Source organism: Battus philenor, unplaced genomic scaffold (genome assembly GCF_028537555.1).
Source record: "Battus philenor isolate CCGP_79_NKW_IND1 unplaced genomic scaffold, ilBatPhil1.0.hap1 SCAF_6, whole genome shotgun sequence".
In the NCBI taxonomy this organism is placed as follows: domain Eukaryota; kingdom Metazoa; phylum Arthropoda; class Insecta; order Lepidoptera; family Papilionidae; genus Battus; species Battus philenor.
In genome coordinates, this window is record NW_027181726.1 from 9,799,120 (window position 1) to 9,943,298 (window position 144,179).

General features: G+C 31.5%; 7 protein-coding genes across 10 annotated transcripts in view; 4 read left to right on the plus strand and 3 right to left on the minus strand.

Moving 5' to 3' along the window:
* The first annotated feature begins 2,241 nt into the window (after window positions 1–2,241).
* LOC137930660 (troponin C, isoallergen Bla g 6.0301-like) lies at window positions 2,242–11,582 on the plus strand. Its single transcript, XM_068773991.1, has 6 exons — window positions 2,242–2,371; window positions 3,322–3,352; window positions 10,048–10,191; window positions 10,268–10,387; window positions 10,718–10,849; window positions 11,277–11,582. Exons 1-6 carry the CDS (start codon window positions 2,348–2,350, stop codon window positions 11,303–11,305), a joined length of 480 nt encoding a protein of 159 aa, XP_068630092.1. The 5' UTR covers window positions 2,242–2,347; the 3' UTR covers window positions 11,306–11,582.
* Window positions 11,583–13,170: 1,588 nt separating this feature from the next.
* cv-2 (crossveinless 2) lies at window positions 13,171–80,745 on the minus strand. 2 transcript variants are annotated; one of them, XM_068773767.1, is made up of 8 exons: window positions 80,663–80,745; window positions 53,421–53,658; window positions 44,957–45,057; window positions 25,868–26,138; window positions 19,337–19,546; window positions 17,876–18,126; window positions 16,388–17,517; window positions 13,171–15,550 (listed from the first exon to the last, which is right to left on the minus strand). In XM_068773767.1, the coding sequence occupies exons 2-7, from the start codon at window positions 53,587–53,589 to the stop codon at window positions 16,432–16,434; spliced, it is 2,088 nt and encodes a 695-aa protein (XP_068629868.1). In that variant the 5' UTR covers window positions 53,590–53,658; window positions 80,663–80,745; the 3' UTR covers window positions 13,171–15,550; window positions 16,388–16,431. The 2 variants fall into 2 exon arrangements, with proteins under 2 accessions (XP_068629868.1, XP_068629867.1); XM_068773766.1 differs by lacking the exon at window positions 80,663–80,745 and adding an exon at window positions 61,663–61,837.
* Window positions 80,746–108,395: 27,650 nt separating this feature from the next.
* Window positions 108,396–112,008, plus strand: PolD1 (DNA polymerase delta). Its single transcript, XM_068774031.1, has one exon. It carries the CDS (start codon window positions 108,586–108,588, stop codon window positions 111,838–111,840), a length of 3,255 nt encoding a protein of 1,084 aa, XP_068630132.1. The 5' UTR covers window positions 108,396–108,585; the 3' UTR covers window positions 111,841–112,008.
* Window positions 111,895–113,929, minus strand: LOC137930685 (pleckstrin homology domain-containing family A member 3-like). 2 transcript variants are annotated; one of them, XM_068774033.1, is made up of 5 exons: window positions 113,831–113,929; window positions 113,648–113,764; window positions 113,432–113,581; window positions 113,243–113,358; window positions 111,895–112,788 (listed from the first exon to the last, which is right to left on the minus strand). In XM_068774033.1, the coding sequence occupies exons 1-5, from the start codon at window positions 113,868–113,870 to the stop codon at window positions 112,561–112,563; spliced, it is 651 nt and encodes a 216-aa protein (XP_068630134.1). In that variant the 5' UTR covers window positions 113,871–113,929; the 3' UTR covers window positions 111,895–112,560. The 2 variants fall into 2 exon arrangements, with proteins under 2 accessions (XP_068630134.1, XP_068630133.1); XM_068774032.1 differs by having other exon boundaries at window positions 111,898–112,788; window positions 113,243–113,364.
* Window positions 113,930–114,653: 724 nt separating this feature from the next.
* ERp44 (Endoplasmic reticulum protein 44) lies at window positions 114,654–128,734 on the plus strand. 2 transcript variants are annotated; one of them, XM_068773209.1, is made up of 8 exons: window positions 114,654–114,775; window positions 114,895–115,193; window positions 122,691–122,766; window positions 122,846–123,088; window positions 124,568–124,810; window positions 125,505–125,771; window positions 126,060–126,258; window positions 127,066–128,734. In XM_068773209.1, the coding sequence occupies exons 1-8, from the start codon at window positions 114,718–114,720 to the stop codon at window positions 127,199–127,201; spliced, it is 1,521 nt and encodes a 506-aa protein (XP_068629310.1). In that variant the 5' UTR covers window positions 114,654–114,717; the 3' UTR covers window positions 127,202–128,734. The 2 variants fall into 2 exon arrangements, with proteins under 2 accessions (XP_068629310.1, XP_068629309.1); XM_068773208.1 differs by lacking the exons at window positions 114,654–114,775; window positions 114,895–115,193 and adding an exon at window positions 122,380–122,561.
* On the minus strand, window positions 118,252–121,273 carry Drice (Death related ICE-like caspase). The gene has a single exon (XM_068773966.1). It carries the CDS (start codon window positions 121,087–121,089, stop codon window positions 120,205–120,207), a length of 885 nt encoding a protein of 294 aa, XP_068630067.1. The 5' UTR covers window positions 121,090–121,273; the 3' UTR covers window positions 118,252–120,204.
* A 15,059-nt stretch (window positions 128,735–143,793) lies between the features above and the next one.
* Window positions 143,794–144,179, plus strand: part of LOC137930443 (transcription factor Sp5-like) — a 1,409-nt gene continuing 1,023 nt past the window's right edge. The window contains exons 1-2 of the mRNA XM_068773695.1: window positions 143,794–143,891; window positions 144,062–144,179. The exon at window positions 144,062–144,179 is cut by the window's right edge and continues 1,023 nt beyond it. Of these exons, the coding sequence (XP_068629796.1) occupies window positions 143,862–143,891; window positions 144,062–144,179 (148 nt within the window). The 5' untranslated portion in view covers window positions 143,794–143,861. The remainder of the gene's footprint in view (window positions 143,892–144,061) is intronic.

Sequence of the window (144,179 nt, forward strand, 5' to 3'; positions counted from 1 at the left end):
AATTTTAATATAATAACAATAGTTTAATTTTTATTTTGACTACATGCTTATTTTATTTAAATATTTAATTTTGTTTTGTTATAATTAGCCAACCCGACAGACTTCGTGCTGACAAAAATTGCAAAGCCCAATACAGAAATAAAATATGTCAAATTGATCGACAACGATTACTTGAACAAGAAAGTTTTTTTTTATTCATTGAGATTAGTAATAATATAATCATATCTTCAATGTAATGGTTTACGATGTTCCAATATTTTTAGTTTGATTACATCCGTACACGCCTTTTTGTGGTTATGATTTACGTCAACGTTTTACAGCTAGAGACAGGTGTTTTAATTTATTCTATAATTTGTAAAGAAAACAGAATTTATGTTTTCCCTATTTTCTTAAAATTTTTTTTTTCTCTTTCTACAAGAACCTTTCATATGCTTTAACGAAAATATGAAGAAAAAAAAACATTGCCGTAGCGACACGTTTTTATTTATACAGAATAAATCTTTATAGATGTTAAAATGACTAAATGTGCGAAAGACGTCATTTGCTGTCAATTATTCTGTAGTACACTTTATCCAAAAGTCAATAGTTTCAGAACTAAGAAATACCGTAATTATAATATGGTGACAAAAAGCGTTTTCAAAATTCGGATCACTGCATTACACATATTAAAATTATTTATTGGTTACTGTCTGCCCTTGCAGACTTTGTACTGCTAGAAGTTATTAACCTATCGCATGCCAAAATTAAAAAAAAAAATGGAAATAGGTGCAAAATCTTTAAGAGCTTAAAAATCTATCAACGCAACGTTTTAAGTGGTGTTATTGATTAGTATCAACTTTTGAACACTTATCGTGGCTTCAACTTGTCAGTAGCCATCGATGGACAAATTATCGACTATTGGTTTTTGTTTACTATCACGTTCAATTCCAAATTATTAGTTATCCACATAAAATATACTTAAAATTAAAAAACTTTAGCATAATATAAATTTCTTTGTTCTTTCAACTCATAACATTATAAAGCAATAAAGAAATATTTCAAACAAATGATACTGAGGTTCATTAATTATCTTTTGGCCACTTTACCATTAGCGAAGATACATTATGGCATCTTGATGGATTTTCTTCGTCTCAAAACGTTGCCATTATTTTCGTTTTAAACGAAACAAAAATATTTAACTATAGCTTATATTTAAAACAATGGCTGCAAAATTCATAAACAGTGCAAATTGAAAACATATGGTAACACTTAAAAGAAAACAACTGCTTAATTTCCACGAATGTTATTTGATACTCTTACTACATTATAGATTGACGTGAGATGATTAAAGAAAAGTAAGAAAAACAGCGCTCGGTTGGTGAAAATAGCTATCTAATCATACATTTATTAACAATTACAAAATCTTTAATGCACGTAGTAAGTGGCTTTAGTAATAACAAAATTTCAGCACTTTTTTTTTAATACAAACTTTGGCCGGAAAGCTCTGATATGGTTATAAATAAAGTGTATTTCGATATCAAAAGAATCAATTCTTGGTAATATAGTTCCGGTTCAGTAGTTAACAGCAGAGAGATTTTAACCGCCAAGATAGATAGGTGTTTGTTTGATTTGAAATTGATGTGAAAGTTCAGTTACAGGGTTCGAATAGCATCAAAAAATATAAAAATATAATATTATGGATGTTAATCTGACTGCTGTGCCAAAATATCGCTACATTTCATCTCGTTATTATTAATTGTAAACAAGTAAAGCGATTATTCTATGACCTGTATATTTTGTTATACTAAAATGTTTTCAAATGTGAACACAAAATCTACCTCTTAATTAGTTTTAAAGTTTTATTTAGCCGCCTTCCGCTCGTAAGTAAGAGTTTATATGCGCATAAAACTATATAATTATGGCTGTTCGTATTTAATCAGCGCTGTTTATAAAATAACATGTTTCTTTTAGTGGCGGTAGATTTGTCTGTAAATCGTAAACGACTATACGAGAAACTGTCTGAAAGCGCGCATTCGTGTTAAATGACGCAATGGAAGCCAGCGGAGGGCGCTGCCAGATTACAGCACCGCACGCTTCGCTTGTTTACATTGTGCCTGACCACGTTTTCGACTAAAAATACGTCTGCATCCTGCCGTTTGAGCCCCTCGCCATTGGCCAGCGCTGGCGCAGGAAGATGAGGATTCACGCGGATCCCCGTCGCCCCCTCACACGCCGAACGTTATTTTATATGAAAGTAGTCGAAAGGCCATACTCGTAAAGAAGCAGAAAATAACCCTGAACGTTAGCAGCAACATTCTCACAGCCAGTCGTGTTGTGCGTCTCACAGTGCTAACTAGTGACTTTAAACATGGTTCTGGACACAGAAGACTGGGTAGGTGTCGGCATATTCTTTCGTTCAATAATTTAAAAAAAGAAAACTTTAAATTAACTTCTACAAAAAAACAAATCGTCGACCGCCGTATTATTATTTGATAAATTCTGGTGTCATGCAAAATAATAGATATAATCTAAGTAAAAAATAGTGGTACCACATTATCATTAATAGTTTCAATTCCCGCCAAAACACTATGACAATCATTTCTTAGTTAATACTGGAAATAATTTTTTATTTTCCTTGACAATTTTATTAGTTTTTCTTAAATACTATTTATTTTTATAATAGTACTACTTTTTTATAATCATACTACTTGTACAAGGAATCAAACATAATTTTTTTTTAATTTAGAATTATGATACTCGGATATGGCTATATTTTTTAAGCCTTTTCTTCAACGTGAATTAATAAAAACACGTACAAAGAAAAGACTCTCCCCGAAAACACCACGATGCCAATGACATGAAATGACGGTATACGAAATATCCATTTCATGTGTGCACTGTTTCTAACATCAGTGTTTATACACAATGTACCCATTTATTTTTCTCGTTTAATAATCTACTGTCAAACCGAAATTAATATTATCTTCGTAATTATTCCGAGAAGCACGCTAACATTATAGAACGATGTAGAACAATGAAATAATTATACAGAAAATCGAGACGTCAATCAAATATTTACATAATTTGGAAAATTCTTAGATTTATAAGTTTGTTACCAGATTACAATTATTTTAAAGGTGTATTTCAAGAAGCGCGGCAGTGAGCACGCAACACCAAGGATTCTATTTTTGTTTCAATTGCACGTAAAATAAATTTATTACGCCTCCGAAACGTGGCTGTTCCTAAAAACTTGTACTACGGCCTAGATAGATTATTATATCTTTATCTATATCTATGATAACAATATTGTAAAATATCACGAACAATTTTTTTTTATTACAGGCCGATGAGCTGCCGCCAGAACAAATAGCCGGTGAGTTATTGAATTTTAAAAAGAAACTTAATAAAAAAAGAGACAATATTTATCTTTTATTGTTTATACGACATCGGAGAAAAATCGAGCATTTATTTGGCTACAATCCAAAAACACAATGGAGACTGACTTCATAAATTTTATAGACAGAGGCCTCATATAATAAATTTGTTCATCCAAAACCGTGTGTGGGTTTAACGTTATCACGAGAATATGAGAGAAATGCTCTTCTTAAGCCCGCTGATAGATGTTATTTTACATAACGATAAATATTCATTACTCTTTATTAAATTTTAACTTTAACTTAAGATTTAACATACCGAATGCAACCATAACCTTGTTATGGTTGCATTCGGTTCATTTAAATTTGTAAGTTCGGTTAATTAAAGTTTGTAAATTATTAAAATTTGTTTATTCCAAAATCATATCTTGCCGTTGAAATATTAAATAACAATGTAAGTTGAAGCTACGTGGTTAAACGAGGTCTAAATTCAATGCTGTACTTAAATATTTTTTTACGATAGAACACTGTTGCCTTATGATAATTTAAACATATCTAAACAAATCACAAATACACACAATACTAGCAACACAAAAAATTGCGTATGCGTATTATATTTTAAAAAATGCTTCAAGCAACATTACTATTTTTACTCGTACTCTGTGAAGATTTTTATTTTATTTATTTAATAATTTCAACATAAAAATTTAATCCTAGAGGAATAAATGTTGTTTGTTATGAGGCGAAACAACAGCGGTCGGTTTGTTTGGAGGAGCGCGGTACCGTGGCAACACGCTTGGAATAATGCCAATGTACCGTGATATCCGTTAGCATGCTACCGTCATTGTTTAGTTCAATATCACGAAACAAATTCTACAGAATGTTAGAATTACCTTGGAAATTATAGTCGATTCTCATTTTCAAGAAACCGCTATCAAAATTTACCTATTCACAGAATTTAATGTTCATATGTGTGGAGTAACTCGATTAACATCTCTATTTGTTCCCAAACTGAACGAAAATAAACTGGAACAAGTGTCTAACTAATATTTTAATGTAATAATCAAATACGAAGATTAAGATTTGTTGACGCGTGTGTACCATTTCATATATTTGCCAAGTAATATAAATCAAAGCCAAATGTAAACATTAAGGATACAAGCTAAATACCAAACGCAAATTTTGTGTTTGAATATAACATACGTACTGCGAATTAATTGATGGATATATTAATTTTAATCAATATAAACTTAATTACAGAAAATGTTTGTTCTATACTTACAGAAAAGGGTGTTTTTTTAATTTATAAGCAAAAAAAGTAAAGAAAAAATTGTACATTTTATAAAGTTTTTTTTTTTGTAAGATGTCAATGCGTGCGTACAAATATTTTCACCATTTGAAAATCAAGATTACTGTTATAAGTAAAAAGCCAACCACTGGTCTAATTGTAACATTGTAATAAACTGTAATTTTTAAAGATTATATCAACATCTTAAATTCTATTTATTTTTAATACGTAATAATAAGTAATAAAAATTTCTTGTATTGACGTATTTCTCTTAGTTAAATTTATATCGACGTAACTGCGTCTATAAACCTAAGATGGATATTATTTAATGTAAATTAATTGTGATTACACGAAGGTAATTGTTTATGTATTCCATTTACTAAAGAAAATCGCTATTAAAACTCTTAACACATTTAACAATGCGTTAAAGTAAATAAAAGAAATAGTTTGTTTCAATGAACACAATTCATCAGAAAATTAATACAATTAACAATTACCAGTACACGTTGAAGCAATAGTCTTCTTAATAGTCAAATAAATCATAATTTGTTTTAACAGCTATTATTATACTGCTCGTGTTCATATTACAGTATATGTTCCAGCCGCCTGAAATAAATTTTAATATAAAGCATGGAATGACGTTGTCTTTGACCTCGTTACGAAAGAGAACCGTGTCCTAACGGTGGGGATAATTAAGAAACAGCTTAAAATCTAGATAAAAGTCATAAAACTCATGGATGGGTCTTTGAGACAACTGCCAAGACATCCAGGCGATTAAAATTAACAACTCACCGCCGGTAAAAATACAAGACGAGTTTTATAAAATTGTTTTGTTGCCAAATTACTGTTGGACAGCTGCGTTCACCCGCGTAAACTCCGGCCTACGAGCTTTTTTATCAGATGCAGATATTTTTAATGCGTGCGCCGTAAACTTTAATTGGGTCATAAATTGGTATTTTTAGTTCGTTATACCAGGCTTACATATTTTTTTATGAAATATGAGAACAAACAGGTCACATAATAGTTTAGACTAAGTAATAATGATTCGTGGTAATAACAGTTTTAAAAATTTTAATGAGGAATCTATGAAAATTATTCAAACTTTTATTGCATTGGAAAATATTTGACAATTGTGAAGAATGATATTTATCCGATTTTAACCACAACACACACAAGTATACATACTGATTTTGATACTTTTACCAAAATTCTTAATCATATTTTATAATTACATATAGACTTAAAAAAAAACATTAAAAATATTCTGCAGATTATTTTTGAGTAGGAAAAAAATCCTGAAGTAACATCGCATTATTAAAATAAGATTAGTAATTTCGTGAAAAAAAAAGAAATCTGTAATTAATTTAATGTTTCAGCTGTGTGATATACGGCACCGTCTTGTTGAAACCATATGCCAGTGACATCTACATCTGTTACACATTTTGTTTTAATATTTCACAATTTTATTTATAATTTTAATTGCGGTATTAACTGTCAATTTAAACTTCATAATTGCTAAAGAGTATTTTCAGAATTTGTAGGTTACAATTGTTTTAAACCAAAATTTATGAGTTACGTGCAGACTGCCTGGCGGACATGTAGTTACAGGCGTTTAACAACCTATATTTGGTGGATAATATTGTAGTATTTTGGCGACTACGGCTGTTCAGCGGTGAATCAAAGTAATATGTATAATATGTATAAAATGTAATAAGTTATACGTTGTCCAGAGATGCCATTAATAACCAAAACGTGCACCAAAGTTTTTAACACCACATTTATTATAGGAGATAGAAAAAAAATAAAAAAAAACAACACCCGTGTAAAAACACCGACTATTTCTTGTCTTCTTTGTCCACTTTGGCCCATATTTTGCATAACAAATTGTCGAATTACTACTTAATTACGAATTAATTCAACAATAAGAAATAATAAGAAACATACAAACATATTATGTATGCAGTATGTACAATTTAATTGCCCTTTAAGTAAATACTTAAAGGATTTAAATAAATATTTAAAGGTTCAAGTAAATACTTAAAGGGCAATTTAATTGTACATACTGCATACATAATACATTTGTATGATTCTTATTGTCTACACTTGTAGTCTGCTTATGTGTAATTGAAGTCAGAAATAATAACAGTAACGTAACATGATAACTTATTGATAATATTAGACTTTATAATGAAGGCCTATCTATGCTACGAAAGTGCGATAACGTTTTAATGAAAGAAATTGTTTAACTGAAATAATGAATTAATCCAACATTACCTTCAAAGATAACAATATCGTCATCGTCGTTTCAGCCGTAGCCCATTGCAAGGCATGAGCCTATTCCAAAGATATCTATGGAGGATGTACCACAATTACCACGCCCGGCAGGCCGTCTGGCGAACGCAGTGTTTTATTATGGTACGCAGAGAACGCTGCTGCCAATTCTCTGGCAACTTGTTTGTATGCAATGGAAATCCTATGTAATTAATCCAAAAAGTATGAATTTCATAGGATTGTACCTCCGAAAGTGTAGCAATTTAAAACTGACTTTATGAAATACGTAATTCGACACTTGTAATGTAACAAACACGATTCATGATTAATCAACCTTTTAAAGAAGTACCATTTTGAAAGAATGATAAGGGAGAGATTTTTGGACTGTTTAAAAGTTCGCTAAAAACATCTTATTTAAAATTTAAAAAAAAAAACCTTTTAAAAACCCTCCGTAACCATGTATTTAATGTTGAAGAATGTCATTATAAGCAAGCGTAATTTGAATCTAGTTTCTGTCGGAAAACCCTTTTGATAATAATTGAGAATAATCGCATGACGCGCAGATTATTATAAATAAACAAAAGACAATAATGAATGAAAGAATATATTTTTAGGAGAGTTTTTATGGGTTTATGTAACTTAATAACTTAAAAGAAACAAAATGAATTAGTCCTTTAATATGTTTTCAGTAAATTATCCTCTTTTCATCCACTATATTGGACCAATTGCTGTGCCTTAAATATAGATTAAAAAATTACTTTCGTATCAGTTTTTCACTTTTGACTGTAATGTTTTTTACCCGTCAATATTCGTTTAGATCTAGTAATCTAGATTTTGGTACTTTAAAATTAAGTTTTATTATAAAGAAAAATCCGAATTTTATAAAAAAAATTGTAAGGTGAGTCATAAGCGAAATATTTTAATTGACAATTATAAGTTTTATTATCTCTGTTTAAATTTACAAATCATAGAGTTATAAACATAGACACGCAAGCTCCGTTCGAAATTCTTCACTACTTGCTTATCAAACAGCATCTTTTCGTTACAATGAAATATACATAATGATACAGGGTATTTATAAATGAAATGTTCAGAGGGATACAATTTTGTAACGAAAGACAGGCTTAGCGCTGTATCTCCGCGCGTCACGGTAAAGCTTCGAAAGAGTTTATTTTCGTTAGCAACATTTGATATCATTTTATTTTTAAACAAAATGACGCACGCTCCGAAATATCCGATTCGGGGAAAGAACGATGAATTTTTATATCTGTCAGCTTCCATCACCGAGCGTAATAAACAGTGCGTTGTCATGATAAGTCCATTGCACGCGAATCGCACTACGTCACCCTGTATTCAAATATAATATAAAGCATTCATTACTTGTACTCGTTAAAACCGTTCTTCGTCAAAAAATTTGTATTACTGGCAAACTTCTCTAACTTTATAAAGGTCTCCTCAACATCCCTTTCTGGTAAAATTTCATTATGTACATAAACGGATATAACGAAATTTTATCCGCTGACTTTTATTTGGCAAAAGGTATTTACCTACATAATTTCAAGTGCCTAAACTTTACGATTCTTTATATTTTTATACATATACATCTATAATAAAACATTCATATCTACAAGACCATTTATTACAAATGTAACAATAATTTACTTTCATTTAAATATCTCTTAATATTACAATATCATTTCCTAAATTTAAATAAACATTAATTGTCCGGTATCTCCTCAAATTATAACACTATAATATAACATTATATAACATTATTAATGTTTGGAAACAAATTCCAAATATTACACACTAAGATAAACCATTAAAATAAATCACAAAATTTCCAAAATCTTGGCGTCTAACGATAACGTAGGTTTCCTATTTAATTAGGTCGTCCGTAGACACTATCCAGGCCGCTTCCAAGCGATCCTGTTAGAGATCTGTGGGGAGACATTTGTCAAGCAGTTTACGTCATATGACAGAAATGATAATAATGATTGGCTAATTTAAATTTAGAAGCAGATTAACATTTTATATATCTTATTTATATCTGTAATCACTAAATCAGATATTGTAGCAGATTAATTTCTAGAGTTTAATATTGCCATATTTTAGTTGCACTTAATGTAAGTAAAAAAAAAAATAATGATCTCTTTACTTTAATGTTGGAATGCAAATGACTATTTACAAAAATAAATTTGGCGTGTACCATAGAATTTTGTCGAATACAGAGTAATACACATAAAACTTTAAAGGTACATATAGCTCATTGGTCAGCGAAACGAATTAAAGTTTTTACACCTATTTCAGTCATCCTGTATAAAATGATCGTTCTAAAATGTTACATTAATATATTTTTTCTATTGCAATGAGAGAAGACAATAACTTTTAAATTTTAACATTTTTGTTATCACAAAGTAATTCGAATTTCGAACACTTTTTTCTTACTTTTTTATCACTGCGTTATTTATTGTTTCTGAAACCATTGATCATTGACTAGGGCGTACTGTAGTACACCCATACAGGACGTATACATCAATTGACAGCAAAGGAGCTACATATTCACCCCTATGTAGCTTTGCACCTATAATCAATTGACCTATATATGAAAGTAATACGGAAATCTATCACTAAATCCAATGATAGCAAATATTATTAACAAGTGTCAAAACATGACAGCGTTTTATAAATTCAGATTATAAATATTATATTTTTTTTATTCCGGCTTGTCTTCTTTATTATTACTGGCGTCCTATTTACACGCAATACGCAACGCACATGCGTCTCGTAGCGGTGCACCGCGCCCGCTGCACCGAAATAGCTGCATTGCACAACTTATTCGCACTGCATTTCAGAGCATTGAACCTCTGTTCTAATCTCATCTTCACCCGTCGGACGATCAGTACAACTGTTTTTATTGCTAGTGCAACACCACTATTGTCCTTCCACAACCTGAAAGTAATTCCTTCCTTAGTCTAAAAACCAAATAACCGCATTTATTAAGTAACAAATAATTCCGTCAACAATGAGCACGCTGAACATCGAGGGTACGACGTTCAACGGTCTAAACTTTTCGATTTTTAATTCTTGTTGCGTAATCTCGATGGAGTATTAATCCTGTGCTATTTGTTCCAGTCCTTCGCAAGGCTTTCGATGGCTTCGACCACAACCGCTCGGGCAGCATCCCATGCGATTTCGTCGCAGACATCCTTCGGATGATGGGGCAGCCCTTCAATAAAAAAATTCTTGAAGAACTCATCGAAGAAGTCGATGCCGACAGTAAGTAGTCATCTATTTAATCTGTGCTACTTTTGTTTAAATTGAAATCAAATACTAATAATTTATTTTACTCCAGAATCTGGCCGTCTTGAGTTCCCGGAGTTCGTGACTTTGGCTGCTAAGTTCATTGTAGAAGAAGACGCCGAAGCTATGCAAAAAGAACTTCGTGAGGCATTTAGGTTATACGACAAGGAAGGTAAGACTTAGATAATCACATTAAATTCGAAAAATTTAATCATTAACTAAATATCACTTAATGTACAAAATGAAACTAATTTCTGTATTACAATGACATCCATAATATTAATTTTTATCAATGTATCCAACCTTAATTTTTATCCTGTTGGTCCTTAGTCCTTTGGTAGTCCTATGTACAGCCTTATCCTTTGGTAGTCCTATGTACAGCCTTATCCTTTGGTAGTCCTATGTACAGCCGTCGACATCCTACAACTGTAGATGATGATGATGACCCAACTTGGATATTTCATCGTTTGACAAGTAAAATTAAAAGATAAGTAAATTTCAGGCAACGGTTACATTCCCACCTCGAGCTTACGTGAGATTCTTCGCGAATTGGATGAACAGCTGACCGATGACGAGCTCGATGGCCTCATCCAGGAGATCGATACCGACGGCAGCGGCACCGTTGACTTCGATGGTAATTATTTTTCCTTCAACCAACTTCATATTTATTTTCATTCGCACTAGAATCGCAACTATTATTAAGAAAATGTTATTATACGTTATGATATTATAGATTGTTTTAGAATTAAAATTCTAATTAACATTATTTTTTAATTTTATTAAAGCAACGCATTTAAATATTTATAAGTAATTGCAGTATCCGATCTACGATTTACATATGACAACTGATAAGTGAAAAAAATTGAAAGATTCATCAATCTTAATGTGCCGGGCGTGTATGATGTGTTTCTACGTAACTTCTTTTGAAGAAAGATTAAATTACAATGGAGTTTTTATTCCTGTAACTATAAAACCCATACTTATTTTTATTTTATGTATAAAAATAGGTTTTAATAAAATTGTGATTTTTTTCACTAATATCACGAAAATTTTGTTCACAGAATTCATGGAGATGATGACAGGGGAATAAACATAAATCAACGCTATTCTGTATTTATACTTACGTTTTAACTTAAGGATACTTTCTTACATTTCAATAAATCAAATCACTTACATTTATTTCAACTTTTCGACACTTGGGAACATTGGACACCAATATAAATATATCTTCAACATCCACAACAACATTTATTTAACGTAATAGTATTATGTATTGTACAAAATAATATTTCCTCTTGTTTAATTGATGTGTGTGGCTGAGTAATGTTTATATCTACTTATTAATAAATCTTTTAATATACTACAGATATCTTTGGTTTTATAACTCCCTTCTAATTTATTCAAAAATTTATTTGTACGGTGCGTGACATACTTAAAGATATTCCATTGATTTTTTTTATTTTACTTTTAAGAGTTAAAGAATTTTTATCTACTTACATATTATCATCATCATCATTTCAGCTCTAGGACATCCCACTGCTGGACAAAGACCGCCCCTAAAGATTTCCAATACCGATTGGAAACGGTACTGCATTCAGCATCTTCCGACATATATAATGATGAAATATATATGAGATTTTCACCTACATATTGATTCATCAAGATGTCTTTGAAACTATATTGGTTGGAATGTACCTTTCGCCGAGTCAATTAAAAACAGCTAAAAATTTTATGAAATTACTTCGACAAGTGCAGTTGAGAGGGCTTTCATTAAATAAAAACATATTTTCAAACTATAGTTCTCATAGGTATAAAAATTAGACATTTTTTTCTTTGGTAAATCAAAAGTGACCAGAATGGATTTTTGGAAAATACATACGCAAAAAACATTGGGCGCCACGCCGAGTGGTAGAAAAAGATAGTTAAATACAAAAGTTTAAGTATTACTTCCTTTTTTTACTTTGTTTTCTGAATAAAGATTAAAATATGAGATAATTATGATTTGCCGGAATCATTATTTACCTAATAAAAATGAAAAAGAATCATAGAAGGTATTGTATAAATTGTCCAAAGACTAGCGGCCCTCCAGTCAAGTCATGTACTATGGAGCGTTCGCGTAAGCTATCTTAGAGCTTATTGACGTTCCAATCCGGTGAAGTATGTTGCAGCCCTAGTCGAAGCTCCTCTGGGAGCCCTAGTACTTTGCTCCCATAAACGAAGCTTTGGGCTCTCTGCGCCCTTCCTCCTCGAACCCGTAGAATTAAGAAATGCCGCTCGGACAGCAGAGAAATTCCGGTCCAAAAATATATATAAAGTCAATGAACTTTATTAACCACGTAATTTTGTTTATCTGAAATATTTACTTATATTTATATTTCAAAATAAACACGTTAGTTAAAAATTCTCATGTAAGCGGCTATTATTTTGGACAGTAAAATAATGTGTTCTGTTTTAAAGTGTGCTCCAAATAGTCCTGGATGATTTTGATAACATTCATCTTTGAATTGGATGTGAGCCAGGTTTGAGTAAAAGTATTTAAAATATAACTCTTTCGTTTTATTCTTGTTCTTTGTAAATATCTTTTCTAATTTTGGCTTGAATCGTCCAAAATCTCATGAAATAAATAATCTATTTAAAAATTTTCATGACATTCACGAAGATCGAAAAAAAATTAAGGAGTGTTAAGCGATCTTTTATTTCTATTTTAATTTTAAAAATGTATAATTAATTTGATTTAAAAATGAACGATATATCACTAGTTTATTTATTCGCAAAACGATTAATACAAGCCGCATCCAATGCATCCTATGTCTAGTTGTGATGTACTGCGGCTAAAATAATGATGATAATCACTTGAATTATTTTACGTATATCCTTATAAGTCATAAATCATTTTGGCGCTTGTAAACTATATTAAAAAATAAAACATTCTTTCAATTGACATCGGTATTTATTTTAATATATAAAATCAATATTTTGAATAACTTAAGAGTCTACTTAAAACGTAGACCTGTCTTAAAAATACAAAATAAGTAGATATCAAGTTTGAAAAGACAAAAATAAGTTATTATAGATAATTATACAAATTAATCAAGAAAGGAATGAATTATTGAGAACATCTGTTCGATGACAGGAATTTGGATACGCAAAGTACATTTTATCGTATAAGTTATATAAAATTGAAAAGTTATCCTCAAAAAGAAAAAAGTTTTTTTACTTTTTTAAAAATGTAATATCTCCAAATGCATAATCCGTCTTTAGGTACTTTATTTGCCGACATTTTACTTCGGAATATTAATGGAATATTCTAAAAACTATTATAGAGTATTGGAACATAACAAATACATATTGTCTAAACATTTTATAAAAGAAATTAATTTCAAATTGTACTTAAATTATTACTAATAATAAAGTCTGTATTAATCTTTTTTGGTTCAATGATTTATTTTTTTAACATCATTAAAAAGTTATTTATCAAAAATATAGTTTCATTATAATAGCAATAAAAATAAATATAGATATTATTCATTTATCAAGCTTGCACGAAAAGGCGTTTTAATATTTTATTTATCGAAACACAAAATTAATTGTCAATTTTTGAATTCTTATTTTAAATGTATATAGACAGGAAGGTTGTTAATCACAATATGATTTGATGGCACATACAATATTCACAAATATAAAACCTTATGACATGCATTTCCATAGACAACACAAAACTCTTTTTTTAAAGATAAGGGTAACACGGTTTATTCGACAATAAATCATAAACAGGCCGTATACATTTTTCTGATTAACGTCTATAATTTTTAATGATGTTAGATACAAGTGTTTTTACTCCTTAGGACTAAGATGAAATGCCTCTTTGTAGGAACAAGCAATATTGTAGCATACTAAACAGTTTCTTTTAATACTTTATGAAACTTGCTAGGCTTATACGGATATCGGTGTTTATTCAAATAGTCCTCAGAGGGTAACTCAACCACGTCGTCGTACAAATTTAACATTTAATTGTGGCGTCGCCGGTGTTGCAATTAACATAAAATTTAATGTCAATATCAAAATTCATTGGTAATGCTTCTTATATTAACATAACTAAACTTTGAATGGACAATATTCAAAGTAATACGACTAACTATACACTATAGAATATTAATTTTATTTACAATACTCACTTTATAACGGTATATGTTCATATACAAGTTATTCGTTATGTTACATTTTTTGTCAATTTATAAAAAATAGTAACTTGAAAATCATAAAACGAAAGATGGACTAAGACAAACCCAGGCAGGTACAAATTTTTAAAATATATTTTGTATGGCAGGGTTTTCACGTGTAGTCCAGATTGTACCAGTAAGGGATTTTACAACGTAAAAAAATATGTCACATTGATTTTATAATATATGGCACTAATACGAGCAAGCACAAATTTTTCTTTTATTATTTTTGTATCCTAGTGCTATTTAGTTAAAACAAAATCATTTTTTCATTTAATCTCAGTAATGATTTATTTTCACATAAAATACAATCTTTAATGTAAAAAAATGACTTTTCATTCATAACACGATTCCACAAATTAGCATCTTGGCTTCAGATAGCTAGATTTATCTAAGATTTCGTAAAAAGTTACAACTATAGATGAGATCTCAATTTGAACTATGCTTTACCGAAAGCGTCCCCTTCCAAGTAGTCATAAACAAAGATTATATCACATTTTGTTCAAACTCTTACTTATATAATGACGAATAGAAAAAATTACTATCAATGGCTTAAGCGACCTAACGTGTATAACATAAATCAACGTAAATGTTACGAAACATTTGACTGTAAACCTTATGCAATACAAGATAGTCATTATAACGGGAAAATAGAATGTTTACGTCTCATACAAATCTAAATAATATACTACGAATAACTAGTACTTACATGAACACGTATATCTATTGTAGGACGAATTGTATTCAACAATATTTTAACGCCTTTAAATGCGCTTAGTGCAATATAACCCGTAGGTTATTAACTATGTTTCCCAGCTAGACTAAATACTAAATTACATTTTGAAATTATTAACAAGTTTTAAAAAGTGATTCCATTTTCTATCATAACTAATTCGAGATTTATTTGGTAAGTAAAACTTTAAATCGATTAAAAACACATGAATGTGAATTAATGCGAGGCCATAATGAGCTATACAGATGTTTTTACGACAATTATTACGTGTAATCTTTAATTAACATAATTTTAAAATCAATACTGATTACGTCAATAGATCTTAATTTCTAGTTGAACGTTGACACCTTTTAGATGCAACAAATGTGCTATTTTTAATACTCTGAAACAAAAAGAAATATTATTATATTTTTTTGCATAAACTCGCCTTAAAGAAAAAAAAACTAATAAGTGAATATATAATTCTTACTTAAAATCTTTACTCAGTTAATATTACTTTGATGATGCAGAAAACTTTTATAAAACAGTAATATTCGTATCCCTATATATTTTAGATCTTTCTAAAATGTGGAGTTATAAAAAATTTGGTATGTTTTAATTTTCCAAACCGTCATTTGCATTGTAATTTATTTATTCATTGCCGTAAATCTTAACTGACTTAAATGTTTAAAAAAGAATTACTTGGAATGTAATGAATGTAAAAACACATAGATGTCATTTGTAAATAAATACATAAAATTATACCAAATGCAGGGGAAACAGCGAATAATTTCTACTTCAATAATTAAAGGAATTTATATTTCATTACAAAGTTGTCTCCTGCGCTTTTACAAACACTTTATAAAAATCTTTATTATATCACGAATGAACGACAATTACTGTAATTGAAAATTGATTTTATTTATAATCAAAAATAATCTATCCATCTATGTGAGAAACCTATAATCCGCATTATAGGGAGGATTCTTACAAAGATTGTATAAAGATTTCACTTGTTTAAATAGTCTAAATAGGTTCTCCGATCCCTTAAATCAATAGCCAAACCTTGGAGCGTAAACGTTGGTGAAATTAGAGGTCTTGTTCTCAGACTTAGTGTGGTACTGGGCATTTTACTACAACATTACAATGTGATGTTGAGTAACGCACTCACATGGACGACCCGGCAGGTATGAATTACACGGCACTCGTTTTTAAAAGTAAAAGGGAAGAAACAACTCACCTAGCTTCGCTGCATAGACAGAATTGACTAGTGAAAGCTTCGTGTTAATGTAGAATAGGTGGTGGCGGACGAGTCCTGTTGTTACTCGGCTTAGGTATAACAGCTGGATCTAAATACGTCTTCTTAGTAGGTTTAGCTGGAGATGCCTTCCGTGCACGAACGAGCCACGGGGGCGGCGGGCCTTCGCACCACGCCGCGCGAGCCCACCCATGAGGCTCCGCCCCCAGTCTCGTGCACTCTCTTGCATACGCTCTATATGCAGCACAGTGACAACGCTTGCCAGCACAACTACAGGCATCCAATACGCACGCCTCGCGATAGTTATGCGGATTCACCTTCCCACCACAATCCGCAAACGCTTCGTAACGATCGAAACCACGACATAGCCTACGAGCCTTAAGCAACTTAAATTGTTGGCATCGTGAACTGATATTCGGACGCTCTGAAGGACGAGAACACGATCGCCGCCCGCCCACGCGCCACGACGAACCGAAACGCCAAGCGTCATTTAACAGTCTACCGTCCCTTGTTTTCATATCATCCCTTGCCACTGAATTAAAATTACCACATAAACCACACAGTTTACCCTTGTACACACTGGATACTGTCACTTCTAAAAATCCATCACCGTCCCAAAGAAGTTGGACACCAATATCCGATTTTAACAGAACAGATCCGTTGCTACGTATTATATCAGCAACCTTTTTAATATTATGGGGTAATGATACTCTTTGGCCGTTCACTTTCACGCGCATCTTCCGTCCCATATTTATCTTCGTTGACCCGATGCGCAACGTCGCGGTACGGGTCCACGAGGAATGTGTGGTATTCCTTGCGTCATTCGAAATTCGAATCGAAAAAGTGTGATTGACACAATCGGACACTAATTGATATTTGCAAGATCCTTGGAAGCTGTAGAATTTTCCATCGAAGGTTTTATAGTGTGGGTCACCAAACACTGTACAAATTCCATCGATGTCAACACATTTTGGACAGCATTGACCGGGAAGTTGGCGTAAATTTTGATCAGAAGGACACGATAAAGTCGGACATCGCTCCATAGCGCATCTCGGTTCGCCTCCGTGACATTCACAGGATTTACACGCATCCAACTGCCAGGTTTCACCGTCCTGTAAAAATAAAAAATAACAATTAAAATAAAATCCTTATTACCCGTTTGATAATAAATCATAGAAATATAGTAGCATTGTTAAATTTTATATTTATTGCAAGGATAAAAAGAGGACTTTCATCAAGTGATCTTTGAAAAAACAATATTGGTGAACAACATAGTTTTAAACTTTTTTATTTTTAATTTCGTACTTGTAATGCTTCACTTCCTTATTTGATAATAAAGTCATTTCGTCTACAACAATTATTACATTTACCTACGCATCTAAAATCATTGATCATTCCTGGGAATAAAATGGAAAACCGCTGTGCTGATATTTTTATGCTATTTATAAAATTTGTATCACCTATTTTTACCTGGTAAGTAATTCCACCTACAACACAAGCAGCTTTAGCTTCTTCAACGTGAGGACATTCGGGGCAGCATTTTCCCGGAGGAGGAGGGAGCGCGCGGGCACCGCATGTGAGAACAGGACACGTGTGTCGAGTGCAAACCGTGGTGCCATTCATACAGGTGCAGTCCGTGCACGGGTCAACTTGGAACCGGCTAAGGTGTGCGTGGTACTCTTTACCGATTATACATGGCTTCAGAATCGAAATACCTGAAACTATAAAAATAAATATTAATATCATATTGAGTTTTGTATAATACTGAGAAAACGTGTATCGATAGTACTTATTAAATATGTTATTGTAGTTCCCACAACTGTAATACGGATGATGAAATTACATGAATTAGTGTAATAGTAAAAAAACAATACTGTTGTAAGATAAGTAATAAGATCGTTTTTTTTTAAATCATGATTCGATGATTAGTCCCCGTTGACATTTACACCTTTAGCGAGTAAGCAAAGCAATCTAAGCTAGTGTCCGACGACTGACAACGCGACCGGATGCTATTACTAGATTATCCTGAAAACTAGGGTTATATAATCAAAGAGGAAGCTAATAGATATTAGAGCTTAATTTGATATAATGCAAAAAAATTCAATAACTCAATCAAGGCAATCGTTTACCCAACTTTTTTAAATACTTCAGCCACGTTATGCGAACGAATGATGAGATATGGAGAGACCTATTATCCGTAGTAGAGTGAATAGATTCATTAAAATACTTTAACCACGTTATGCAAAGGAGATACGAGGATATACGGGGCTATGAAGACATTTTTGTCCAAGGTAGAGTAAATTCATAAAAAATAACAGATAAAATAGCTTCACAGTTTGCTCAACTTTAAGATGAATTACGAAATCTGTTCGCAACATACGTATACGCTCAAAGTGCCTTGCAGAGATTGCAGGAAACATTGAGAGGAAGCGTACAACAACTCCCTGGAGACGATATTGAGCTGCCAATCGTATACAACTAAGAAGGTTGGAAAGTGGAGAGAAGACATTCTTAAGCCGCATCCGATAACAGAACCGAATCTATTGGAAATCTAAGGGGTAGACAAATATCCACGTCATACAGTCATCATTACTAGGCAACGTCAACAAAAGCCTAGTCTACTTGACTGAATGTAACTAAATCCAGTAAGCAGGCCGAGTCCAATCTATGCATCGAAGCAACTAGGACGGTGTTCGAGCTACCACGCTCTCGCCGGAGTAAGGAGATGAAAATTTAACATTAATCTGCTGCTGAATAGAAGCCTCTATTCAGCAGTAGATATACTGCGACCAAAATGATGATGAATACAAAGCAAAGAAGAATCTAATTTTGAGTAAACATACAATTGTTTAAAACACCCCTCCCCTTTACTTTGGGGCAGACATATGCCTGGCGGTAAGTGTCTATCGTTTGACATGAAGATGAACATACTCGGTAAAATTTTGTCTGCAGTGGGATGCAAGCAGCGCGGGCAACATTCGCCGGGAGGCGTGTGTTGGTGGGCGCGCGCGCATGGCAACACCGCGCATGCGCGTTTCGTGCACGACAAGGTCCCGCGCACGCAGCGACATGACAGGCACGGCTCCTCCGGCACACGCACGTCACGTCCTTCGCCGACGCGCTGTCCGTTGATCACGCATTCTGTAAACATTACAATGACAAGTTATATGAATGTAGTCGATACCAGGTGATTGGTTATAACTGTAAAAGCTATAAATGGGTGAATTCTTATGTAACTTGCTGCCATATGGCACCATATGTAGGTATGGTACCATATAACATTAATGGTTTTAGAAATAAATAACGCAACGATAATATCGTATTAAAAAGCCTCCAAAATTCAGATTACTGCATATTAAAATTAATTACTGTTTACTATCTGCTCCCGATGACTATATATTGCACAAATTTATTAGCCTATCGCATTCCAATAGAAAAAATAAATTAATATAACATATATCAGAGTAATCTAAAGTATATCTTAAATTTCCAATTATGTACTAACTCATTACGATCTCTGAAAGAATATATAAAACTTGAAATTTCTGTTCCTTTCGCCGAGTAAAGATAAACCGAGAAAAGATTTACTCACAAAAGAAGTTCAGAAAAGTACATTGAAAAATATTGTCTTTATAAACTAAAGCTCATATTGGTATAAAAAAAAACTATTCCAGAATCATTTTGAATGGATTTTAAAAAATTATACCCAGTGGTGCAGTGCGGAACAAGCATAGCAGTCAGGAAGTATTCTATTTAGATAAAGATTATAATATATGTGCAGAAATTCTCAAAGATTGTTTATCTATGTTTATGTGGATTATTTATTATTTGCAATAAATTTGATTTTTGAAAAGCGATAAAGAACAAATCCTAATTTTATTAAACCTTAAAAGCTTTGAAATGAAAATTATCCTTAATGTGTGAGGAAGCGTAAAATTGAAGAGTGGCTCAAATAATTCGGCTATTTTTTTATTATTGAGAGATATAATTGAAAATTTGCTTGCAATATATCGAGGAGTAAAAACTGTTTATGTATATTTAAAAAGAAGAACAATATAATACTAACTGAACATTGTTTTTATTGAAATAAACATTTTCTGAATATAATCAGTTGACAAAAAGAATTTAAACTTTTAGCTGCGCATATAGTCGAGATTAAAAAGTAATTAAAATTATCTTTTTATGTTTATTAGTATACCATAAAATTTACCATTAAAATTACTCTTTATAAAAATATCGATAAAAGGTCGACAGTTAATTATTCAATTTACTTTTTATTCGTTCATTGTATATTCAGTAACTTATTTCCTTCCTTCAACGATAAATATGTATTTTAAAAAGAAGGAGATTTTTGTTTCAATAATGAATGAAAGAGAATAAAAAGTCTTGGAATGAGAATAAAAATAAATATTGGAACGCGAGCCATTGTCTGCCGAATAAGTCGATTGTTGGCGGCTTTGTGACAAAGCACAAACTCTATAAATTAGCGCGAGTGGACGATGAATCAATCAGGACCTAATAAATGACGTAGAGACGCGATCGGCCGCACACGTTGCACCCACCGCAGCGAATGTAGCCCTATCTTCAGAAAAACAAATTGTATAATTTTATGAACCAAATTTTAACGTTACCTCACTACTTAAATTTATTTAAGTCTTCCTACAAGTCACACGATAGTCAAGGTCGCGAATACACTATTAATCAGCTCAGAGACCGGTCATTGAGGCGATATATGGGGGAAACCTATGCCTTTCATCGACTGACATAAAGACGATGATTTAATTAACCTGACCTAACTCTAAACTGATAACCACTAACAACATTTTCGGTTGTAGCAGCCTTATAGATAAAGATGCGTAAAAGTTACTTCAGAGATAGTTACAATGTATAGATTAAATTTTATAGTAGAAATATAACAGACTAAAAATATTTAAAGTACAAAGTTTTAACGATTTCAAAGGTTCAACTTAAAATTAAAAGTTGAGACCTATGTCCGAAAGAGATCGACATACAGCTGATTATGATGATAAATTTGTCATTCTACCGTTGATAAGTCAAAGTAAAATACAGTACTGTAGAGTAAGTAATTATTACGAAATAGCATAATATTAATTATAGGCGTAATGTCTTATGCATAGACATATAAATTAATAATCTATAAAGAAATAGAATTATCAGTTACTGCAAGTTCAAGTAATAAGTAAAATAATTTAGTTAAACAGATAAGTATTTTAATATAAGCTGTAACATCTATATCATATTTATACATATGCTATTTGTTGAAAATTATTAAGAAAATTTTTATTTTTTAAGCATTATATACAAAAACCGAACCAAGTTCTGTAACTGTAACAACAAGGAAATAAAATAGAAGATTTAACCGCAGTCTTACTTTAATACGAATATTTTTGTTTAATAAGTATATTAATGATAAGTAATTTTTTGTTTATCTGTGACAATCATTGCGAGAAAAATGTAACTCAATACTGATTACATTAATCTTATACACACAATGATATAATTTATATTGTTGTACGTAAGTATCATCTATATACACAATGCAATGACAATGACTCGCTCACAATAACAATTGTTTCGCAATCAAAAAGCTTTTATAGCTGGTAGTTTGAAATACCGAGAAGTACGTTTGAATATAATGGAACTGGAAGACATATAACCTGTTCGTAAGTGTACTGTATTGTTAATAAGTTTCATTCAATAGGCATGAACATTCAAGATACGTGGAGTTCGACGCAAATATAGGGCTGACTCCGATCTACCATCATTTAACGTTTAATAAATATACAATTAGTAAGTATTTTTAAAATTTACGCTTTACAATTAAAACAATATGTTAAAATTACTATTATAATAAATTTATAATTAAAAAAAAAAGATTTGTTTTTTGCAGTTTTGATTCGTGTTCTATCTACGCCTATAAATATATAGTTTAGTAATCAAAATTTATGTAAAGATTGACAACCCTATAATGGTTGCAACAGTGGACGCATAATTGTGACAATGAAGACAGTCAAGTGTCTGTCGTAAAACTACAGAAGACTAACAAACAAACTAAACAAAGCTCACAGGCCTTTTGTAGACAAACAATGAAGTATTCATCACCAGTCCGCACGGTGCCTGTGAGAATTTTTGCTGCGTCATCGAATAAACATTACAGCTAAGATGCAAAGTGAACGTGATGAACTCTCGGATTAGATAAATTTCAGGTCAATTCTGAGTAATTCAATATATTTTTTGTCTGCAATGCTAGTAACATACATTTAATCAAAACCATCTATATTTAAACTTCTGCCCGCAGACTTTTGCAGTTTGCCATCTGTTTTTACTTCATTTTATACACTTTTTAGGAAACAGTTAAATGTTTTTTCTTGTAAATATTCATATAATAAATTTATTATCGTCACTTACGGATGGAAAGTGCATTCGAGGTAGAAAATTTCCATATGAAAATATTAACCATGATTAAACTATAATATAATATTTAGATGAATATAAAATTTCAACTGTTTTAATTAGGTCAATAAATTGTCTTGAATAAATTCATTTTTCATTACAATAAATAATTCAATAATCTATAATTTCATAGTTTTCAAGGATTTGATTTATTAATTACCACCTAATTCATTATTACCCAATTTTTATTCAACCCGTGAGGTCATGGCCAAGATTGCTTAAAAAAAGGTTTATTATCCCTGTACCAAATACACTAACCATTTAATGAAATGAAAGAATTGAGTGACAAAATATAATTAGGCTCCGGCAATAAACGCATTAAAATTTATTTAAACAAGCACCAAAATGTTCTCCATTCAAAAAAGCGGTTACATAACTCACTACGGTATTCGCAGCACGTACATTACGTACATCACTGGCTAATTATTTCAATTTCTTAGGTTGTCTTCGCTGCCATGCTCGATAATAACGATGCCACTCGAGACATCCTAAGAATTTTGATGAGTCAAATGCCGAAGTCAAACGAAACTTTAACATTTCATCATACACCACTTATATTTTATTACGAATTTTGTGTCTAGAGATATCAGAATTAGTATTCCGAAAACGTGCAGGCCTAAAAGAGACGAACGCCTGCAGCAAAATGATGTACATTATTATACTCGCTCTCAAAATAAAAAGGTTATCGGACACTGATAAGAATTCAATCGTATAAAAACAGATTTCAAAAGGAGCAAAAAAATCTAATGCACCGTTGGGATGTTAAAACAAACAAACACAGGGCACACCTCAACGTTCCCGCAGCCAAGCAGACGTCGGCCGCTTTGAGCACCAGACAAAAACCCACCCGCCTCAACCTTTTAAGTAGGTTGTTAACTTTTTGATTTATGGTCAATAATAGAGACGCAACTCCGTGGGAGATTTTTCGAACACCACAGATATATAATTTTAATGAACCCCAAGAACATAATAAGACATCGGATTGTATCAAGACAGATATCGTACCTTTGGTCTTCTATGTTTTGTACCTAAAGGTTCTTTGGTCACGAAATATTGAACCGCTTGGGTGGTCATCCGCCGGCGAAGTTATGATAATTAACGAAATGCTCGATACTAATATATTAAAAAGTTATTTACCTTTCACGCTTTCACGAATACCAAATACTTAACTTATACTTTCTCGATATATAATAGTTTTAAATTCAAATTACTGTTGCATTCAATAAACCGTATCTAATTCTACTTTCTGTATTCATGTTTTAAATAAACATGTACTGTGGAAATGTAGTCCGGTATTCGATTTAATATTCAAAGGTATTTAATATTTACGACATATACATGACAACGAATTATTGCAAAGTAAACTTGTATTCTGTGACTCACAATAATAACAATAATCAATAATCAAATATTTTTGGAAGTATGGTGTTGTGCTATGTTTCTCGTTTTATTTAATGGACAAACATCAATGAAGAATTTTATTTATTTACTGTTTATTGTACATTCATAAAGAATAGAAATAGAAATCGAATGAAATATGCAAAAGACAAAAAACAAAGGGCGGTCTTATCGCAAACGACAATTCTTCCAGACAACCATTTGCAAGACTGTTACGAGGAAAAATGTAGACCGGAGACAAATTTACCTGTTGTTTCCATGTTAAAAAAGGTAAAATATTTTAATTCTGCTGTTATTTTGGTAATGTGATTCATAATTTATAAATAAGATTAGAGTTTCGCTGACCAGACATATATGATATATTTAGAGTAATGGAATAAAAAGAGCGACGATGTCTTAATAGTTATAAGCTATTGCCTATGTTTTGTTGAAGCTATATTTTGTTGAACGTGTCAACTCACACTTAAAATAGGACGGATAGTACTAATATTAATCCTGTAATAACAATAAATCCTACACAACAATTGTAAACAACTTATATACATGTAATTATTGACCTTAAGTTTTTTATAGCTATTGCTAACCTGCTAGCATGAACATTTCTGGCTTCTGTATAGACTAAAAAAAATATTAGACTAGTGTTTTGATAGTAGTAACAAAAAATAATTAACTAATAAATCAAAATCAAAATATTCTTTATTCAAACCTATAGAGAGCTACCATCCACACGGAAAGCAATTCTGCTCAGAACCGGAGAGAAACTAAACGGTTACTCTTTTCAAATATATATTTACACGGAGTCCATGACAAATTCAGCTTTCTGAGTGAGCATCCACAACATTTAATTCTACACTCAATCAGTGTAATATTCTTGGATCGAATAGTATAATAAATGGATAAAATAATAATATAATATTGTATAATAAGTAAGCATGCCGAAATGCTAAGTAATCTACTATGGAATTTATGTTACAGCAATCTTCGTGCTTCGCCTACATTGTTTAGGTTATAAAACCTAAACAATTAAAGAATGACGAACGAATTTGGAACATTAAAAGCAATAAAATGATAAAACGGAATGTACCAATGATTTTTTTATTGCGACTCGAATGGCTATCCCTGAGATTACTATAATTTGATATTGAATTAATAAACTCGTTAAAGTACAAAAGCGGTGGTAAATTATAGGTCTCTTTGTTTTATTAAGTTCGCATGTCGGCTTTTGTTTGCTTTTATGTGGGATGGTTGAGTTTTTTTTTTTGGCGCGCATGAGTCTGGGTGGGCGCTCTTCGAGACAAGACTGCGCCGGCGCATAGCAATTATAATGGTCTGAGATAAAGTACTCTCGGTGGGAAGATGCAGCGTGAAATAGGACATTTTGATGAGTTTTTACTTTTAGGAACAAGTAACAGAATTAAAAAAAAAAAACATTTTGTTAATGTTATTTGTTTACTTCGAAAGTCGTTTTTTATTTACTTTTTTCACAATATAAATTAAATAACTCATAGGTATATGAGTACTTTATATAAGATCATCACAACATCATCATCGAAGTGAAAATATATATAAAAATATAAAAATAAAAATTACCGTCACAAACAGGGCAATTGTAGTGCGTGTGTCGCTGGTGTCGCGGACGGTCGCACGGCGCGTAACATTCCGGTCTTGAGATGGTGACCACGCCGGCTTCGCAGCGCAGCAGACGACCAGCCTCTCCCCACTCGGTATGGGAGGCGTGCTCCGTACCGTTGTACCAGCAGCCTTTGCATCGCGCGCAACATCCCTCCCGAGGCATTACCACCGCGCAGTCGTCCATAGGTCCGCACTCATCCACGCCGCTCCGACACTCGACGAATCCGTTCTATAAAGCAAAAAACAAAACCATTTAACAACACAGTGAAAACGAGTGCTTTTTTATTAGAACACAAAGCAGGATTTCACTTATTAACTTCTAGCTGTTCCCTGAACGCTTGGCGTGGCCCGCATTGCCTTTTGTAGATGTAATTTCAAAAAATTCATTCTTGGCTATTTCAATATGCCAAAAATACATTATGGCCAAGTTTTATACCTATAGGAGCTTTAGTTATGACACATCTCTTTTTTATGCATACCTTCAATCCCCTTGTAAGTGGGAAAACGTAAAATCCGATTGCGGACTTCTACCGAATTTTACCGTTATGTTTTTAGAAATATCATAATACAGAGGTAGTAATTCTGTTTATGGAAATACAGCTGGAGTTTCTTCCTCCAATTCTCCTAGCGTTATTGCTTTCACAAATTTCCCTGATAATTTGATGATGGCGTTCGACACTTTCAAAGCAGAAGTTTCCTTTCGGGGGTCTGAGGCACTAAGCAGACAGTGAAGTTCAGACAGTAAAGAACACAATCAGAACAGGCGGCAGGCTAACCTTGACGTCAATAAAAGATGTAAGCCGTCGTACTTTGAATGAATAATTTTTGGATTTGAATTTAAAACCAACAGAGGTGAAATTAAATGAAGTCCTAATATTATTATATCTATTGCCTTCCATTAGCAGTTCGTAGTGACAGAAATTGTTATCTGATGATGATTCGTTGTTAAAACCGTTTACCAGATTCTTTAAAAAATCATATTTAATTGTATAATTGAGATCGATTACTTCAGAATTCTTTCTTTCGTTTATACTGGGTATAGCGATTTGTTGTTTCACCTTCAGTTATTTAAACAATCACGACGCAATGTAATTGTTACTTCGATGTAAAATTTGTGCATCATATTAAATACTCGTATATATTGTTTGTGACACTATATTTATAAGTGCAACCTTTTTAACCACGCAGAAGTTCAAATAAACAATTATTGTTAACAGGACCACGCTAATGTTTTGTCAAATAGTTTATCTTGTAGTCCTAAACTACTTGCGGCTTTTAGCTAACGCGTAACGATTCCACATACAAGTGTCAAATCATGAATTGCATAAATAATGTAATTGTCCGAGCCGGGGCTCTCTAAGAACCCTGAGTTTAGTTACTGTAAAAAATTATTATAAATTATTTGAATATTTACAATTTTTATGCGCTGAATCGCTAAAAAACTTTGCTGTGCACGGTAGAACTGAAGAGGTTTATAGTTATCGGCAATGTAAAAAGTAAAAGAATCAGAGATCGCGTTTTAAATTGCATCAGTAGACCATGTGGGTCTGCTGACGCAATTAAATAAGCGTGTAGTACTACTCTATACGACTATAGGAAAAAAATCCTGACAAAAATAGCGGAGACGGACATGTGACGACCCTCAGTCGTGAAGAAACGACTAAGACGAAGACAGAAATCCAGGTTAAGCACAAATCCGGTACAGTTGTAAATTTCCAAGGGAAGCTCCCGTTCAAACTTTAGAAATCAAGTTTGTTTGTTTTTTCAATCATTGTTTGCGCGGGAATTTATTTTACAAAATGATTTCCAAAATAATACTTAGTAGTGTAGTGAATTTTTTGAACGCTCTACATTTCTGGTTATTTACTGTCATATAAAAATATTTTTACATACTTAAATATACATCTTGTAGAGCAAGTTTATACTATTTTATACATTATTAATTAAAAGTTACATATTAAAACTACACGTCACATTTTTTTAACTTTAATTTTATAAGATTTTACGAAACGGAATATACAACGAAAATCGTACTAAATGATTGACAGTTTGCATTAATAAATTCTATTATCTATTAAGTTGAAACTAAAATATCTTTCAAATTTATTCAATATTAATTTAGTAGGGTCCAGAGAACCAGAGAAATTTTAATAACGTCATCATTCAGATTCAATATAATAATATAAAATTATGTACCTGTTAAAAACTAAAGTAATATAGTGCACTTTTAAAATGTTATTATTCATGTTCTATTGATTCAAGTAATTTATTTAGGTTCTCGTACCGGTTATAACGTATAATATTATAGTGAATTTATTTTCCTTATATGCTACTACTTTTATGAGGTGTTACTTACCTTGTTTTTTATTTGACGATAATTAAAAATCATTTTCAACTTTTCAATAATTGGTTGAGAAGATAGGTCAAAGAAATTTACAAAGTAACTAGTTTATTTTTTTTATATAGTTATAGCTTTTATGGACTGTTGAATTAAACACGGTTTCTTTTTCAGAAGTTAAAAAGTTAGACCTTTAAACTTACATCTTGATGTAAAATAATACATCTCCATAGCACATCAAAAATAATAACGAAAGGAAAAAGCATCCATTGAAATGATACTCTGTGTGATGATCATATATAATAAAGAAAAACTCTTAAGCCTCTACCCGAAGTGGCCAGTAATACGCAGTATATCGTTTCGAACAACTGTAATTCATAAACTCTAAAATTTTTCGACAAAGTAATATATTTCTTCAATTATACCTAATATACTTACTTTCTTTAATATAATTGCCAATCTTCATTACTACTAATCACAACCACATACATAAATAAAGAATGTCAAGTACGCCCATTGACATTGAGTAAAATCAGTAGTTCGAATCGATCGAATCGATTCAATTGAGTTGAATTCGTTCGTAACGTTATCCTTTAGACTTTAATTAACCTGATGAATTAGATTATTTTTACATATAATTACTCAAGTTAATATACATTTAAATGCGAATTTAATTTGTAAAACATAATAATAATTGAAAGCTTGCTGCAAAGTCTGATATTATCCAGACACCTTATTTATAATAATTATGAATGTTTTCAGTAACTTACTTAAAACCTTATCGTTCAAAAAATATCGTGATGAGTCACTACATTGGTGAAAATCTTATATACATGTTATATTATACATTCCTATTCATTTCTTCTCTCCATATACTGGTATTCAGTAAGAGTGCAAAGGCTTTCAACTGCTTGATATAGTTTTAATTGAATTCAAAAATGTTTAAGTTATGGTAGTAGAAAACTGGATCATTTAAAATGTTAATTTACAATGAACGGCATTGGTTAACAGATTACAAGTAACGAAATTATAGTATTTACAGCAATTGATACATTGCGTAAACTGCTTACTCGCTCTTAACATCTAATGTTATAAATGAATAATAAAGAATTTCAATCGTAAATACATTAATGTAATCTTTAATTACTAATGTTTTTTTACGGAATTAAATATTTACCTAAAAAAGTAATGACAGACACATGATAAATACAAGAAATAAAAACAAACTCAAAACGATTAAATTTCGTCTTCAAAAGTTAACAGATCCCTCATGGGCCTTAGTGCATCTATATACAATAAAATTTCACATTCTATCTTAAACCATTCTTTTCTTAATTTTAAATCTAAAATTAAAAGTATGTGGAATTTGGTTTGTTGACTGATTTACATTGTTGATATTATAATTTACGCATTAAACATTATTAAATTTCAATTGAAAAGAACAACTGTTGAGTTTCTTGCCGGCTCTTCTCAGCAGATCAACATTCGGAGCCGCAGGTAACTTATTACTTATAATGATTAAATAATTGACGATACGAAAATTCTTGTAAGTGATTATTCGAATAAATAAATTTGGAATTTTAATAATTTTATGTTATATTCGTGAACTTTTCCGTACATATAAATTTATATGTGTATGACAAGTGTAAACACAAGATTACTGAGGGGCTTATTAGTATATAATAGGGCCGTTAGACCAACGCCAAGGCGACGCGCACGTGCGTCGTCGACGTCTCGCAACCGTTGCTCGGGGCCATGGACACATACAAATTAGGACGCCCCAATGTTTGGTGTTAAAACGTTTGATAAGTTTACAGATTTGTGTCAATATTAACCGTTAATATTGATCATGTCTGCCAACTTAGACGATACTAAGTCACTGGAATTCTTTGGGAAAAATATATTTATTTCCGCGTTACAACAAATTATCAATTATATTGCTTCATGCGATGCTTACGACTATTCGCTACTTTAATTTCTTCTGCCTTCATTAAGCGTCTTCCGAAGACTTAACAACATCATCTGTTCACTTTATGATTGAAGGTTTTTCGCTTGCCGTTCCGTGGTCACTACTCCAGAACCTCCAAGGCCCTATCGGCTATCTGTCTTGCGTGTTGTGTGGCCTACTGCACTATAACTTAAAATCGCTTACGTTTTATTTTCGTTCGTCTACAAATCTCCTCATTCTTGATTCTGTTGTCTCTAAAAAAAAATGACAAGACCATCCATTGTACATTATTAAGTTATCATACCGTACATATATATATGTGTGTGTGTGTGTGTGTTTGTCTCTTTGTAACTTGTACAATAAAGAGTAATAAATCAATTCTTTTTTTTTAGAAAACTGAGTTTACTAACTTGAAACTTAACAGAAATATTCCTTTTGCCAAGTAGAGGTCAGTTAAGAACGAATGAATTTCAAAGTTGTTGAGGAGGGCGCTCATTAAGTCCGGCCATTAAGGCGGGCGCCTGCAGGTTATACACTATTTTATATGTTTGCAATCCCAATCCATGTCTTTTTCAAGCAGAACAAAAAGGCAAAAATGTGTGTTATCCGCAAAGAAATGTATTTTAGGTGGGTATGTTTTTAAATAATGTAATAAACATAAAAATTAAAAAAAAACACTACTGTATCTACAAAAATTCACTTGCTGTAAAGAAACAAGGCGTAGTCAGATTGTAATAAATCGCCGAGGTCACCTACGCACTCGTGTTTAATGTGTTTCGATACATCGGCCAAATTTCAGGAGCGGCTCTTTGAACTAGGCCTCAAATAACGAAATATTTACATTGTACGTTGGATAAAAATAAACTCGCTCGCCACAACCTGTCGACTGGCCATTACTTATTTTAACGTTCTACCCATAAAGCAGAACAGGCCACTACACATAACTCTACAATATAATTTAATAGGGCATTCAATTAGGTTACAAACTACAATAAATTCCCTAACGTCTTGCTAACATGTTGAAATCGTTTTTACACTGCATTTTATTGTGTTTTGTGTACTTTTTAAAATGAAATAATATAAATATTCATTACTAATAATAAATAATATTCGCCAATTCAACTAACAATTTTTAGTTTCCTGAGACTCTACCGCTTTAAAGATATATATACTCCTTTCAGAAACCTTAAAGTTAAAAGTATTAGGTAACTATATCGTTTTTTACAACATATAAATTGAATAAATTTAAAAATTTCCAATACACGGGTTCTTAGCCACGAGTGTAGCTTATTTATAGAATAGTGTGAACTTAAAGAGTCGTGAGTAGGATTCTTTGCCTCGAGTTTATTATACGCACTGTGTTATCGACAAATATGATTATTGTGCAAATTTATTAGAGATGTATTGGAGAGAGCTATGCTTTTTACATACAAAGATACTATACGAGATCGATTCAGACATAAGAAGATTTATCCCAGCGGGTTGGTAAGTAGAAGTGGTAATGGGCGAGCCGAGTAGAACAGATGGCGAGGGAACGATGGCCACGGATCGGCAAGCGTACGGTAGGGCGACCACCCGACAAACATTTAGTCGACAAATTATTTAGTCAAAGACGGTGAAAGACCGAAAACTGGATGCAGACCGCTTCCATCCGGTCCTGTTGGAAATCTATGAAGAAGACTTGTAATGATGAGATTTGTTTATTATGATTAATGTATTAATTAGATTTTTTGTAAAACAATATTGTAGTTTACAATTTAGTATTGTTTTACAATACTGGATACCTATAAATTTGACAAATATTAATGTATAAATTTTCTTCATACATCAACTTTCGATGTCGATAACTATAAATAATTTGATAACATTTAAGATTTGCCTTATAAGTAAATGATACCTTGACGTTTACTCCTTGTAAACACGATAAAAATAAATATTTAAAACACAAGAGGCACTTTAAACGTAAAGATCAAAGTAAATTTGACCACGTTATCGATGTTTTGCGCACAAAATGCAAAAATATTTATTATGATCAAAGAGATATTTTTTTAGAAATTAAACGGCAAATGTACGTGACAATTGTGCAATTTTCACAAGTTATGTATGTTTGAATAAGTTTTAATAACGTTGTGCAAAAACCTCTTGCTTGTAAGAATTCTGTGAAGAGTTCACAAAATACTTAGTTTGTGGTTTGATAATATTTGCATTGATATAATATTCAATAATATCAGTGATTTTAAAGCATTTGCTTACGCTATTCTAACATCACTCAGAAAACGGAATGTAACATACATTAATATATAATAATATATAAATAAAAATGAATCTTCATATGTCACTAAGCGCAAAATTAGAGAACAACTTGACAAATCCCAGATTTTTTTTAATTTCTTCGCTAAGGCAAGAATAAATTTCTTAAAGATAATGGTAAAACTACAATTTTCTTTTTGCATACAAATAACAGAGAAAAAAACACCTGTCCTTAGCTGTCAACCATTTGACGTCAATCGAAATCAAAAAAGAAAAGTTAGGAAGTAAACAAACAAAAAATATTGTGTAACATATTTTGCAATGCAATAAAAATAGATGCACATTATTAAAATATTACAGTACAGTAAATACAAAACCTATTTTGTAAGAAATTAATAAATAAAGTGAATATTCTGAGTGACGTTTTATTTATTTTTTATACGTCTGCTTCGAGATACAACTTTTAACAGTATAGTCTTTTTGGAGCAGCCATTTTTTTAATAATTTTATTTATTATGAATACGTGTCGTGAATAAAGCTTTGCTCGGAATTTCTCGATATCGATTCAGAAATGAGGAGATCCGTAGACGAACGAAGGTGAAGTGGTGAACGACCAGGACCAAGGGCCGGCAAGATCTGCGTACGATATCCACCGACGAGAAGTACAGACCGCTTCCAACAGGTCCTATTGGAAATATTTTAGAAAGGCCTATGTCCAGTAGTAGATGCTCAAAAGCTGAAATAATGATGACGATAATGAATTATCGTATAGTTAATATGTATGATAAATAACCTACTTTAATATTGCAATAGTAATAGAATTATTCCATATAAGGCAAGCAGTACCAACTCAAGGAATAGTAACTATAAAGGAATTATGACGTAGGAGTTGTATGAAGCTAAACTACGTAAGAGCAGTATCTTTGGCGAAACGAGCGTGTAAGTGGGTTATTAATACAATCCGCGTTGGTTAATCTCATTACAATTGTCTTCTACGATTACGCTACGCCGCTCTACGTCACAAAGAACCTTGGTATAATTGCACCGTACGGCGTGAAGATCTTTGTGGGCGTAGTACATACATAAGGTATAAGATAATTCCAAAGTTTTACCACGCTACCGATAGTCCGAACCTAAATTAATCTACCGACCACACACATATAAAATTTGTAATACGTTTTAAAAAGAGTCACGTTACTTCTATGGATGAATTTACGGACCAGAATATTACAACAAAGAGACGCTACGTAATTTTTCAATACCTCTTCTTTCATATCCTCAGTGATCCTGTAACTGTCCACTGTCAACAATTTTCAAACTTGTTCTAAAAATGCTACAGTGTAACAAAGCGAACAATCACTTTTTATTGCATTATATTTGAACCCGTGTACGATTGCAGTACTTCTTAATCTACCAAATTCTTTATAGGCCACGAAACTTCACAGACACTTTTTTGTATTCAAACATGATGTTTGTCCATTTTCAGCTGCGCTCTGTTCAAGCTAGCAGAACGCCAAAGTTACGATTTCTAAAATCATCATCATTACAATCGAGCAGTAGAATATCCATAGCCTCCCATATAGATTTATAATTGTGTCATAATGATCTATGAAGCTAAAACTAGTTAAAAAAAATCTTAGAAAAGTATGAAAAACTTTTAGTTAGTAAAAATCTTGGAAAGAAATTACTCTAAATTCTAGATGTTTGTGTAAGTTATCATAAGAAAAAACGATTAAATTTATTCGTGATTTATATCCTCATGACGTACATAAAAGATCACTATAAATAGTCCGTGATAGGATTCGCCCATAACAGTATTGTCCTATAAAGAATTTAGCAATAAGAATTCCCGCACAAACTTTGTTTGTTGACACTTTTTTATTACTAACAAATGCTAATTTTGCTATGAAATTTACCGCTTTACTGGGTTTGGAAGAATTGAGCTTTCAATGCCTTCATCGATCTGCTTCGCCTAAATATATTTACAGTAACTAAACTCGGGACCTCTTTTAAAACTGTATACTTACTCTACTGGATTGAATCCTGCCAAGCTCTTATATTGGTTCATGGGTTATTTCGGACGAAATGACACTATTAATAAAGCGTTATGTATTTAGATTCAAGAATGCACGAGGGATCCGAATCTTGGTTGGATTGATATAATCGTTTGCCTTTATCAGAAAAAGAACTCGAAGAATAGTAAACGAATTAAACACGTTTTTATATGAATAAACCTACTCTCTATCATATTAATCTAAGAAGTGTCCACGCGCGTCGCTATTGAAGCGTCACGTCGTTTTGGACAACCGCCATGCCACTTCCCGTGCCGCTGATAAAGCAGACACGGAATATCCTCGACGTTTCCTGCTTGCGCAATCCACTGCTATGTTCCACCTTCAACCCGTCACCGTCAATATACATAATAACTATACTATTTTTTTATTAATGGTGCACTTAATTGAATAGAAAACATATTTGTAATAACAAAAATGAGTACAATGGGCGGTATTTGCACGGGACAATTTCTCAACAACTACATATAGTATAAAAACAAAAAGCAATTAAAGGAAAGTCGGCCAGTACATCATACGAAATAGTTTAGAATATAATAAATACAGTTTGATTTACTCAAACAACAAGCTTGTACAAATATTTACTTATATACACGTTCATTTTTAGGTGTGTTTTTTTGTTTTTTTTTTTAAATGAGATATATTTTTCAACTCAGAAAAATAAAATATTAAAAAACACTAATTAAAACATTAAAGCTTTAATATAAATTTAACATAGTAATAATGAAATCAAGACGCATTTTGATACTACTAATTTTTACATGAACATACAAGAAACATATTCAAACGTTTGTGACAGCAACGACAAATCGTATTCACGTTACGTAGAGAAATAAAAATGTGGTTTTATCTAATAACTTCCTTGTTAATTTTATCCATGATCGTCATATACACGCTTTAAACCTCAACGAACTGAATATTATTTTAAATACGTATTATGTCATTATTAAAATTAAATTTTACGAGCATTAATACAAAATATTAGACATTAAGATATAGGGCTCCCGCATAGATTTTCCAAAGGACCGGTTGGAAACAGCCTGCGTCAAACGTCTTCTGACAACATTAACAAGGTTGTCTGTGTACCTTGTATTTGGGCGTCGTACGCTGATCTTGCCAGCACGCGGTTTCTCTCCAAAAATTAAGTTCCAGTTGCCACCTGTTCTACTCGCTATGTCGCCTGACGATTCCACTGAATTATATCGGTTTCCTTTGTTCGTCTACCATATCTCCTCATTCCTGCTTAGATCTTTTTTAAAAAAAAACTCTTATCACTCTAATTAAATAGGAACCTAATTTTAACTTTTTTTACGTTTATATATGTATATCACTTTTCTCTCATACTTAATACTTTAAAAAAATTATCTTGAAGTAAAATAATGTTACTTCAAAATAATTTTATAGTTAATTTTAAGATAACTTTAACAGTTGTATATTGTTAAAAAAATCTTGCATACTAAATTTATAACAATAAATTTTACTTATAGATGCGTAAACACCAAAAAGTAATAACTTAGAAAATTTTATACTGGATTTACGATAGAATTACACCTTAAAAACTTAAAAGAATATGACACTCAAATCTCGATATAATGCCATTTGAGATAAACTTGAACGCTTATAAATTATATTTACTTTACATTAAGCATATTATAAGTCATTATGATTATAATAAAATAAACACGACCCACTTATTTGAATAACGAGCGTGTTCGTAATCAAAATGGAAAATTTGATAAACGTTAAACAATTTTTCCATATAAAAAGGATGCAACATCATATGTTATAATAATGATAACAGTTAAACTAAATGATAATATTAAAAATAATTGAGCGTTAATTATAATAACAATAACATTGATTGCGTTGCAATTTATAGTAATAATGGTATTAAAAATTTCCTGGAAGGATATAACGTATGTTTTTATTTGTCGAATACAGAGTGTTTGATAAATGTGTAGCACATTTGCTGTCATTTAATATTTCGTGCACTCTATCCATCCACAGACAAAGCGTTTTCAAAATCAGATTATTACATGTATATCTTTAAAGCGGATGCCCACGATACATATATGTTTATACTTATGACAAAAGCTGTAACTTAGTGGCTATTTCTGTTTTCTTTTATATATAAAGTTATCTTTGTGTTTTCTTCTGGACCTATAAATATGGCATTATTTAATTGTTTTTATTATAAACTTAGATTTAGATTAGTTCAGTAGCCAAGGCCACTCAAGCTTTGCAACATTTGTATAAATATTATTTAAATTAAAAAATAAATAAAATTTCCCCGCCAGTTTCAGTACGTCAAGATGGGTTATTGTATTTTTAACATATTTTTCAGGTTCTAGAGTGGCAACCACGACTGGTAAACGCGGCGTGGGTAGAACCTCTACTTGGTTGACTGACGATATAGTAAAGATCTTTGGGGGAGGCTTTTGGGAGAGACCAAAAAAAAAGGATAAACACGTCGTACGAAAGTTTAAAATTAGTGTTGATAGTTAACTTCGTATTTTACACTAAAGCAAAATTAATTTAGTTTAATTAATTTCATCACAATAAGTGGATGATTAGAATTACAAGAACGAAATATATAGACATTGGGTGTGCTAAACAAAGACCTCGCTGGTGTTCTTACAGTAATAGAATTGTTTATTTTGATACATCCCATACATCGATATACTTAATTTAGTCCTAAGCTATCGTGCTCATTACAAACTTTGTACAAAATTAAAAGTAATACTAAAAGTAAAATTCAACACAGAGATATGAAGTGATTCATACTTGATGTAATAAAAATACACAATATTATAAAGAAACATATTAGACAAAAAAAAGTGTTAGTTCTAAAGCATTTACGCCTTTAAAGTGTCAACGGGATCGAAAGGCAGCTGATTGGTCAAACGAGCAACAAGATGGAAAGATTCATGGGAAAAGATTTGCTTACTTTAGGCAGCGACCGAGTCATGGAAGTCGATGGAATAGACCTTCACCCAAACAGGGGTATATCCAAAAAATGCATACAAGTTTTTGTAGAGCATTTCATGTCTAGAAATTAAATGAATATTAAGGATATTGAATTAAACCGATTTTTAAATCGTTTTTGTATATTATTCGCCGTCGTTTCAGCCCATAGACGCTCATTACAAGATATAGGTTTTTCCCAAAGATGTCTATTGGGGGGGGGGGGGTTATACCACAATAACCACACTTGACAGGCGGAATGGCGTTGGCAGTGTTGTATTATGATACGCATAGGAACCTCAAAAGCCCAACCTCTAGAAACTTGTGGCAATCCTATATAATTAATGCACAAAGTGTAAATTAGGTAAGATTGTATCTCGGGAATCGAAACCCCAACCTACGCTTGTAGTCCTTTACCCCTGGACTACTACTGCTTTGTTTTTTTTAATTTCGTTAAAAAAAATTATCGCCACGTATATTTTTACGCAAGTTATTTTTAATCTATGGAAACATTTTCGATGCGATATAACCACTTTTATATAATTAAATACAGATAACAGGAGATAGCAAGTTTTTACATTTTCATAATATTTTCGATGCATTCGATCATTAATTGAGGCCGTTAAAACAAATTTTATATTTAGTGATTTTGAATATACTTATCTCACAATTTATATTACTAACAGATTGTCCGGGCGTGGCCCGTTCCTACCTGCTCTATTTGGACACACATTCATACCAACAAGTCGACCATTGTCGCGATAATATACATGATGTCTTAAATAATAACATTAAATTAGTTATTCAAGTTTTATCTTACATTATCAGAGTCCAGAGGTAAACAATAATTTGTCCGTTATCTCAGACAGTTATTGGCACCTTCCAGAACGGCGGCACAAGTGCACATTACTGTATTAATATATGTATGTATAGCTGAATCAATTATCTGTTAATAGATATACAACAACAAAATTTTGTTCACAGAACTCAATGACCCCTATATGTGTAAGTTATGATAAGATTATTTCACAAATAAACAAGATTTAGTCCTCCAATTGCGAATAATATTCTCATTTTAAAAACATTTAAGAATATTGCAAACAAAAAACCTATAGCTATTGCACTATATTATTGAATGAATATTACACAGATTTTATCTATATCTACATCTCATCACGATATTTCTAAAACCATAAGGTCTAGAGGCTTGAAATTTTGGTAGAAATAATCCGTATGCGAAGTGCAAGTCAGCTAAGAGCAGATTTAATAAAATCTCAGCCAAAACGGAAGTTGAAGAGGCATTTATTTAAACAAATACGTATTTCCTAACTATATAGGGATATACCAAAAACTTACAAAAAACAATTTTTTTGTAATTTTTTGGTATATCCCCACTTAAACAGTGCAGCCCACGCAAAGCAAGAGAGGACAGATACTATAAGATATTTGTTAATGGTGTATACAATGTATTAGTATTAAAAAATCTCCAAGCTTCCCTATTAATTTCCCCTGGTAACAAGTATCTAAACGAGGCATCGTCAATTCAACTAGACTACGCAAACTTTCGCAAGTCACTTGGTCGTAAATCAAGTTTGCACATCGGAATTTAACGTCTAAGCGAGGTCGTTCATTTTTTTTGTAAATTCTTATCGAATCGAAAGGAAACAAAAAACACACTAAGTGAAACAATTCATATCGTATTAAAATGTTTTACCTATTTGGAAAGATTTTTTTTTTTATTCAAATATAACGGAAATGCTTGATTTGTATCTAATGTTAACCTATCGCGATGCTCTCGGTTAATCTGCGCTAATTATACTTGTACACGAGTGCTCTTAAAATACCTCGCTGTGTATTATTAGACCGGGTGTATTCACACCGTATGTGTAAAGAAAAACGAACATTTTTTGTGCTGTTCGTGAGTGTGTAATGCGTATTAATATTTAAAATTTCACGTAATATTGTATGCAGAAACTGAGTACAATTTCAACCTTTCAAATCGTCTTTGAGTATACAGTTATTTTCATGGCCTTCATAAACGAGCATTTTAATAAACATGCCTAACATAAAAGTTATTTGATATATTTATATACAACATAACACAGGTAGCTAAAATGAATTATTGTACCGTGTATAATTAAGGAAGAATTAATGATAATAAGCCACATAACTCTTAAATTCTTGTCGAGCGTATCAATAGATTTACAAAGACAAGAAATGTAATAGTCACGGTACAGGTCAGTGAGTAAATTCGACGGTTACCGTAAATTATAACCGAAATTTATTAGATTTTTTGCTATAAAGCAAAACACAAGAACAATATCTAGGATGTGTGGCGTGGAAAAAATACACGTTGCTAGAAGAACCGGTGCGACCACATACCGGACGCGCGCTTGCGGCAAGGCCTCGCCGACACCTGCGCTTGCTGCAGCGCTTTCCCGCTTCGACAACTGCTCCGGCTCCGCTAACCGCTTCCTCTTCATTAATCGCTCCCGTTCCGCGAATCGCTCCTTTCCCGCTAATTGCGGTTATCCCTCCTGCACCGCTAAACGCTCCCGCTCCGCGAAGCGCTCCTTTCCCGCTAATCGCGCTTATCCCTCCTGTACCGTTAAACGCTCCCGCTCCGCTAACCGCTACCTCTCCGCCAATCGCCTCCCGCCCTTACCGCTGCACCTCATCGATTTCCTTTACTCGAGTTATATTCAGCTCACGACAACTACACCACACCCTACTGCCAGTCAATGTCCAATACGCAAGCCGGGTTTAATTACGTGGATGTTACCATATCTAGATCTCGCAATTTAATTGTATAATCTTTTTTTCTTTAATTCTTTGAATGCTCTTTGAGATTATAATTCTTTATGAAATTGTAGGTTAAACACATTCAGGGTTTTATAAATTTTAAAGAATAACGTCAACGTTTTCTATTTATATATACCACTAGCTGTCCCCCATCTACTTCGCGTGGCGAGCACTACCTTTTGTTAGTATACTTACATTAAATCCAATCTTGTTAATTTTAAAAATTCTCGAAAATATATTCTGGTTATGTTTTATACCTACCTATAAGAGCTCCTAGTAGTTCCTCCTCGCGGGTGGAAGTTAGTAAAATCTGTTCGGTAAATTTCGTTTTTATTTTACATCTACTCGACAAAAGGAATATACCTATTAAATTTAAATTCTCTAAATCCTATAATTCCAGAGACAGTCAGTACATAAGTGAAAATCTTCTATTTATAAAGATATTATCTCTTATTTATATACATTATATAAATACGCTAAATACTAAGGTTTGTAGCCTCTTGTCGCACGCCGGAGCACCGAGCGGTACGATTATTACGGGTACTTGACCCAGCAATTTACTTGTAACTATAAAGTACAATTTATGGATTATTAATAGACAGCACTGGCAAGACAAAAATAGATACTTGTTTCACATTGCCACGGCACAAGCACTGAACGGCAATGATGCAAAATTAGAAAGTGTTATAACAAGTCATTGCAATGAAAAGTGAGTTAATTTTTATAAAATTAATTTTCATATTATGTTCTTGATATTTCACGTACTTAGTTGCACTGTGTGATTACGTGTAGATCTAAGGTGAACGTCCAACGTGAAACGTAACAATAATATCACAGCTGTTTTTTTCCGTTAAAAAAATATTTTATTTCATGAGACATACTGAAAGAAGATTGAAATTATAAAAAAAACAACTGAAGTAACTTAACTTACTTGTTATATTTTATACAGCGTTATAGTTGATATAATAATTTATATGAATGGTCTCTTTAAGATCTTTTAAGTGTGCTAACACAAAGTTCACGCCAAAGACGTACAATTCTCCTCTCAATATATAATACATGCTTTTAATGATAACGGTACGCGGGACATATACTATTGCAAAAAGGATCTCTAATATTACAAATATACATTTACTTGTGTTATTCTCACTGTAACATTAATGATATATAAAAACTAGTACAGGGTCCCTTGCAAGTTGATAAAACTTAAAAAATAACTTCTTCGAGTATATATATGCCACCTACGTTAAATCGCACGCGACAAAAAGCCCATTAGGTAAGCAAATGTATATTTTAATACAGTATAAGCGATAAATCTCGCAATGGGCTTTCGAATTCCGCGCAAGTCATCCGACCAGGTGAGATCGGCTGGGAAATACCACACACATATGTACGAAGGTGCACAACCTTACTTACATACATACTGATGTCGTGTCCGCGCCGAATGTGCAGCGATAACGTATTTATTATGTCTTATTTTACGATCCGAGCGCCAGTATCGCCGAGCGGACGGTTCGGAATAAATTACGGAACAAACTTATCGCGGAGGAAAAGAATATCAGAGGAGGATGCAAAAGAGGATAAAATTATAATGGAATGCGAAAAATGTTAGTTTGGATTGTAATTGTCCGAAAGTTCCGCATTGATGGTTTTTGCGAAGCGGACGCCCCGGCTACATCCTAACAGTCCGAAGCGAATCGCACCAGTTTATTCACCGGCAAATATTAATATTTCAAACTAGCTGCCCCAAAACATTTTGTACTGTTGAAAGTTATTGGCCTGATGAATTCTAACACAAAAATAAATAAAAGCCTATTTCAGAGCGATCACTTTAATTATTAAAAGTCGAAATGATTGCTAAAAGTATAAATTTTCTGTTTCGTACACTGCCAGAGTATAATAATAATGTGATTATATTTCCATTGTAATAATTGAACGTGCCTTTATTTGATGTTTATTGACGTCCAATATCTGACAGTTTTGATTTACTCTGTGGTTCTATAGGAAAATAAAAATGCTTATTTGCAATATTACTATTAATTACATTTTTCTCTTATGAGAACCTTGCTCTTTATGACGAAAATAATAAAGAAAAAAGAAAATTACCAAATTAGTCAAGTCGTTTTTAAGTATATGCTTGGCAACTAATTTGGCGATCAACTTTTATATACATAGTTGGTTTATCTATCACACTGTTGCTAAATTCACACGAAAGGGTTTGTAATAAAATTAAAGGAAAAATGACACATAACTTCTAATAATAGAAACTTAAAATACTTGTGATGATCGTCGATAAATAAATATCGACAAAAGATAACTGATAATGAAATTTTCACACAAATTATTTTATCATTGAGATGATTCAATTTCTCATTATCACTAACGACAATTGTATTGTCGTAACAGTGCAACTAAATTGTTTTGTTTATATTTCGCAGCAAGCACTTTCACATCCGTCCATGCGTCAAGTGCCGTTAAACAATCCTCTATACCAATTTTAAATATTAATGTCTTACATAATATACAGCTACGTCACTAACAACGTAAACACACTAGTAATAAATTTAACCTTAATTTTTAATATAAGAAAATACCAACCTATAAAAAATAACAAGGAGCGTCGGACATTTGACACAATAATTCACAAAACCACTAAAAACCAAAACTACGTTTACCTACGTGTACCGCGTTCATGAATATTTCCAATTTTATAAGATTAAAATAGTTATTCATAATGTCCCACTAATTATACTATTGGGTTGGCAACTAAATTATTGCCAAACCATTTCTTTACTTAGAATGAACTATACTTTAATCTGTGATATACATGAAAATGTCTTCAATTTGTCTGACAACTTAAAAATTCCACGCTCGTAGAAAAAGATCATTTACGGCTAAAACAGAGTAAAGTGATATTCTAATTAACATATAGTTTACACTCATTTAAAAAATGCTGAATTATATTTAAAATATTAAAAACCAACGGTGTAATACGGTATAAATACTCGCCTACATATCGGCTTAGAGTGAAAAATTCAATATAAAATATTGATTACACACTATAATGCGTATAATTAAATCAGCTTTTTTATCATAAAATTACAAAAAGAGTCCCGGAACGATTTCGATTATTTATCCTTTATTTTACTAAGAAAATACATATTAGTAAAGTCTGTTAACAATTATTTACTCGCACACGCATATCTACTTCACGGGAAATAATTGCGGCGAGTTTATTACCGCTAATAATACTTTCGATTGATTTTGGTAATGACAATGATTCTACTTCAGTAAAATTTAATTTGACACGTAATTGCTCTTTCTATAGATATAAAAATGAATATACGTCTGTGTGTCTTTACTCGATATATTAAAATACCATACATCCAATCGCCGTGAAAATTTGGAAAATTATTGGGCATATCCCCAGGAAGATTTTTTAAAAAAAATTATTTCACGTTTGGGGTATCAAAACTGCCTTTTTGTTCAGATTTTAATCAGAGGCATAAAACAGCAACACGTGAATGAGTACGCCTAATACAATATAATACACGTTTAACATGAGATCTCTCGGAATTCCCAGAAGCACACGGGGCCACTAATCAAATTATTAGTTATTGTCTAGGTGTGTACCTGTCGCAGGCGGTGCTTTATATTATTATTCTAAACTTGGCGCGTGATAAATTGATTTAGTGACAGTGGCCACCATGTGGGCATACTAACGTCCTTTAAATACGCTTCAGAAACAATTATTATGAGTACAGAGAGTATAGAAGACCGTCTTTGTAGATAATGCGATAAATAATACATTGAAAATCGAGACTGGCTTTGTTATGTACTGGAGACACTATAAAACTTTTGTTTCTATTCAGTTTCGTTTGAATTGAAACATTTTCTTATTTCTCTTCTATCATATTATTCATCATTTTGCTTAGTTTATAAGAAATTCTTTTTTTAACCGTTCTATGACCATAAGAATCTGTTTATTTAAAAAAAATTGAAAAATTTATAGATTTTTTTTAACAGTGTAAATAAATTATTTAATTTGAGCAGTGGTAGCCTTGTGGTAGAGCACGGAGACTTGCGATTATAGATCGCCGGTTCAATTCCCGGGATACAGTCTTATATATTTCACAATTTGTGCATTAATTATATAAGTTTGCCACTGCTCACAAACAAGTTTCCAGAGGATGGGTGTCGCCGTCCGTTACGTACCATAATACCGCACTGCGATCGCCAATCCGTCTGTCGAACGCGGCGATTATGGAGACATAGATATCTTTGGATAGGCATAGGTCTTGCCTTACAGTGGGCGTCTATGAGCTCTGAATAACGATTCTCTCAATATTATAAAAAAAACGTCCGATATTTTAGTATCCAGTTTACTATAATATCTTTATTAATTTACGTTAAATGCTAAAAGATTAAACGAAAGAAAATATCTGTTGTCTTACAATAAGAGACCAATGATTCATTGTATACAAAACGTGAATAATAACTACTTTAGACTATTTTATATAGAATATTTCTAATATGCATTTCATGCTTGTTTTTTTCTAGACGACGCAACAGTGAGTACATATTGAAAAATATATATTAAATATTATTTCTTACCTAAGAAAAAGTTAGTTATATTTTTAAGCTCATTAGTAATGCTATTAACTAAGCCATACCTTACAAATGCAACGGAAACAGCTGCTCCAGTCTTGTTCCAGTCTAGAATCTTGGAGCTTAACGGCCTCTCCTTCGTTTGAACAGGGTGCGCGGTGGCCTTCTGAAATATAGATTATAATAGTAGTACCTTCACTTTAAAACAAAAAAGGTATTTTTATCATCATCATCCACTGCTAGATATGGGTTTCTCCATAGATTTCCAATAAGACAGCCTACATCGATCACCGACTTCACAAGTTCGTCTATCTACCTTGTGGGTGGTCGTTTTATGCTCCGCTTATCGGACCGTGGTCTTCACTCCAGAACCTCAAGGCCCTAGCAGCTATCTATTCTGCTTATTTATTTAATTATGTTTTTTCCTTTTTCACTTATATTTCTGAGGCTGCGTTGACGTTATAAAACGTATTATTATGAGAAACAAGCTTATACAAAATATATGACAGAAAAAAATTGAACTAACATTGTTGCCTTTAATGTTGTGTTTTGGAGCATTTACTGTCCATACTAGAAGCTGCATAGATATTTTTAAACATAGGTAATTGTTTAATGATATTTCAAACAATCAGAAATATCATTCATCACCTACGATTTTTTTTCTTTTTTAACGTATTTTTTTATTGTATTGTCACTAAGCTTTCTGGACACGGATCGTTTACATCCAACGAAAAAAGTTTAATTTAAATTCAACACAGATAGCATAACTGTTATTTACGTTCAAATTAAGATAATGCTCTAACCCATTGACATTTATCCTTTTTGATACAAGGTCACAGATTCTTAATTGTATTGTAAACTTTCCATACGTATAAATAAATATATAAGGTGATTAGTTAAATGTGTAAAAGCTGTAAAGAGGTGAAAGAATAGCACATTTGTCAGTAAAAAGCTTTAAATCCCACTCCGAAAACTGGATAAAGTGATCACTCTAAAATTTGTTACATTAATTAATATTTTATATTGGAATGCAGCATGTTGATACTTTTTTGCAGTACAAAGTCTGAAAGGATAGATAGTAAACAGTAATTGGTTTTAATAGATGACGCGGCGTGAGCAGGCCGCGCTTTGGGGGGACCGACGAAATTGTCAAGGTCGCTGGATGCAAGCAGCGCAAGATCGGCCATTGTGGTAATCTTTATGAGAGACCCACGCCTTGCAGTGGACGTCTAGTGGCTACTGGCTTGGGAAAAGAAGAAGCAGAAGAAGATTCCCAATTTAGGTAAGCCTTTTTTACTACAATGACCATATATAAATTCACAGCAAATAAGGTATATATTTACCGCTGTAAAGTGTTTATACCTACATACAACCAATCAATGAGTATAAACAAGCTGCAATATTTTTTGAGAATATCATAATTTCAATGACTACAGGCTCTTGAGCAATCTCAATCTTCTTTTATGCAGATTACGTATAACGGGAACTCTTTCCAAGATTATTTGTGGCTTTCGATAAATATATCCGAGTTCTCTTTTCATTTTTGTAATATAATATTTAAAAAAAATGTTAGGACATTTAAACACCGATCAGTATTAACTGAAAGAATTACTGAGAAATGCTGTCACCAATTGTTATTCAAAATTAAAAAAAAAAAATCGAGAGAAGTAAAATAAATTTGTATAATATATAATTTTGAATACAATACACATTTTTGTTATAATACATTTTAATACTACTTTGTATACCTTTTAAATATGCAATTTTTTAAAATATTTTGCAGACCGTTTTTTAACCGATCATATTGGAAATCTATAGGGAATGTCCAGGAAAGATAGATTTTTTTAAGTAAAAAGTATTCTTGTCATGAAGTGTCTTCAGCTTTTACAACAAATTTTTTATTTTTAACTAAATCTTTTTTTTAACACCAAAAATAATTTAGCCCGTAACCATCATCATTATCACCATTTCTGAAATACCGTAAAACCAAGAGAAGCCTTTTGGAAATTGGCCTACCCTAAACATATCTTATAGAACAGGTGTGAAGCGGATTGTATTCAGATTTCTCCGACGGCTTTGAAAAGGTCTTCTTTTTACCTTGAGAGTGAACATCCTATTCTTCACTTGCTGTTCGGTAATATCCGTTCCTGAAACTTCAGGTCTCAGCGGTCATTAGTCTAAGTTGGTAATCCGCTGAACTATATCCGTTTCTTTTGTACATCTACTACTAATCAACTCATTCTTGATTTGTTAGCCATAACCATATCGGCCTGGTATAACTGTTCGTATCGGTATGATATAACTGTTTAACTCTTTAAAAGTTACTCAGCATTAATATGTATTTGAATGTTACCTTACTGTTACACAAATATTTTCAAATCCATCAAAGTTAGGCATTAAAGAATGGCGGAATTCGATAAGACTACTTTTTATTTAAAAAAAAATTTAATCAAAACTACAAAAAAGATAAACGAAGGCGGGCTTTTTAATTTTAATTTTATTCAGATTTCCATTGGCCACTAACCAAACAATACAAAAAGACATTGTTTTTATCTCATGACTTCGTGAAATCACTTATTCACCTTTCATTTTGGCGGTGATTAATTTGAAACGGGTTCGGTTATCTCACGCCGGAGACTACATTTAAAAACATATTCGTTTGTAATAAGATAAATATTATAAATTTTAAACTTCGAACAATAAGGGGTTCAACCCGGATTTGAACCCGGAATCGATGTTTCGTCTTTTACAAAAATAACCACGTGTTTCTGTTGTTATCCCTTGCCTGTTATCCTGAAACCCGCTATTATTAAGAAAGTAAACACAATATAAAAAGAAGGAAATAATTTCAAATGAAAACCAAAAAGTCATTATGCTTATACGAAAACCAGTTTAGTGATAATACGCCTCACATTCTAAAAGCTATTTCGAATATGTGTACACAAAAAGTTCTTAATATCTAATTTAAATTTCTTTCGAATAACTTAGCGTCATAGTCCGATTTTTTTTTAATTTACAGTGCTACCGAACTTTTAGCAAATGTTAAATATAAACATTATCCCGGCATGAGTCCTTGATATTTTAAATTAAAATCACGCCAATGTCCAAAGTAAATAGAGACGTACAAACATTTGTCAATCGACAATAAACTTTTGCTTGCTATTTCAAGTTGTGCGGCGAGCGTCGTAAAGACGGCATCCGTTTTAGTTTTACGCCCCTGTGTCGCGACCAGATCACATTTTTACCTTGATTCAGAGCTACGGATCCGCATTCTTATTACGTACCTAGTTGTTTCGGACGCCAATATTAGCAGACTCCTGCGTAAATATTTCTCTAATTGAAGTGGGCTAGCCGAAATGTCGGTTTACATTTTCATTACCATTACTATCGGCACATTATACGCTCGTGCATTCATCAAATGTCTATTTCTAATGATCGTCTTACTTATATGAAAATAAAAAATATTCTAAGGGGTTTCCATCTGTGTACTGACTCATCACGATATCTCTGAAATCATAAAAATTAGAGACTGTAAATTCAGCATTAATATTTTTTTGGTTGTGTTGAAGTCAGTTAAGAAAGAATGTTACAAAATTCTATCCACAAGAATGTTAAAGAGCGTTCATTTAAGAAATGCCTTTTTAACGTGTAGGTCTTCTAGGTATAAATTTATCTTTAATATTATTCGGCCATGTTTACAGTTCAAGAATGGATTTTATGAAAATACACCCACAAAAGGCAGTGCGGGTCATGCGAAACGTATGGGTGCAGCTGGATAAAATGTAAATCTTATTTTGTAACTTCTTATCGTAAACCGTAAATTTGCTTTTATTAATAAATGTTTTAAACGTAATATATAAACACAGAAAGTTACATTTACGATACATAACAGTTTTAAGAGTGTTATTTTTTTTTCTATTCTTATTTCTAATTGACACGATATATTTACATCTCATAACAGTCGTATCTCATAGCAACGAGCGGTTTTCAAGGCTGATGAATAAATTATTAAATCTTTGAATTATTAAGTCAACAAGTTAGATAATTCGCGGTGGTACGGAATTGACTCGCTTAACTAAATGTAGTCATAATGTTCACTACTATTTGCTTTTATTTAAGTTCTTTTGCTCACATGTTAAAGTCTGTATAAAAATGTAAGGGACCGTTCAGAATTTAAAACAAAAAAATCTTATTTTTTTTGTAAAAAACCTCACTTTGTCTTGTGACTTAAGATACATTTATCAATGTTAACAATCCCTGTTTAAATTCAATAATTAAAAAGAAGTTTCAATCTCATACAATTTTATAGTATATTGTCTATATATTTATTTTTCATTGAATTAATAAAATGCCTTAACTTCTTCACTATCCTGGTTTTATCTCACGATTTATAATTATTCAATAATGAAATTGTTCGACGTTTATATAAACACAATGCAATCATTTAGTATCCACGCAATGCTTCGTCATTTATTTAAATTTAATATTAACACAGCGAGTGTTTACACTACGATTGAAGAGCCATGATTTTGTGTGTTTGAAGTTGTTATTATTGAGATTTATGTCAAATAGTGAAGCCTGCGTAAATATTCTTTTGATTTATTATTATTTACACAGCATAAATGAACAAAACTTTACACGGTTGATAATGACAAATTTTATACAAATAAACGGATCTATAATTTATTTATTTATTTAAACACTTCTTCTACAATGTATAACGGTACACATAATTCCGAAAAAGAATTATTAAAGGTAGGTAGAATAAAGTACATATCGTAAGAGAATAAAATACAAAAGGAAAATAAAGAAGACGAGGTAAGAAAGTCCTATTATGTAGTAAAAATACTAATGCCTACTACTAACTATAATAGTATATAACAGAGGGACTAACCAGCAGCTCGGAAGCCACATGTGGCTCTTTGAAGCATTATTTGTGGTTTTCAATATTATTTTAATATACCGAACAAAAGTACATATTTAAATCATTTTATTCCACTTTAAAATTCGTGAAATTCACACCGATCAGTATTAATTATCCAGCATCAGAAATAATTACTGAGAAATGTTGTCACGAATTATTCACTTAATTTTTGAGATTTTTTTTTTAATTCTCAAGAGAAGAAAAATAAATGTGTTAAATTTTACGTTTTTTTTACTTTTATAAGTACACTCTAATTAAATAGATTTTCGTTAATGATTCTTTAATAACTTTTTTTCGTTTAATAGCGTCTCGTGAAATCTTTCAAACTTTTAAAAATGGCTCGGTCTATCAACAATTTTTGCCACCTGGTATATAAATATAATTTAACTTTACAAAAGACGTAAGAAAATTCCCGACCGTGTTCAATTTTACGATAAAAATAATAATGTAAAAATAAACGTTGTAATATTTACACCGATGCATACTCCAGGTGAAACCAGAGAGATTGCAAAAGAAAGTAAGATTCCGTCCCACCAAGTTTAGTTCAAAAATAATCATGATGTTTAATCCATCATTTAAATATAAGGTGTACAATTTCACACCAACCGGCCAGGAACAGTTACCGGTTGTGGCAACGCAATGCTGTTTCCATATCGATAACGTCAAAAATACGGACATCGTTAAATCATACTGACATGGAGGTATTTTGATGACATAACACAACGAGTCCAACGTTCACTTGAAGATAAATTGACTACGAAATGACATGCCTTAAATATATATAATTTTAAATCAAAATATTACTTATAACTCTGCTTTGTTTTAGGAATTTTAAAAATTAACAAAAAAAACTTTACTATGAAAGTTAAGCATGAACTTAACAGTAAATTATAACCCGATCGACGATAAAAATACAGTGGTATAAAGAATTTTGAAAAACAAAATCTTTACAAAACGTTATCACATTTGCACTTGAGAAAGACGTCTGTATAAAACAGGTCACATAGTGCGTAGAATACACGCTTAGGTCTTAAAGACCTGTCGTTTAGACCACGAACCGGCAAGCGTAACGTATGACGTCCACACATAAGGTATACACGACCTTGTTAAGGTCGCCAGAACACGCTAAAGCAGAACGTTTCCAACCTGTTTAATTGAAACTCTATAGAAGAGCCTTATGTTCAGCAGTGGACGTCCCACGTCTAAAATGATGATGATGAAGACGTTTGCTAACCCATAAAATATTACCTGCAGCGCCATCAACACAACAATATCTACTTATAACTATTTAATATAGAATCTTGTATAAAGTATGCATATAACTCCCAGTGGACCTCCTAAGACAACTAATGTTATGGTGTAAAAAATATGACAGTCAGTTTGATCTGGATATAATATTAAAAATAATCATTTATACTTACTATTTATCATATGCTACATGTCAAAGACATGTAAAATTGTTTTACTTTTAAAGATTACATATAATAACTGAGCTAGTTCTGCAATTAAATTTAGTTCAATATCAGTTTGTGTAAATAATAAAAAAAATATAACGAGTTATGAATTAATAATATTTTCAATACGGTTTTTTAAAAAAAAGTAAAATATTTAAAAATTATTTATGTACTTCGTAATAAACGTATGTAGACAGTCTATCGAAGCCAGTATATTCGGTCACCCGACATCCAAGGTGCGTTGGGCATATAGTTGCGCAAGCGGCTCTGGAACTGGCCACTGACATACAGCACATAGATCACATGTCACTCATTCGTCCGTAACCAACGATCTGTTATGTTACGTCTGGTGGAGACAGCGTTGGATGCAATACTTGGCAAACACACTAGCCAATTTGTTATTACCGATATTCAAGAAAATTTATGCACCACCCATATAGGCTCTATTTGAAACTAGTGTAAGTATTCGGTATTGGTTATAGGTGTAAAAAGCTTGTGTAAAATGTAAACTTATAGGTCATTTGCTGTCAATTAGTGCACACTATCTAAAAATCTTTTGTTCCGCTAATAATAAATAAAGCTTAAATTGTTGCATATAGTAGTAACAAAGAGCGTTATCATAATTCGGATTAGTCTCTATTAAAATTAATTGTTGTTTACTATCTGTCCCTACAGACTGTACTGCCCACAGTTATTGACCTGTCGCATTGGAATAGAAAAAATAAATCATTGTAACATATTTCAGAATAGACTGGAAATAAAGTGTAACAGCTCTAAATCTTTTTGTTGAGAAATAATCTATACAATAACTTCTTTAAAGCTTTTAAACCTAAAACCATCACTCTATAACTACGACATTTCGTCTAAAATGCTTTTGCGGTTTTGATCGACTTCCTAAATTATTCATTACGTCGTTAAACTTTTCGAACTATTTCAATATAGTAGATAATCATCAAATTACATTGTTTTAACATAATCAAGTTCAAAACATTAAAATTCGTCCAATAAGTATGGAAATTGGTTAATAAATTAATTTATTTAATTATCAGGTTTTAACGGAACAGAAAAAACATTTTGTTACTAAAATCTTACATTAATAAAATATTTTTAAATGATATTCCATTGCTTAGTATTAAAACCTCTTTGATGGAAAGCATTACAACTACGTATATCTTTATAATATTTGTAAATATTTATTTTGTATTATCTATATAATTACGTTAGCGCGTATAACTTTTCAAATAAACAACAGTTGCGCTTTAAGTCTTAATTGATTGAGAAAATCTGTGAGCTAAACAAAAATATAATGTAATACTAAAATTTTAGCAAGATAATTTTTACAGAATGACAAAATTTGCCAATAATCAATGTTCTTAAACCGAATGAATTAGAATAGAAACTTAAAACGAAATTATAAATTTTTTATATGTAGTTCAGTAGTATTAAACTAAATTTTGGCTTGTAGTAATTTATCATATCATATATTCGCTGTTTTTACTATATTCATTAGTACTTAATGTAACTGTTTCTCTCATATATGTTATTGTACCAAATAAAGATTATTATTATTAGTATTGTTGTTATTATTATACATTGTTACAATCTCTGGATATTTTTATACGTCATATTTTATTAGTGATCACTTTTAAAACAATACTTTTTCATGTAACGATTATCATCATTATCTAAGCCTGTGGTTGTCAACTGCTAGACAGATTTTCAATAAAAACGGTTGGAAGCGTCCGCCAGCCTTTTCTGACGACCTTAGCTAGATCGGCTCTCCACCTTGTAAATTCGTACTGTTCAATATTTTTATTGTAGGTTCACAAATTACAATTAATTCCCTCACTCAAAATGACGTAGTGTTGAGCTATCGATGAAACAGATTTAAAAATGTGTGTATATAAAATATTGTTAAATTTAACAATGATACAAATTTGATAAGAAAATCGGCAGACGATGCGTGAGTAAGCTTTACTAGGTGGATCAACGACATAGACAAGATTGCGGGAAGTCACTGGAGGGCAACGCAAAACGTCATCGTGACATCTTTGGGAGAAGCTGATGACTTGCAGTGGGGGTCTATCAGCTGAAACCATGATGATGATGAAGAAGAAAAGATTTACTTATGGCATATGATATAAAACTTACTGATAAGGCCGTTGTCAGCGAGCGCTGTATGTTCGTGTAAAAGGAAGAGTAGCACCAGCAATGCGTGTGCTATATGAGCGGCAGCAAGTACGGGAGCTTGTGCGCGAGCTTGTACGCGAGCTTGTGCGATGAGCGGCGCGGCGTGCGTGGCGCGGCACGTGCTTCGCATGGTCGCTACTCGCGGCGCCGGCGCCCGCCGCGGCGCGCCGCAAGCATCACACCCGCTCCTACGCGATACCTGATCACAAATTTTACTCATTTACTTATAAGCCGTTAGAAAACCAATCAAGGTAAGTATCTGTATAACAGGAGTCGCCAAACTGCGATCATTCTAGATGGAGCCGTTGTTGAAGTTACTTCCGCCATTTCTTCTCCCAGTCAAGATTTAGCCCTCTCAGGTGCCTTTTAGTCGGAATGCTCGGCAGTTATTATCATTGACTGACAGCCTAACCCGAAATCCCCTCGAGGGTGCCTTTGCCCATAGTCACACCATGGAGCATTCGTTCGTAAAAGACTCTCTGTGTTCATCTATTTCTTTACACAGCAAGGAAATCAAACTCCACTACAATATTTTACATATATAATTAATTAACGTAATTAATATCAGGTTAAATTATAAAAATTGGCTATGTTTTTAATGTAACTAATTAAATCTTTACCATCATCAATTACTAGGTCACAAGAACTATAAGATAAAAAAATACAAAAATCTAATTTTATATTTTGTTTTTCCGCGATTCATTATTTCATTTTATGAAATCCAATCTTCTGTCATAGAATATCTTTAAGAATTTAAATAAGTTCAAGTTATGATATTTAACGAAATATACGAGAATTGTATTCCTAGTAATAATTGAATTAATTAATTACAATTTTAATTACTCCTCTGATTGCTGATGTTGTAAAAATTAGGAGAGGAAAAAAGTTCCTCCAAATAAAAATAAAAAACTAAATTATGTAGCGCCATTTTATTAATTTTGATATGAAAGGTACTGGTTTGTCCGGATACTGAATAGTCGCAAAGCTATAACCAGATAAACTAGAACGTAATTGTATTCTATATTGTAGTAGTAAAGTACTAATATTATTTTGTTCAATAAATGACAAAAATATAAGGATAATCCTGGAGTAATATAAAATAAAAAAAAAACTATTTAAACCAATTATTTATTGCTAAAGCAAAATCGCCATTAATTATTGACATCGGATATTTGAGTTCTCCAATTTACTCACAAAAAACTTAGTGCATTAACGTTTAGTGCAAGTTATTTATCGAAGTTATTTAAATTGAATATTTGATACATCGGTATTTAATGCTGATTTCCCATAACTCGGTAATAGACACTAACGTTAAATTCTTTTAGTTTTCAATAATATTTAAGAATTTAATTTTAACACCGATTATATTTCCTAACGCCGTAAATACCATGACAAGTTACCATAAGGTTTATTATTTCTGTTACCTAATCTGGTCTAATTCAATATGGCGGTTAATCATGAAGTTAAATTATTTCAACATAATAACCTGGTTCCGCCTAATCGAAATTCATCAACTAGTATGGAAATTCAATTTATTTAATCAGCAATTCGTTTGAACATATATTTTTAATTTAAATTAATTCAACCTTCAAATTTTGCACGAGAACTTTTAACGGTCATTTATTACCTTATTATTAACAACATTTTGCTTAGAAACTTTAACCTAATGTCGTCGGCGTTTGAAAGTATAATTACAGAAAAAAACATTAATGTATTTCTTTGATAACCCTTTTTGTATTTTATATATTTACATCATATATATATATATATATATATATATATATTGAATGGTTCATTAATGTGTTGTACACCATATCCTAAAATCAATGGTTTCAAAAATAATAAATTGCCTATTGTTAATAATAGTAAAAACCGTTTTCATAATAAAAATTACTACATATTAAAATTAATTATTGTTTACAATCTGTCTAGGTAAAATCTCAAAGAGGTAAGTGCATTTTTATTTGTCAGTAAAATTCTTTAAAGCTTTCACACCCATTTACAATCATTGTATAAGTAACACTGAAACTTTATTGGATGTTTGATTGCAATACCTACTGACAGTTAAAATATTTATAACGTTTTCCATAACATATATTAAATAAAAACGTATTAAAAATTAATAAAAATATGAACTTAATTCTAATGAAATATAAAAGACTTTAACCCAGAAATAGAACCCGCGACCTACGACCTCAAATCCCCAAATTGGCTTCCACATTGTTGCTTGACATTGTTGCTTCAGTTAATTTGTAGTTTTCGTAATTTTGTACTTTTGAATGTTTATTACATCGGCCAGGCAACTCTGGTACTTGATGCTATCTTTGAATCTTCAAGTAACTATATATAAAGCATAACTATTATACATTTAAAGACATAATAATGACATTTGTTAGAGTGATTCACATATAATTGAAAGGGTTTGCGCCATTACTCGCTACATTTTAACATTGTCTCAGAAGCAGTTTGCCTCGGACAAGACTGTAAAGCAAACACAACGAAACACTCATAATATAAAACAGAATAAACATGATTATTTTACTCAATAACAATTTATTATTAATTTGTAGAGTCGTCATCACTACAATTTATTTTCAATCTATCGAGATCGGTGATTGTAAAAATAAATTTTAATATTTTTATTAAGTACGGTCTGTATAAAAATGGATATCATTATTGACTGTTAATTACAAATAATCTTTTAATGATCAATTATTTTCGGTTTTAATTTTTTTATGGCTATTGGGACTTCGACTAATAATATTAGATATATTTAAAATTATCTTAAGGCGAACGCGATGTAAGATACAGATACGGATGGATGGAGAAATACTAAAGTATGGAATACAGTATCGGATTTTAAGTTTATTCAAAACATTAAATTTGACAAAGTTTTCAAAAGTTGTTTAAGAAGCGTTATCAGTAGTCATGAAAAAATGTATTTAAAAAAAAACCTTTAAAAACTTGTAGCTTGTAAACTAAAAAGCTATTCATCATATTCTATAACGTAAATAGATCCATCCAGCTGCTTTTTATCATTTTTATTGTACAAACAAAAACTTAATTAAAAAAAATTAAGCCTTGGACAGTTGAGCGTGACGTTAACGAGTCAACGGACTCCAAATTACCAAGTGATAAGTAATTTATTTACAGCGTTTTTGCACGGACGACCCAGATACGAACTCGGTGATTGATGGAACAGGATACGCAAGGGGCAGCTTGGAGACTCTCCAACTCATACTGCACGCAACAATTATGTTCATGGCCGTTTCTTAGAACATAATGAATTTTAAAAGCCTTATATTAAACTTTATCTTATGATCGATAACCTATTAAAGACGAAATAACTTTCCTATTGAGTCATCAATGACTTTGCATCCTTCGTGACGCAAATAATTATCGTTTTTATATATATATATATAAAAGTGATTGAAACATAATTATACATTAATCGAATATTTACAATTAATTATAAATAATATATATATAACTGAAACCATTATTCCCTTGGTAGCTCTAAAACTTAGAAATACTTTACCGATTTTATTTCCCTTTTTATACGTTTCCTAACACTTTGTATAAAATTATTATGAATAAAACTCATAAAGAGATTTCAGCATAAATTGAAAATAAATCGGAAAAAATAGTGACTATTTAAATCGCGTATTTCACAGTTCGCATTGAATTTAACGCATTTGACAGTTGACGCACTGCAAATTAATATTATAGTTTTTATTTTACCTTTAATCAATAAATAAAGTAAACACTTAAATATGTCACATTAATTTTTTTCTGGGTGAATGTCTTAGGCCAATAATTTCTGGCAGTGCAGTCTATCCAGACGGCTAGTTTTGGATAAAAGAATAACTGTAACAGAAGTATGTAAATGTTAAAAGAATGCATATATTTGTGTGTACTTCTTTGTAAAAAAAAATATTTCATAATACAAATACTACCGAGATATGGAAAGAGCTTAATGTAATTTATAACTATTTATATGTCTCAACGAATACTTTCTGTAATATACGTTTTTTAGGTCAACATGTCCTACATCTCATTACCCGGAATAATATATATTTAATAATAAAAGTCGTATACTTTTTTATTTAAGTCCATTAAAATCAAGGTTTGAGTTCTCTGCATTTCAAAATCACGTTAGTTTACCCCCATCAACGTGCATGTTTGTTGGAAAAATATTATTAACGAAACTAATGTTACAAATATTATCTGTAAAATAAGTTTGTTAACACTAAATTTTTACAATAAATTATATCTTCAGTCTCATCGTTTCAGCCCATAGATGCCCACAGCTGGGCAAAAGTCTTCCCCAAATATATCTTTGGGAGGATATACTATAAAAGCTGCGCTTTACAGCCTAGTTGCCGAATGCAGTGTGGTATAGTACGCAAAGGACACTGCTGCCCGTTCTTTGGAAACTAGTGGCAGTTCTATATAAATGAACGCACAGTGTCAGTTATATAAGTTTATATTCCGAGAATTGGATTCGCGACCTACGATCGCTCATTACTCAATTCGGTCTAAAATTATATAAAAACATTATTAATTAAAATAACACGTCTATAAGGAAACTTTCGTACATTTTAATAGTTATAAATATTTCAATATAATATATTAATACTAATGATTGCGCATAAAATAAAATTCAAGAATATAACTAAAGTTTAGATTGTAAAAAATATTTACGTAAATGAAAAACATATTATTTGTATCCTTGTGAAGTCTGTATTTATAATACTTCACAGATCTTAGTTGAAGGATGTCATTAAACACAGATAGATCTCATTTGATTCATCAATATGAGCTATTCTGGCAATCTTCCAAGGACGTGTGTTCCTCTAAGTACAAGTGGTCCCTTTTTATTGTCCTACGAGGATAATAATATAAATAAAACGCTTAAAAAAGTATGAAATACATATTTTTAAACTAATTTTTAATAATTGTATGCTTATCAGTTAACTTTCCTTAGTCCTTTTTATTACTAATAAGTTTGGAAATAACTGATTGTTTCAAAAAGTTTATTGTTTTTTCTTAGATATTAATAACATAAATATCCGCAATTTATTCAAATCGTGACTGTTTCTCGAACTGTATCCTTCCTAAGTAAATAGTAACATTAAAATAATAATAAGAATAAATATAAATGTTTTTTTTATTTCACGGTTCGCAAAACTATTTCTATATTATAAAAAATAAACAAACGGTCTGTATTTAGTCTTATTGTCTATAGTAAAAATACAATGAGCGCATGCGCGGTGGAATGTATCAATATTAAACATAACAAACGTCCTTAGCTCATTTTTATAGCGTTCCTCTAGAACATTGACCTCCCGTACTCGAGCAAAATATAACATTTATTCATTAATAATAACAGACGCAAAAAGCGGTTCACATTAAGTGCGTATACATCTCTTCGGTGGCGCAAGTCAATCGGGCGCCGGCAGAATTTCGCCTCCGAGACATTGTCAATTACATTAGTTCCGGTTTTAGATCCTCCTTCATAATGCGTTTAGATACAATACAAAAACATACAAAACATAATTGATTCGTTTAACTTATTAATTTTGCGATTGGAATGCAGTGTGTTGCTAATGTATTTTACACGTGTGTTGATTACATAACAGAGTAAAAAAACTTGAATACCTACTCATTAAACAAATTGTTATTCGATCATAACAAATTTTCAGGATGTAAGCGGGCAAATTAAACTTCTTTTTTTAATTATAATTACTACTTAAATTAGTAATAGTATATACATCATACCGGATGACAGGCTACTACATTTTTGATATTTAATATAATTTATTGATTATTAAAAAATTACTTCTACCAATTTCTCCGTGTAACAATGTCCTCTGTATGCATAAAGTATCATCATCATTTTATCCATAGAAGATCCACTGCTGGACACAGACCTCGTCCAGAGATTTAGATTTAGAAAATAAGACCGGTTGGCAGGGGCCTGCGTCAAGCAAAGGTATAATGATTTTATAAATATTCTTCTATAGTTTTTAAAAACTTATAAAAAATGTATATTTTAAACGATCGACTTAGTCTCAAAATAATAATATACAAATATGATAATTTGACTGAATTCGTAGATTAATGAAAATAACCAACGTAGGTTTGGCAAGTTGAAGTAGCAGTGGGCAAGCCAAATGGCATGCAGGACAGATGAACACTGAAGCTCTAGGTTCTAGAGACTACAAACCGGTAAATGCGTCGGAAAGCGTGCGTGCCTCCTTCTCTCTCTTATTTTAAATTAATGGATAAGGCCTAAGTTCACCAGTAGGCGTTCTTCTGCTAAAATTATGATGAAGTAAACTTTATAATACATGATATCCATTACACAAAGTAAAAATTAACATGTAATTTGACAACGACGTTCTTTATATTAAATGCCCGTCAATTGAAAAGAGTGCGGTATCGTATTAAATGTTCAAAACGAGGAAAATTGTAATAAAAAATATAAGTAGAGACCAGTCGGTCAATCTGTACGTATTGCAGTTGTTCAGTAAAATGAATATAAATGTACTCATCTGTCGGAGCGACGAAGAAAGAAGTGGCAGCTCTTCAATGGCTGTCACGTGTGGAAACGTGTTGGCGATAAAAAATTCAATTTATTAAAATTAAGGAATCAAATATACCGCGCACGTTGCAAATTGGACAGGGGATTTGTATAAAATCTTGTATGTTACCTGCGATTAAGAAATATCGGTTCGCACCGAATTGCTTTACACAGCTTTAATATTAAAGAGATTTGATATAGGTGTACAATACTAATTTCCATTAGCAGCTTCAAATAAGCACAAATAAATTTGCATTCCAGATTCAAATTTAAAACACTTTTTTTTTTAAAACCTCGATAAATATTTGAAAAAAATTAACAAAAAGTATTATATAACATAAACTAATCTTCATATGCGCATCACGTTACTTGTAAAATGAGGTTTTTAAATAAATAAATAATTTTCGTACGTACGCGTGTATAAAAAAAATTAATTTGCCATTTTATTCGTTTAACTCGACTTTGGCCAAAACCGTTTTTACTTAAATTTGTTACTTAAAATTGTTAAATATTTACCTAGATAACTTATGTGATCGTATTTCTTCATCGATCCTAACATTTTACTCGAAAGATTAAAAATTTTTTATTAATTAAAATGCGCTTAATTTGTAACCTTCATGACGTCCCATTATTTTAATAAAAAAATGGGCTGTCATATAGGTAAGCAAGGAACAGATTATTTATTTTTGTAAATATCTAGCCTCTGTTGAAACGCAAACAATCACAATGTGATTAAGCGGATCAGTAAATGGAAAATGTGTTAAGCGGATTAAATAATAATTCTTCTTACAAAACTTCCTCTTCATAATTAAATATCTAAAAGAACCAAAAGCAAATAGCAACAAAAAATGTGATTTCAAATTATTTATCCGAATCAACAAAGATTATGTCCATAACGTATATGTCACACAGACCATAAATTTAAAAATATTATCCAAGCGAAGTATCCTAGAAACCAATCTAAAATAAATCGACCATAACTCACGCCTATTGATTTTTTTATTCCATTAAATTTCATTGAATTATAAATACTTATGCTATATTACAACGTCTATGATATTAAGTTCGGTTCGACGAATCAAACAGGATATTTCTACATTTTTATCATAGTTCTATGTGAAACGACGAGAAAAGCTTAATTAATTTATATAGCATTAAGAAAAAATATATTTACGAGCTAAAATACATAAGTATTAAAAATAACTCAGTTTCCACAAACTTACGCAAAAAAGATTATTGGAAATATTTTGCTTAGGAAAGATGAAAGACATTGCAATTTTCAAGTTCTGGCTGAAAAATAATATTTTTACATAATGGAAACTCCATAATTAATACAATTAAAATTTAAAAGTCCTCAGATCAAACAAATTTTTCACAGAAAATATGAAAATAACTCTTGATGAAATTAACCAAATAAATAATAAAAGTCCCAATCTTCGAGGCATCTTATTATTAAAATTTATAAGTGAAAATAAAATCTTAAATATGTCAAAAATGTAAAAATTTGTATATAATAAAAATTCGAAAAATATTTATTTAAATTTTACGTCGCCATATTATAAACGAAATAAATGAATAATATTTTTTTGTTAAATAAATACTTAAGTAAATACTAACTTTAACCTCGATCATAGAAAGACGATTTCGATTGGCCCAAAATTGAACAGAACAATCTCGTTGAACGCCAGGCAACTGACTGAAAATTTTAATGTCCGTTCCAAGAAGAGAAAACGAGTAGGCCACACTGCGAGGCACCATCCTGGAAGTCCTCGCTAAGCATTTGGCAGACAACGCTTTGTTTCCTCAGTGGGAATTCGCCACAACGCAATATTTCTTCGAAATTATTCCGTAATCGTTGACTTAGCGTTAAAGCACGTTTTATAAAGTAAAAAAATTAAAATGTTTATAAAGACAAAAAAAGTGTGTTACACATCTTTAGCCATAACTCGCATGAACTTAAAGTTACTAGCTACTTTACACAAGCACCAAGTTTATCTATAAACTATGTATTCAATCACTAATCAATATTAATGTAATATTTATAAATAACGGGCGGTGTCAATAATGCCTTTCTTTATACATTTAAGAGATTCATACCTAAAATGATTCTTTTGTAAAGTAGACGTCATCTAAGACGGATTATACGAAATTTCGACAACGAGTGTTAAGAGGCTTTCGTTAAAAAATCGTATTAATAGTTATATTGACCATAGTATTTTTTGAGGCATTTTAAAATAAACAAAACTGCATTTTATGTAATTGCACTCACAAACTGCAATGTGGGCCGGCGAAGCGGGCGGGGGACTGCTAGTGTATATTTAAAATTATTAAATGTAACGGTCCAAATAGAATATTCATTAAATTTTACATCATATTTTAAAAATATGGCAATTTTTGCCGGAGTTTTATCAATAAAAGCGTTTAAGTCGATCGTTTATTGTGCCAGTCGGTTGATAAATCGTCATATACGTACTAGCCGATGATTATCTAAATATATTTTTATGATTAATTAAATATTCTATCATGTTCGATACACTGTTAGTTTAAATAGCGGAATAATATTTACAACTTACTTCTGATACCAGACTAACGGTTATCATCAAGCATATAACGAGCCAACTAAAATAATAAGGTTTTTTTTATTAATTTTCACTTTTTTAATGTCTAAGCATGACGTAGTAGTCATTCGTGCACAAATATATTTTTATTCTAAATTTAAAATATAGATTGAAAAATTCAATTACCATTTTTATCGTATTAGTTAATTATATGGACACAATGTACAACAATTAAAACTAAAAACAAAGAGTAATTACATTCTTAGTTTGTGTAAATGATAAAAGAAATCATAATTGTGATATCAAAGGTCACACTAGTTGTAAACTCATATTAGATATGCGTATATTTTATATTTCTTCCACAATATTTATGTATTATAAAGGATATTATTTAGTATGGATTTATTTACAGTTTTTAAATTTAAAAAAGGAATTAGAAATTATTAACTATTAAATTTTTTATAATAACAAGATAATATATATCGTAATACAGGAATTACTCTTTGCTAAGCAGGGAGTCTAACATCTTTAAAATGTACCGTTAAAGTGATCATTCTGAAATATATCACATCAATTTATTTTTTTCCATTGAAATGTGCCAGGTCAATAACTCCTGGTTGTACGAAATCTGCAGGGACAGATGATAACAAAAATTCATTGTAATATGTATTAATACCAATTTTAAAAACGATTTTTCTTACTATATTATCCTGAGGTTATTTATTATTTACGAAACCATTAATTTTTGAATAGGAAATCGACGTCGTTTCAGCCATAGACGCATATTGAAAAGCATAGGCCTCCCCTAAAGATATCTACGGAAAAAAATACCATAATTGCCATGCTTGGCAGGCGGGTTGCTAATCGCAATGTGGTATTATGGTACGCAGAAGACGCTACTGCCTAGCACCTGGAAACTTGTTCTTGCGCAGTGGCGATCCTATATAATTAATGCACAAAGTGTGAATTATATAAGATCGCGTACGGAAATCAAATCCGCTATAAGATACTATACGATACGCTGGGCTACCTCTCGGATAGGTAACTATACATCCATTATGCAAATGAGCTATACATTTACCCCTTCGAAAGTTATAAAATTTTGTTAATAATTAGTAACTCTGTATCTGACATCGATACATGTCATAAAGTATTACTACAAAACGTAATTCCTTCCGCAATAAACATTCCACAAATTTCATTTAAAATGAAGTACGTATTAAATGATAATTTAAATATAAAAAAAATACAAATTGAAAGCTTTCGTAGCACGTAATTTCGTAATCAGAAAACGAACACTTAAAACCTTAAATAACATTTAATCTACCGTAATAATATAAAACGCCATGGTATATTTAATAAAAGGCATTAACATAAAAACGGCTACCGGAATTACAATACAGCTTTAGTTTAATGTACTTTATACCTTAAGTGGTTGCGCAGGCTTTATAAAATATGTCTGACGTAACAGACTGGCTCTCGATAAATAACGGCTGGACAATAAAAATGTTAAAAAACAGAAAAACGCTTTTAACGAAAATATATAGAATACAAGTCGAACACCTTAAAGTACCGTGTTGATGTATAATTTGCCCAACGCCTAGTTTCAATTTTAAATTCTTTCATTTTATTTACATAGCAAATCTTACGCAATGCAATAAAATTTTGCATTTGAATTAGACCATAATTTTTAAATAGGTATTGCAGTATAGTTCAATATATTTTCAATTTACTCAATGGATAGTAATTATTCTCTTAAATATGAAAAATTAATCACTGCTTTCGAATATTGGCACATATATCTACATAGAGACATACAAACATTTTGATTTTAATATAATCTGTACAAAGATAAAATATAAGGTATATAAAAAATAACAACACATAAATATCGTCATTTATAGCTAACGGATATTTTATTATATGAACAGTTTATAACAACTGCATGGGAAAATTAAATTTTCATTAAAAAAGGTTATATATCTCCACAAACTCTTTTTTTTTATTTTGTGAGATATTGTCAACACAAAAGGCTTAATGCGATATACGTATTTTTTATACATAGATATTGGAACATCGGCGGGTTTGAAAATTATTATAAAGAATTTAAGTGAAATTTTTTTAAGTTCTACAAGACATTTTTCGAGTAAATTAAATATTTGCACCTAAACATACCAAAGGTCGCACGAAGACGCCGGATGCAAACTAGCTTCCAACCACCTATTGGAAGCCTATGTTCAGCAGGTAGAAGTCCTATAACTAAAATGCAGACGATGGTTGTAATATCCGATTGATTTTACCCACATCTTAACTGGTCCGTTCCGTTACATTTTTCGATCTTGGAAGCTCGGGATAAAAATATACAGTAACTAGGTATCATTTGGACGAATTAATGTATTTAAAAATAATATCCCTTTAATATCATTAAACGCGATGACCAGTTTAAAGTTAAGAGCATTTTTATGATTTGGTTGGTAAATGAGTTTTTATGTTATTTTTACGACATGTGTACAACAGATAAAGATACTTGCCCCAGTGTAGGTAATTTTTTTTTAAGAATTATAATATACATTTTATAGCAATAAACGTTCAACGCTATGGTATTCAAATGGGCTGACATGTTAGTTTTTATTTCATTACGATCTATTAATGCAAACACTAACTCTCGTTTCTATAATAAAGTTTTATGTTCACAGCAAACGTTTCAAATGTATACAGGATGATTGGTTATAAGTATAGAATTGTAAATGTGTGAATATAAAACACATTTGTCGGCAATTTATGTGTGATACACCCTACCAAAAAATTAATAGCCTCAGAAATAATAAATAACTTAAGGTGATTTAGGTCGCGTTTGATTTCCGGGATACAATCTTACATAATTCACACTTTGGGCATAAATTATATAGGTTTTCAACTGCTCACAAACGAGTTTCTAGAATATGAGCAGCACCGTCCTCTGCGTACCATAATATAACAATGATCACCAACCCGTTAACCAAGCATGGCTACTATGCTATATCTACCCAATAGATATCATTGGAGGAGAGCTATGCCTTACAGTGGCCATCTATGGGATAAAACGACGACGACGATGCCGAATATAATCTCCGAAATGTGGTTGTCAAATTTTAAAAAAATAATTATTATTTTTTACTATTTTCTCAGCTTTTTCTAGATTTTGTAGTACTAGAGGTTATTGGCCTGTTACAACAATCCAGTAAAAAAAATAAATGATTTCACAGTGGTCGCTTTACTGTCTATATATAAATATATATATATATATATATATATATATATATATATATATATATATATATATATGTGTGTGTATAATACATATATATATGTATGTATATACATATAAGTATATACATAATAAAATTTTGCGTATCAATATACTTTTTTAATAATCGTCATAAAACAGTACGGTGGACAACGAGAATCCGTGATGAAATGTTGACGAGGGAATTGGTATTGCAGTCGTGCCGGTGAATTTAGAAAGCCGCTTTGAGCTGTATCCGTAGTAGGGCCAAGCCGTCGCGAGGTGCCGCCGGCGGCGTCACCTACTTTCACGGGCCGGTACGCGGCGGGCGGACGGACGACGCGCAAGGTCGCCGTGAGGCAAACCACTCGTCGACAGAATTTCTTGGAGGCGGCGACACGCGCATACCAGTCCGGGAGCGAATCGCGGTCGCAATAAAAACTCTCGGATATATTTCACGCGTGTGCAACATTATCTCGTCGCTCGCGGCTCCGATTACTTAATGCTTCACGGCTAACTGTACACGGGACGCGAAACAAGATCGCCTTTTTATTTCTCGGTAGGTTCGAAGATCGGCAAGGGCGGACCGACGCGGGGTGCAGTTCCGGATAGCCGCTTTACTACACCTTTGAATGAATTCATCCAAAATGTAATTTTATTATTGATAAAAGATAAAGCCGAATACAAAACTTTAGCAACTGTTAACAGATAATATAAAATTCATTTGAATCTTTATATAGACGTATCCGTAGCAGGATCCGGGGAGCGTAATACCGGTCATTGCGGCGATCTTCGGGGGAGCCCTATACCTTGCAGTGAGCATCTATCGGCTGACATAACGATAATGAACTATATATATACGAGATTTCTACAAACATTTCAATAAACATAATTGTAAAAGACTAAACTGTACAAACATTCAATTGTTGCAACATTGGCTGCTTCGACAATCATCAATGGACAATCAAAAATTAAATGCCGCATAAAGTAGACTTGTACTACATTCATCATGATGAACGTTCTTTACAACTGCTTTGAGGCTCTACCAGGGTACGTTTTACACATTGCTAAGTGCTTTAAGGTCTGTGTCATAAATACAGACCAAAGCTCAGGAAAAGACGAATATTAAGAATATCGTAAACAGAAAGAATATCGAATGACAGTCTTGTAGAGGTTCTATAAGAGAAAAGAGACATTGAACACAAATAAAGTTCGGAAACTGCTGTACTTTGGACATGTAAAGTGTAATTAATAATACAATCTTCTTCTTGTAATAAAGACAGAAAAATACAAAGATGCCGTAAAACCAGGCAGAATAAACATCTCATCATTGAAAAACTCAAAGCTTCATTCAGGACACCAGAGCGAATTTCAGCGAGAGTCGCAGCGTTAGGACTATCTTATTAGTCCTAATGGTAGCCAATTGCTGGTAGGAGAAGACACCGTAATATGATATAATCCATTTATGCCGCCGACTTGTCGTTATTTTGTGTACTCATAGATATTACAGACTTAAAAAAATAAAAGTAGTTTTTAATTTAGAACTATACGGTAATTGGTTACAGAGGTAAACATTACACAAGCAGAAAGCTATAAAGCTTTTAAACCTAAATAATGTTACAATAATTTATTTTTTCTTTTGAAATGTGGCAGGCCAATAACTTCTTGCAGTACAAAATTTTGAATATGTAGTATTTCGAATTTTCCAAACCCTTGTATTGTTATATTACCATAACGGTATTAATTATTTATTAATCCAATGTTATTTAAATAGGAAGTATCAAACATTAATTGACTAAAAATGAACAGTAACCGCCTTTTAAAGTTTTATACATCTATAACCAATTATCCTATACAAGGGAACAATCTATTTGGACGAAAATAAGAGACCTAAATTAAATAAAGTGTAATACGAACTGTCCAAAAAATCTTACCCCGTATATTTAAAGTAAAAAATTAATTAGGTTCCTGAGTAAACTCAAGATAGCTTATCTTGGATTTCATGATCTGATTACCATAACCGTACGCCACTGTGCGGAGATTTGTCTCTGGTAAATATTGAAGGTGAATCCGTAATTGCCTTCTGTTTGGTGAGATAATTATATCTATAATCAAACACCAGAAACGAAATTACATGTTATGTTTGCCAGACAAAATATAAGAGTTTTTAATCATTGTTTTACATTTATACAGTTAAACAGTTAATACACGATACACTTTTAATCATAGAGATGGGTCCGACAAATTCACTTTTCTGTCCCAACTACACAAGTATAACAGACTGAGATTATTCTTAAAAATAATTTAAGTCATGTGTTTTAAAAAAAACTATTAACGCTTTTCAAGGAGTGTACATATCTTAATTTAGCCAGAAAATGCTTTAAACTTTACATCTATTTTTAATGAAAGAGATCATTCTAAAATAGCTTACTTTCATTATTTTTTTTCTTTTGAATGCGACAAACCAATAACTTCTGGCAGTACAGTCTGCAGGGACATATAGTAAATAATAATTAATTTGAATATGTAGTAATCCGAATTTTGAAAACACTTGTTCTTATTATATTATCATTCCGTTATTTATTATATCTGAAACTATTGATTTTTAAATAAGGTACACCATAAATTAATTGATATCAAATGAACGCTCTGTATTTAAAAGTGACAAAACAAATGTAAAATTCCAAAACAATTTGCGTTATGATTTCTGTCTGTAAACCGTTAAATTTATAGTGGCTCTAAATAAACCGGTCAATAATAGTAAAGACCGAATTTTCAACGAGTTAGACGAATATTAAAGAATTCATTGTTGCGCGTTACAATGAGCTCCGTTGATTGGGTAGTGCGGGCTTCTGGCGCGACGGCTAATTGAATTAACAGCCCTGAACACAACATGTCCATTAGGCGGTCTCCGCAAACACGACGAAAGATGGTTGACTGCAAGTCAACTGAATATGCCTTGCTATTACATCGTAGGAACACCTCGTTTAAGGTGACAATAATTAACTAATATGAATCTCGGACGTAAATATAAATCTTTTAATTTACCTTGAAAGAAACGTATTATTTTCCTAGAAAATTTTGGTAGCGAATAATATGGTACTCCAAGGTGAAAGGAACAAATTTTTTGGAAAATTAGTATTTTCTTTATGTCAAACAAGTACTTACAAATACATTTTTTTTTTCAATATTCAAACTAGAGATTTACGTAAAAAAAAGTTAGTCTTAAATAATTTTTTTAGCAGCCAGTATTCAACGTATACTATTAAGAGTCACATAGCAGTTTTATGAGAAACTTTAGTTCGTAATCTAGTAACATTAAACAAAATTTTTACATCCAAAAAGTGGAAATAGCTAATATTAGTGTTTATAAATATGGATACCACACACAGACACACACAAATATGGTTCTTTCCTTGTTTTGTGTCTTAACTTACGTTACTCTTATTAAATGTATTTTTTATTCTTAATTTAAATTTATATTCACGAGTGGGAACCCTGGCTTTTGTAACACAGATCTACTCCTAGTATGGAAGTGAGAGGTCTGAATAATTTTTATGTAAAAATATTTATTTCAACATAACGTATTAAATTAAAAAATATTTCGTGTCCAAAAAGTTAACATATCCTGCATGGGTTTTTGTGTGCGCATTTATAATATCATGAAGATATCTTAAACTTGCCTTCACTTAGTTTTTTAGTTGATCGAAATGTGTGGAACTTGTTTTTTTTTTTCATTTACAAGATTATTATGATAATGTACACATTGATAAATTGTTGAATTTTATTTAAAACAGCAACTATTAAGTTTCTGGCTGCCTTTCCACTGATCGGCGATCCTAGCCGGTGGTAGCTTGTTACTTATAATGTTTAAAAATCGACGATTTACAAGCGCGAGTGTAATGTGTACTTGAATAAAGACTTTGATAATAAAGATTTAAAATTTGAAATCTGAATAAACATTATCATTACTACGTCAAAAGTATTTTCGGAATATAAATGAATTAGACAAATAAAATAACTTAAATTTCTAACAAAATGTGCCCATCCGTACAAAATAAAACCCACAAACCTTTAAGAATACTAGCTAAATAAATTTCAATATGCATCCAGCCTTTATTAATTAAATCAAGGCCAGAAATAAACAAAAATCTTAAAAAATTAAATTCGTTTTCGGTCTACACAGAACGCGAACACACAAGCAAATGTAGAATCATTGTAAAAATATATAAATAACATACACGGAAACGTAAAATCAAAATAAACAATATTTGTAGAATCATCATTTTTTGTAATAGCAGTCGAGGAGCATGTTGAAAAAATAAAACGTGAGGAATTGAAACGAAAGGAAAAAAAATAATTCTTGGTTATTTAGGTAAATCATGATTTTTAACATAAAACTGAATCTGGTATGTTCGAATACACGATTACAATTTTGCAATATAAAATTACGTTGATAACGGTACAAAACGAAATTATTTTAATTTAAGCAGCTGCGATGCCAATATGGTCAAAAGATTGAAAAGAAAACACATGTTTTAATCAGATAGACATTAGGTCTCCTGCTCTTTTACTTTATCTCCTCTACTATGTCACGGTGCGACTAATTGCAGATAAACAAAAAAAAAGTATGAAAATGCAAGCATCTAAAATACACAAAAAATAACGTTGGCTAGAAAAAATATATCTAATACTTGATTTAACTTCGACAAATACAAGCACATTTTATGCATAATTTTTAAAGTTATATCAAAATAACCGTTGAAGCTTACACCTGGCGTCGTAAGTATGGGTCTAACAGCTTCAATCCGTTGCAACACTAATTTACATATTAGTGTACACCTGTACGAAAGCAAGCACATAAAATAAACTAGTGAATTGATAAGCCTAACTGTACACAAAACATTATAAATATTCTGTCTGTAAATATTGTGTAAGAAAATCTTACGGATTTTAAGTTTTTAATTAACATATATACATATTGCTATCTATATAGAATAATTTACAGTAACGACTTTTGTATATCATGAGAGGCAAGAAGAGACAATTTTTATGGAAATTTTAATTAGACTAAACACACTTGAAATGGCATATTGCATTTTAAAAAAGTACCCATAACAAACTCAGACAGGTTTATAGTATAAAATACCTGTAAACTGAAACAGATTTAAAAAAATGACTGCTTAAAATGTCATTCACACACGATCAATAACAAATAATGTATTAATTTCTCGCATGATTACATTTTACAATTTTATATAAGTTGTATGTAAAAATTGTATTGTATGTAGACCTAACAAACCAACACCCACAACGCTTTCATAGAGTAACCAAATATTTAAAAAAAAAACTTTAGTACCAAGGTACGTCAAAGTTCCTTTTTTAATTAGTGTAGGGTAAGACATTACTTAGATTTGAATAAATATGAGATAAACGCAATTCATCACTAAATATTTTAAAAACAATAAATAATAGACCACATGAAATCTACAAAATTTATAACAAACGTAATCCTGCTAAAACTTTATAAAACCTAATCCATTTTAGTTTTATTCCAATAGTTTATTACTGCTTATAACATGAAAGATTTATAATAAAATAATTCCAACGTAATTACATGTTTGCAACATACGTGCACTATCTTTTCCAACATAAATAAACGTAAACAAACCTTCATTATTAAATCATGACGTGGAGTTTAACAATCGGCTTAGAAGTAACGTATTATAAAGGCTGATGATTCAGATTGCATCTGGGAGTGGCGCATGACAGGGTGCGGGTTTCGTCCGGCCCTCCCACCTCGCACACGCCTCCACCTGCATTCCTATTACCTCATGATTTACACCACACAATGCAAAAATTATCTTTTATAATGAAATTAATAAGGATCGTTATACATCGACATATTCTTTATTTGCGTCGGTTAAAAATTCTTTGAAATACGAACAAAGACTTCGTAGGGTATGAGTTTTCTTTCCAGCAAGCGTCAACAGCTGAAATTGAGTATTTTATATCTATATATAAAATACTCAACTCTTAATCCACTCATAGATTTGCCATCACTACTACGCATGTAGTACGTAAATCGTTAGATTTAAAAAATAATTAATCGTTTTACAATGCGGTAACAAGATCTTTGTCTATAATTAAAGACGACAGTATTAATATCGATATTTTTAACTTCAATCTCCACGTTGTTAAAAAAGCACTTAAAATAATTCAATGAATTGAATAATTCTAATTCTTTTACTTTAGTGTAATGTATAAAGTAATGTGTTATTCTTTATGGTTGTTAGAAATGCATCACAAAGTCATTACTTAATGTACAAAAATTATACTGTACTTTGACTGTATCTCGTTTAATTACTTTATAAACAAATAATGAAAATAAATACATGTGATCTTTAGTTTATTTATGTCTACCAAAAAAAAATACCACAACACAATATCTGAAACACCACACGCATGACTCCAGCATGAATAATTTAAATTAATATGTCACAAAAGGGGTCTCGAAACAGCCCAGTCGTGAGTTTAAGTCTTATATCTCTGTACTGCTTTAGAATCAATTAATTCATTACAATAATTCCAACGCTTGAAAGGCGTTTGAGATTTGCTAAAGATATTTAACACTCAATAAATTTTGTTCTAGCTTTAAAGTGTTTGTTTAGTAACACACGTAATTACGATTGTATATACAGGATGATTGTTAATACGTGTAAAAGTTTCAAATTTATGAACATAAAAGTAACGTTTTCAGATTTAGAATTATTGCAACTTAGGTTTAATTATTGTCTACTATCTGTTCGTGCAGACTTGGTACTACCAGAAGAATCAGGCGTGCCGCATTCCGAGAGAAAAAATAAATTAATATGACATATTTTAATGTGATCACTTTATACTGGGTGTACACTAGAGTAATACGTTCCAATTAACAATCAGCTTGTGTATAAAATAATTAATCGAAACAATGAGTAAGAGTTTATTCACTCTCAAGTAGTAATGCCGTTCGCATATTACCATACAAACTAACAAAGACCCATACAATTAGCGGAGTCAGTGAAATACCTTAACGGCTGATCTAAGGTGCATTCACTCGAGTCGAAAACAATTTCGCAGAACAATAGGGTGAGATACGAGATGAATTATTAATAGAGCTAATGAGGCGCACAGAGCATGGACGCGATAGCGGGGTGAGTGGCGCGACCTCGACGCGGCCGATAGTGCCCACGCAGCCTGATTGTCGCCAACAAACCGAAACCAACGTTTTAACGACATGCGACCGCCACTAGCACCTAGCACTCGGCCATAAGGATCAATATCCCATAACCAAGACGTAAAACAATACCCAAAGCGACGTTGCGGTAAAGCACACGCGCGTGAATTCATTTTAAACTACGCTAAGGCATACAGTTGCCCGTACTTACCGTGTAATAGATACATGTTCATAACATTTTCCTCCTGTATCGCATTGAGTTATACATAGATGCAGTAATCATGTTATTTTGACACGGGTTTTATACGATTTAAAGTTATCAATTATGAATAATAAAAAAAATAAACACCTTTCCTTAGTTTGTTCATATAAAATATATTTTATTTAGTATATGTAAATATTGTAACCGACGACATAATCCAAGTCGGGAAGTCTGGGTACGGGCAGCGTAAGGCAATCATTGTGATGATCCTTGGCGGAGGCCCATGCTTTGAAGTATGTGTGTAACGAAAGACACGATAATGAAATATTTTCAAGCATATAATATTAAATAATAGCACATTTTTCATAATTTATAATTGTTTTATTTTGTTGTAAAACATATTGTGCATTGTAACGTTAAAGAACTTCGTAAACAAGCGTTTGGTGCGGCTGTCGCCGCGCCTCTGGTGATAAGGAGGGTCGCGAGCTATTCATTCATGTTATAATTAAATAAAATGAATGAGTGTTGCGTCGACCTCTTTATTCACACAATTAACTTCTCGACAACGTATTTACTTTATCACTTGTGTATACTATTTTTTTACTGTTATCGTTTCGGTTTCAAGCGAAATCCTGTTCGTACATGCCTCGAAGATGTTACATCTTTTACGATTACGTTGTGTGTTACTAATATTATATTATCGCATATTCGTTCAGTGAAACTTCATTTTCACAGATATTTTAATATAACACCATCATCATATTAGACGATAGGCGTCCACTGCAAATCATGCCTCGTCATAGACCAAAGATCGTCATTACCTACGGTCTTGCCCTGCCCGCATTCAGCCACCTTAACTATGTCGTCCATGTTATATCTATACAACAAAATTATAAAAATATTGAATTAAAAACTGTGAAAAGTTTGCACTTATTTAAACACATAAATAACTTCAAATATGTATTAATTAATTTTAGAATAACTAAGATTAGAATTATACTAAAATTCAATTTAATATTTTATTTTTGGAAAAAAAAATATTTAATGCCTATACTAAATAAACATTGTGATTTAGCGATGAATAACAATATTGGCATGTAAAGATAACGGACAAGTAATAGAGATATGAAAAGAACAATTGGCTCTTCAGCGAGGAACCGATAGAAAGCATTCTTTGATTTATCACCTACACAGATAAACCGATAGCGAACCTACGTCACATTCAAAGGAAATTGTTCGGTGACGCGGGATTTCGATAACGCACTTATTTTGTTTTGAGTCACGATGTAACAGGCGCCGACTATTGCCTACTGATATACCAGATCTTAGAATAAAAAATTAACAAAATATACCGTATGTATAAACTAAAATTACTATTCATATTTATTATGTCACAAAGGAACGATGATAAAACTCGGACAGTAAAATCAACTTGTGTGAAAAAAAATTCTCTTACTTATACCTGGGGCAAAGAGTCAAACAATGCAAGTCCAATTTTAAGAAAAAGAATGCAAAATCAGACTCCGCTGGTCAGCGTTTAGAAACTACGAAACATCTCGTGCAAAATATGCTTTAAGACAAAAGTCTTCGTGTAATATTTGTCAGTGAGGAGTTACAGCACTTAAAAGTGGTCGCCCTCTGACTCTGTGCCTCATTGATAAGTTCATAATTTCTCAACGAGCCATCGAGAGAGCTATGCTCTGGACTTCTCTTCGAGATCCAATCACGGATGAAGAGAACCGTAGATGAACGAAACTTCATAGCCTTGGGGATTGCCAAGTAGCTGTGGGCAAACCACATATCGTACAGAACGGATGACCTCTATAGTTCTATCTATTTCGAAATTTATGGCGGATAAGTCTGTTATTACAGTGGACGTCTTACGGGTGAAGTCATGACAATTATGATAAAAAACATAAATTTTTAAAACATTTCTACAAATCAAAAAGTAAAGTAAAAAAAAGTGAAATTTTTGATATTCGAGTGTCATATGCATGTATATGTATATACAACTGCGTGTTTATAGATAATTAAATCCAATCATAAATGTATTTGTACTAATAGATATATTTTCAATGACCAATTATAACTGAACCCATTTTCTTTTTGTTTTGCTTTTATAAAGATAATACATCTTATTCTCGAAATTTATTTGAAATGTATAAACAAAAAAAATATTACTATAACATTAATTTAACAGTTTTGTGTAAACGCGATGTAGCTGAAGATTTTATTTTTTTAAATTTTGAGATTTTCTAGAAGAGTATTCTTGTAAAACATGAACGGTTTTAATAAACTTATCATTTAAAGGACATCCAGGGTACCTTATCTCTTTATATTACAAAATAATAGTGAATATTCGTAAAAAAAATCAAAATTTATTTATTCACGTAGTCATTTACATGCGCTTTTGAATCGTCGATTATTGTAACATTATAAGCAGAAATTACAACCGGCTCGGAACGCTGAGAAAAGCCGGTAAGAAACGGTTATTATTTTAAATTAAATCTAAAATTTTTCATGCGTGCATTATAATATCAATTGTGTAAATGAGTCAACAAACCAAACTCCACACATTTTAATAAGATCTATTTGAAAATATACATTTAAGTACAAATTTTTATGTAAATATATATTTTATATAAACGGTATGTCTTGAGGAACTTTGTTGTATATGCGTACAACCAGACCCATGAAGGATTTGTAAAAATTTTGAACACAAAATTTATGCGTGTGTGTTTATTTTTGTATCTTTTATTTATCATTCATCATGTAACTTTAATATTTTTTTTTTTAAATTTATACGTATTCATTATAAAACAAATTTCAAATCAAAGAAAAGGCAATAATTACCACAAACTTAAAGTTTACAGACTTTAAGACAATGAAATGATATGTATCATAAAAATACTTTTATTTAATTATTCTGTATCATTAATGTAAATGTTTATTTCATCGCGTCTATGATCTTCCATTGATATATTCCAGACAATACCATATTTTCTAATCATTTTTAAATAATGAGAAACATAAAACTAGAAAATTAACTGACTTCGAAACTCATTACAGCAAAGTCGCATATGTCAAGTCAATTCTATTTATCCCAGCAAAATACAGACTTCAACTTAAGTTTACGGCACTAGCCCCATAAATATATCAACCGTGTAACACTAATGGTTTCTTGTGTGTAGTTGTACATTGCGCAGTTTTAACTAGTATTTAGAAAATGTAGAAAATACTTTGACTTTTCATATTTATTTCACGTGCATTCAGGATACATGAATATTAATTTAATTTTATTATTTATTTTCACTGCCTTAATAAGATCTTTGATATTTGTAATTTATTGTTTACATCGTAGAAAGTCTTTGAAGTTTGTGCAGTCTTCAAACGGTTTTTATCGCTATGTGTTATAAGTTGTATTTCCGTTCGTAAATTTTTTGCAATGATAATCCGAACTGTTACTCGCGTCACTTCTAGAAAGTCACGTCAATTTATAGGGAAGTCCAGATACATTCAGCGAGTATTAATAATAGATTACGGGTACGTTGAATGCCCAAAGTAACGCTGAGTCAGTCGTTCGCTGAAAACGATGAAACATTGGACGGTTAAGGGCCGTTTTACTGCATCTGATACTATCATAATCAATAATTTCAAAAAATAACGTAATTTGTAAAAACGTTTTTGAAATTTTAATTGGTACATATTAAAATTAATTGTTGATTACTACGAAGATATGTCCTTACAATAAAAATAACTTAATGTAACTTATTACAAAGTTATTACCATACTCAACGAAATTGGAAATAGGTGTAAATTTTTTTTTTTTTTTTTTGTTAACAAATGAGCTATATATTGACCATATTTATCTTCACCCTGTATAGTAATATACCTATATAACACATGTAAATACTTCTTAGAATACGAAAGAAAATTGCAATGTAAAAATTCGTGATAGTGCGCCTATTAATTGTTTCTCGAGTAACATCCGCTTGTGATAATAGGATGCATATTATGCAAACATAGTCTTAGCAGCATTGACGAAGCTAATACATTACTTAGTAGTATATAATAGTTTTACATTTGAATGTCAAATATACATAAACTATTATTAGTAACACATATGTAAGATTGAATAAATAATTTTAATTAACGTTATATTTTATCTATAAATGCCGCATAATCTACTATACGTTATTAAAATCCTAACTGCACAGGATTATTTTATAATTTTTGTTATTTAGATGGCGGGACTGAATAAAATAATAATTAAATGCAAGATCATTTGTAAATCCGCTTTGAGACACATAAAATTAGAGTGTTAGCAAGATAGTGCGTAAACCGATCTTTATAATTAATTCTCCGTAAATATGTTAATGTTTTCTCGTAATAACTTAATATAACTCTTGATCATTTAAATCAAATGTTATGTCATTAAACAACATTACCGAGTTTTATAGGATTGTTCGATAATTAAAAGTATCAATTATGACACTGTTTAGGTACAGCTAACTAGTACCTAGGGAAATTTTTAAGTAACAGTACTGAAGATTTACATTTCTCCTTCTTTTCAGCTGATAGACGTCCACTGCTAGGCATAGGCGTTCTCCAAAGTTTGCCACGATGACTGATCTTGCGCTGCTCATATCCAGACACTTCTCGCGATCTTGACTATTTCGTCGAATCTAGTGAGGGGCTTATCCATGCCGCGGCACTCGGTACCAACGAAGCTGTAAAAGGGCTAGCAGCAACGACTTCATCAGAAACAATACCATACCGGCTCATTGTCTCCGAGAATCTTTCGGTCCGAATGGCCCAATTTTGTTTAATAATATAATATATTAGTATTTAATAACATTCTAAATACTTAGAAAATCTGATTTGTAAATGTTCGAGGCTAATGTCTTAAAAGACAAAACCAACGAAAAAAAATTGCTGCACCATATTTAAATATTTTTAAGTTATTTAATCGTTACATTTCAATTTATTTTTATTAGGTTAATTGACATAACCTAATTAAGTGAAAATATGATTTTTCACATAAAAAGATGAGCGACCTAGTGGTATGTTGACACGCTTTGCCAATTTATAAAACACATATACCAAGGTACCCATGACATTCAAAATTTTAAAATACAAAATCAGAAGACATTGACTCGGTAATTTGACAAGATGCAGCGACCTAAGGTGGTTTTTTATAAAATAAACACGACGTTGACTTAAACCACGACGGACTTTTGGAACACGAAACATAATGGATCTATTTATTTTTTAATTTTAATCGGACTGCTTCTGGGCGAATCTTGTTTATTATTATTTCTAACTAAAAATATAAGCAATACGTCATTAATATCAAAGGATTATTGTAGATATAACAAAATTTGAGAAGAGTATTTCCAAAAACGATTTGTCAAGTTTTTGAGCATTAATGTTATATGTCAACGTTATAATATATTAAAATAAATTTTTCTCAGACAGAGATCGCAAAACCTCTCTTGAATAATTATAATATCATCAATATTTTTCCGTCCTAATGAATTTATAAGTAATATATTTTTCATGTCTGTTATCTTTGAGAAGTATTAAATAAGAGAAAAAAATTGGAACTGACATTAATTTTAAAAAAAATATTGAGTAATAAAACAGACTTCTCTATAGAACAAACTATAGGGTGCAGATTTAGTAACAGTTATATTATATAGTTATTTATAATACACGTAAATCTACATGTAGATTAAAGACGAAGAAATAGAATTATATGTAATCAACGGATCAAATGAAAATATTTTGGAAGTCTTGAGCCATAGGTTAGTATTCATAATAAAGTTAGCGTAAGAGTGCATTAAAGTTAGTGCTTAATAAAAATCCGTAGTAGTACATGAATTACAAATAATTACTTAATAAAAATAAAGTTACTTCCAGTAATGTACAAATTAGCAAATAGGTTGTTTATTTTAAAATACGTTCGAGTCGTTTTCACGTACTTTATAAATGTGTTTAGACGGTACGGAGTGTATAGTTTTTACCATTATCTTTGTTAAATAGTATACCTTACAAAATAGAGAATCTACAATATGTTTTGTCTGTTAAACTATTTCATTAACTCATAACACAGTTTGTAAAGTTTAATCTATGGAAACAAAAAAAAAATCCGCCAAATGCTTTGTGCGAGAATACCTTTTAATTTTCCTGTACTATATGTGGAATACCTAACGGTCAATGATATAATGACTTCAATAAAAAATTGACAAAGACCTGATGGTATTTCTAGAATCAGGTGCTGATCCAGCGATTTAATTGGAAATTCGTCATTATCAAAACTATATTTCTTCCTAATTTGTAATAATTTTAATTTTTTGGACAACACTTATTTAATTATACGGATAAAAATGGAATTGCTTTCATTTACAATTTAATAATTATTGTTTAATTATTGCTTGAACACTTTGTAAATAATTAAAACTATAACAAATATATAAAAGATAATAATTTTATAATATCGTAATAATTTTTTAGTTGTAAATAAATTTTCTTGATAAACAATTTATTGATGATAAAAACTCGAACATAAAAATAATTGTCTAAAAGTAATTAAGGGTTTTTTCAAGAAAACAAAAACAGGATCCATTCACAGTTAAATTACAGTTAAAGCAATATTAAAACACCTCGATTGATTTGATAATTCTAGTTTTATAGATGAAAAATAGGTAATAGAATTTATAAATTGCGTGTTCTTGTATAAATAATAAATGGAATATTTAAATTAGACGTATGATATCTTTAACTGGTTTATATTTGTGTTATCTTCAACGTAGCGGTGGATGGCTTCCCTGTTCACATATTACTTATTAAATTATAATATATTGCGTTAAACTTGTCATAAATTCAAAATAACGATAAAGTTATTAAGTGAAGAGTTGTATTATTATACACTTTTTTGTTGTTTTTAATCGTGTATTTCCTTAAAGTGACTTGTCGAGATTTTTATATTTATTTTAACATTCCTAAAATTTCTATGTATAAAACTTATTCACGTTCTTTATTTTATATGTACCACAATAAATAAATTCTATATTCAATATTAAAAAGAGTACAAACATCATGAAACTGCAAAAATATTTATGTTTCTCCTTGTAAAGGTTCAGAATTATTGAACTAGAAGTTTGAGAAGTTACATCAACTTAAGTACCTACTTAAGTACTCATAAATATCTACGTGTACCAACAATTTCAACTTGTTTTGATCATACCATGTAACTTTCTAATATAATATTAAACACATCAATATGCATATTAAAACGTAGATCGGATTTAAAACATTAAAAGTTTTAATTGTATAAATTTGCATAATGAAAAATAATTAAAAATAAAACTTACCTTAAATATCAAATCGCCTCTCTCCTTACAGCAATCGAAAATATTAACTTCACTGGTACACAGAAAAAGTCCGTTAAGTAAGTAATACGAAAAATAGCACCTTTGGTAACGTAAACAGTGCGATGTGTGCCGAAACTCGCGAGCAAAGAAAGTTTCCTCGGGATCATTTATTTTATTTTTCTATCATCAGGAGTTTCAGGTTGTCGGGCGATCGATCGTGTGGATAGGGAAGTGCGAAATAGGCGCAGAGAGCCGGGTTACAAGCTAGCTGACGGCAGCGAGGCAGCGCGTGCACTGAACGCCCGATGGCGGTGCCGTCGGACGCCGCCACAACTCTGCCCCGCGCTTGCGCCGGACCAGTTCCGACCACGGACCGAACTACTCTTTTTAAAAAGTACTCCCTAGTCTCTCATTCGCCATACTCGCCAACCTGCATCAACCGCGATGCACAATGCACTCCACACACTTTGACATTCAAAACCGAATACTATTTGTATAATCATCCAACAGATTTACACAAGCTTAATAAGGTTTATTATAATACCTGCAACGTCAAAAGTTTCATCCTATCGCAGTGCAATAGAAAAAAACATAATTCAGAATAATAATTTTATGAATAAATACAATAATTACTAACAGAATACTTGTACTTTTTACACTGTAATGTTTAATAGCACACGATATTTATTATGTCATTACAATATCGTAAGACGCTTTTTTTGGTTGTTATTGACATTAAACTATGTGGTTTGAGAAGAGAATTTTTTTTGCAATTTTTCTACATTTTCTCTTCATGCAAACTAAAAAGTCATGGAAAATGTGAAAAAATAAATGTGTTAACGGAATCTCACTCGACTTTTATGCTTAGTAAATCATTTCTATATTATGTATATGTAAATGTATATGTATATATATAGAGATAGAGAGAAAGAGAGAGAAACTATATATATATATATATATATATATATATATATATAATATACGTATATATTTGATTTCTTTAAACAATTAAAGTTTAAATTCCTATAATAAATCCACCATTTCCCATCCAAAGTTAAGAAAAGAGAGAGAGGAACCTTCGCAGACTTTAAGTTGAAGGATGCCATTTCAGAGTTTAATTTGATTCTAGCAACGCTATCCCATTAGCATTCTTCTAATGACGTTTACAAGTTGCCACTGTAAATGATTCTGCGTAATAATACGAGCAAATGAAACACCAAACTTTTTTAATAGCATTTATAAAACTTAACACTCACAGAGAACTTTGCATGCAAAATAATGCAAATAACATACAAGGTCCAAAGTAGCTATAAAACAAATATGTGTACATATATATTTGTTGTTTTGATATTGCGTCAATAACAAAAATATAAACCGTACAATCTTGTTACTATATTTGGTTATTTAACTATTTGTTTGCTCAACTTGGCAGAATACAACAATAATTAATAAAATTATTTATTACCTGCTTTTATTCCACCTTTACGATTGTGATTTTAATAATTCAAGTAATAAAATACAGGTATATCTCGCACCAATTTGACCTTAAATAGAACACTTATCATCAGGTAAACGTAACCAAACAATTTGGCTGCCAATATTTCTCTACTATTAAACATTGCCGCGCTTCTATTGGAATTACTAGTCGTACATTATCTGCCATATCTGCAGACTGATTGTTTATAGGCGTAACCTTTTCCAAAATATCAATGGGTTCAAAGGTAATAACGTATTAATAATACAGTAATAAAAAAATCTAATTCGGATTACTCTGTATTCAAATAAATTCTTTTTTACTACTAATACTTTTTTACTATCCCTGAAGGTTTTGTGATGCCAGATGTTATTGACCTGTAGTATAGCAACAGAAATAATAAATTAATGTAACACATTTCAGAGTGATCACTTTATACAGAGTGATTTAAAATAGGTATAAAGGCTTTAAAGCTTTTTACTGGCATGTGAGCTAAACGTTCACTCCTTTGAAGCTATTACAGCTATAACGAATCACTCTGTATACGACAAGTTTATTATCTTTAATATTTACAATTCTCGAATGCCACATAGTTGATATATCACCCATCTTCAATCAATAGATTATAAATTGTCCATTATAATCTAGACGAAAACAATTCATCTAGGTTTTGTATGTAACGGTTTCATAAAGAGACCACACATCTAGCGGTACGTTTCAAAATAGGTTTTGACACTAATAAATATATCACGAAGATAACATCCTGCGTTTGCCTATTAACCGCAGGCAATATATACTACATTGTTTTCCTTTTGGACCACACAAGCTTTTCCCGATTCATGGTTTTCATTCTCTGTTCATTTGTAATATTATTATAATAAATAACTTGAATAATTTCAACCGCTCATTAATTATACTTTTTTAGATATTATGATTTTAATTTTAATTTACACATTAGTCATATCATCATCATTTCAGCTGCACAACACCCATAGTTGGACATAAGCCTCCCTGCCTCGTAGATTACTGCATCCAGCGTCTTTAAAAGATCTTAAAAAATTAATCTGTCCATCTTGTGGTTGAAAATCCTTCGTTGCCCTAGCCGGTTCTTCATCTCTACTTCAGGTCATCATCATTTTCACCTAATTAGTCGTCATAATCGTCATTTTAGCCAAAGGACATAAAATGCAGGACATACAACTTCCGGGCATCATACCTTCTTCCATCTTCCGACGACTCTAATAAGGTTGTTTGTCGATCTCTTGAGTGGATGTCCTACGCTGCGCCTGCAGCCGTGGTCGGTTTACTTAAAAAACTTAAAGAGCCATTGGTCATCAGCTCTGCGTGCCGCATGGCTTGTCTACCGCCATTTCAACTTTACTATTAGTCCAATGTAAACCTATGTAAGTAACTTTACTGAAAATACTACGTAATATATAGTTTGACACACGGGAAATAATTGTTAATGTTCCAGTGAAATATATGAAGTCTACAAAGCAGTATATTGTCAAAGAGGTTACTCAAGCAATAGGTGATAGGTCCATTCCGACATTACATTAACAAAGTCCCTTCTCTGATCTTATCTGTAATATATAGATTACGTAAAAGTAAGAAAACGTGAATGCTTCTGTGTCTTTGCGGACATTTAGCGCAATTAATAATGTTCATAGCGGACATCTAGTTATCGAAATATGTCACAGCGGCTAGTAAAGTTCAATTAGACATCGCTTTAAATTACATGTAAATGAAGTGAAATTATCTAATAAACAACCCCGTAAATTAGTTGATTGCTAGAATGATGAGTTTTTAATTGCAATATGCAATGTGATTGGTAAAAGCGTAAAGACGTGAATGTATAGCTGATTTATTACAAAAATCTTTAGAGCTTTTTTACCTATTTCTAATCAACTTGTACACGACGATCGCTCTAAAATATGTTAAATAATTTTTTGGTATACGACAAGTTAATAACATCGAGTTATGTAAATGTACAGGAACATATAGTGAAAAATGATCAATTTTAATAAGCATTAATCTGAATTTTAAAAACTCTTTTTACGCATTACGTTATTGATTATATCTAAATCCATTGATTTTTAACCCCTTCAAAGCTTTAAACCTATAACCAATCACCCTTTATATTATTGAGAACTCGTTTAAATTCCAATAAAACTTTTACATCTTTAATATACAATATATACCGTTTCCTTAAAAGCAATAAATAACGTTATAGCGGTACTTATTAATAAGTTGCATTAAATATTTTGTATGTATTCCGTAAAGTTAGTAGCGCAATAAAATTATTGAGATCAAAGAAATTAAATTAAATTTTTTGGGTCCGAATCAAAGCAGTGTGTACGGAACCAATAACGTATAAAATAAATTTACGTACATAGTTTTTGGGTTTATCTAACACCTTCAGATATAATAAGCATTTATTTTTTATTTCATGTATATAATTAATGAATTTACTTTTCGTTCTTGAATCAATATATTATGTAGAGATCAAATGAAATTCATACGCAAAGAAACGAGTTGAAGTGACAGCATACAGGTCACATAGCGCGCAGAATAGATGGCCCCTGCGGCCATCCAGCAACAAGATGGATAGACAACCTTATTTTAAGTCCTTGGAGGCCCTGGACGCAGGCCATTGCCAACCGGTCCTATGTCAAGCACCGAACGTCCTGCTTGATGACGATGAAAGAATCTTAGTCCAGCAGGTTTTTTAAATGATTCTTAAATAATAACAGCTTGATTTACCCAGTTATTAACATTTTTAATTTTTAAATCCAATTCATGACATGATTCAATTTAAAGATGCATAAAACGGCACCATATTCATTTATAACGATATATTTTATAAGATCTGTCTGACCTAAAAAAACCTACGTAAAAAGAAGAAAGAAAGTGTTTAATTTAAAAATTACAAATACGATGTGGTTTTTTCATAATTCCTAAAGATGCTATTTTGAATATGATAATATGGCGTACAATTTGTGAACATGAAAAAAAAACCTCTTACGCAATAATTGGTTTGAGATGATGCAATAACAATGCAGTGTTAAAATTATAAAAAAAAAACACTTTAATTTTCTTGATATTCCAGTGAGGGCCCACGGCATAAGAACGTGTTCTGTTTCTTCTGGTCCCATTGGCAAGCTTATGGAAGCCATGGAGCATAGTACTGCACGGGATTTTCCTACGAGGTCAAATTAGGAATGTGGAAATTCGTAAAGGATCAGAAGTGACCAAAATAGCCCAGCGGATTGGGAAGTTGAAGTGATAGTGGATAGATGACCTTTTGAAGATTGTCGGAAAACGCTGGACGCAGGCTTCCATTTGGTCTTGTTGTAAGTCTTTGGGGGAATAATATGTCCAATAGGACCCCTGCGGCTTAAATAATGACGAAGATAATGAATAACAAAAAAGTGGAAATGATTTCCATGATTCTTAAGGTTACACCTGTTACCATAATTTCGCTTATGACTATTTTTAAACATTAAGTAAATGGAACTGTAAAAGAAACAAAGTAAAGTAACAGGCAAACTATGAATAATGGTCACTCAATACAGCTACGAGTGAATTGCGACAACGAGTAGCTTGAAGGAATGCATGAGCGCGCACGGCGAACAAAGGTTGCGGTTTGCAATTCACACTTGATGCCTTGTAAGACGCAGATCTTTATCTGACATTATCGATCGACGTGATTAACTGTACTAAAGTGATAATGGCACCGTAATAACAGACGCTGGCGCTACACAGCGTACTCGTTAGATAAATTATTCGCGGAACTAATTAACTAATCGTGTTTATTTACTTATTGGATACGTTAAGTTTTCCTAATTTTGTTGAGATTACTGTGTTTTGTTTATATATTATAATAGATATTTGCCCCGATGGACTTCTTACAAGTTATTAATCTATCGCTGTATAAAAAAAAAGAACGTATTTCTAAGTAGTCTTCTTCTTCTTATTTATTTTAGCCGAAGGACAGCAGCAAGTCCTAAGCTTCCCTCAAAGATCGCCGATATGAACAGTCCTGCGCTGCCGGCATCCAGCGTCTTCCCGCGATCTAAACTATATCGTCAGTCTACTTAGTGGAAGGCCTACCCACGCTGCGTCTATCAGCTCGTGATCGCCACTCGAGAAACTTTCGATCCCAACGGTCATCGATTGCACGAGCGATGTGCCCCCCCTATTTCCACTTCAGACAAGCAACTCTTCGAGCTACCTTTGTGATCTTGGTTCTTCTAAGTATCTTTATGAGTAATCACTTTATTTATTTAATAATAAACGATGATTCGTGTTATAATATCTTTCCTATTTAGTACAAGAATAAAGTGGAAGAGCCTGCGCAAGCTGGGAAGACGACGTAATTAAAAGTCGCCGGTGCATATTGGTTCCACAAATCTAGAGAAGATTGGGCTTCCTTGGAAGAGGCCTTTACCTAAAGAGGGGTTCTAGCAGGAGATAAAAAATCATACCGCAGATTGTAGTCACTTTTTAATTTTATAATCTTTACATATTTTATTTTTGTACTATGTAATGTTTACCTTCTAGCTAAACATAAATAGCTATTTGTTATTTATTTATTTTATTATTTAATACAAGGTAAAAGTTTAGCGGTAATGTGATTGTATTCCAATTGTAATGCTTTATGCAATTTTATACTTTTTGGTTACCTACATCCTAACGATCCTTTTTTGGTGTCCCTTGACTCAAATGCTTTATTCAAATAAATGTACACCTCCTCTGCTGTCCAATTATGTATGATTATTGTTGGATTTACCCAATTCACAAATCATCAATGATTACAGAAATAATTAATAACGTAATGATAGAAAAGCAAAAAAAAACCATTTTAAAAACTTGAATTTCTGCATAATAAAATTAAATATGCTTTTCTATCTCCCTCTGCAAACTCATTGCTAGAAGTTATTGCCCTTTTCAGAGCGATCACTTTGCACAGAGTGTATAAGCTATAAAGCCTTTGCTGCCGAATGTGCTATACATTTACCCAACTATATTATATTAATATTTAAGCGTATTCTTTTTATGTAGTTATATTTAAAATACAATGCAAATTTTAAAAAAGTATTTCTCTTTGAAACTACATGTTAATATTTCCTATTCATATACTTTGATAATATGATTCGTTTTAAACTTTACATATATATCAAATTGTAAATGAACACCAAAAATGTGTCCTTTTTGCTTTTACTCTAAAAAGTAATTTACTCAAGGGAAGAATAAAGAATTTTTCTTTTTAAACCCAGTCATGAATATACAATAATTCCATTACATTATTTCCTATTTTACTACCTATAATCAATAATAATCATTAATCATTTGTAGTTGATTATATTCGCCGCTTGTCACGATACGTTTATGTTCTATTAATATTACAGGTAATAAGTGTGGTCGTATTTTGTTACAAGCGATATACACAGTGAAGTGGTATTTATGTGGGAGTTTTAAAAAATAAAAATAAAATATAAGTTAAGAAAACCGAGGACAATGTTTACTGCTATTAAGCATAATTGTTCTAAGACTCCACAGATAACAAGTGTTTGTAGCTTTGTTTAATAATGTGACAAGGAAACCAATGATAGTACCCGAAGAACATATAGCACATAGCTCCTCTCTCTCTCTCTCTCTATATATATATATATATATATATATATATATATATATACATGATATAGGCCCGTATCTTCCTCTTCTTATTCCTCGACCTTGACTGTATCGTTGATCTACCTTCTGAGGGTCCTTCCCACGCAGCGTCTACCGGCTAGTGGTCACCATTCGAGCACCTTTTGGTCCCAACTGCCGTCGGTTGCACGAGTACTTTGCCTCGTGCGCTGCCACTTCAGACAGACAATTCTTTGAGCTACATCGGTTTTGGGTCTACGGATTCTGTCATTCTTATTCCCTCGTGTAGCGAAGTTCCGAGCATAGTCCTCTCCGTTGCTCTTTGGGTAAACTTGACCCTCCGTAAAAGATCCATCGTAAAAGACCACATTTCATAGTCGTAAGTCATCACAGACAGGTCGCAGACCTTCGTCTTCTGACATTGTGGTATTGTAGATGAGAAGATGTTTCGGAAATTTCCGAAATTTATCACTCTAAATATATACAACTATCTATACTTACGGGACTAGGCTCTCTCATTTATTATTTTCCTAATCCTCATCATTACTGTCTTGGCTTATTTCCAATTCTACAATAACGCGTTCACTTTTCTATACAAAGAGGAAACCGTAACAATTTCGTAACGTGACTCGCCGACTCAACCTAGTTGACAAATGCTCACAATGTAGACAAACTTATGTTTATAATAAATAGTTTAAAGCTGTTTCTTTGCCAGATAGAACGGAGTCGTTTGGCAAAGCCAATTCAAGTTTGTGATGTGGTTTTTAAATGATATTACAATACACAAAGCTGTAAATACATCGAACAAAGACGATTTAACTGCTGCGCTAGATTTGACGGTCGATCATGTTAATCTACGCAGTTGACCCGAATGACGTGTAAAAGACAGAACATAGTAAACCATGTTTGTTTCTGACACCTCTATATAAATGAAGCTACATGCCAATAGTTATTAACGTCACAAAGAACTGAAAATATATATACTCGTATATTAGTTGATATAAGAAATTTCCTATGTACTGATTCATCACGATATTTTTGTGACCATATGGCTTAGAAACTTAAAATTTTGTAAGAATATTTGTTTTGCCGTGTAAATATTAGCTAAAACTGTTTTTTAAGAAATTTTGGCCACAGCGGGGACAACAGGTGTTATAATAAATTAGGATCACAAGTTAGACAAAGGGTCTATTCTTATAAATACCATTATCATCAATAAGTAGGATAATCAAAGATAAACTTCCTTCTCTTTAACGGCTCTTTCCAGGTGCGTTTGGCACAGTACTATTTATTATTCTATACGGTAGTCACGGAAACAGTTTTAAATAAGAATCTCTATAAGCAAATGTTTGAAGGCGTGGATGAACGGATGTACAACGACAGAGAGTGTTTCTATTGACAAAGTAGCACTGGAAGTAAATAAAAGAAAATTTTGAACACACTAAAAATTCAACAGCTTTGATCGTGTTATTGCTACCAATGATACCATTATTTGCAGTTAATAATGTAAGTTAAGGAGAAGGAAGTCTAAATCTAAGCAGAATACGCAACTCTTCAGCAATAAGGTATAAGAAAAACCTAAGTAATGGTCCAAGACTAGCAGTTCAGAGATGCATCGTCAAAGGTCACAATACGATGTTGTAAATATGCATCAATTCTTTGAAGTCATTAGATGTGACCTATGTTCCTTGAACAAAATTCAAAAGGTTTCTGTAGTTCCTAAAGGTATGATAAATAATATAAAACTGTTAGCAGAAATTGCCTACTCTATTAACGTTATTAGCGAACGCAAAAAGGAAACAATTATATGTCAAATGCTTGTTTATTCACAGGTATCTCGACAAACTATAGTAATTTCCCGTGTCCAGTTTAATATGACCGTCGCGACACGGCGCCAACAGCGCCGGCTCTCATAAAAGACGTTTATGCTAATAGGTCACCTACTAACAACTATCAGCTTACGTCTGAACGCGACATTTCTCGTCTACATAGCAGCTTATAAATTATTAAATAAATTTTAATTGCAACTATCGCGTCTGTCAATCAACGCAGGCGCAAAATGGTCGCACGCCAAATCGTAACGACAACGATTTTGCTATTACACTTTGCCATGTTGTAAAATGAATTATTCATTAATAATAATACATCTTGGTTATTATTAATAGTTATATAAATCCTTAAATATGGTAACAGGTAGATTGACATCTGCACATGTTTGGTGATAGATATCAACTATGACAGAACTCTATCAATGGTTTAAGGTTTAAATTTGACATATGTCATATCGAAAAATTAAATTCAATGCATTGGTTTAATATTGATATTGAACTTATTCAAGCGTTCGAAATGTAATAAATTGTATAAAAACGAGCGAAATATCCGTAATTAGTATATTTATCATAAAGGTTTATTTGCTTGTTTTTTACAAAAAAATATATACAAAGTAGAACAAAAAGTCTAGAAAAATAATTGTAAATAAAAATACTCTTTAATTATGTAATCGTAACATAACTGATTATCAGAGATCAGATGTTCAAATGCATAAAGTATTTCGCTAAGGAATTATGGAAGCGGCTTCAATGAGTTACAGATTGTGATCTCAGCTGTACAAGCAAGTATAAATATTGAAATAAAACGATGTTTTATGGTTCGGTTGCAATTTTTTTACTTTTACGTTCCCGTCATGGCACGTCGTTATAGCATAGTATGAATCACGTGATTATGAGTGTACTAGTCTAGCAGTCCTTTAAAATTAAAATAGACCGTAATATAATCCATAAACTAGCAGTATATCATCATTATTCCAGCCGAATAACGTTTATTGCTGGTCATAGGCTTTCTCTACAAATGCTTGGAATTTGTAGAGAAGAGAGCTCATAGCTCATTAAGCGACTGTTAACTTGCCAATAAGGAGCAAACTAAGGGATCATATTTCAAGCCATGACGTGTAGCATACTCTCGTCTTAGTACGCCTTCGTCTTTAGGCACTGAGGAATATTGGTAAAAGTCATGTTTCGCAGTTTCCTGAATGCTACTCTGCAGAGTTAGATTCCACGATTAACCACTTTCTATAAATTGACCTTTTGCCCCTAGAATATGTAAAATTATATTACATCGATTAGTAACATGCCAGTCGATCTAGGAATTCGCTGGCCTTCTTCCGTAGTGTTTTTATTCAATTTTTTTTTCTATACCAAGTCACTTCAACTAGATAAATGTCCATCTAGAATTTCGAACGCTGTAGATTATGTACTGTGCTTGGAGACAAAAATTTACAAAAAAATGATTTATCTAGGTTCTGCTCGCTAAATTATGGCTAACAATTGATTGCGTGTCGTACATACATACTAAACACTTTTGAAAATAACTTTCCGATATGTTGTCCCGACACGAAATCTACGACAGGGTTTTTCAATTTTTAAAAGTCATATCCTCTCTGTAAACCAAATAGATTTTATCAAAGTGTAATTGCCTAATCAACGTTCCCAATTACGCAATAAATTGGCAACGCTTGTCGAAGATAATTAAATACATAGATGCAGGTTAAATAACTAAATATTGAGGTTATCGAAGAAATATTAGAACCTTTAATGTAATGAATTATTAATTTTATAATCTTTAGCCGATCATTAAAAAATTTATTGCTTTGATTAATAATTACAAAAATAACATATTTTTATTTAATTATTTTTATTTATAATTATTAGTGTACATGGTATACAATTATTATTGTCAGTGTTAAGTATCCTTTTGATGATCTGATACTTCGTTTAGAAACTAAGCTATTTCATAACAATTTGTAAACAAAAAAAAATTATAAATATTTTCAAAATTTAATAAATGTAGTCATAAAATACGATATATATCAAATATATGCCTGTATTAAATGTAAGTGCGTACATGTTATTTCGTCAAATATAATTACAAGTGTTGTCATGTTGTAGGTTATGGAAATAAATGAAATAAATATTAGCCCACTTTAACTTAGTATATAATTTGAAAAAAAATTTGAATAGTCTTTGTAAATATCAACCAAAAGTTTATCATGCATACTAATAATAATTGTCTCTTACATTGACCTAATTTAAATTTTTATTAAACTCATCGCATAGATAATAATGTCAAGGTAGACTTTTTTTTAGTGGTAATTAAAAATAAAATAAAACAGTACACAAACATTGATCATTATAGCATACACTTATTTCGTTATTTTCGACGCGATGGATATCTCGCAGGATCCCCTCCAGTTCAATCACACGGCAACGATTCACTAACTGCACTAATTAAATATCTCTACACATACTTCTGGCGTTGCAACTCAGTTCTCCAATGTAGATAATATCGATTTCGCAATAAATCTCTTACAGAATAGTATTTATGACCGCTACAATCATAAACATTCGCATTTTATTATGTGTTTGTTGCTTGTTTCCGGATATATGGGCATATCTACTCAATCTTGACATTTCCCTTAATAAACAGTGGTGTTATTATGATACGTATTTATGTCGGAAGAGCTTTTGTCTCATTGTACAAAGTCCCTGGGTTGTTTTTGTATTCATTTAATATAAACAATTTTTTCACATGTTAACTAAAGCTTTATAACAATAAACGTTGGTAATGCCCAGATTAAGAGCTAATCTGATATCTACACTCTAAAATTTGTTTTTAAATCCATTACTACAACCAAACTTAAAGTTTCGGTTTAAAAATAGAATCTTAATCAATTGAATTTAGATAATACAATCTTGATTTTTCTTTGAGTACAAAAACACCGTAAGTCATTACTGTAAGTCAAACAGATATTTCCAGATATTAAGTTAAATTGTTCCAGAGATCATAAGCGTACCGCAGAAGATGAATTAACTTTTTACCGAACAGAATCGTGTTTCCATTGCACTGGAAACCCCATCAAATGTTATTAACGAGACATCATGTGTAGAGTTTTTTCGCAAAATTTTTAATGAAGATTTCCACCGCGAAACAATGCATTGAATTGAAAACGCAGTCGGCGACTCTCTATCATGAACAAAGAGCTTTAACAATTATATTTAATTTGTGTAATCATTTATACTTTATTCCGCGCACGTATCGTCTGATACTGCAACTGACTCTAATCACTGGAATCAATTGTAGCAATAATTGTTACCGACCGCAATTTACAACTAAGATTCACTACATTTAATATAATTAAAATATTTTAAGGTATAACTTAAAATAGGGAATGCTTTAGCTAATATTATTTAAAGCTGTTCAAAAATTTGAAAAGGGAACATGTATGCATAATCAACGCACTACACTAAAGAGCTGATTGGCCCTATTAACCTTTCGATCCCTGTCAGTCAGCCTATAATTGACCAGAAGCCTTGATACGTTTCAATTGGCTGGGATCACTTTACTTTGCTTGATAAACATGCCAGACTTGCACAGACATTGCATTTGTAATGTGACATTATATCAAATGAAAATATATATATAAACAGTTATTGATTACATATGTATGTACATAAATTCAACAAAATATCCAAAATTAAAACAGTATTCTTACATATGAATCAATCCAACAATAGTTCCAAAATCTCCATCTAGCAGTGAATTATGTGCTTCGTATTAACTACCACATAAATAGAATTTTTTTGTGGTTGCTACAAAATATATCTAAGACAAGAGACAATTTTTATGCTCAAGAGAAACCTTGAAATCTGTCTTAAGTAAATGTAAAGTTAACCATCATCTTCATCATTTCAGCCGTAGAAAGTCTTCAGCAGGACCTCTCTCCACATATATTGCCAATAGAACCGGTTACAAAAACAATTTCCGTGAACGATAGCAATTATCAAATTTTTTACAATATTCCGGAGATAATGTACGGGCACTATAAAGCATCATTAGTTGTGTCAGTCCCAGTAAAAATTCAAACATATGGCAAATGATACACTATATCTACCAACTGACCACAACATCCTGCATTTAAAAATACATTTATTATACTTAACATTGCGTATATTTATAGAAAAATAAACAAGTTAAATAAGGCAAATATGTAGTTTACAGACAAGAATTGAGCTTTAGTAGAACTATTTATAAAATAACATATATATTTGTAGAAGAATAAAGAAATATAACAAAGCGCCAAGTGAGAATGAAATTACGGGTGAGCTTCTGAAGGCAGGTTGACGACCAGTCATAAAACGCCTTCAGACGCTGTTTAACGCCGTCATAGACATGAAAAAGAATGTGGTGGTATTGTTCTTGAAAAAAGGTAATTATATCTTGCTGAAGAGTGAGATGGGTCTGTAACCCATCTCACTTCTGACCTATGTCTACAAGCTGCTAGGGTCATTACGAATCATCTCACGAGCAGGTTTGATGACACCTCACTAACAAGCCGGATTCCGTAAAGGTTTTAACATCATAAACCATATATATACTACACTATAGGTACTACATATAGGTCACGGGATGTCGCTGAACGCGAGCAGCGCTGGATCAGGGGCGGCCTGTCTTGCAGTGGGCGTCGATCGCCTGTAAAGAAGAAGGTACAATATGATTGGAAGTAAGTAGTAAAATCTTGAAACTAGCAATAGCATAGCTCATTTGTAGATGTTTTAATTATTGTTTACAGTCTTTATGTGCAGACATCGTCCTGCCAAAAGAACTCCTGTCTGTTCGCCCTGCCTGTTGAATTCCAACAAATAAAATAAATTGATATAACATATTTCACAGAGACCATTTTGACAGCAAATGAGCTATTCATCTATTCTTTTAAATCTGTCGCACCTATTTTGAATAACCTTATATTTACAAATCAGAATAAATTGATTTAAATAAAAAAATTATGACCGATTTTAAAAACATCTTTCAAAGAACTAGCAACCGTCGGAGCACATGTATTTAATTTACAAAAAACTATAAACCCACTTTCCTTTATTACTAACCTCTCTGCTGTTATAAGATAAGATTATGAAAACAATTTTAAGAAAATTTAAGAATAATTTTTTTGTACATTAGAAAATTTACTTTTTAATTACTAACTATTTATAAATGTGCTTTATGAATCATCATCATTAATTTTATCCTTTTTTATTTTTAATTTAGGAGCCCCTTGTTTCGAAATAAATATAACCATTGCATATAATTAAAATTTAAAGGTAACAAAATAAGTTTTCAATCTAATTTTGAGCGCTAATATGCAATATGATTAGATACCCTATATGAGAAATAAATATGGCATTAATATTTATGGCAAAACAAATATCTGTTATTGACTATAAATAGTCAATAAAATCAAGAGTACCATCGGCTCACGTAAAAGCTTTCGAGGTAGGGTAATGACGACATTGCACAAAGCAAATTGACGCACGATCGAACCCACGCAATTTCATTACATACTACAGATTAAGATTACCCTCGTGCTAATCGTATAGATTCACAGGTTTATTTTAGCACGTGATACCGTCCTATAAATACATCGCAATAGTTCGCTTTCAAATAAATTAGTTGCCTACACCTAAATAATTTTATCGCGGAATTTCGAATGAATGGATGTAGTTAGTGTGACGTTAAGAGGTTTATTAAAGTTCTACTATTAACTTATAGGTTATTTCTATTTTATATTAAAATTATTAATTTGCTGTTTAGATATAAGAATCTATAATCAGCATATCTATTTAAAATGCTTGTAATAAAAAAATGATGTACAAATTTAAAAAGAAAAAGCATAATTTTGCTTTTTCTTCCAAAAGTTTTTCGAATGCTAAAACAAACATTAAATTACAGAATTGGTAATCTATCCGGACATAACATCAAAAGACATTTGGTAGTAGTCACTTAGTAACTCTTCACAGACGGATAACAGGTCAAATAAGCCTTTTTGTTGTAATATGTTTATTAAAATTCAGTAAAGTTTTTTTTACTAAAATACTATTTTTAACCCTTAAACCTTACAGTATATATATTCACAGGTTTCATTAACAAAACAAATTACAGCCTTGCAATGGCATGTAAGTTTAACTTTAAGGTACCGACCATTTCATAAGTAAATTACTTGCATAAATAAATTACTGAAGGAAAGTATTACCGACAATTGTTCGGATGCTAAGATGAAGGTATTCGACTAATGTGTGTTAACAACGATGACTTGTTGCACTGAAATGTGATCTCTGACTTCGGACATCATTGGCAAACTCGTAGTCACTCAACGAGCCATGGAGAGGGCAATGCTCGATATTTCTTTACGAGATCGAGTCGGGGACGAGAAGATCCAAAAATGAACGGAAGTAACCGAAGTCGCAAGGCACGTTGCAAGTCTCTTCAAACCGATCCTATTACAAAATATGAGTAAGACCTATATCCATACGTCCTATGGCTAAATCAAAGATATGAATGAAGAAAAAAAACTTAAAAGTTAAATATGAAATCCACACCGCAAACATTCCAAACACAGTGCCTAGGATTTAAATGTAACTATCGATGCATGAAAGTATTTATTATTAAATATAATAATATTAAAATTCACCCTAATATATATTACATGCCCATATTGATCGTAACATTTAACACACTAAATAGATTTTGATTTAATAAGGGCATCGTTCTAGTTTTTCGTGCGTACAGAATTTCGTATACACCGTTTAATTATCCTTCTGCACGTTGGGCTATGCTACTCACTAATTTGTTGCGTTAGCGTGAATAGAGCATCGAACTATATAACAATGTAATTATAACGCAAATTAGAAACATTATCTTGATACATCCGGCAAATTACAAAAGCTATCAGAAGGTATCGTCGCTTATCGGAACCTTTGCCACCGCTTTGGCCTGTTCTTCAAAAGACGAGAACGTATGTAGGACTTACATTATTTATTACATGCGTACATTATCCAATAAATAAATTGAGTTTGTAGCGCACAATAATTTTATATATGAAAATATTAAATGAAAGCTAAAATCGAACGCTTTACGTGGTGCTCACAGGATATCGGTTGTTCTAAATATTTGTAAAAATAAGGTCGTCAAAAAAAGGTGAGCACCGGCCACTTCCATCATCTTATTGCAATAGATATGGTTATACCAACAATAGATACTATACGGCACATGATGACCATGATAGTAGAATGGAAGGACAGCTTGGCGTGCCTGTGACCCGGCGACAAGTCATATTATAATCCAAATAGTAACCGAGTGTCTGTGTCCAGTAGATTATAAAATGATTATAAATAGAACTAAACATAGTAAATAAGACAAACATAAACAAACTAATTAGCATGTATCGTACGTAATATGAAACCAATTAAGTTAAACAGATAAATAATTTAATGGTTGTTGCAACATATCTATCTATACATACAGGTTGAACATGAATATTTTTGTAACAATTTAGTGAATAAATAAAAGATAGTTTTATAAGTTGATGCGTTAAACGTGTAAAAGCTTTAAAGGATTGAACGTAATGTTCGTTTGCTCAAATGCTCAATTAGGGTACATACTATGTATGGTAGATATCTTATCCAAAGATAAAAACTAACATAAAGATAATATAATAAGAAAAAAATCTATACTAATTCGAATTACTACACGACTTTGTACTGTTTGTTATTATTAGTCTATCGCATCTCAATATAAAAGTAAATTAATGTAACATACTTTAGATTGATTAATTTCAGCAGGGTAATTTGAAATTGGTGTAAAATATTGTAATCTTTTGGTCACAAATTCATGTGTCATGATCAAATTCGTCCCTTAATGTGGCGAATCCAGATTTAGGGATTTCCACCTAAGTACTAACCCACCATTGTATCGTAAAGTGTGGGTAAGTCAGCTAGGCTAACGGATTTAACGAAAAAAAAGTTCTCGAAGCGGGCGGGGGACAGCTGTATTATATACATATATAAATGTAGGATAATTTAGGATAATAAAGATAGTTCAAATGTTACAAATTATAGCAGCTGAGCAGTTTTATAGCTAAACTAGTTCTGCAACCAAATCCACATGAATATATCAGGAAAATAAAGGAAAAGCGTTATGTAACTTTAAAAACAATTAAATGAGAGCCGTTATAACTAAATCGATGTCGAAGTAATTAGCATGAAGCATGCCTTGGTGTACATATGCATTTGACCCGAAAACAAAGAGGTTAGTCTGTAAAAACAATATAATATTAAGCTCAAGGCGGATCGATGACAAGAATTGCATTCGAATGGGAATACAGTAACCGATTTACTGACATATGGTGCAATGCCCTTACAGTCAGTCGTTGATTTGTAATCCCCGAGCAATGTTTTCGTTTTTTTTTTACCAAATGGTTATGACAACTCATTTTATAACTTTTAAATTTTAATCATATGCTGTGGTCTGTTTTTTTTTCTATGCTAAAAGAAACTTAATTACAGTGTAATAATAATAAATATTAATAAAACATTGTATATTTACTAATGTACAATAGGAAAAAAAATATGACATTTAAAAATATTTTACTAATTTAGTTTAATTATAGTAAAGAAGCGTGTAATGATCTCAAACAGGTTTGAAGTTTTAATAAATTGAAAACATGTACTAAGACCAACCGTTTTCTCTTATAGATCTTTCAAAAAGTGCTCAAATTTGTATTCTTTTTATTAATGTCATATTAGAACTTATTTATTGAATTACCGACTACAAATCAGTCGACTTTACTGTAAAAGAATCATTCTCAAAAATTCTTTTTTAGCCTTTACGCCGGCAACATTTATCACAATAAACATTGAGATAAGACTTTCCTTACAAAACTTTTTTTTTAACATTTAAAAGAACGAAGGGTTCAAAAGAATGAGAACACATCTCTTTTGACTAACCGAATTGTTTAACAATTAGTCATGTTATTCATTTGTTACATATTTAAACATTAATATTAAATTAACTTAAGTACACTTGTGCACTATTTCTTCAATGTCAAACTATAACACTTCTTATGGTACCATATTTTTATCGAATATTATAATAAATATACACTTAACTACAAATAAGAAACAACGCTTTTGAACAAAAATATATATTTTGGCGACACCGTATTTTTAGATTTCAATTTATAGGTAAAGAATATCCCTTACAAGCTATAAATATATAAATGTAGGTAGTTTTCAAAGCGATGCAAATTTCTGCCTCTACCACCGATTATTAACGCTTAATATAAAAAGTACGACCAATATGTTTTAATATTATTACAGCGTGTAATAAAATGCCCCGTGTAGCCATAAACATACAGATGTCCGTAATAATCTTAATCGAAATTTCTCACACTTGATCCGACATTTCTTAATGCATAAGACAATTAAATGTCCGGGTCAATGAATACTTTATCTTACATCTGTGGTCAATGCAGCACTAATAAAGATAGCTAAGTGATGCAGCTGGCTAAAGTCGTAAAATAACACAATCGAACTGCTTGTGCGGCCGGTTTTATTAGGTATCTCCACTCAATAATAATGAATGAGTTTATTCAATTATCGATACTAAGAACCAATGTCACAGACGCGAGTGATTTATGCTTGTGTATGGAGATAACAAAGACAATAGCTTTTTGCGTGACTATCTATGTACCCACGAAGAGATGACGTAACTGCCGCTGGTCATGAATCGAAATTTAGGGTTTTAATCTTCTTTAAATAATTATGGGAACTAATTTAATAAAGATCTTTGTTGAATTCAGATTTTTAGTAGGCTTTTTTCACGATGACAGTAAAGGAGAAAGAAGATAACGACGCTGAAAAAATTGTTAGAGTATTAGAGATGTTATAATATTTCTAATATTAAAAAAACCTTTTTCTCAGTGTCCTCTGTCGAATCCAGCAATAATTTAGAATAATATCTCTATTCTCCGGGTACTCGACAAAATATCACAATGCAATTCGGCAATCATTCACTTAAGTTTTGACGTACTTTGGCCACATTATGCAAAAGGAACACAATGCTATAGTTTCAAGGTAAAATGAAAAGCACGAAATTCCTCATGGAATAACAAATAAATCTGTATTTTTTTAGGAGAGAAATAGCGTTTGTTTATAAAAAAAGGCCATGCGTTTTCAACGCGTATTCTTTATTCATTATTCTTAACATATAGTAGTAGACTGTGGGATTTATTGAAATAATTATTGTCTTGAGTAAGTGCGGTCAATTCCTTTCTATCTGCATATATAAGGCTGCAATAAGAAATCTACAATCATATAAATAAAAGTTTTCCACAAACACAAAGTCGGAAAAATTTAAACTAGAATGTGAAAACAATTTCGTAATTTTATAACATTAATTTTTTAAAAAGTAGTAGATTCATGTAAAGATCTAAAGCCTGAGTGTTTGCCTTGAATTTTATTTTAATATAGAAAAAATTATTGTAAAAATATTATTCCTTTACATTTCCTTCCGCAAAATACGAGCAACAGTTCGTATTTTGAAGTAATTCTAAAACTTTATATTCCAATATACATTCACTGCGTCTTTTCGCCGTACATTAAATAATTTTATTATCTATTCATTTATCTTAACGAGTTAGTGCGTCGCGACGTGGTCGGATATGTACATCTGCAGCAATGAATCATATAAACTAATTGTAGTGGTTTCGTCGCGGAACAATTGTTTCTGTCAAGTTTATTCATATTTACTGTCTGGACTTACCGTACTGTGATAGGTTTCCTGCAATGAAGATTTTTTAAATCACCTAAAATGTTTATTAGATTGACTATAGGGTATAAAAGTTTTATAGGAGTGAATGTATAGCTCATTTCTTGTCAATAAATATATTGAACACCCGCAATTCACAAATATAATTGTAGCAGAAACATTATAAAATATAACATAAAAAAAGATTTCAAAATTTTGAACACTGCGTACGTAGAACTATTAAATGAACAGAACTATAATATTTATAATATATACATATATATATAACCATGGCCGTTTCATATTCCTCTGTTCATGAAACAATAATTACTTTTTTTTTGTGTGTACACCAAATTTCGCAACTTTTTCATGAATATTATATAACTTATACGGGGGGGAGGTATGTCCAACAGTGGACCCCTGAAATGAATAATGATGTATATGAACCTCATATTTTTATGCATTGCACTTACATCTATCTAAAATTACGTTACGCACAATAAAAAAGGGTTAAGCGACTACGTTTAACAGTAATTCGAGTACTGTCGTCTTAAATGGATCGCAAGCAGCAGAATTGACGTGTGAACTCGAACGACTTCCCATGGTTAACTACGATTGGTTAGGTAAAATGTTACATCAACGACGGTCGTTTTAATATCTGCTATCATTGTTGTTTGTTAGTTGCTGTCAAGATTTCTTGTTAACAATTTTTACCCCCTTTTTTGGACGACAAGCCAAGAATTGATGACATAACAGATCGCTGGATGCGAGCAGGACAACACCGGTCATTGTGGAGAACTTTGTGCGAGGCCTATGCCTTATAATGGGTGTCTATCGGCTGACAAGATGATTCTGAAGATGAAGGGTAGCACAGGATGTCTACCTGAGCTAAGTAAGGGCCAAGTTAAGGTCTAATTAAAATCTATGGGGAAGAGTATAGAAAGGGCTAGTTGTGGCCGTCCTACGGGTAAAAGTTACGAAATATTTGATTTGTATAGATAAGATATAAGATATTGTTATTTATGATTAGTGGCAGCAGGAGATATAGCGTTTAGTTTTATATTTGTTTAACCCTTTCCTTAACACAGTATATTCCGCCGAAGAGACGCTACTAAACGGGCAGTGCGCCGCGAAGTGTGCACTTTGCATGGCGGTAAGCCGTTGTTCGAATTTTCTTATTTAAGTGTTACATATTTAAAAGATTTAAGGTATTTTCATTAAACATAAAAGTTAGTATAATTCTCAGTAATTTACTCAGCTGTGATAAACCTTATAACAGGGAACACATAAGGCCCCATTACAAATTTTACATTCATATTTAGATTCCCGTCTCCGACGACGACGGTCCGTTTGCCGACGGCGTCTTGCTCATCACACACCACACTCGCGCTGATGACCTCCAAGATTTAACCAACTCCGCCCTTGGTAAAATTGTTGAGTGGGGTGAAAGTATTAAACTGGCCTTTGGCCTCGAAAAACCCAAGTTATTGCATTCACGCCCACAGTCAAAAAATGCTCAATAAGAATGGGCCAATACTGCCTTCCGTTTATACACGAGTTCAAACTTCTGGGAGTCATCATTGACGAGAAATTATTCTTTAATAAACATGTTCAGCACACTATCAAAAAAGCCTCGCGCATATTTAAAAGACTTTGTCTCTTCTGTAGACCAACATGGGGGGCACATCCCGAGAACATCTGGACAATCTTCATCAGTGTTATTGAGCCAATTATGACATTAGCTGCTGGCATATGGGGGCAAGCGGCTCTAAAAAAAGGGATAATAAGGCGGTTGTTAAGTATGCAACGAGGCTTTGCCATCAGGATCACACGGACGTTCAAGACCATATCCACCACAGCCACCCTAGCACTCGCAGAACTCACCCCACTCGACCTCAAAGTCCGGGAGGTGCAGGCACTGGAACTCACAAAACTTACCGGCGTCTTTTATCTTTTACCTTGTGATACAGCTCTAGAACACATACACCACCCCAAAAATGATTGCACCTCGCTACCAGAATATCCATTTTTGTTCTTTCCCCCTCTAGAGATGGTAATTACATTCCGCCCTATGGGGATAGGGCGGAATGTAATTACCATCTCTAGAGGGGATGGGCATATAGGGCATGCATAGCAGCATGGGGATGCTTTGAATATCTACATTTATGGGAGCAAGCTCTAGGACTCCTCCGTGTCCGTCCTCTTCCTCCTCCAAAAATATTTAGATTCAACTCATCTCTCCCCCTCTTTCTCTGGATTTTAAAGCTAAATTATATATAACTTTTGAATAACTTTTAAAAACGAATAGCATCGAGTCACCTGGGGGAAATTTTAAAAAAATTCCATAGATAGACGCCTCCACAAAAATTCTTCATTGGCGACTTTTAGTTTATTGTAAGAGACTGAGGCAACCAAAGTGTTCGACTAAAATAATTACTTGTTATTTACGTACGTCGGATTTCCAATCCATCACTAACCTAACCTTTCGTTCTATTTTTCCATTATCTTCGTTTATAATAAGACCACAGTTTATGTTCGTCTTTTGCCTATTTGTAATAATTTTTTTCCTATGTTGATATACTTTGAAGAGAAAAAATATTAAAAAATACATATTTAAATTATTGTTTGCCCGTTCGAATTTATAACTTCAGCAGGTTAGTGTGACAGAGTACTTAGATTCTTGACCTGAGTTGCAGTGAGCTGAGTTACCCATGGGTAACTACAGCTAGATCAGTTACCTTACTCATATTATTGGCTTAGGAGGCAGCTTAACTTTAAGGCGCTCGCTACTTGTGTCTAAAGTTCTCTGCTTCGACTGTCACTCAATACGCGTTAAGCATTCCGACTTCTTGTCACTACCAGATTATAATAACCCTTAAGTATTTAAGTTTTAAAGTCTATTGGTGATGTAACTTAAAAAATTTCATCTCGAAAGCTGTTCGAAAAAAAATATCTATAAATGAAGCTATATGTATATATGAACCAATTACGATGTCTAAATATCTATGTATGTCTCGTTCATACATAAGAGATTTTAACCTATGTATTTAGTACCACGATATCTCTAGAACCATAAGGCTTAGAGACTTGACTTGAGAATTTTGGTAGGAATATTCCTTTTACCAGGTGGAGCCGACAAGCTAGCAGGCATTTTATAAAATCAACCCCTGGGGGGTTAAGGAGGTATACAATAAGTTCGCCGCGTATGCGAGGAATAGCTAGTTAAAAATATTGATTCTTTTTTTAATAGTTTTAAGCATTTCCCGACTATAAATTTATTTTTTGTAGACCTCCTTCAATTATTTTCACTTTTCCCTGTTTTGAACTATGGGTACGCAATTGCTGCCCGCCATCTTTATTATGTCATACCTTCGTCGCATTTACGGTCTCCCCGTGGTCTTTACTAGTTCCAAGGTCTGCATTCTAGCAAACGCTCGCACCAAGAATCTTCTCTCTATAATTTACTGGTAATGCGTCTGGCCTATTCCGATTTCACTCTTGACACTCTAATACCGCAATCTGTGACTACCTTTATTTCTAGGCCTCTTGGTCGTCTTTCCCTTAGAGTGACATCCACTAGCTTTCTCTCCATTGCTTTTTGATTCAATGTGAAAGATCATTTATAATACTCACTTCTTGATAAGTATCATGTATAGAATCATTAAAATTTAAAATTTAGAATCACTGATATTTTGGTTCAAAACGTCTGTTATGCAAAATGAATACAGATAACTAATCTTTATGTTATAAATAACGATTCACCGTATATGAGCAGTAATTAATCGCTGCATATAAGTTTGTTGCACGATGTTATAGCAGTTAACGATATATCCAACCATATAAGCTATCGCTAACATATGTTGGATTTTCTTAAGAATAATATATTTAATAATTGAACTGACAGCTACAATATATTGTAATATTACTTTGTAAACTATTTACATATTTCATTCATAAACTGTTTTTCAATTATTTTATTGTAACCACAGTTAAGAAAATTCCCAGTAGTCATTTCAAACAGTGTTCATAAATAGCAAAGTTTATTAATTCCGGTGTTTCTATTAATACCCATCGCAGTCATCGCTTGCTCATTGTCATCTTGGGAGCTTGCTGAAAATTTAACCTACCGAGAAAATATCAGGAAGTGATTCCTAGCATCTTCTTAGAAATAAAATGACGTGGCGTTAACATCTACATATTTACAATGAACAATGTAATATTCTGAGACATGTTACAAAATAAATCATATACTTTATTCAAACCTATGAAATGAATTATTATAATAACAGTTACTGTAATATTGTTAAATATAACTTTTTACAATAATTACGATACATATTAATAGGGTAAAATTGTTAACAAAAAATTTCTGTTTTTTTTATTACTTAAAATGTTGTTTTAAACGCATATTTTTAAATGTGAAATTATGTTATTCATATCTAAATAAAATCATTTTCAGAGAATTCATTTATTATTAATTCTTGTTTGAACAAATAGGGGTTAATTAATAAATATTTTAATAATTTAATTACCTATTGTTTCCATATGTCTTCCAGTATGATTAATAATGAAGTTACTGATAAGCTTACTGTGAATTACTAAAATAATTCAATTACTAAAGTATTGTTAGATTAATTGCTGTGACCAATAATTTTATTTTTAAAAAAATATTTATTCTTTAAGTGGAGCTTGCGACCATGGATGATTCACATCTACTGGCGCCACTAGATATCAGCTACAAACCAAGACATATTCGTCATACAAAATTCAAAATAGCAGGATACCATGTCACTCTTAATGACGAATATTTTAGCACATGGTATTACATTTATTACTCCATACTTAAGCTGTCACGCTTAATTAATAACATTTCACCCTTTTTATCTTTACTATTTACAGATTTTACTATCAAACCCTAAACGGTTCAAAAATAAGTTTTCCAACAACTGAACAATCAACAGTTACATTACGTATCAAGATATATTTATAGTATCCAAGCTGACTGTAACAACAAAAAATATTCATGATATTCTGAAAAATTGTTAAAGGTTTATCAGAAAGTTATTTAATTATTTCCTTACATGTACTGCGTAATCTTACGCACAAACCAAAAACAGTCATCTAATTTTTATGAGATATCTGAGATAATATTATTAGATCTACAGTTACTAGACCTACTCAACAAACAAGACCGCATTCGATTTATTTTCAATGTCCGTAAATTCGACCATACACCTTCCTACCGTTCTCAGCTAAAATGGCTGCCTATCTCATAGCAAAGTTCTTTGCGCGTACTAACTACACTTTTCTCTTTACTATTTTCTCCCTCTTCACCTACTTACTTAACATCTCAATTCCAGTTCGTAGCCAGTACACATGGAAAAACACTGCGTTTCTCAAGCAATCGTTTATTAATAACGTCTCCTTCACAATACAGTCGAAAGCAGTTGCTTGACAAGCAAACGAATTCATTACGATAATTAGATTTTATTATTTATTATATTTATATAAATAGTTTATGGAGATACTTAAATACATTATGGTGTATTTATATCTCTCTCTCTCTCTCTCTCTCTCTCTCTCTTCTGAGCATTATTAATCCCATCCCAATGATTATGGGCTCTACTTTCCTTATCTTCTTTCTCCACCTCGTGCGATTGGACACGTCGTTCGCGGAAACTTTGCAGGCAATCATGTCTTTCGTTATGGTATTTGCCCATCTTTTTTGTGGTCTTCCTCTTCTTCTGGACCCCGAAATGTTTAGATCTATAGCGACATTTCCGATGTATTCAGGAGATCTCTTCTTTACGTGTCCGTAACATCTAAGCTGACTCTCTTGTAGCTTATCAGCGATGTCACGTACCCCGAGGCTACCGTGAGCGTACTCGTTGCATATTTTATCGAGCCTCGTTACTCTGCACATCCACCGAAGCATCTTCATTTCGGCGACTTGGACTGAACGGATATGGCTCTGTGTCATAACTCATGTTCCACTCCCATAAGTCAGAACAGGTCTTATCATGCTCTTACATATCGTGCCTTTAAGCTTCACTGGCATCCTTCGATCACAGGTAAAGCCAGTTACTTCCCGCCACTTTATCCAGCCAGCTGCAATTCGGTCTTGTATATTTACCTCCAAATTTCCTGAGTTCTGCAACATGGTACCTAAATATTTGTACTCGTCACATTTGTTGACTTGTTGTCCATCAATGATAAGAGGATATTCAAGTTGATTAAGTTCGTTGCACACCATGTATTGGGTTTTCGCAACACTTAGCTCAAGGCCACCTGCTTGTAACTGACGTTTCCATTCACCGAGAGCTACCTCTAACTCTTTTGGGGATGATGCACAAACAGCTACATCGTCTGCATAAATAAATGTCCATGGTGCTTTGTTTTGGGCATGTGTATCCATCACCAGACAGAAGAGACATGACTTTTACAGAACCTTGATGATTTTACAGAACCCCTTTGGTAACCGCTGTTGGTGCCGTTTGCCCCACACATTTCTGTACATGTCGGCTATGATATCAACGTACCTCTCTGGGATATTTTTCTTACGAAGTCTCCACCAGATTGTTGTACGAGAAACGCGATCAAATGCCTTTTCCATGTCTAAGAAAGCGAAAAAGATCGGTTTGTATTTGGCCTTAAATTCCTGAGCTACCGTGTTTATGGCAAACATGGGATCGATGGTTGACAGGCCAGGGACAAAGCCGTACTGGTTTTTAGTCTCTGTTCTTAACCGGGCATCGATCACCCGCTCATACAGCATCATCGTATGACTCATCAACTTAATTCCGCGATAACTGTTGCATTCATATCTACAACCCTTGTAGAGGGGAACGATGGTGCTTAACCTCCATGCGTTTGGTATATATGAAGTTTCCCAGGCTTTGAGAAATAGATGGATGAAAAGAAATATCTCTTTATCTCTAAGGCACCAAGCTTCGAAGGTGAGGTTGACAATTGGGCCGGATGAGATCTTAGTTCCGTTCACCCCTTAGTACCCCTTAGTATATTTATATAAGGTGTTTTTAAGTGATTATTTTCCTTTCACAATTCAATTTTATTTATTTTTTCAACAATAACATTTCACGAACTCGCCAACTTTCGTCCCTAAAGTCAACATTTCATAGGTTCCAAAAATTATTATTTTCTCTTTCCAAGGTTTGGAGAAAATAATGTGCAATAATATTTAAGATTTTCAGATGACCTAAAGGTTACACAAAACGCTGGATGCCAGCTGCTTCCAACCGGTCTTCTTAGAAATCGAAGTCTCTACATAGATTTCCAGGCCTTCCTAAGGTTAAAAGGTTATTGATGAATATTTCCAAAACCGTGTTACTATTTTAGGTACAAAACTTATTAATGGCAGTACAAAATTACCAAAAAATGAAATAAAAACATCTTTCACAGTTTAAAAGCACTTTATACCAGATATAAAAATAAAGCTAATACAATCAGCAATCGGTTCTAAGGGTTGAAGATATCAAGGTTTGCGAGTTTCTTCTACTATTTCATCACCCTGCACTAACGATTTCGGTAGTTATATTGGCTGCTAAAATTCTCCAAAGTTTCTAAGCTTTTTAATGATGTTGTATGAAAAGACTAAACTTAAGAACTAATTTATCTAATTCACGCAATATATTGTTGAGCACCCATTTAAAGTACAAATCGAATAATGTAAAATTAAGTTTATTTCTCAAGTTATAATCCCGAAGCTATAATTTAAGTACAACAATATGTAATATATTGACAGAAAATATTACTTGCATTGTTAGTCGTAGTTATACTGTATGTTTATGACAAATAAATCCCAATGCTCTATAATTTTAATTTTTTTATTATTAGACAACTTGAGAAACTCTCTGTTAAAGGTTTTTTGCTTTATAATATGATTGCCATTGCCTTGTTAAAATATACCTTTGACTTGACAGATACTATGACAGTTCATAAGTGTCAGAAGATTTTGTGCTATTATCTACTTTTCAAAATAAATAAGAGGTGGATTTAAATCACAAATGTTACTATTTGTATTTATCATCCTTCGAATAAGGTGATCTAAGACTGAATTTTTTATTTAATTATTTCAGTACTTGGTGTTTATTAATATTAGTAGCACCTTCGCTCTTAGAAATTTGGCGCCAAAAACATTGTAATGGATAAGCGAAAGCAGTTCAAAGGGCCACCACCGAAGAAATTTAAATCCCAAGACGAGGATGATGAGAATGAAATGCCTTGTAGTTTTGAGGACACCCTTGCGGGGATGGAAATTGAATTTGATTCGCCTGAAGTAATCGGTGAAGGTCCAGAAAATCAGTCGACTAACATAAAATGGTCTCGTCCAACTCCTCCTCTATTGGATACGAAAACAGATTCCCTAGTTTTTCAACAACTAGATATTGATCACTATAATGGTCAGCCAATGGCTGGTATGCCTGGATCTCAATTAGGTCCAGTACCAATTATGAGAATGTATGGTATTACAATGGAAGGAAATTCAATCTGTTGTCACGTACATGGCTTTACGCCTTATTTCTATGTGACAGTACCTGATAACTTTGCTGACACCAAATGTAATGAATTAAAAACAAGTTTAAACAAAGCCATTATAGAAGATTTACGTGGAAATAAAGATAAAATTCAGGAAACAGTCTTAGAAGTGCGTTTAATGCAAGCTCGCTCCCTCATGTATTATAAAGGTGATCATGATATAAAATTTGCCAGAATATCTGTGGCTTTACCTAGGCTTATAGCAGCTGCGAAGCGCCTTATTGAGAGACAACCTACTTCCTTTGGTTTAATAGACCCAAACTTTTATGAAACTAATATAGATTTTGATATCAGATTTATGGTAGATACCTCTGTTGTGGGATGCAGTTGGATTGAGCTGCCCAAAGGAAAATGGTCTTTAAGATCAAAAGAAAGTAATGTTAAACCAGAATCAAGATGTCAAATTGAAATAGATGTTGCTTGGAATGCTTTCATTGCACATCAACCTGAAGGTGAATGGTCAAAAGTGGCACCTTTTAGAATACTAAGTTTTGATATTGAATGTGCTGGTAGAAAAGGTATCTTCCCTGAACCAAATCATGATCCTGTAATACAAATCGCTTCTATGGTGATCAGACAAGGAGAAACAGAACCATATATCAGAAATGTTTTTACCTTAAATACCTGTGCTCCGATTGTTGGGTCACAAGTACTAAGTTTTCAATCTGAATCAGAGATGCTTGCAAAATGGTCAGATTTTGTCCGTGAACTAGATCCAGATATAATTACAGGGTATAATATCAATAACTTTGACTGGCCGTACCTTATAAATCGTGCAAAACATTTAAAAGTCGAAAATTTTGACTTCTTGGGCAGAATAAGAAATACAAGATCAGTTATAAAGGATTCTGTTTTACAATCAAAACAAATGGGCCGTAGAGAAAACAAAAGCATTAACTTTGAGGGAAGAGTTCCTTTTGATTTATTATTAGTACTTGTAAGAGATTACAAATTAAGATCATACACACTAAATGCTGTAAGTTATCATTTTCTACAAGAACAGAAAGAAGATGTCCATCATAGCATCATAACGGATTTACAAAATGAAAATGAACAAACAAGACGTAGATTAGCAATGTACTGTCTTAAAGATGCTTATTTACCTCTAAAACTTTTGAACAAATTAATGTGTATTGTAAATTACATGGAAATGGCTAGAGTTACTGGTGTACCCTTATTGTGTCTACAAACTAGGGGACAACAAATAAAAGTAGTTAGTCAGCTGTTACGTAAAGCTAAAGAAGCAGGTTATTTAATGCCAGCTTACCACGGGCAGGGCTCAGATGACCAGTTTGAAGGAGCAACTGTGATTGATCCTAAAAAGGGTTATTATGCAGATCCTATATCAACTTTGGACTTTGCTTCTTTGTACCCAAGTATTATGATGGCTCATAATTTATGTTATACAACATTAGTGCCACCAAATATGCAAAAGGAATTAAATTTGAGTTCAGATGATATAACAGTCACACCTTCTAAGAATATGTTTGTTAAATCTAATATTAGAAAAGGCATATTGCCGGAAATTCTGGAATCATTGCTAGCTGCAAGAAAAAAGGCTAAAGCAGAATTAAAAGAAGAAAAAGATCCCTTTAAAAGATCAGTCCTAGATGGTCGACAGTTAGCTTTAAAAATGAGTGCTAATTCAGTTTATGGATTCACAGGAGCGCAGGTGGGTAAACTGCCTTGCTTGGAAATATCAGGTAGTGTCACTGCTTATGGCCGAACCATGATTGAATTTACAAAATCTGAAGTTGAAAAAAAATACACCAAAAGTAATGGTTACAAGGAAGATGCTGTAGTAATTTATGGCGACACTGATTCTGTTATGGTAAAATTTGGTGTCAAAACACTGGAAGAAAGTATGGAATTAGGAAGAGAAGCTGCTGAATATGTCACTGCAAAATTTGTTAAACCTATCAAATTAGAGTTCGAAAAAGTATACTATCCATATCTTCTTATAAATAAAAAGAGATATGCCGGTCTGTACTTCTCAAGGCCAGATAAATATGATAAAATGGATTGCAAGGGAATTGAAACAGTCCGACGAGATAATTGCCCCCTTGTTTCAAACATGATGAGTACTTGTCTTCAGAAATTACTGATAGATAGAGATCCAGATGGTGCAGTTAATTATGCTAAGCAAATAATATCTGATTTACTTTGCAACCGAATTGACATTTCACAGTTAGTGGTAACCAAGGAATTGACTAAAAATGATTATGCTGCTAAACAGGCCCATGTCGAATTAGCAGCTAAAATGAAAAAACGTGATGCAGGTACAGCACCAAAATTAGGTGACAGAGTGCCTTATGTTTTATGTTGTGCTGCTAAGAATACTCCAGCATATATGAAGGCTGAAGACCCAATATATGTTTTAGAAAATAGTGTACCAATCGATTTTAATTACTATTTAGAAAACCAGTTATCTAAACCGCTACTAAGAATATTTGAACCAATTTTAGGAGACAAAGCAGAATCGCTCTTGTTAAAAGGAGAGCACACTATGACCAAAGCCATGGTAACCTCTAAAGTTGGTGCATTGGCAGCTTTTACTAAAAAAAAAGAAAAATGTATTGGTTGTAAAACAATCATGCCAAATGATACAAAGAAAGCTTTATGCAACCACTGTCTGAATAAAGAAGGCCAATTATACATAACAGAAGTTTTTAAGCTGAGGCAATTACAAGAAAAGTTTTCTAGGCTTTGGACAGAATGTCAAAGATGTCAAGGAAGCTTACATGAGGAGGTTTTATGTACAAACCGTGACTGCACCATTTTCTACATGAGAAAAAAAGTAGGAATGGAATTAGATGCACAAGAAAAGACTGTCCTAAGATTTGGTGAACCAGTTTGGTAATAAAGACAAATAAAAGAAAAGAAAATGCAATTATTAAATTTATTATTGTTTCATGTTTAATTTAAAACAATCTTTGAATTCCAATGAATGTTCAAAGTAACCAGAATTTTAATATATTCCTTGACCAATCCAGGGTAATAAATCATACAAGTTTAACTTTGTACAATAAAGATTTAGTTGCAGCCTTTGTTAATTATTTTTTACCTTCATATATTTGTAACTGACAATTTTTTACATAGGAAAGTATTCTCAAATAACTCATTTTTATAACTGCTTACTGATAGCATAAGAAATTAAAAAAAAAAGAATTTATCATTTAACACCTACAGTACTATACTATTATGCACAAAACTAAAACATACCATTTTAATTTCACGTTTTGTCTTATTGAAGTAAATATAGAATTAAAATAGAAATTCATTAAAAAGCAAAGCATGTTATTTATTATCAGATCATTATTCTAATAAGTGAATACATGTGTACTTAATCTCATACTATTACTATCACATAACACAGGCAAAAACAAATTAAGAAGGATAATAATCATATTGTAATGATTAAATATTTCTATAATAAATACTTAGAAATACATTGTCAAACAATAATTAAAACTATTTATAACAACAGCAAATTTTTACACAATCTACAAACGTACGTACAAACTTAAACAATTGAATTTTTAATATCTTAAGTCAATTGACAATGAAAAACAATCAAAATTTATCTATTTTCTTGTGATAATGGTCTGCTTAAATTTGACTTTAAATTTTTTGGAATGGTCTGTACTTTATTTGTAATATTTGTTTTGTTTAAATTTGGAATGGGCATTTCATATGAGGCTACATTGCCTCCAGTACTACTTGGATTGGTAAGTTTCATTATGTCTTCTAGAGTTCTGATAAATGTATCACAAGTTGCTGTCAAAAGACTAGAAGCATCTTCAATTTTCTGAAAAATACAAAATGTTTAACTTTATGAAGACTGTTTTCTTGAATTTATGGTAACAGGCAATTGAAGTCAAAGGTTTTATTTCCATACTAAAATTATTAAAACAGTTTATTTAAATAAATTATGAATTTAAAATACGTAAATTATCCTTTTGAATAAAATATACTTATGTTGTAGCATTAATCTTAATAAATTAGTCATGTTTTATAATTACAATTAAGATTAGCTTTTACTAAAAACAATAATATTATCTTTAGATAATACTAATTGGTTGATACACTACACAATATGTAATAAGTATCATTTTGTGTGTAAAACAAAAAAATGTAAACTGAAAACTATATACTTTATACCATTACTTAATTATTAATTTCTGAAATTTCATAAATAAACTATTTAAAAAAAAAACATTCAGAAACAACAAAGTAACCAGCTATATATATACAAAAATTACCTGAATTTCAGGACTATCAATAGAAGCTGCACTTTTTATAGCATGTACCTGCTGCATCATTAAATCACAGTAAAGTCTCAATTCTGACTTTTTATGACCCAAAGAGTTATCAAATCCTGGAACTAAAAAAATAAAATAATAAAAGTTCATTGGCATTTTGATTAAATAGAGCCCATAAACAATGCATACCTATAGCATCAATTTTCGAATCTACACAGGCTTTAGCACTGCCTAGTGCGACAAGCCATTTCTGCCTGTCTTGTGGAGACGGTGCTCGTAAATACATGTGTTGTTGACCCGGTATAACCAAATCAAGGCGGGTATTGTCGATGTTATTAACTATAAATAAGAGACAACAGTAAAAGGAAAAAAAATATTAAGAGTTTCAAACGGAAAATTATTTACCATTTATTTGACAAACTGATACTTTCACTGATCCTTTGCATCCTTGAATAACTTCCTCTTGTGATTTATAATAAGACAGAATGCCATTCTCCAAAACAAACCATCTTGTTTGCCAACCTATGAAAAATTCAGATTATATAGTACCGCAAATTTAAATAATTTGTTAAAATTATATCGCCTCACCGTTCCAATAATTTGTCCATTTCCATAATATTCCTTCCATTGTAGAAAATTCGTATCTTTTATTTATTTTCAACTGCAACGACAGCAAATTTTATACAAAACGTCAATAACAACAATGTCAAAAATGATTGAAGTGCAACGTCTCTTGTACTAAGTTCCGAAATTGCCCCCAACAAATTTTATTTTTATGTTATGATTAGCAAACGTATTCATACCAATGTGTACTGCTGGAAGCTCTTGCTTAAATATTCAATGAAACGATTGTTCACTTTTGTGCCGTCTACGAGAAGATAAAAGAAACTACATTATTTTTCATAATCATACATAATCATTTTCTCTCAACATGCTCATTGCATGCATTTTGTCTGATTGTTGCGTAATTTCGCATATAATATGTTAAGTTACATATAATATTGAAGACCTATAAATCGTTTTCAGCATGGCGCTAATTGTAACATGTGTGAAAATATAAAACTGAGAGTTCATAGTCTTAGTTATTAGTTAGAGAGGGATATCTCCTTTATTCATAACACGAAAAATACTCTATATGTAAAAAATAATATATTAAAGGTTAATTAACAAACCTAAAACTATGTACATACAAACAAATTATATAACATTATTTTTAATATATAGATTTTATATTACATTTTTATAATTACATAATATTAACTATTTATGGTTTATTACTGATGAAAACTATATATTTTTGATGATTCATTAAAAATGATGGATACAGTAAATATAAATGGGCCAAAAGTCAGCACTATTCATAGCTATTAAAAAAATTAACTGTCACAATAATGTTTGAGCTATGCCACACCCGTTGAGTTTATAATTTTTTTTTAAATATTCGTTTGAATTTTTCTTAACGAGTGCTTTTTAAAATGAATAAAAACTTGATCTGTATTTCTGCTTTTCTAATTCTACTACCGATTTTTAAAGGTTATTTGATTATATCTCACATTTTATTATGATTCCATGCTAGTTCTAATTTAAGAAGTTAATATATGTTTAATCCTTGTACTATCCACCACTTACTAGTCTTTTGTATGTTTTTTCAGTCAACGGTCTTGAATGCTATGTTTGTGATAATCAAGAAGATAATAACGAGAAATGCGTTAAAACCATTAAAATATGTGACTATGATCAAAACGTTTGTATGACTGAAATAAAATGGGGTAGTACACCATATTGGTCTCAAGGTGCTAAAAAGCAATATTATGTATCAAAACGTTGTTCTAACGAGCATGAATGTCCAATGACTAAAGAGCGGTATATGCCCCTGTGCACACATATTTGGTATCTAGATTGGATATGTTCGGATTGTTGTCAGGGTGATCGTTGCAATTATTATATTATTGTAAGTAACCATTTTGCAAAGGAATTCTAATTATATTGTTCACAATGTTGGTACAATTACACAACTTTGTTATCTATATTTCTTTAATTATTTCAGAGTGGGAATGCTAGGAGCCAACCTGTCCCTGCTTTGCTGTCTGCAATTGCAATAATTATGGGTATTGTAAATTATAAGTTAAGCCTATGATTAATTTTGGCAGACTAGATTTTTATTTAGGTTTACCATTACAATATTATGGGTAAGCATTTTTGTTTTTATTTATTGTGTTATATTGTAATAAATAAAAAGTATAACTGGTTTTAAATAACGCAATCTCATTTTTAAGTAATTTTAAGTTAGTAAGTACTTTGTAGTATATTATTACAGATAATTAATATATGAAAATAAAATATAAATTTTTGCCAACTACTAGTCCATGTAAACTGGGATTGCCTTATTCATTTCTTGTTAAGTTTATTACTGTTTAGTTCAGTAAAAATATTTCAAGAATATAGTGTTAAACAAAATTACATTAAGACCTTAACGTCTGATTGTGTATTAAGTCATTATTGGTTGAATAGTATTAGAGAATTGATCACTGATTAATATGTTTCTATGTCACTTGTAAATAACTGTCAACACACTAACACATGTTTTATTTGTCCACAGAAATATGACAAAATATTTTCCGAGTAAGACATAAAAAAAAAACAGAAGAAAAGACAAATATATTCATATCAAATGTTTGCTCCTTTCAAAGTCTTGGAGCATGAAATGCCCGCACACAATGTGTTAAGAGAAATAGTCATAGGTGAATGAAAAAAGAAAAAAATATTAGTTGTTCAACATTCTAACATGTATTAAGTATTTACTTATTTCAACATAGACTTAATAATCGCCAATTTTTTTTCCATTTATATATATATATATATACATATATATATATATACATATATATATATTATGATGGGATTTATTTGTTCTATATTTTTGTATTTCTTTTTTGGTCATATGTAATTTTTTATAATTTATTTAAACAAATGAGTCCAGTATCTGTACTTTTACTTCTTTAATGTAATTAAGTTTTCAGTGAAATAGTACTGGTTAAGATCCTATTTTTTTATCACCCATTTAAATTATTTTTTATAAAAAAATTAATTTGGCTTACACATTTTTTATGGTCTAGATTCTCTAGCGGCATATAAACTAATGACTAGAGATGATAATGTATTTGAAGTATTTTAATAATTTTTGCTTACACTAAACAGTATTCAGCACACAGTGCTGTCTTACTGTATTCCTTTTATTTTTAAATATTTTTACAACTTTAAAAATATCAAGACTTGTTAATAGTTTATTAAATTTGTGTAAATGTTCATAATTACAATTATTGTCTTAGCATTAAGATGTTACAGGTATTAAATGTGTTCTTTTATCCGTCCATTTACTAAGATATTGTCAATTATCTTATTTTAAACATTTTACAAATACAGTAAGAAATTTTAACAAAATAATTTATATTGAAGTTTTTTTATTTTCCCATTATTACCATGATTGTGTATTCCACAACAGGAGCAGCATTTCCTTCCAATAGGCACTGGTGTTTTGCATGCAAACACAACTGATTATTTAATATATGTGGCTTAATATAACCATACAAAACATTTCAGCTATCTCATTATTATATAAGTACAATTACCTATTTTTCAAAATGGTGCAGCAGGCTTCAGAAGTTTGGAAACCTATGATCTATGACAGGCTTTTTTTACTTTTTTTTTCCCCAAGACTACTTTCAAAATATAGCTGGTTTTGATGGACACCCTATAGCTATATTTCTACCACCTTCTTAAAACTAGACAAAATGCGAAGATTAGAGCCACATGCAAGTTTCTATAAGTAACAGTTGCAGAACTTCTTAAATATCTGCCTACATTGATATATGAAGTGATGCTAACATTTTAGTTCTTTACTATACAAAGCAGCTAAATTTAGATGGTAAACACGGGACTTAGGACAAGTGATCCCCCATTTCTTTTTCACGCCAATGTAGATGTCTCTAAGAGTCTAGTGGATCCCTAGACCACTGAGAACTTAGGATTTAGAATAACGACGAATGTTTTGTACGTAATTTTGATTACAGAATAATCATTTTTCTGATTATACTAAGAAGTTTCAGATCATATGCGTAAAAAAGAAAGATGTCACATTACCTGTAATCTTAATTATAGCGATTTACTGAAAAACGTGATGTTTGTTTTCAAGGGTATTCCTTTATTTTCAAAATTCAAGGTGATTCAATTATAATGGTTTGACAAAACACCCTCATTTTATATAAATAACTTTTATATTTTAGCTCCATATTTTTAAATTTTGTACAAAAAGGCATATTCATTCCATGCCTTTTATTAATATTCTTCACTTCCAATGTTAGAAAATAATTCTCTATTAAGGGAAAAAAGATTCTCTAATTTTTTATACATTCATATGAGCATGGCTATGTTACGCAATTATTGCAAAACTTAATTTATGATCAACCTTACAACACTAGATAATAATGTTAACAGACCTATCGCTTGTGCTAATGGCCCACATTTAATTTGCAAAAGGAAAATATAAATGTATTTTCCAAACTTGTACTCTCAAGCTGATAATGTACATATATGGGTGATAGAACCCTTTCTTGAAAAACGAATCAAAGAAACAACTTTTAGATTTACCTCCTAACTGTATGAAAAATAAATATAGTGATCTTTCTCATTGGATTTGTGTAGTGAAGAACTGCCTTTCGCTAATGACATTTAGGTAAAATAAAACACATGCTTGACGAATTTTTTCAAAAAATTGGTCTATAAAGCAGAAACTTTCGATAAACTTTCGCATTTAAGAAGCGAAATGAAAGTATTATTATCTAGAGGTAAAATTTTTTGTCTGTTATACTACTTGATGATATAAAGAACTTAACTACGATATCAGTTTCAAAAATAAAAATAAATGAAGAAAATCCTTTCGTTTCCAGAATAGACAGAATATAATGTTTTTGTCAAAAATATTTAAACCTAATGGTTGTTCATTTACTATTTTTTTTGAAAAAGGCATGTATATATAAAAATATGAGAAATATATCAATGTGTGAAAAAAACCCTCTAATTTAAAATCACTTTAATTGTTCTTATAAGACAAAATATTATGAATTTAGTGCAATATGACTATGAAGAGATTAATTTAATTTCAATTTCATTGAGACTTGTTTCTAATATATAAATCAAATACTGTTTATCAAGGCACTATTTTGTATCATTCAATATAATGCACTGTATTTAATCTCTTCATGGATTTTACATATTGAACCCTACCTTTATATTATTCTATATGTAAATCAGTCAGTATTATCACAAACACTGGCGACAATATTATTGCTATATTGAGTTTTTAATGACAAAATACTTTTACAAATTAATTTTAGTTAGGCAATATAGTGGAAAGGGCAACAATATTGTTATCAATATGGCAGTTTTATGTTATTACTAAATCTAATTATTTAATAATTCAACATATTTTAAAAATATTCTAAATTATTTACGTAACAAAATTAATCTACGAAAAAGTATAAAATTCAAAACTACTGGATCTAAGTTCTTCACAGAATAAAAACTCAAGCAAACAAACAACATTTTACATACTAAAACTACCAGAGTTTCAGAACTGAGATTTATCAGTTTTATGGTGGGAACATAATTATGCATATTTTCTATTTACTGGTATAGTTTAAAAATAATGAAATAATTTATTTGCAAACTAAAATAGACAGTCTGTTTTCTGACATTTTTAGTACACAATGGCAATATAATAAACTGTTCACAACAACTTCAAAATGAGAGTAAAGATTTCTTCACAAAATTAATAATAATATTAATAGAAATGAGACATAGCTTGAGTAGAAACTAGAAACAGTAACCACATGTTTACCTCTAATATCTTTCCTTTACAAACACTCAACTTTACAAGAAGTCAACTGCTAATTAATGCAAAATTTGAGCCATCCTTTAGGGTAGGCTTGACTTGTGCATTAATTAATTGTTTCTTAAACAACTTGTAATAGATTGTACTTTTTCATACATTGCTATACCAACAACACTGAGATACTGTACCACTAACATGCATTTATTCATCAAAATTGCTCAAGAAAGCACCTACCATAGTAAGCAATTTTAAATTATACAATAATTGAATAAAAACCTAAATCAGATCTAATAGGTCATGACAATTTATGCAATCATTTTATTATTAATGATAATAAAAAGAAACATTTATTTTAAATTACTAGATATATAAGTACAATTTAGCCAAAAATATTATTATTGCTTGTGATATGTATTACATGTAGTGAAAAACTTGTCTTATTGAAATTTAGACACATAATGGAAGGATTGAAGTTAACAATAAACATATATTCATACATTTTAAGTACTGTACTTATTGTTATAAAATTATTATACACAAACTCTTTACTGGACAACTATTTTTGTTCCAATATTTTTTATATTATAAATTTTCTAACTTGAGCATAAATAATTGCAATGTCTTTGTGGCCTTATCACTACATATATAATTAGAAAAAATTGTGACTTGAAGACAAATGTAATATGTTAATAATTTTTACTAAGAATTAATGAAGCAACTTTAACAAAATTAGTGTCAATCAGTGTTTTTGTGTACTTCATCATCTTAGTGTGTAATCTAAATATCACAAAGCAAATGCAATTTTGAAAAGTTAATTGATACTCTAAAATCAATATCTTGACAAAGAAAACATCATGTAAATTAACTACTAAAAACTTCTAAGATAAACATACTTGGTACAAAACAAAAGGAACAATATTTATTAGATAATTATGGGTACAAAAAAATTAAAAAATGCATCTGTAATATAATAGCTAATTGAAAATGTTAGAATAGGAATGTTACTTCCTACATAAAATTTCTTCATAATGACTTATTACCTATTGAACATTAGGTAGACAATTGCAAGTTTTTACTTTTTATTTCCAAATATTAGTAGCCTGGTCAGCATGCTTGTGATGCATGGCACTTGTTTCTGCTGATGCATTGTTAACATGTCTGGAGTGTTTGATTCAAAGTCAAGGGCAACTTTTTGACATACAAAGGTGAGTAGTGTAAGAATGTCTCTTTCTGTACCAGAGTATCTCAGCTCTTCACATAAAGCTTGCATAAACCAGGAACCCCTTGTAGTATTTCTCCAGGAATAGTATCCTGGCACAGTAGAAAAAACAATCAGAAAGTCGGCATGAATGGGAATCCTGTATGAAGCACTGGAAGAGCCATCGGTTTCTGTGCGATTAGTTAAAGTTATTCCTCCGTCTAATTTATCGCCTTGGCAAGCTTGAATGAAAAAGAGCTTAGGTTTACCAGCAAGAGTGGGGCATTTATCAGCAGTAAAGTAGTACCAAAGATTATCAGGCTTATAATGTGTATCTTTAGCATACAACATGCCCAATTCGCCATGCGTTAATACCGCGACTAGCAAGCAATCGTGGTCAGAGTGATCCATTTCGGCTGTCTGTCGTATGTAAAGATTAATATCTTCTGATTTCAAATTGTGTAAAACTGTTACACGAAATCCCAGATTCTTGAGAACTTTGGACAAATTATCGCTGTCTACGTTAGTGCCCGTGCGTGACTTTAAGCTGTGAATATCAAAATGTTCATGGTTAAAAATAATCGCCATACCGCGGTATTTGTGGTTCATATTGTAATATGGAGCATTTCGGTCCACAGGCATCTTTCCGTAAGGACGCGTAGAAGATGAATCGTGACTGCCCCATGCGTCCGCCTGGTCGCCATCGCCGTTTCTTTGTTCTATTACGTTACCATTGTTTTGCGGTTCTGTCTCTGACATCTTGGTAGGTTTGTTGGAAGAATAAAACAAACACAGACAGACAATTTGAATGTTAGTTATCTCGTTGTCCGAGTATACAGTAGAATCATAGAAAAAAAATTATAAAAACACGTTAATAGTGTAATGCACGACCTTTTATCTCAAGCTTTTTTATTTAGGAGACTCGAGATCATGCGATTAACTGTCAAACAAATTCCTTTGCCACAGACAGCAATAAGCGTATACATAATTTTCATGACTATGCTATAGTGTAAAACAAAAACCTAATATTAAAACCAAAACAATTTAAAATATTTTGAAAGATTAGTTATTTAGTGTATTTTTAAAGCGAATGTGCTGATCACCCTGAACCACTTATTGTGAAATGATACGATAAATTCGTAGCTGTAAAATACAATGTAAAGTATTATGTAATATCAAATTTTCAAGTCGTTGTGTCTTGTATCATGTGAATCATGTCGAGATACAAGTAAAATAATTGGTATCATTAGACCACGAAAGTGTTATAAGCTACGGAGTCCATTGAAGTAGTCTACAGGAATACGTACCCTCATTTAATCAGAGACAAAATAAGCTTTGATTTTGAACATATCCAACGATCTCATGGAAAACACCTGTCAACTTTAAAAATTAAAAAATAAACAAAGTTATATTACAATAAATTGCAAGCTGATTATTCATTTTTTACATTAAATAAAGACTCTGTATTTGCCTTGTAACGTTTTCTCTGTTGGGGCACAAGCATTCTCACAGAAAATAAAAAAAAAAATTAGAGAGAAAAAGAAAGAAAAAGAACGAGACAAATCCACCACGCAGGATTCGTATGCTTTGATTACTATGGATCAGACTATCAACAGATTATGTAGATCAGATCAGATGCTAAGACATTTTTCCTTAGGCCAATTTTTTAACAATCTTTTAATACTATAAAGTATCGTAATTATTATGGACTTTATTAGTTGATCATTTGTAAACCTTAATACGTCGGAATTCTGCCCAAGACTATACAATTACCTCATTTTCTTAATTAAAAATGCCTCTCTCCTAACAGAAGATGACTTTAAATGAAAAACTCTTCAGTGTCAAAGAAAGCGGAAATGTTTGCGGTTCAATAACCCTCAGTCTAAGTGCTGTTACCGCATTCGTATTGTTCTGTATAGGATCTCGTTATTTCGATATTAGATAAGGATAGGATTCTATTTATATAATTTTATTTTAACGTAACTATTAAATTGTATACCCAATGATGAGTGCGTTGGTAACCCTGGTGAAAAGTGAACTTCTACAACCAATGACAAGTGGCAATCTGTATTTGTCTAGCGGATAAATGTTGGATGGATTTACTGAGAAAGTGTTGAGCTGTTTGAAATACCAGATAATTGGGAACACTGAACTTTTATTTTACTCTTAAAATGTCGAGAAATATGAATAATATTATTACATATAAAATACTACCAATTACTATAATTCTGGTGAGTCAAAAGAAGATAAAATGCTATTAGTACCTGTTTTAGAAAAACCGTACACGTATCTCAAATTGGCTGTTGAATTTATGGTTTATTAGGTATAAGTAATTACTTAAAAGCTGTGTTATGTTTTAGATTTGCCACAGTTTTTATAACCCAACTGATAGCGGCGCTGTGCAGATTACTCAAAGTAATTTAGACATGGTACTAGGTAAGTCTCGTTTAGATTACTTTTGTTTAATAATAAATGAGTAGGATAGTAAATAAAATTTTATGATTTAAAATTACAGCTTCTAATGAGGTGGTGTTCATAAACTTTTATGCTGAATGGTGCAAATTTAGCAATATGCTGATGCCAATTTTCGATGATGCGGCGGACGAGGTTATAAAAGAAGGTTATGATACGGGAAAAGTTGTGATGGGAAAAGTAGACTGTGATAGAGAAGGGTCTGTGGCCACACGGTTTCATATTACTAAGTATCCCACACTCAAGCTCTTCCGCAATGGTCTGCCTGCCAAGAAAGAATACAGAGGTGATTCCTTATTAATATAATATCTACAATATTTTTATTTTTTGGAAGAATTGTTGTTTATTTTTAAATAGCGCCATATTGAAAACATCTTTGTTTATATACACTACAATACAGTTTACATATATATGGAAAAAATGTATTTATACAGCAGTTTTTTATACCTAGACTTGTTAATAATTTGATTATAGTGTAAATATTATTTAAAAGTAAATTCATCAGTAAATAGATTTAGTATTTTGTTTTTAATAAGTCTTATGTCAGAGACCACATAATATGAAAAAAAAAGAATTTATTATTTTAATAAAAAATCTGAAGGAGTCAATACAGTCATGTATAGACTCAATATTAAAAACATAATAATTAGAAGGATTAGTTTATATCAGTTCCTTTTTTGTAACTGTTTGCTAGTTGATAATGCAGTACTGGGTCTGAAAAAAAAATAAGAAGGGTTTAACTAACAGTGTATAAATATAAAAAGATGCCTCAATGGATTTTTAAGTTTACAATATGAAAAGTACATTTTCCATCAAATTCATACATATAACTCTTTTTATGGCTTGTTAATGTTAAGGTTGATTGTAGTTGTTAGATTTCTTATCTCACATTTTATTGCTTTTATTATGTTATGGTCTAAATCTTACCAGTTGTTTCAATATAATGGGTTTTTATTACAAGACCAGTTTTTCTTGAACTATTGTATTTTAGTCAGTTGAACTTAATTTTAAATTTGCAACAATATGCTTTAATACTAATATTTATTTGAATCCTTGTGTTAAATCTGTTATTTTTATTAATTATTATTGATATAGTATTCTTCCTTAAATATATAAAGAAGATGTTGAATTCTTTCTATTGGACTCTTGTATTACTCTTATCGATAAATTTGTATCATGTGATTCTTGAACATACAAATACATTGGTGCATTCACATAATGTTTTAATCATATAAATTATGTATAGTTTATGGACATAAAATCCTATTTAATCTTATTTAACTTTAAACTTAAATTTATTTATTTAAATGATGTTCCTTCTTTTTTAATTTAATCCATTACATTGCATTTAGTGTCCAATTTTTACACTATTTATCATATGTTTTTCTTAGATAAATGGTGCATGTTTAGTCTAACTATAAAATTATAAGATGTTTGTAAAAAACAATATTTTTCCTCAAATCTGAAATTAGTAAATATCTTGTTAAATATTTATAATATATTACTCAAATAAGAAGTTAATTTATAATGCATTAAGGTTACATTAGAAACTTTGTATTTGCAAATCTCTAAAATTTACATTTCAAATATTAATAGTATTAGTATTTCCTTATTGTTATATATTGGTTTCATTACTAATGGTGCAGGTGTCCAGCTTATGCTATATATCTCTACATCTGATTATAAATATACAACTGATAATAATATTCATCAAGGTAAAGTATTGATGCATTAAAAACTAACAGTGTATAATGAAACTTTTCAGGTCAACGGTCAGTGGAGGCTTTTGCAGAGTTTATAAAGAAGCAGCTAACCGATCCCATTATTAGCTTCAGTTCTTTGAAAGAGCTTCATGATTTGAGTGAAGATAAGAGACACATCATTGCATACATGGATAGACGGGATCAGCCAGAATATGAAGTAGTCAGAAGGGTGGCGGCAAGTCTTAAAGATGAATGTGTTTTCCATGCTGGTTTTGGAGATGCTTCTCAACAGATGCATCCCCCAGGTATTCATAATTTTTATCTAAACATATAAATGTTAATAAACTTGTTTTTAACAAGAGTAATAAGAACACCATGGAGCAGTGGTAAGCAACCTTTTTCTTCAAGAGGCTAATTTACATTTAAAATTTTTCTTGCATGCTGCACATTAGGTACAAAAATTGTTAATGGACTAAAATAGTGATTAAGAGCACGAGACTTAAAAAAATTGAATGGTTTAATTATTGTGTGTGTGACATTTTTCCACACAGACATTTTCCTGTTGAGTTATGCAGTAATTATGGAATATTTTTATATTTTTAATGACTTTATTATAATAATTTATTTTATAACATTAAGTTGATGGAAGAAAGTCTATAACACAAATTCATGTTAGTAATGCTTGGTGAGCTGCATAAATATGTTTAGGGGGCCTAGTACACACAATATGCAATACACAAAAATGCAGTACAAGTAAAGGCTGAGGAAAGAGGAAATAAAGGCTTTTTAATTATTATTCGAAGAATTATGAATAATTCATGTTTTCAAAAGGCTTTTAAGATAAGATACACCAAATTTTTGATATGCACTCTTTTTTTCATACAATTTTCGTCTATCTCTATTAGCTTTACAATTTATGTTTAATGGTGTTGTTTGTTGATGGCTTTAGATTGTTTCATATGTCAGTCAGACTCTATAGTATTTTATTTCTTTTAACAGGTCAACCAATTGTGGTGTTCAGAGCTGATAGAAAGACATCCACTGAACCAGATGAAACTTACCGTGGTTCATTAAACAGTTTCGAAGAGTTGTATAGCTGGGTCCAAGAGAAGTGTATACCTTTAGTTCGAGAGATTACTTTTGAAAATGCTGAGGAACTTACAGAGGATGGATTGCCATTCTTAATTCTATTTCATCATCCTACTGATACGGAAAGTGTAAAGAAGTACAAAGAAATTATCAGTAGAGAGTTAATATCTGAAAAACGTATGTATTACTCCACATGTTATTTGTAACATTTTTTTTCAATGAATATATGTAATTTTGTATTATCATAAAACATTTGAGTTAAATATTCTTTGTTTTTAAGACTTATCAGTCTAATTACAATTCATGTTTTTTTTTGTAAGGCTGATAGCCTTTTTTGTGTAGTTTAATAACAAATTAACTTTATTGGTGGATGTCATGAATTTCATTGGCTTCATTACATCATGATCGTGGAACTATGGCTATTATAGTATTGTAATAAAAGACATGCCTTGTATGGTTTTCCAGAAAATGTAAATTTCCTTACTGCGGATGGTGTGCGGTTCGAGCATCCTTTGCATCATTTAGGCAAATCTGTCTCCGACCTTCCTCTGATAGCCATTGACTCTTTCCGCCACATGTACTTATTTCCTGATTATAATGACATGGAAAAACCTGGAAAGCTGAAACAGTTCTTACAAGATTTATACTCTGGGAAGTTACACAGGTTAGTTCAAAACATAATTATCTTTTGTGTTGTTAAAGTAGACAAAATGTTTAAGTTATAAGAGCAATAATTATTGCCTTATTATGAAAGATTAACTTTTAAACACAAAAGCCCTGTTAAATAATAATAATACAGGTTGTCTTGTCTCTGTGGGCTAGTTTCTGCTACTTTAGTACTGCACTCATTATGCATCAGCTTAAGTGAAAAATTGACAAGTGAGACTGATAACTTTATGCTTGCGTGAGTGAGATGACAAAGTTAGCATAGGTAAAAACCGGATATTGTTGCAATTTTTATATTATCTTTTATTAAATCATTGAAGCATCCTTCATTAAATAAGAAAAAAATATATTATATATAACTACTTATTTTTATCATGTAATAAAAAAGTGTTTTAAACATTTTTAAACAATGATTTACTTAACATTAATTAAAGTAATAGCTACTGAAAGTTAAACAAATATATTTACTTCTAGTTGTAATAAATTTTTATCATTTTAACAATGCTTTTAAATAGGTTATTCCCACTGGAGAGCTTGCAATAAGAAATACTTATAATTGTGGATGATATCATCCAATTAAAAAATAAAAGAAGTTTTTATATAAATGATTTAACAATGATAATGTGAAAAAAGAAAAAAAGTCATATAATCTTCGAAATTTTAACACTTCCTACTTAATAAATAATACCGTTTTTAAAAACTTTCATTTGTCATTAAGAATATATATTCACATATATTAACATATCTATACACACAAAAATAACCATAACATGTACCTATATATTTTTAATACATTCTATTTCAGAGAGTTCCATTATGGTCCTGAAAGTCCTCAAGTGGTTGTGAATACGGACGTAAAAGTGACTACGCCTCCAGAATCTACATTTAAAAAGTTGGCTCCATCGAAAAATAGATACACATTACTTAGAGACGAATTATAAAGTTTCTGCAGTTTAGGTTTTGGAATTTAGTTTAAGTTGAAGCCGCTAACTAAAGAAGTACTTTTAAATGAACTCCTGAACTTAAGAACTTCACATTTAGAAGCGTTGTCTGCTATTTTTCATTATCATTTCTGTTCACGTAAAAGTATATTACATTTGAAACTTTTCTGTGAACAAAAGCAATTATTTATCTTATGAATTGTTCCAAATTCTCTTGCTTTGTTGATTGTCAGTTATGAAGATTATTTTGACTAATATTTAATTTGACATGTAAGCAAAATAATTAATTATATGCAAATCAATGGTCTTAATCTCTAAATAAACATTTGTTCAAAAACCTTAATAATTTAAATTAAATAATCTTGAATATCTCATTTTCAACATGTTGTTTTGTTTTGTGTTTATAATCTTGTCATGTTTAATTATTAACTATGATATTGTGGCAGATAAATATTATAATTGTTCTGTAAATAATAATTCCTTTGGAATATTTTTTACTTGCTTTGAATAGCTTTCTGCGGATTGATGATGCAATTGATTTAACTGTCTTTTAGTTTTTAGTTATTTGTGATTTTGTATAAAAGCTGACATGAATTCGTAATTTTTAATTAAATATTAATGTTTTTTCATTATTAGAGATTATTGTCATCTTTTTACCTGTCACATAATTGTGATTAAGTTTCCAAATTATTTGCAATAATAATTTATTGCCACATTTCATATGATGTAATAAAATATTTTTACATATACAAAAAGGAAGCTTTTTAATGACAGTATCGTCTTGAAAATAATATGTCTAGGGGGTTGACATAATTAAAAAGTCTGATTTGCCAACAGTCAAGTGCCAGTAGTTAATTTGTCATATATCAATAGCATGAATAACAATTTTGAACATTGTTCCAACATGTCAATATTATTATTAATTTTGAATTTGTGTGTATTCAAAAGCAGAGAATTATAGCAGATGTATTTTTATTTTTAATCTATTGGCTAATTGGCACATATTTAGGAGCTACATCTCAATAACGTAAATACTTATTAAAATAAAAATAAACAGAAATATTTATTCAGTACAGACTGCTGTACAATAATTTTTCGGTAGTTATATGAGTTATGTATATAAATTAGTAGTAACTGTCTAATGTCGAGACCTTAATTTAATTTTAGAAATATATTCCACTGATTTAATAAGCGAACTATAGTTCATATTTTTGATGTCTTAAAAATTTAAAAAGCTTAATTTACAATATGAATAAAATGCTTTATCAATTTAATTTCGGCTTTATGGATTATATACAGCGTAATAACTCCTTTGAAATTGTACTTTAAATGTCTGTTACGGACATTTTCATTTATTTATTATCCTGATTGTATTGTTTAAAGATTTCAAGTGATTTAAAGCCGTTTTGAGAAAACAATGGTTGGCTTTTAATTCGAGATGATATTCCTTAAATTAAATTACCTTTCATATGTCTTCTTGTTTATATACATATGGATGAATGTAAAATGTACAAAATGTATGTTTTTGTGACGTGTGCTGTAATAGATTTTTGAAATTTGAATTTGTTTTATTTTTCACTGAGTTTTTGTTCTTCAATTTTATGATAACGAGGTTTTGAAATATTTGTTAACTTCCATGGAAGGTAGGTAGAAGAAAAATTACATTTGGGGTGTACTTTTAGACAAAACATTTTTTTTAAATTGCACGTACAGTGATAAGATTGCCCTTTGTACCATATGAATTTTTTCTTTTTCTCTATTGTCTATGGTGTAAAAAAAAAGTGGAAATATATAGGATAGTTATTAAAAAAATATTTGGTTAACTACATTATTGCACACAAGATGAACATACATATCAAGACATTGCTTGTAATATGTACATTTTGAAAGCTATTATGGAACCCCAGGAACATACTTATCGTATTGCAATTGTCAAGATATACACGTTTTATAAATCCACTACCATTTTGTTTAGTACCCCACATCTATAACAAAGTGCCAGACGAATATATGGCATCTGTTATTAGTATAGGTGCCATCATAATTTCAGTCGCGAGGTCCACAGTTGGAATTACAAATTTCCTATAGATTTCCAACAAGTCTGTCTTAGTGTAGTGTATATAAATATTTGTATATACATATACATATATATATATATATATATATATATATATATATATATATATATATATATATATATAATACATACCAAATACATACCCTCATACAAATACATACAAATACATACCCTCTCACACACACAATTGTTTATGCCCTAAGTTTTTGGTATATTTATCCAAAATTATAATTATTAATAATAATTATACAGTGCAAAAAATATACATGTATTAATCTTGGTATTAACATATTTAATGGTATCGGGCGTTATTTTGCGGAATCCATCCTAAGTAAGAAAATAACAAATATTTAGCTACTTTTGCACATGCAGTGGTAGTCGTGCAAGAAAGTGCACCGCCCGCCAAACACAGAGTGGCACTAATCGGTGTAACATAACTCATGAAAATGCCCCGTGGAGGGGCGGAGGGGGAAACACGTGTTGAGTGATTTAACAGTGGTAGTCGTATTCGCATTGTTTGCCGCATGCGCATTTATCAGCGGGCTGGCGGGCGGTGCACTTTGTTGCACGACTACCACTGCATGTGCGGAAGTGGCTAAATATTTGTCCTTTTCTTACTTGGTATTAACAGACATGGCAAATTGCTTTTGCCTTTTTTATATTATTAGTTAATTATTTGTAGAGACTTTTACCGACTTTGTTTCGATTCTGCTGCCATCATCCAAATTCTCTAATCAGAGGCCCTAAATTTTGGTTACATGTAAAAGATTACTGCATCTCAAACCCGCGGAATTAGCAAATGTCATTTGGGGCAGTACTGAGTTCTGTCAAAAAAAGTTCTTGTATAGTTGGCAATGAATGTAGTTAAAATCGAATAATTCATTGCAGTTTTTACTGCGATATAAATAATAGAGGTTCGAAAAAACCGTGTTAGATCTCTTCTTAAATCTGACTTTAGCTCGTTTATTCTAATAATCACTGCGAATTAAAGCCATACGAGTAAAATGTAGTTGTCAGCGCTTGAATTTAGCGCCTTATACAACTATAAAAGCTATGGTGAGTGTGCGATGATGGCGGCGAGGAGTTTCAATGATGCGGCTTGAGTTGGCCCCTCACTAGATGAAGACATAATACCAAGGTCACAGGAAGTCACTGGATTCGGGGAGCGTTGGATCGGTTATCGCGTCGATCTTTGGGGGAGGCTTTGTCCATCGACTGACATGATAATGATGGGGTAGATGATGACAATGATGATTTGTTTACTACGGCTTCTGTTTTGTTGCACGTGCATTATGAGAAAAATTCTGGGCCATATTTTTATATTTACACTAAATACATCAAAAAGAGCCTAAAGGCATGTAAAAATATAAAATAATTCATATTTACACAACGGATATGTTTTTATAATTTATTTTTTTTTACTGCATCTATTAATATACTTTTAATTAATGTTTCAATAGTCTCAAATATTGACATTGCTTTATTAAGTAAACATTACAATATATTCAAGGTTCACAGTATACAATGGTTATTTTATTATTTTTTTTTTCTGTAAACCATGTGATTGTATGTAAGTCTATAATAGTTTACTACATCTGAAAAAAGTTGTCTTTAATTTGACAAAATTTAAAAACACACACACACATACATAACATTTAAGGTTTATTTTTTATAACATTTAAACGTCTGCCTTTTTGTTATCTCTACTTCACCTTGAGATGACTTGTAGAAAATGCCAAGTTTACCGTTAGACAACTTATAAAAAGAATGAGTAAGTAAATAAAACCATCATTTAATGACATTACTATTAACAACGCTACATTGTATCGAAAATTACGATAAGACCTTTAACAATTTTTTTCTTCGAAATTTGCTCGACCCATAGGTGTCAAATATGTCATTAACTGTACGATCGCCAAAAAATTTGTTGTGTTAAACAAACTACGGTCGAAATGCCAATTTTACTTATGTAGGGCAATTTCGGCTGTCACTTTGTAGAAAGAGTCCTGTTTGTGAGCCGCCGCTACACCGCAGGGTGCCGTCTCTACACGGAATTCTACACGAAATTCACTTACCTACTTTGTATTCTTGACTCTCATTTTTTTTGGAACAAATTTTGTCTCTAGTTAAAAATAAAATTATAATATTTTTATTTATTTATTGGACACACAAAACAAGTTAATGCCAAAATACAGAATCAGTTTATTTTAAAGAAGTGATAAATCTAGGATGGGATAAATTCCAGACAAACTATTTATAGCTTATATTATTAACATTTTATTGTACATCAAGATAACAATAATGGAAACAAACAAACGTAAATGGAAATGTATCAAAAAATAGATAATGACTAAAAATTTAACGATTTATACAGAGATACTATCTATAACAGCGATAAGATATCGCTCGATACGATCTCTACTATCAACTTTTGGATGAATATATAATACGAACTTAGTACAATTCATTATTTAAATTCAAATTCAAAATACCGTTTTTATCAAGTAGGCATTTACATGCGCTTTTAAATCGTTGACAACTCTATAAGCACTAAGCTATTACTGATTTGGAATATTGATCTGTTGTGAAGAGTCGGCAAGAAACTCAATAGTTGCTCTTTTAAATTGAAAAAAACTGATACCGATTTAGATTTGAATTCTTCAATAATATTATTGCATAGAATAGATTAGATGTGTATGATAAATACGTATATATATGGTACGAGTGTGAAAGGAAGGTTCAGGAACTTCCAGCGAAAGAGTCAACATAACTTCTCTCTTATTGCATCTTATATAGTATATGTAAATAAATCTTTGATTCCGCCTTACACAATCCGGATCCGAGACGTGGTCGCTTACGGTTGGCCTTTTAAGAAGGCACAAGGTCACCTTAACAGCAATGAAGAGAGTTAGTTATGCTCCGAGTTTCACTGCCAGATCGAATCCCAGAAATTACGAGATCCGCAGAAGAACCTAGGCTACCGACGTAGCTTGAAGAATTCTATGTGTGAAGTGGGCGGGGTACACGGCTCGTGCAACCTATGGTTGATGGGGCCCATATAAAGAATGTACAATGTAACAATTACTTCATACAGTTCTTTTTAACTTTAAATTATTTAAGTAATAACCACAAAGAGTTTCTATAAGTTTATTTGATTCAATTTTATTCTTTTTGTCGCCACTGAACCACGAAGTCAAGAACTTTATGCATGAACTCATGTCGTAATTTTACAAAAGTTTTATAAGTTCGCACGATGTCAGTCACTTTTTTTGCTGTTTTTTTTTTAAATCGAGCAAACAACATTTTTAAAAAGTTTCTTAAAAGCAGATTTTGAAGTGCAAACCTGTGCACGAGGTATTGTTAGCGACAGGTATTCCCGTAGATCTTGTTACACTATGACAATGACGATGTACCGATGTTCACTCCTTCATGGATCATACAAAATTGTGCGGAATTCCGATCAGATAACATTAACGTCCGCTTCTATACAAAGCTTTTATAAAAATTATTGGTAACATTTTTATAAGCTCTTTACGTTTTTACACTTTTTTATTGAAGTTATATGATAATAGTATTTTTACTGTTGATCTCTGCAGATTGTAATTTATTTTTAATCATTAAATTTTGGGATATTTATACGGAGATTTGTTAACGAACGTATCGTTACGTTGACCTGGTAGTGGGCAAGTCATTTAGCGCAAATAATAGATGGCCGTTGGGAATTTAAAATTCTGGAGAGGACCACGGATCGGTGAGAGCAGTGTATGACGTCTCCGGAAGGCGCTAGACGCAGGACGCCTCCATCCAGTCCTTTGGCAGTTTACCGGATGGGGAGTCTTACTGATGGATACCAGTCGACATTTTACGGCTGAAATGATGATGATGGACGATTTGCCAATAATTGTCTGTCTGTGGCGTCTTTTGTTTTAATAAATTATTTAAAAATTAGTTTGTATTGTTAATAAAATTTAATATCTAATGGAAAAATCAAACAAACCTGAAAATTTATAAATGTATAGAATAGACGTGCAATGAAGGTACATAAGTCAGATTTTATCATAATTTGACACAATCAAATTTTAATGATATTGATCTGTAAATTTAAAACACGATTAATTTATAATATAATTTAAAGTATTTTAAAAATATCTAAAACTACATTTTAATATGAAAATTTGTTTTAGTTGTTAAACAGCCTCTAGAAGATAAAAAAATGTACTTTGATCGCACATATTGAAATGCATTTAGCTCACGCCGTACCGTGGGTGCCGCGTCGGCTGTTTCACAATGGGTGCAACTCGACACCGTCGTATCGGTATTTTGTACAAGTCTCTATTAAGAACAGACTTATTCAGCGGCCCTTGCCAAAAGACAGGAAGTGAAGGACAACGCACGATCGAACCAATTACCCGCCCACGATATACGAAACCCGTAATTAGTGTAAAATATCCGAATGACGAACGGAAGTGTACTCTTGTCTAGACTTAGAACGTTGCAGGAGGTTCTTATACCCTGTAGAAATTAACGCAAAGATTTATAATCAATCACATGACAACTTGCGTTATTAACATCAAGTAAGTATTGAAATTATCAGCAAAATTACAACACATTTTGGGTTTTTATGGATATTTTAATTAAAAAACAAGTATAGAAATCTGGGCTGAGTGATAACTACCGTTACAAATTCTATGAGCTGATTGGTTATAACTGTGAATGCTTTAAAGGGATGAATGTGTATTTGTTGGCAGAAGGCTATGTAACTATTTCCAATCACCTTGCATAAACCTGGTATAATTGAAGTATGTTAAATTAATTTATTATTTCTACTGAAATTGGACAAGACAATAATTTTTGGTAGTATTAAATGTGTAGGGACAGATAGTAAAAAGTAATTCGAACTTTGAAAACGCTTTTTAAACTTTTTACATCCTTAACAAATAACGTTAATAAGGTTATATTAAATAAGGTTTTATTTCGTTTGTGAATTGAAATTTTGATACATCACGCTTTACAAATAACGTCAATTGTATTCGTTCATTTAAATTCATTATTTAAAACTTTTAAATTTTACGGTTAGGTGCTTTATAAGTATGATCTTTTACAGTAAATTTATCTTTACAAAAAAATTTTGTATCTTACAGAAGCGCTGGAATTGTTTTCTTTCATCCAATGGCCATAGATCGTAGCAGGTTTTTAGACACTGCCACAAAGACGGTACGCTGAAAGATTTATGGCGTTAGGAGTGCGATCATGGGGCATTAGCAGCCGACATTGTCCGCTGCATGTGTCCTTTGTGGGTCGACACCGGCGGCACAGTAGCACTCCGGGACTTGTACAGTCGCAAACATCGATACACATTGTTCTATTCGCTAGCAAACTTGTTGACAGGTTATTGCATTTGTGATGTTTAAAAAGATTACAAGTGTACAATGTTCAACCGTTCGTTATTTACCGCCAATACATTTTTCTGTCATTTTTTTTTAATTTTTTATAAGTTTGAATAAATAACTGTAACATTTATGACTAGTTTATAGCTTTTAATTATTTTGACTTACACCCAAGGCTGGTTGAATTAAAAAGAAAAAAAAATGATTCAAGTATTTAAAGTATATTCTTTCAGAAAAATGCTGTCAGTAATGGCTATATTTATTCAGTGTCAAGTAAAATCCGCCACTTTTGTTACAGTTACATGTTTTTATAACATTGTCGGACATATTTTTAAGAATTTTTTTATAGCCGAATTATGAGCAGATATCTGTTTTCTATGAGATTCTCGAAATCAGCAGAAGCGACAGAAGTCGTAATTTGTTTTTGTTAGCAGTTACATAGTTATTATCTAGTTTTGTCTTCAATTAATTTTCTGTAATAATTACTTTTAATAAAAATACATGTCGTATAACTTATAAAGGTATTTATTTGAATTAGAGTTTGATATCGAGTAGTACCATATTTTTTTCTTATCTCGGTACATCTTTATGGGAACACAATATGAGAAATCTGTTAAAGAAGAAAAGGTACCTTAGTCCCCGCCACGAGAGAGCGGTAAAACAAAAGCAAGCAGGGCAAAGATTTAACAAACTGCCATATTTTAACAACGTGTAATTAAAGGTTTTGGTTCGGCTCGTATATGCATAAATCATACGTCAGCCGCGAACTGCCGACCGAAATAGAGAAAAAATTAAAAACATTAATACGCCTGGGAGTTCGAAACGAAAAACAATAAATAAATATCCCAAAGTCTGTGGGACGATAGCCCCGTCTCAGAACGAGCGTTGTATAGACCTGATCAACAAGTATGCAACATAGTTTCTGTCTAAAATATTTGGTTATTCGTATAGTTACGAAATATTTTTTTTAGCAATAAAGAGTATCGCTCATTGGGTAATGCCTTAAAGAAAGTTTCATTTCGGTGAATTGTTTAAAAAACAAAAACAGTCGAAACTACAAAATATACAATTATTCTTATAAAAAAAAAAGTTTGGTTTTTGATTTTATAAATTAGGATGTAGTAGATTTCGGCGGTCATTTAATCGACAAGTAAAATTTCTTATAACGACACGGCAGCTAAAGTTCATAATAGCTGCCGCAATATCTTTTACATGCGCCAGTGAAGAAAGTTGAATAGCCAACTATTCACTATGAAAATGGTTTCGCACATTATTGACCGGTTTGTTTTGTTATAATTTACGCGCATATTTTTACGCATGGAGAATTTAAATAAAGTTATTAGCCGTGCCTCTTTGTTATTCCTCTCATTAATTGTCTTTCATCATAGCGGCAAAGTGCCGATTGATGATTTAGTTTAGTGATTTTGTACGTATACAGGATGATTATACATGTAAAAGCTAAAAAAATATAAACGTATAGGTCATTTGTCAGCAAAAAGCGTTAAGGCTTTCATACTTATATCTAATCACCTTGTAAAAATACGGGTGATCACACCCGTAAAATTTTATTGGAATAGCGAATAACTTTTGGCAGTATAGTCTGTACGGACTGATGATTTTGATGTACGCGATTTAAAATGTTATCATGTTATTTATTATTTCTGAAACCATTGATTTTTGGAACGGGAATACCGTATATTAAATGACATCAAATGAGCTATACATTCACCTATTTAATGTTTTTACACTCATAAAAATCATCCTGTATATATAAGACTAATTACTATTTGTTGACTCGTTCGTGTACCAGGATGTTAACAATCAAACTAAGTAAATCAAAATTAAAAGAAAGAGATCAATCTTCGAATCCAACTCGGCTGTGTAGCGTTCGGGATACTATGAAAGTATCTTTTCATCCAATATCTCTCAATGTCTTACGATGAAGGTCTACAACTGGTGATGATTTATGGCATGGAAAGGTGATCTCTCCTTCTAGGCTTCATTAGCAAACTTGTCGTTCGATTATATAGAGGGCTTGGCATTTCTATATGAGATAGAATAAGTATTGATATGTTTAGACCAGTGATTCTCAACCCATGTGCCGCGGCACTTTTGTGTGCCGCGAGATTTTAAAAATGTGCCGCGAAAAATTTAAAATATATATAACACATATACAAAAAAAATTTTCAACGTAAATATTTATATATTGAACCAGCTAATTATATTTAATTTACAAAACGCTTTTCTTAATCCCTAATTATGATAAAGTCATGTTTATGTATTAAAAATTGTCTCAAGTCTACCACACTTGTCTTTTTCCAAATGAGCATGTTGTTTGTGTGATATTTTAAATTTACATGATTTTCCATTGTAATACTAATCTACCCTTTGTAAAATTAGAAAAGTATTTGATTCGTATCCTTATTAATTTGTTGGCATGTAGTTTCGATAAAAAAATAGGAGGTATATTGACTGCAATGCACGTATTCTTTGATTTACAATATCTAAGACTTTTCAGATTTTATTCCATTCGATGAATATTTCTGTAATTAAAAAAGTTTGCTGTTTATATCTAAAAAAATCCCGAGGTTTGCTGCTAAATTGTTTCACGAATACAATGGCAGCAATTATTTAAATAAAATTCGATTTTATGCATTAAAAATTGTATTTGTGTGAAAGTTATATAACTTCATAAGGGTTATATTTTTCATTTTCATAAATTACAAATGGTTACAGAATTTGTATATTTATAAATTTAAATTTATATATTCTTCGATTTTTTTGACAGTATTTTTTTTGTTTTTTTCAGACCCCTTAAAAATGGACAAATGGATAAAGAAAAAAAAGAATAATGATGATGATGATGCAAGTAACAATAATGATGACATATACGACCAAAGTAATGAGTGTTCCTCTGTTTTAAGTGAAAATAGTTCTATTTTAAAAAAGTATATAATTCCTAGAAAATATAACGACAATTTTTTAAGATTTGGATTCACCTCATCGTTAGAAAATAACATAGTAGTCCCAGAATGTATTATATGCAATTTAAAATTATCAAATAGTGCTATGGTTCCTAGCAAACTTCTTCGTCACTTGGTTACCAATCATCCCTCTTTATCAACCAAAGATAAGAACTATTTTAAAACGTATCTTTCAACAAAAGTAAAACAAGGAAAAAATTTTAAAAAACAATTTTGTGTGTCCGAAAAAGCTCAGTTTGCTTCTTATGAAATCGCGGAATTGATCGCAGTAAAATTGAAGCCCCATAATTTAGCAGAAGAAATTATATTACCTGCTTGCCGTAAAATAGTCAAAACGATGATTGGTGAATCAGCCGATGTTGAAATTTCCAAAATACCCCTTTCTAATGACACTATACATCGCAGGATAAAAGATCTATCAGAAAATATCGAGCAGAATACTACAAAAAATCTTCAAAATTCCTTTTTTGCAATACAAATAGATGAAACCACCGACATCACAGGAAATTCTCAGTTAATTGCATTTGTTAGATTTATCTATGAAGATGATATTATAAATCAATTTTTATGTTGTCGGGAGCTGTCAAATTTTACAACCGGGAAAAATATTTTTGAAGTAATTAATTCATATCTAGAAAAAACAAATGTCTCTTGGAATTTTTGTATTGGAATTTGCACAGATGGTGCACCCTCAATGACCGGGCATATTAAAGGATTTGTATCTTATGTAAAAGAATTGAATCAAAATATAATAGTTACACATTGTTTTTTGCATAGAGAAGCTCTTATAACAAAGTTCCTGTCACCAGATTTAAAGATAGTTTTGGAGCAATGTGTTAAAATGGTAAATTACATAAAATCAAGACCATTGAAAAACAGATTATTCAAGGAACTATGTAAAGCAATGGAGTCCAAGTATGAATCTTTGCTACTCCATACTGAAGTAAGATGGCTATCCAGAGGAAAAGTCTTATCTCGGGTTTTAAAATTAAAAAAGGAAATGAAAGCTTTTTTTGAACAAAATAATAATATTGAATTTGTTGAAATATTAGAAGATTTAACATGGACAACGAAACTTGCTTATTTGTCAGATATTTTTGTCATTTTTAACAGTATTAATTCAAGTATGCAAGGTTCAAATGAAAATATTTTAAATTCAACTGATAAGTTGGTGGGGTTAAAAAGACAAATTTCTTTATGGAAAAAGAAAGCCCAAGAAGGTAATTTAGAAAAGTTCGAATCAGTTCCTAAAGACGGGTATAAAATTATTAAACAAATTGTTCTTGATCATTTGACAACATTAGAGGAGAGAATTGTTTATTATTTCCCGGAATTGGATATTAATAAGTTTGATTGGGTTCGTAACCCATTTCTAATTACGGACACTGCTGTATTTGAGTTAACTTTAAATGAAGAAGAAGAGCTTATTTTGCTTTCAACTAATCGAGATTTAATTTTAAAACATTCTGAAGAATCACTTAATACATTTTGGATAAAAATCAGATGCATCTATCCACTTTTATCTAGAAAAGCTTTAAATATTCTATTACAATTTTCCACATCTTATTTGTGCGAATTCGGATTTTCAGCATTAGCCAATATTAAAACTAAAAAAAGATCAAGGTTGTTAAATGTAAAAGACGATATGAGAGTAGCATTGTCATTTTTACGACCAAATATAAATGAAATTATCGAAAAACATCAAGCTCAAATTTCTCATTAAAGTAGTTTAGTTAATTAGCTTTTAATTTTATATCGTTAAGAAAACTGGCCATTTTGTTGTATTTTTAGATTATTTACATATAATACAATTTTTATGGTTTTTTTTATTCAGTTTGTCATGCCAACAAAAAAACTTCTGTTGGTTTTTTTTCTTTATGTGCCGCCAGATTTCAGAATAGTTAAAAATGTGCCGCAGGTGAAAAAAGGTTGAGAACCACTGGTTTAGACAATGGATAAGTGGCAATAAGCCGGAACTCATAGCGCGCAGGGTTGGTCGCTTTAAGCCTTAAGGCTCTAGAGCGAAGATCGTGGATTGGTAAGTTCAGCGTAGGATGACTTCCCGGGAGGTGGATCGACGATCTTGTTAAAGTTGGAAAACGCTGGATGCATTGTCTTTGGTCAAAACATCAGGGGTCTGAGTATTTTACTAGCCGTATTTGCCGTTACTTGTTAATACTAACAGGAAGGTGTGTTATAGCATGAGAGTGGACAATAACTAGAGTATTGTAGTGTATAAATAAACAAATGACAACAAAATTCAACATATTTTTTTGAAGTTGGTGAATTTATTATGTTAATGAGTTTCAACAACAGTGGTTCTCAACCTTTTTTCACCTGCGGCACATTTTTAACTATTCTGAAATCTGGCGGCACATAAAGAAAAAAAACCAACAGAAGTTTTTTTGTTGGCATGACAAACTGAATAAAAAAAACCATAAAAATTGTATTATATGTAAATAATCTAAAAATACAACAAAATGGCCAGTTTTCTTAACGATATAAAATTAAAAGCTAATTAACTAAACTACTTTAATGAGAAATTTGAGCTTGATGTTTTTCGATAATTTCATTTATATTTGGTCGTAAAAATGACAATGCTACTCTCATATCGTCTTTTACATTTAACAACCTTGATCTTTTTTTAGTTTTAATATTGGCTAATGCTGAAAATCCGAATTCGCACAAATAAGATGTGGAAAATTGTAATAGAATATTTAAAGCTTTTCTAGATAAAAGTGGATAGATGCATCTGATTTTTATCCAAAATGTATTAAGTGATTCTTCAGAATGTTTTAAAATTAAATCTCGATTAGTTGAAAGCAAAATAAGCTCTTCTTCTTCATTTAAAGTTAACTCAAATACAGCAGTGTCCGTAATTAGAAATGGGTTACGAACCCAATCAAACTTATTAATATCCAATTCCGGGAAATAATAAACAATTCTCTCCTCTAATGTTGTCAAATGATCAAGAACAATTTGTTTAATAATTTTATACCCGTCTTTAGGAACTGATTCGAACTTTTCTAAATTACCTTCTTGGGCTTTCTTTTTCCATAAAGAAATTTGTCTTTTTAACCCCACCAACTTATCAGTTGAATTTAAAATATTTTCATTTGAACCTTGCATACTTGAATTAATACTGTTAAAAATGACAAAAATATCTGACAAATAAGCAAGTTTCGTTGTCCATGTTAAATCTTCTAATATTTCAACAAATTCAATATTATTATTTTGTTCAAAAAAAGCTTTCATTTCCTTTTTTAATTTTAAAACCCGAGATAAGACTTTTCCTCTGGATAGCCATCTTACTTCAGTATGGAGTAGCAAAGATTCATACTTGGACTCCATTGCTTTACATAGTTCCTTGAATAATCTGTTTTTCAATGGTCTTGATTTTATGTAATTTACCATTTTAACACATTGCTCCAAAACTATCTTTAAATCTGGTGACAGGAACTTTGTTATAAGAGCTTCTCTATGCAAAAAACAATGTGTAACTATTATATTTTGATTCAATTCTTTTACATAAGATACAAATCCTTTAATATGCCCGGTCATTGAGGGTGCACCATCTGTGCAAATTCCAATACAAAAATTCCAAGAGACATTTGTTTTTTCTAGATATGAATTAATTACTTCAAAAATATTTTTCCCGGTTGTAAAATTTGACAGCTCCCGACAACATAAAAATTGATTTATAATATCATCTTCATAGATAAATCTAACAAATGCAATTAACTGAGAATTTCCTGTGATGTCGGTGGTTTCATCTATTTGTATTGCAAAAAAGGAATTTTGAAGATTTTTTGTAGTATTCTGCTCGATATTTTCTGATAGATCTTTTATCCTGCGATGTATAGTGTCATTAGAAAGGGGTATTTTGGAAATTTCAACATCGGCTGATTCACCAATCATCGTTTTGACTATTTTACGGCAAGCAGGTAATATAATTTCTTCTGCTAAATTATGGGGCTTCAATTTTACTGCGATCAATTCCGCGATTTCATAAGAAGCAAACTGAGCTTTTTCGGACACACAAAATTGTTTTTTAAAATTTTTTCCTTGTTTTACTTTTGTTGAAAGATACGTTTTAAAATAGTTCTTATCTTTGGTTGATAAAGAGGGATGATTGGTAACCAAGTGACGAAGAAGTTTGCTAGGAACCATAGCACTATTTGATAATTTTAAATTGCATATAATACATTCTGGGACTACTATGTTATTTTCTAACGATGAGGTGAATCCAAATCTTAAAAAATTGTCGTTATATTTTCTAGGAATTATATACTTTTTTAAAATAGAACTATTTTCACTTAAAACAGAGGAACACTCATTACTTTGGTCGTATATGTCATCATTATTGTTACTTGCATCATCATCATCATTATTCTTTTTTTTCTTTATCCATTTGTCCATTTTTAAGGGGTCTGAAAAAAACAAAAAAAATACTGTCAAAAAAATCGAAGAATATATAAATTTAAATTTATAAATATACAAATTCTGTAACCATTTGTAATTTATGAAAATGAAAAATATAACCCTTATGAAGTTATATAACTTTCACACAAATACAATTTTTAATGCATAAAATCGAATTTTATTTAAATAATTGCTGCCATTGTATTCGTGAAACAATTTAGCAGCAAACCTCGGGATTTTTTTAGATATAAACAGCAAACTTTTTTAATTACAGAAATATTCATCGAATGGAATAAAATCTGAAAAGTCTTAGATATTGTAAATCAAAGAATACGTGCATTGCAGTCAATATACCTCCTATTTTTTTATCGAAACTACATGCCAACAAATTAATAAGGATACGAATCAAATACTTTTCTAATTTTACAAAGGGTAGATTAGTATTACAATGGAAAATCATGTAAATTTAAAATATCACACAAACAACATGCTCATTTGGAAAAAGACAAGTGTGGTAGACTTGAGACAATTTTTAATACATAAACATGACTTTATCATAATTAGGGATTAAGAAAAGCGTTTTGTAAATTAAATATAATTAGCTGGTTCAATATATAAATATTTACGTTGAAAATTTTTTTTGTATATGTGTTATATATATTTTAAATTTTTCGCGGCACATTTTTAAAATCTCGCGGCACACAAAAGTGCCGCGGCACATGGGTTGAGAATCACTGCCATAGACCCTCACTGCAAGGCATATGCTTCTCCCAAAGAAATCTGCGGGGGATATACCATAATCGCCACGCTAGGCAGGCAGATTGGCGATAGCAGTGTGGTATTATGGTACACAGAGAACACTGCTGCCCATTTTCTGGAAACTTGTTTGTGAGCAGTAGCAATTCCATATATTTACGCAAAAAGTGTGAATAATTTAACATTGTATCTCGGGAATCAAATTGTGACTTGCGATCGCAAGTCTTAATCCTTTACCGTTGGGCTACCACTGCTCGTCTTAGCAAGCCAGTAAAACAGATATTTACAGTATCATGTCAAAGTGTGGTACCAAACGCAGCGTTTAAATTGTTTACATCTCATCTAAGTCATCAAAATGATCTTTAGAACATTTTAAATAATTTATTTTCTTTTTTTTAACCTTGATACACAAAATAAATAATTACATAAAGCGGTCTTTACAGCGTTTTAAACCTCAATATATTTCAACTAGTTCGTCTTATAATTAGAAATAATGATAAACACAAAGAGAGATAAGAAATTTATATAAATGAAAATCAATTCATATTAATACTACTAAGAATATTTGCAAAACCAGCTTGGACTGTTTTGCAAAATGACTTGTAAAAATTCATTAGAATCGACATTTGAACTGGTAACAGAAAAAGGTTTCTTGTATTCGTTTAATACAAAAAGTATTTAATTTAAAAGCCGTATCGAGGCGCGTAGGCAGTCAAATGAAACGTAAACATAACCTTTGTGCGGCGGCGATTTCTTGCATTTGTCTTTCTTTCACGTATGAGGTAGAGCCATAATTCACGGGCGGAGCGAGGTGTGTCGGAGGCTGCGCCGGGGGAAAGGAGAGAAGGGGGGGCTGCAGTAGGGTGCGCGCGCGCAGCTTGCGGGGTGGCCGCGGGGCAGGGGCGAGGTGACAACCGCTCGTTACGTCTATCCCAAGCCAGTTATTAAAAACGTCTCGGCGTGAGCGGTGTGCCGCCCTGTAATTATCCAGTTGAAGTTTCGGTCGCGCTACGTTGTCACCACTGTCGCCGGAAATGCAATACGTAGACCCGCCCGCCCAGCAGGTTCGTCCGCCCGCCCACCAACGCGATTATACTCCGCAATAGTGTTCAATTATTTAATTAGTTTAGAAAGTAAAAAATTAAGTTTTTAAATTCAATTGAAGTAAAAATGTCTTATTTTTGAACTGAAAAAAAATATGCATTTTTTTAAAAATAAGAACTGATTGTTACAGATGATGAATATGATGAGCGGTTATGGTTGTGGGTATGGCCGGGGCGACGCGCTATCACCGGCGTCGGATCTGTCGTCGTGTAGCAGTGCATCCTCGGGCGCGTGGTGTGGCGCTGCGA

What these genes read in the sequence shown, in the direction of transcription:
- Drice (XM_068773966.1), bottom strand. Translation starts at nt 121,089, where the DNA reads ATGTCAGAGACAGAACCGCAAAACAATGGTAACGTAATAGAACAAAGA.
- PolD1 (XM_068774031.1), top strand. Translation starts at nt 108,586, where the DNA reads ATGGATAAGCGAAAGCAGTTCAAAGGGCCACCACCGAAGAAATTTAAA.
- LOC137930660 (XM_068773991.1), top strand. Translation starts at nt 2,348, where the DNA reads ATGGTTCTGGACACAGAAGACTGG. An exon ending in TTCTGGACACAGAAGACTGG is followed by an intron (nt 2,372 to 3,321) that starts GTAGGTGTCGGC and finishes TTTTTATTACAG; the next exon opens with GCCGATGAGCTGCCGCCAGA. An exon ending in CGAAGAAGTCGATGCCGACA is followed by an intron (nt 10,192 to 10,267) that starts GTAAGTAGTCAT and finishes ATTTTACTCCAG; the next exon opens with AATCTGGCCGTCTTGAGTTC.
- cv-2 (XM_068773766.1), bottom strand. Translation starts at nt 61,803, where the DNA reads ATGGTGCCTCGCAGTGTGGCCTACTCGTTTTCTCTTCTTGGAACGGAC. An exon ending in TTTCTATGATCGAGGTTAAA is followed by an intron (nt 53,659 to 61,662) that starts GTTAGTATTTAC and finishes ATTTGTGATCAG; the next exon opens with GTATCGCGTAGGAGCGGGTG. An exon ending in GTTTCCGTTGCATTTGTAAG is followed by an intron (nt 26,139 to 44,956) that starts GTATGGCTTAGT and finishes TTTGCTTTATAG; the next exon opens with AACGGATTCGTCGAGTGTCG.
- ERp44 (XM_068773209.1), top strand. Translation starts at nt 114,718, where the DNA reads ATGAATAAAAACTTGATCTGTATTTCTGCTTTTCTAATTCTACTACCG. An exon ending in TCTACTACCGATTTTTAAAG is followed by an intron (nt 114,776 to 114,894) that starts GTTATTTGATTA and finishes ATGTTTTTTCAG; the next exon opens with TCAACGGTCTTGAATGCTAT. An exon ending in AGAGTTAATATCTGAAAAAC is followed by an intron (nt 125,772 to 126,059) that starts GTATGTATTACT and finishes ATGGTTTTCCAG; the next exon opens with AAAATGTAAATTTCCTTACT.
- LOC137930685 (XM_068774032.1), bottom strand. Translation starts at nt 113,870, where the DNA reads ATGGAAGGAATATTATGGAAATGGACAAATTATTGGAACG. An exon ending in TTCGAAAATTGATGCTATAG is followed by an intron (nt 113,365 to 113,431) that starts GTATGCATTGTT and finishes TTATTTTTTTAG; the next exon opens with TTCCAGGATTTGATAACTCT. An exon ending in TTGATAGTCCTGAAATTCAG is followed by an intron (nt 112,789 to 113,242) that starts GTAATTTTTGTA and finishes TGTATTTTTCAG; the next exon opens with AAAATTGAAGATGCTTCTAG.